The 144,179-nt window shown below is 38.9% G+C and overlaps 1 protein-coding gene across 2 annotated transcripts; it reads left to right on the top strand.

Moving 5' to 3' along the window:
* Positions 1 to 50,200: 50,200 nt before the first annotated feature.
* Positions 50,201 to 117,072, top strand: polrmt (polymerase (RNA) mitochondrial (DNA directed)). 2 transcript variants are annotated; one of them, XM_052037642.1, is made up of 21 exons: positions 50,201 to 50,377; positions 53,989 to 54,087; positions 54,929 to 55,701; positions 57,599 to 57,732; positions 69,542 to 69,728; positions 72,486 to 72,635; positions 73,250 to 73,417; positions 76,158 to 76,328; positions 77,674 to 77,913; positions 84,594 to 85,382; positions 86,035 to 86,157; positions 93,596 to 93,718; positions 94,642 to 94,821; positions 97,737 to 97,823; positions 99,805 to 99,918; positions 105,683 to 105,735; positions 112,005 to 112,103; positions 113,927 to 113,999; positions 115,804 to 115,895; positions 116,050 to 116,123; positions 116,936 to 117,072. In XM_052037642.1, the coding sequence occupies exons 1-21, from the start codon at positions 50,254 to 50,256 to the stop codon at positions 116,983 to 116,985; spliced, it is 3,903 nt and encodes a 1,300-aa protein (XP_051893602.1). In that variant the 5' UTR covers positions 50,201 to 50,253; the 3' UTR covers positions 116,986 to 117,072. The 2 variants fall into 2 exon arrangements, 1 of the variants encoding a protein (XP_051893602.1); XR_007958114.1 differs by lacking the exon at positions 116,936 to 117,072 and having other exon boundaries at positions 50,237 to 50,377; positions 113,932 to 113,999; positions 116,050 to 116,102.
* The last annotated feature ends 27,107 nt before the right edge of the window (positions 117,073 to 144,179 follow it).

Raw genomic sequence — 144,179 nt, 5'->3', positions numbered from 1 at the left:
GCACCTCATCCCAACACCACCACCACACCACCACCACCAGTGTACCATACCACACCACCTACAAAACGCACTGGTGTTGGACGGATGGAGTAAGATTCTCAAGGAATTTGATGAGCATGGTACATATCCATTTATTATAAACTTGCACCATTCTTTCAATTTAGATTGGAAAACCACATTTGCCACTCTGCTACTTAGTAAACACGAGGAGGGTGAACGGAAAGTTTTCAACCTATTAGGTTTACATCTCTGGGAAATATCGGGAATCAATAATTTAGAAAAAGGAGGCTGAACAACTTTGAAAAAGTTCAGATGATCGGGAAGAACCAGCATTGATTTGTAGATTGTAGGTCAAGCCTCATGAACATGATAGAATTCATTTGCAAAAGTGACTAAGTCAGTAAAAGGGGGCTGAAAGGTTATTGTCAAAAAAAATAATAACTATGTTTTTATACAGGTTGCCTGACCTGGTGAGTATTTCAGGATTATCTGTGTTTATTTCAGATTTAAGCCGAAAATAAAGTAATATTTTAATGTCCAAATAAATCCCATTAATTCTATTGACCTATTTGAATGAGACTATATTAGAAGAATCAGAATCAGATTTATTATCACTGACTTATATGAAGTGAAATTTGTTGTTTTACGACAGCAGTACTGTGCAAAGACATAAAATTATTATAAATTAATTAAAATAAATACATAGTGCAAAAAAGAAGAATAACAAGGTAGTGTTCATGGGTTCATGGGCCGTTCAGAAATCTGATGGCGGAAGGGTAGACAGCCTGTTTCTGAATTTTGAGGTGGGTTTTTAGGCTCCCGTATCTCCTGCCTAATGGTAGTAACGAGAAGACAGCATATCCCAGATGGTGAGGATCCTTAATGATGGATGCCGCTTCCTCGAGGCACCGCCTCTTGAAGATATCCTCGATGGTGGGGAGGATTGTGCCCTTGATGGAGCTGGCTGAATCTACAACTCTCTGTGGCCTTTTGCGATCCTTTGCATTGGAGCCTCCCTACCAGGCTGTGATGCAACCAGTCAGAATGCTCTCCACTGTACATCTGTAGTAATTTATTAGAGTCTTTGGTGACATCCCGAATCTCCTCAAACTCCTAACAAAGTAGAGCTGGCATGCCTTCTTCGGACTTTTTGGCATTAATTGCCTCACACTTTCATGTTGGTTCTTCAGTGTCCTCAATCCAATGGAACAGTAACTCCTAGGTGCCCTATTCACATTTATTCTGAGCTTCCTTGCTCAGTTCTTGCTCGCAATGGGGCTCAAATAGACCCAGCTAAATTCAGCTCATCCAAATGTCTCTCTTAATGAGCCACGTTTGAGGTTATTGCCTTGATAGTTTGTTCTGCACCCTCTTATTGAGTGCTTGTTTGTATACATATGTGTAATTTTACAATAGATGTTACCTTTCCCAAAATTCTGACTACTTAGTCCATTTTTCAGAGCGACATTGAGGTAAATTTTAAGACATTTCTTGTATATGAATTGTACGCAATTTAGTCTACCTTCAGAGGAAATTAAAGACTTTGGAGTCCTAAGTTCAAACCTTTTTCTTATTTATGCAGTTATACAGATAGGGACACTTCCCCTAGTGATGAGGCTTCAAAGTCCATTGGCCACTTTGTACTTTTGTGAAGGAATTCTTATCTTATTGTGTAGTCCCCTCAAACACTTGCAGCAAGCAAGTTCATTTTAAATGCAAAGTAAGAATCTTTGTAAAAATAATTTCAACATTCATTTATGAATAAATTTGTATTCCATAAATCCATTTACGTTTGTCATAAAGCCTGCACATTTATTTTATTCCCTCTTCAGTGCAAGTAAAGAAGGAACGACAAAGAGATTTCTCCAGATTAAACATTAGCTAAACAAAATTTTGCACTTCATTGCAGAAAGTGTCAATGAGATTGTCAATGACTTTATGACAAGGCTGTTATGGGGTAATGAGGATGTAGTGTAGACTTTCCTTTTGATATTTTTGAAATACAGTCCTTGTACGTCAGCATACTGCAGCTTTAATCACTAAACACAAACTATGGGTTTCACCCACTTTCTTTGAAAAAGCACGAAACCACTGTCTGGACATTCTGACAAGTAGCAAAGGTTGACCATTAACAAGCCTGGTGCTAATTGACTGGAGCCTGCAAACTGCTCTGGCTCATAAATGAGGTTGCTAATTAAACTTTTGAACTCTGGCCAACAAATGTAAGTTTATTACTTTTATTTCTTCAAGAAGGGGAAGTGGAAACCTCTCTGCAGTTACACTTTCTCAGAACATAGGGAGCTAACTTAATTGCTTCAATTACGGTGAGAGGATCAAACAGAAATTGGGACTGGCTGGAGTGAAGTCATTAAACGGATGACTACGCTTTATGGTGCTGAGCAGTCAGCACAAAGGGGGCTTCAATAGCCACAGGCATCACACTGCCAGTGACACTGCAACACTCCAGAGGATGTCACCTCCGGGAAAGGTGTGAAATGTTATTAGCAGATCACGTTTTCCATTTTTAGATAGTGAAGACTTCCACGTGGAGTTCACCTTGAAAACTGCATCTTCATACCTCAGATGCTTCTTTGCATCAGAAATATTGATGCCATCTGTGGACTTTCGCCAATGAACTCACCCCAGATACTAACTAATGCTCTACAGCACTTGCATCAGAGTGTATCCCAGCTCGTGCAAGTCCAGACATGCAAGCACTGACATCAAGACAAATTACAGACATATTTTTATTTCATTAATCCAATACATTCCTAGCCATATCAATACCAGGCCCAGATCACCCATTTTCCATCTCACAATACAAACAATATGTGTAGACCTGAGACCGGGTTTCGAACTGAAATGTCGACAATTCCTTCCCCACCCCCACAGATGCTGCTCGACTGTTGAGTTCCTCCAGCAGGGTGTTTGCTACTGTTATCCTTTTTGAAATCTTTGTAAAATACTCCTTAAGTACACTAACTCATAGAAAAATAATATTTGGGAGTATGCAAATAAATTTGCGCTAAAGCCTAAGTAAAAATGCACTCAGAAAACCATGTTAATTCTGAGCATTATTTGCACTCAGATTGTTGACAGCAGAAATTATTGGCGATCATGCATAAGTGTAACTTTACATTTACTGAAGCAAAGAACATATGTAACCCTATTAATGTTCACAAGAAGAACAAAACATCTTCTTTGAAGTGAGTAACTGTTGAAAAAATCCAATTAACAGAAATGTTAAAATAAATGGAAAAAATTGCTCTTTACAACTCAAGTGAGAAAAAATATCCGTAAACACTATCTGCAAATTTAAGGATCAATCTTGCGTGGAACTTCTTACTGTAAAAACTCAAGAATTTAATTAAGAACAACAGATGGAAAGATCTTATTATTTGTGTTCCTTAGCTACAAGAGCATTTTGCAATCTGTTTCTTGTTGATTAAGCTAGATTCTTCTATGGTTATGGTATAAACCTTAGAGGCTTGAGAATCTCAGAATCAGATTAGATAAGTACAGGTCTAATGATTGATCGTGAATCTGGTCAAAGCTTCCTTTCAAATCTCCAGATGTAAATTTGCAATTCAGTTATAGAAAAAGATGCATCGTAAAGATTTAAGATAGGTATTACGAAGACTGATAAAATCTTGTTACCTGTTATTCGCCCATTGGCAAGCAGGACAATTATTTTCCAACGACTGTCTCTTGCATCACAAAAGGAAATTAACCAAAATTTAACCAAAAGAAACTAATGCTTAGAAAAGGTGAACTGGTTAGTGGCCAGGGAAGATCGGCAAGAGGCAACAAAGAAATAACTTCAACATGGAAGTAGAAAAGAGTGAATGGATATATTGTAGGAACAGAGATATATTCACTTGATTACTTGCAAGATACTAAATTGCTTTGTTTTTGAATTATAATAGTAAGTCTGCAAAGAGATGATAACTGGGCATGTGGGTGATGTATCTATTAAAGATTTATGTGGTCATATCATGGGATGGACAGCAGAAACATATGGTTTCACAACTCCAGGGTAACCTTTACTTTTCTGAAGTCCCCTGTAAGAGTGTTCAAAACTGGTTCTGAATTTAGGAATAAAAAAGTGATCTCTCAGATAGTGGAGTCTTAAAGTCAGAGAGTTGTACAGCATAGAAACAGGCCCTTCGGACCACCGTGCCAACCATCGTGCCTATCTATATTAATCCCACTTGCCTGCATTAATTCCAAATCCCTCTATGCCCTGCTCATTCAGGTACCTGTCCAGATGCCTCTTCAATGTTGTTACTGTTCCTGCCTCCACCGTCTTCTCTAGCAGTTCATTCCAAATACCGACTCTCCTTTGTATGAAAAATTTACTCCTCAGATCCCCTTTAAATCTCCTCCCTCTCACCTTAAACCTATGCACTCTAGTTTAAGATGTGCCTAGGAAACAGACACTGGCTATCTACCCTATCTCTGCCTCTCATAGTCTTATACACCTCTATCATGTCACCTCTCAGTAGAAAGCAATGTAAACAGACACAGCCTGTCCATTTTCTCCTTATAACTCAAGCCCTCCAATCCAGGCAATATTATTATGAATCTTTTCTACATCCTCTCTAGCTTATTCACATCTTTCCTTTAGCACGGTGACCAGAACTGCACACAGAATTCCAAATGCAGCCTGACCAATGTTTATGCAACTGTAACTGATGTACCACCATGTACTCTATGACCTCTATATCTGCTTCAACTTTTTCATCTGTTACACTATTACTTTGAGTCCCACCTCCTGCCAGGCTACATAGAACATAGAACAGTGCAGCACAGAACAGGCCCTTCGGTCCACAATGTTGTGCTGACATAGCTAATCCCTCCTACCTACAGAATGCCCATATCCCTCTATTTTTCTGTCATTCATGTGCCCATCCAAGCCCCTCTTAAAAGTCCCCAGTGAATTTGCCTCCACCACCCTATCAGGCAATGCATTCCAGGCATCCACTACTCTCTGAGTGAAAAACATATCCTTCACGTCTGTTCTGAACCTACCCCCTCTCACCTTAAATGCATGCCCTCTGGTATTGGATCCCTCAATAATGGGAAAAAGATATTGCTTGTCCACCCTATCTATGCCAATCCTATCCTATCTAGTTTAAACCCTCCCAAGTAGCACCAGGAAATCTCCCTGCAGAGATGTTTGTCACCCTCCAGTTCACATGCAATCCAGCCCTCTTGTACAGGTCACCTTTGCTGTGGAAGAGATCCTAAAGTTTCAAGTATCTGAAGCCTTCCTGCCTGGGAGAGTGGTGAGACAGGGGCTGGTAGGTGATAGATGGACCGAAGAGGGGAGAAGGATGATGGGCAGAAGGAGCCGGGTGGGGGAGGAGACGGGTTGGAGTTGGGTGACAGAAGCAGGTGAGTGATTGGTGGAAGCAGAGAAGCAAAAGAAAGGCAGTTGGAGCTAGGTGGGGGTGGGGGGGGTTTGGGATCTCATTCACAGACACAGAAGCACCTATCTGTGCCTCTGACTGTAGTGTTCCCTATCACTACCACTCGCCTAGGCTTTGACCTTCTCTGCTGTGCAACAGAGCCTGTTGTGGTGCCACTGATTGGCTGCTGCTGTTGCTTTCTGCTGAGAGGCCATCCCCCTAGCAGTATCCAAAACGGTATTCTTTTAGAGAGGAGAACAGCCACAGGAGACTCCTGTACTAACGGCCTTCCCCATTTAGAAAATTTACATTGTTGGTGTACAGAATCTATTGGAAAATACCCTATGAATGTTGCTGTTCTACATAATAACTCATAAATCTTCCAGTAGCTAAACCAATAGTAAAGCTGCCCATGTCGTTTGGACATGTGCATCAGAGCAAGCAATTGCAGCAAACAAAATCGTCCAGGGCAGGTAAATTACTTGTTCAGTTAGACAATTAACACCACCTTCATTCTGACACTAAATCAATCCAGACAATGCTTTAAATGTGCAAAATGTCAACTACATCACATAATTAAATATTAAAATCTGTATTGCTCTTTTTCTATAAAGTTGTTCCACATGCAAAATAATTTTCAAATAGATGTAGGTCTGGTTTTAATAGTCTTCATTGGCACAAGAATTATTTCCAAGTAATTTCTGAACATTCAGAATGATATAGGCATCTTGATTGAATCTGTGTAAACAAAAATAAAGCAGTAAACAATGCCGAAAATGGTGTGCTTTTTAGCGATACTTGCCTTCAATGTGAATCTTGACTCCTCCATGGCAGAATATCAAAACCTTAAGGCAATAGGAAATAGCTTTTCTTAATACTGTCAGATCTCATTCACCACTGCAGTTCATCAACTTAGTTTGTTGAATGACCAACATCCACATGGACATAAGTACAGAAAGTTTGATATTTGGTTATTACAATAATCCTGACTCAAACACACTGAATCAGAGAAACTTTTGTGACAAAGAAGGAGGTGTTTGGTCCTTTTGAGTATTTGAGAGTTGAAAAAATACACCAGTCTAATCCTACATTCCAGCTTTGGTCCAAAACCAGGTAAGTAATAATTATTTCAAATCTGTGCATCTGCTAATGGAAATAAGTCCTTTCTTTTCACTCCAAGTGTGCTCCTCGTAAGTTCACACACCTTAATTAAGTCTCCCCTCAGCCTCCGCTGTTCCAAAGAAAACAACTTGTGCCCATACCATCTTACCTCAGAACTAAATGTTCCAGTCCATCCCACCACAAGCGGTACAAAATGTTGTACTAGTACATGCACCACAGGAGATCTGGTTGCACTGCACTTTCTCTGTAGCTGTGACATTTTACTCTGTACTGTTATTGTTTTTACCTGTACTACATCAATGCACTCTGTACTAACCCAATGTAACTGCGCTGCGTAATGAATTGATATGTATGATCAGTATGCAAGACAAGTTTTTCACTGTACCTCGGTACAAGTGACAATAATAAACCAAAACCAATACCAATACCAATACATACTTCTGCTTCTATTGTTTACTGAAACATTTTCCTGGTTTTCCTTGGTTCGTTGAGGGTTGGTAAATTAGTAAGTTGGTTTATTATTGTCACAAGTACTGATGTACAGTGAAAAACTTGTCTTGCATACCGTTCATACAGATCAATTCATTATGATAGTGCATTGAGGTAGTACAGGGTAAAACAATAACAGAGTGCAGAATAAAGTGTTACAGTTATAGAGAAAGTGCAGTGCAGGCAGACAATAAGGTGCAAGTTCATAACAAGGTAAATTGTGAGGTCAAAAGAGTCCATCTTAATGTACTAGTTCAATCATCTTATAACAGCAGAATAAAAGCTGTCCTTGACCCTGGTGGTATGTGCTTTCAGGCTTTTGTATCTTCTGCCCAAGGGGAGAAGAAAGAATGTCCTGGGTGGGTGGTGTCTTCGATTATGTTGGCTGCTTTACCGAGGCAGCGAGAAGTATAAACAGAGTCCATGGAGGGGAGGCTGGTTTCCATGATGTGCTAAGCTGTGTCCACAACATTGCAGTTTCTTGCAGTCACAGGCAGAGCAGTTGCCATACCAAATCATAATGCATCCAGATAGGATGTTTTCTATGGTGCATCGATAAAAATTGGTGAAGGTCAAAGGAGACATGCCAAATTTCTTTAGCCTCCTCCTGAGTAAATACTTTCTTGGAAATCAAATGCTGGGTGACCATAATAATGCTTTAGTTCACTTACGAGAACTTGGTCCAGCGAAGGCCAGTACAACTTTATTATATATGATGTCTAATGAAAAAAAATGAATAGCATGCAGAGAACTAGCATTTACCACTTATGTCTCCACATGACATAATAAATAAACTGCACATACCAGTATTTTATTTCTCTTCATTATTTAGAATTGATGATTTTTATGTGTATTTCAACATGTTAAAGATGAACCATCTGTCAACATTTGATTAAATACCTCAATAGTTTTATCAGTAAGTGCAACCTAAATTCTGATTCTGCAGGAAATGCAGATTCCATAATATTTGGCCTCAATTGCAATTTCTTGCAGTGGGCCATCAATGCCAGGTACCTCCTCTCTCCTCCTCACTCAGTGACTTTCCCTCACACACCGACTTTCTCTAATTGGACATCCTGTACAGAAAAAAGAGAGCAGGCAGAAAGGCAACAGTGGTGGTGAAAAGACAAGCACACAGAGGAACTGGCACATGCAAAGGATGACCAAGAAACCAATAAAGGAAAGTAGAATATGAAAATAAACTATGGGGAAACATAAAAGCAGACATCATTAGCTTCTGTGGGGATGTAAAAAGGAAAAGACCAGTAAGAGAAAAAGCAACATGGTTCAGCACTTGCTACAACCTGTTCCCATCCAATGAAATTAGATGAATTTTTTTTTGTCAATTATTAAGTAACACCCATTTCAATTTCCAGAACAATTAAGACCATTCAGGGTATGATCTCTCAGGAGAAGCGGAAGATCAATACAATGTTTTATGGTGAGGTTCATTTGGAAAATTTGATGTTATGCTTTAGCCTGTAACAACAAGTACAGAAACTACCTTAGTGAAGAAGAAGATATGACCCAAGACACCAATGGCAGAAGGAAAGCTCCCATGTGGGGTTGGGAACTTCTAATACATTCTATATCCAGCCCATATAGTCAAAGGCAGTATCATTGGCTGGCTGGCATATCTGTTTTACACAAGTCAGTGTGCAAGAATAAAGAGCATTACTTTGACCTGTACTCTCTTCACAGAGGCTTTGCACGGGAAATGATAACTCTTGTGAACTTACCCTGTGATGTTTTTCCACATTAGTCTCTCTTCAAAGTATCAAATGTATTTAATAAAAGGTAAAGGGCAATAATTTCATGCTGAGTTCAAATACTCATTTTGAAAGTTGAGGATAACTTTCAGATCATGTCTGGCCTAAGGTGTGGTAGCAGCCCACTTTCTGCTTGCTTCATGGTCTTGCATGTTGTCTCCATAGTAATTTATGAAGGCAGCCCCATTATACTGTTCAGAGCTCACTTCAGGGAGATGGGTGGGAAGAGTTGTGGAGTGGATAGAATATCCTCTACAGAAGAACATAGAAGCCTGCTGTACACTGAAGAGTATAACATCATTGAGTTAATTATGCTGCAGGAACCATTGTTCAGAGAAAAAAGTTCTGGCAGATTTATAATGGGGCTAAAAATTACGGAGAATTCATTTGCCTACTGGCTGCTTCTGGTTGCAAAGGACCTATCCATTGAGTTGAATCCTTATCTCTTGACATATCTGCCCACTACATCTCTGAGTAAGGATCCCACTACCCTTCCTACCATCAACGATGTTACTTAGTTTTACACAAAGAAACTACATTAGCTAGCCCTCCAGTACTAAACCCTTTCCTAATGATTTTTCATATCTATATATGTAAACCACAGTAGTAATCCATCTAGAACAATGTTTTATCCTCTCTAAGTTTGTTTGGTTGAACAGTTTTCTCCCCATTTATCTCAAACCTTGCTGGGATTCCAAATTCTTTATGTCTCCTTACAACTGTAGTCATGAGCTCCATTTGAGACAGTAGTGGGTGACTAAAGTTTGCACATGATCTCCAGTATCTGAACCTTCAACTGCATTTGCAAACTCTGAAATGGTGAATCTGACAATAATGATACTTTATAAAAATTGTCCTTCTTCTACCAATACTGTTTATATTGCTTAACTCCTTGCAACTCGGAATTTACAGCTGCTTGAGTGGATTATGGCTTATGCCTTCCAATGTCTGGAAATAGGAGTGAAAGATAAAGACTAAGGATGACATGAAACTAAATAAAAATGTCAGTGGTGATGAGGATGCAAAGTGGCTTCAAGGGGATATAGCCAAGCTGAGTGAGTGTGGAACAACACAACAGGTGGAGTACAATGTGGAAAAATGTGAAGTTCTCCACTTTTGTAGAAAACACAGAAATACTAAGTATATTTTAAATGGTGAGGAGATTGGGAAATGTTAATGTTCATAGGGACCTAGGCATCCTTGCACACAAGTTACTAAAACTTAATATACAGGCCAAAAAGGGAGGCATACGGTATGTTGGCCTTTATTTCCAGAAAATTTGGGTACAGGAATAAAGATGTCTTACTGCAACTAAAGAGGGAATTGGTGAGATCATGACTGGAGTATTGTATATATTTTGGTCCTCTTAACTAATAAATGATATACCTGCTTTAAAGGGAGTGCAGCGAAGATTCACCAGCCTGGTTGGTCCGTTCTATGAGCTGAGGTTGAGTAGGCCAGGCCTGGATTCTCTAGTGTTTAGAAGAATGAGTGGTTATATTATTAAAACATACAAAGTTTTGGGGGCTCAACAGAGGAGATATGAAGAGGGTTTTTCTCTTGGCTGTGGAAACTAGAATGAGGGTCAAAATAATGTGTAGGCCATTTAGATCAGAAATGAGGAGAAATCACTCAGTGGATGATGACTCTTCTCTACCTAAGAGAACAGAAAAGGCTTAGAGACACAAGCAACTGCTGATGTTGGAATCTAGTCATAGGCCCCCCCTTGGTCCACCAATCACCTCTACCCCCTGTCTCACCACTCCCCCTCTCCTCTTTATATTGGCTATCTCCCCTCTCCCCTCTCCACTCTTAGTCCTGATACAGGGTCTTGACCCAAAACGTTGACAGTTCCTTTCCCCCACAGATGCTGCTCCATCCACTGAGTTCCTCCATCAGATTACTTTTTGTAAAGGCTTAGACATTGCATTCGAAACAGAAGTCATTAGATTTCTGCATATGAGATGAATCAAACAATATAGGGATAGAGCAAGAAAACAGTGTTTAGGAAGAGGATCAGCCATAATCTTGTTGAATGGTGAAGCAAGCTCAAGGGGCTAAAAAGTCTACTCTTGCTTCTATTGTCTTAGCTTCTGATGGATTAGTAACTTGTCATAGAGCATGTATACACCATTACAGCAAGACAGCTTAATAAAAGCTTGAAATGTTGAGTAGAATTTTCATTTGCACCAGAGTTCTTGGTGGTTCAGCTGGAGTGACCAGTGTGTGTGTAAAGTGACATTATAACTGTACACTTACTACATTGTAGGATTGCATTAAGTGGCATTAGATCTGGTCATTTACTCAAATAGGTTGGTTTTGGATATGGTTCTCTCTATAATTTGACTGAATATTTGGTAGAACACTGCTGTCTCTCAATGGTGGGAAGGGACGAGTCAGCTTAGTGGGGACTAAAAAGTTGTTTAATGGTGAGCTTTTCCTGTGATTAAAGTATAAAATGCTTTTAAAATTCTGTTAGCACTTTACTAGTTTGTTGTTTCTCCCATCAGAAAACTAATAGAACTGCCAGGCATCCTCAAATTATTGCCTGTTAAGTTTAGAATTGGGATATTGACCTTCAATCTCTGAAGCCTGCCACAACAATTTTATAAACCATGCAGTAAAATGTTATTGAAAACCCCATCAGGTATTTTGTGAGCCAGATTTCTGATGCATCATTTTCATGCATTTGATGGTTAATGCACAGAGGCCACTGAGGATGTGCAGTGACATTAAGTGGAGTTCTGCATTTGATTGATATCACTCAGGTGAAATTCAGCCACGTGCAGGGACAATAAAGATGGCCTTAACTGGAGGGTTGAGGCCTACTCCTTTATGAGTTAAAGATCCCAGCCCTAGCTGAGGTCTGCCAGGAGTTTGAGGCATCCATCATTTGTGATCACCCCCTAAACCACCACCAACTAATTTGGCCTCAGGAAATATCATCTCCCAGACACTCCACTCCGAGACCAGGTCCTCAACCACCCTAGCCCTCTGCACCTTAGATCATTTGCCCAAGTGCAGACAGCCCTTATTCCACTTCCAGAAATCTCCATCATCTTCCCACCCCTCTAATTTTCTCAGCCAACATCCCTTGATCTCTTCCCCACCTGCAATCCTCCCTCTTTCCCACACATCCCCACAATCCTTTCATCACTACTACTGCTCCTCTCCCCCAGAAATTTTCCTACCATTACCTCCTACCTGCAACCCTTTTTCCAGTTCACCTTCTTCATGATCTCTGCTCCCTACAAAGGTAGGTGATCACAAAGGAAAGACCTCAGTCTGCATTTGCGCACGTAAGGCCTGTTCAACCCTGGCACTTTGGGTATAACATCATGATTCAGGGGAGCCTGGATAGCATCAATTTGACTCTTGTTTTTATGTCCAATAGAACTTCTAGTTTGGTGTGCCATGCAGTACACAGAGAGCACTGAGCTAACATTATGCTATTGATCGATTAAACTAACTAATGAGGTTAGTTCTACCACAGGCTATTTAACAAATCCTCACCATTGCGCATTTATGCGGTTTATTGCAGTAGCAACGATTTAGTTATAACACACAAACGTCAGCCCGGATATACCGCAGCTTGTCACCAAAGTCGACCTTCAACTATCTAAAATAACTTTGAGGAACAAATAACTGTTGTACTTCAGGATAAAAGTTCCAATTTCAATACATTGCAAAACATAGTTGGTTGAAAAATCCTAAACAGGGTGCTTGGAAACTTGGCAATGTAATGGAAAACTCCATCTAGAAGTAGACATGAGTTCATGATATATAGATGGAGGAGTGCCGAAAGCTAATTTTCTTGCTTCATCTGTTTCTCCTGAGCAGTTTTGTTTTGACATTTATGTGAAGTTTCTTAGGTCCTTGTTTAGGATTGTTTGACAATAGTGGCTGGTTGACATAAGCAAATGTGTTGATATGTAGAGATACCTCCTATCCTAACCCAGCTTAATGTTTGTGTAAAATATACTAAATACTGATACTACATTATGCAATAAAAGCATGTGTAATGATGAGCATTCATTTGTCACATTCAAATGGGATTGATTACTCAGGAGTTTGATTATATATTCTGTCCTAGCTTGCTTGCATGCCTGTTATACAGTCAAACCATCTGTCAACAATGAAAAGAAGATGATATGGTTATATAGTATGGGGATGGTCAAGAAGTAAATAGTTGAAACATTGTTTTTACACCAGCAAACCACAATTTCTGCACATTTTTAATGTGTTTACTTTGCCAGATACTTTAATAAGTTACCAGGATATTTTCCATTCCCAGGCAATGGGGTCATGGTGATTTATCAGCAGTGATGGTCATGGTGTATTCTTTCTTCAAAGTGTCCTGGCTGATGTAACTGCTCCATAATGTTAGCAGTTAGTCTATCACACATCTGCTTAGTGTATAAGCTGGCCCATGACTGTCATGTGAACAGAAGAACATATAAACAACAACATGAGGAGAATGAATAGGCTATCGCTTTTCTATGAGAAAATAAAACAGCAGTAAAGTGTGGGTGGGAGAGAGGGTAATGGTGGGGGATGGGGGCGGTCCGTGTCCATGAAAGTTCCACCACTTTCTTGATTAAAGGTCAGCTCCGTCAATTAGCTATCTTCAACGGGTCAGACAACTGAACATTATTTGCAAGTTGGTTTAAGAGAACAATATAAAGAGGTATAACAATTCTTTCCTTTTCAAGGATCAGATCTACAACCAAAAACTTGTCTATTTTTTCCATATTGTGCTCTGTAAACACTCCACTTAAGGTTGCTATATAAATGTGGGCTACTGGTATTTCTGACAAAAACTGTTGATCACTTGATTTGATTTCAATTGTTCCTGAGGGGCACTCTATCTGGCCTCCATGTTCTCGAGCACGGGAGCAGTGTGCATGGAACTGAAGGCAGGAACAAAAGCACAATGTTTAGTAAATGTGCACCTGAAAAATGACCGATTCAGTGAAGTAGAAGAGACTTGACAATAGCCATGATACTGTAATCTAGGTTCAGAGGTAGCATACTTGCATTCTGTGCAGAGATTTGCATGTTCAAGCCTCACTCCAGGGAGCAGAGCACAAAGTCTAGTGAATACCACAGTGTAGTACTGTGGGAGTGCTGCACTGTCTTAAATATTAGTTTTCAGATGACACAAGAGACATCTTTTTCAGGCAGATGTAAACATTCCAATGAAGATGTTTTGAATAGGAACACAAAATTCTCCCCAGTTCTCTGGTCGATATTATTCCCCCATTGTACAGCACTAGTACAAATTATCTGCTCATTAGTGTTCCCTGAGTAAAAAGATGACTATGCTTTGCATTTACTTAATTGGCTGTAAAGTGCCTTGGGATGTTATGAGACTATATAAGATAAGCTAAGATATAAATGCACATATCATTATTCTTTTGTGGTAAAGCACAACCCAGCATCTTCAAAGATGTAAATGAACAGAACGTTTCAGAAGGAAATAGTAATAATTCATTTATACATGTCCTTGCTACCTACCATCCCATTCTTAACAACTTATCCACAATTTTAAACAGAAGATGTCACTAGCTCTACCTGCCTTTGATGGGAGTTTATTTGAACATGAATCATTCTATTGTGGAAAAAAAGTGACCTTTTTCTCAACTGAGCTCATTAAATGAAAGCTAGAACTGTCACACATAGTCACGCAAACAGCAAACTGTTACCATCAACACAATTTACAAATAAAGAACCAGCAGCCCCTTTATGTTTTGCACAACTGATGAGATGCACTGAGGAGAGAGGATATCAATGCAAAGCAGCAATCAGCTGCCCTCTGATTGTAGACAGGTCTTGTCATGATGTAGCATCTTTTTTTAATTAAAGTATTTACTGGCATTCCACTGGGTTCACATTCAGCTTACACATTGTGTAGTGGTTGTACAACAATGAATCTGAGTAAATAATGTATCTCCTTTTTCCTGCAGGTGAAAATTTAGCCAGACTGCATTGCATGTTTGGTGTGTGCTTTGCGTGTTACAATGATCAACAGCTGCTGTGATTAAAGGCATACAAGACCTGTACTTAACACAGTTCACATGCAAGGCAACCAGAGAAATCTGCTTTTCATTTTCTTGCTGTGTCTTATTTGAATTGTACCTCTGTATTAGCTGAGGGTCAAAACTGGAACTTAATACATGAAGGAATGAAATCCATCTTGGTGTGGAAGGTTCAGCACTTGGTGTGTCCACTGATACTGGAGCAAGAACAAACAAGGCAAATCAAAAGCTAAGTGGGGGGCAGCAACCAAGATAATAGGACAGCACAGTGGTGCACTTAGAAGAACTGCTGCCTCATAATGCCAGTGACCCAGGTTCAATGCTAACCTCCAGAGCTTCTGTGTGCAGTTTGCGTGTTCTCCCTGTGACCGCGTGGATTTTCTCTCGGTGCTCCCGTTTCCTCCCACGTCCTAAAGACATGTGGGTGGTAGGTTAGTTGTCCACTATAAATTGTCCCTACTGTATAGGTGATTGATAGAATTTGTTGGGGAGTGATGGGAATGTAAGGAAAATAAAATAGGATTAACTTGGAATTAGTGTAATTGGGTGTTTGATGGTCGGCATGGGTTTGGTGGTCTAAAGGGCCTGTTTCTGTTTCAGACACCAGAGACTGCAGATGCTGGAATCTGGAGCAACACACAAAAAGCTGGAGGAACTCAGCAGGAGCTGACAGTCCAGATGAAGAGCCTAGACTCGAAACATCGACTGTCCGTTTTCCCCCGTGAATGTTGCCTGATCCGCTGAGTTCCTCCAGCTTTACGTGTGTGTGTTGTTCCTGTTTCTGTGGTACATGACTCAATAATCGGGAGAGTGTAGATTTATAACGCGGAGCTAGCTAGGAGGGGCTCAGGCACAGTAGTCCAGATGAGTTTCTCCTACATTTTTTATATTGTTCTGTCACCTGCAGTTAAAACAAACTATACAGTTCTCTGGTTATACCAATTGTGTTCAGTGTTGGTTGCTGAGATTCGATTGTCATTTGGATCCTGCAGAGAAGAGTCATGAGACTGGGACCCAATGTCAGAGAACTGTGCCATGAGAAAAGTTAGAAAAGCCTGGCCTTTCAGAAATGGAGGAAGTCACGGAGAGGGAATATCCAAGAGGCAAGTTACGTAGGAGAATTCTGGATCTGTGTTCCCAATTAAATGGTGACAATGTGAAAAGAAGGCTTAAGTTCAAACTTTTGTTCACAATAAATTTGGAATTACCAGAAACCTTTTCACACACAGATTGGACAACAGTGAGGCTTTCAAATAGTGGAAGAAAACACCTTGGAGTCACTCAAGAAAGAGTTGAAAGCTGTGATGGAAAAGTCACAGGTTCCTCAGAGTTGGGGGAATAGTTTTCCTTGTGGAACCCAAACATTTGAATTGACGGGCATTGGCAGATCAAAGAGGGATGAACAGGACAACTCAGTTCCTTAGCACTGCATGTATCCTGCTCCAGTACTTTGGTCTACAGTGTTGGCCACCTGCCTTGTCCATTATCTTCATCAATTAGTTCTGAAAGGCCTTGCTAGTTCATTTATTTGTTCATCCAGTCCTGTTACAGTGCCAAATATTCTGCCCAGGGGTTGAAAGCTGGCAATAAATATCCTCTCTTATAGCAGGGCTACAGTTTGCAAAGCCAGTGTCCCTGACAGTGCCACAGGGGACACAATTCACTGCCCTAAGATTGGGGCTGGGAAGTTAGCTAAGAACAAAGAGTTAGAGGGTGGCAGATAAAGTTGAGAAAAGTAGAACTAAAATGGATTTAAGATAATTCTTCAAAACCGAAACAACAGAACAAATAAAGCTTGGATTCTCTGAGGGATACAATGCTAGTTTAACATATTAAATTGAAAAATGCAAGTCCAAAGACCCAGACAGATTATGTGTTCCTTGTGGGGTTTTATTGCCTTGATGAATGGCCCCACATTCAAAAAATGTTTGGGTTTAAATTGTGCATGAGGTGAAAGGGTGATTATTGTTATGGGCGGGTTTCTGCTTTTGTCTGGCTCTGTATTGCTGCAGTTCCCAAATATTGGCCTCTACTTCCCCTGCCGCTCTTGTACAAATGCTATATTAAACCAGGACAAAGAAAATCCCACCACCAAGCATGCTATTTTTCCACCTTGTTTCAGCACTGGCAATAGGAAGCCATTGTTTCCACAAAAGGGAGTCCGAACAGCTTTTGGACAGAGCAACAGATTTAGCTCCTTAGATTCTGACAGTAACTCGAATGACAAATAGAATGCAGGTCACTGTCCCATGTACAAATAAAGGAACAATTTGCAGCTTATTTTTCTTTGACAAAGCAGTTGTTTTTTTTAATGTTAATTCTCGCAACACAGCCATTGGAAACTTCATCAGGAAGGTCAGATGTCTCTTTCTCTACATTTCAACTGGGATACATAGAACATTGAACACTACAGCACAGTACAGGCCTTCCAGCCCACAATATTGTGCCAACATTTTATCCTGCTCTAAGATCTAGCTAACCCTTCCCTCCCATTTCTCTATCATTCATGTGGCTATCTAAGAGTCTCTTAAATGTCCCAAATGTATCTGCCCCCACAACCTCTGCCAGCAGTGCGTTCTACACACCCACCACTGTCGGTGTAAAAAACTTACCTCTGACATCCCCCTTATACCTTCCTCCAATACCTGGGCATCTCCTAGCTATTTTATTCACAGAACTGTTATAGCAGTGAAGGAAATCATTCAGTGCAAAGAGTTCATTCTGTCTCCATGTAAGAGCAGTCTAGCTAGTTCCACTCCTCACCATTTCCCCATGATCCCATAAGCTTCTTAAACCACTATTTCATCCTGCCCTGCTACTTCCAATGAAACATGCGCACACATCCCCAGATCTCTCTGTTTTTGTACACCTATTAGAATTCTGCCCTTTATTTTAACTCTTCTCATTCTTCCTGCCAAAATGTAATACTTCACATTTCTTAGCATTAACAGCTACATCACCAATAAGTTTCTACATCACCAATAGCTTCTCCTGGTCCAACCATGTAGACGCCATGATCAAGAAAGCTCACCAGCGCCTCTACTTCCTCAGGAGGCTAAAGAAATTTGGCATGTCCCCTTTGACACTCACTAATTTTTATTGATGCACCATAGAAAGCATCCTATCTGGATGCATCATGGCTTGGTATGGCAACTGCTTTGTGCTGGACTGCAAGAAACTGCAGAGAGCTGTGGACACAGCCCAGCGCATCATGGAAACCAACCTCCTCTCCATGGACTCTGTCTGTACCTCTCGCTGCCTTGGTGAAGCAGCCAGCATTATCAAAGAGCCCACCCACCTCTTCTCCCCTCTCCCATCAGGCAGAAGATACAGGAGCCTGAGAGCACATACCACCAGGCTCAAGCACAGCTTCTATCCCACGGTGATGAGACTATTGAACGGTTCCCTTATACGATGAGATGGACTTGTTTGACCTTGCACCTTATTGTCTACCTGCAATGCACTTCCTTGCAGCTGTGACACTTTATTCTGTATTCTGTTATTGTTTTTACTCTGTACTACCTCGGTGCACTCTGTACTACCTCAATGCACTGTGTAATGAATTGATCTGTACGAACGGTATGCAAGGCATGTTTTTCACTGTACCTCAATACAAGTGACAATATAAACCAATACCAATAAGTTTCATCTGCTACCTCCCTGTCTATTTCACCAAACTCTTTATTTCCTTGAAATCTAATATCCTCCTCCTTTTTGTGCCCTATACGTCCTGACTTGTTATCATACCCCTTATTGTGCCCTGGAACCCTGGCTGACAAGGGACATTGAAGCTCTGGTCATTTAAAAGGAGAAATATGTCAGGTATAGGCAGCTGGCATCAAGCAAATCCCTTGAGGAGTATAAGGAGTATAAGGGATGTAGGAGTACACTTAAGAAGGAAATCTGGATGGAAAAAAGGGGACATGAGATATCCTTTTCAGGTAAGGTAAAGGGGAATCCTAAGAGATTCTATAAATGTATTGAGAGCAAAAGGATAACTAGGGAGAAAATAGATCAATGTGGTCATCTATGTGTGAAGCCATAGGAGATGGGCAACATGTTAAATGATTCCTCCTCGTCTGTACTTACCATGGAGAAGGTCATGGAAGCTAAAAAATTCAGTCAAGAGAACAGTGATGTCCTGAAAGATATCATTATTACAAAAAAGGATGTGTTGGCAGTTTTGAGGCACATAAAGGTGGATAAATCCCTAGAATCTAACCAAGTATATCCTAGGACATTGTGGAAAGCAAGGGAGAAAATTACTGGGGCCCTGGCAGAGAGTTTTATATCTACCCAAGCCATTGGTGAGATTCCGGAAAACTGGAGGGTGGCTAATGCTGAGCCTTTATTTAAGAGGGCTGCAAGAACAAACCAAGGAACTACAGGCCTAACATCAGTGGTGGGAAAGTTACTGGAGGAGATTCTGAGAGACAGGATTTATCTGCAATTGGAAAGGCAAGGTTTGATTGGGAATAGTCAGCATGGATTTGTGCATAAGAAATCTTATCTCATGAATGTAATTGTTTTTTGAAGAGGTAACCAAGAGGATTGATGAGGGCATTGAGGACATTGATGAGGGCAGCAGGCATTGTCTACATGGACTTTAGGCTTTTGACAAGGTCCTGCATGGTAGACTGATCTGGAAGGTGAGATCACATGGGATGCAGGGCGACCTAGCCAATTGGATACAAAATTGGTTTGGTGAAAGGAGTCAGAGGGTGGTAGTGGAGGGTTGTTTTTCAGATTGCACATCTGTTCCAGTGGTGCGCAGTAGGGATTGGTGCTGGTTCCCCTCTTGTTTATCATATATTTTAGTGATTTGGATGAGAGTGTAGGTGGCATGTTTAGTAAGCTTGCAAATTACACCAGCAGTAGTGAAAAGGGAAGAAAGTTGTCTGAGGTTACAACAGGATCTCGGTCAACTGGGTAAAGGAATGGCGATAGAATTTAATGCGGACAAGTATGAAGTGATGCATTTTGGGTACTTAAACCAGGGCAGGACTTACACAGTAAATGACAGGGCCCTGGGGGTATTATAGAACAGAGAGACCTTGGAGTACAAGTACATAGTCCCCTAAAACTGGCGACACAGATAGACAAGGTGGTGATGAAGGTGTATGGTCTGCTTTCTTCATCAGATGGGGCATTGAGTACAAGAGTTGGGACGTCATGTTATAGTTGTACAAGACATTGGTGAGACAACATACTATAGGAAGGATGATATTAAGCTAGAGAGGGTGCAGAAAACATTCACACAGGTGCTGTCGGGACCAGAAGGCTTAAGTTATAAGGAGGGACTGGATAGACTTGATTTTCCCTAGACTAAATGACCTTATAGAGGTTTATAAAATCGCGAGGGGCATAGATAAGGTGTATGGTCACAGTCTTTTACCCAGGGTCGGGGAGTCTAAGACTAGAGGCCATAGGTTTAAGGTGAGAGGGGAACGATTTAAAGGGGACCTGAGAGGCAACTTTTTCACACAGAGGATAGTGGGTGTATGGACAAGTTGCCAGAGGAAGTGGTCAAGCCAAATACAAATAGAATGCTTAAATGACATTTGGACAGCTTCAAGGATAAAAAGAGTTAAGAGGGATATGGGCCAACTGCAGGCAAATTGGACTAGCTCAAGAAGGCACCTTGGTCAGTATGGATGAGTTTAGCCAAAGGGCCTGTTTCCATGCTGTATAACTCTATGACTCAGATTATTGCCCATTACAACCCTACAATATCAAGCAATCACTTAATTAACAATAAGAGTGTTTGCCTCCACTGCCCTAATTGGTGAATCATTCAGATATTAATCATTCTTTGCACAAATAGGTGTATTCCTTTTATCATCTAGTATCTTGGCCTGCTGTGGTAGTTTCGCTTGAACCTTTTCCAAACCGCGCATTGTCTCACATACTTCTACAACCTTAGCTTTTACAGCCTTTCCACGTCCATAACAGAATTTGTCCTCATTTTTGCCGGTGAGCTTACCCTTGGTAGTGAGGGAAGTCCTAGAAATAATCAGCCACAGAATTAGCAGTCACTTGGATAAACATGCATTGATTAGAGAAACCCAGCACGCATTTGTTAACAACAAATTGTGTGTAACTAACTTCACAGAGATTTTTGATGAAATAATAGAACGGATTGACAAGGGAAATGAGGCTGATGGAGGACTTCCAAAAAGAATTTGATAAGGTGCTACATTATAGGCTTGTCATCAGAATCCAAAGGCATAGAATAAAAAGGACTGAAGCAGCATGGATAGAACATCAGCTAAGTAACTGAAGCAGAGAGTAGTGAGAGCTTGTTTTTTGGGACCGAAGGGAAATGTACAGCGGAGTTTCCCAGGATAGGTAGCCCAACCCACTGCTTTCCTTGATATATATTGACTTGGATTTGGTGTACACTAGGATTGTCAATGGTGGCAACAATTCTTTGATTCTTTGCTCATTTACATACGAGTCCTATAGAACATAGAACACTACAGCACAGTACAGGCCCTTCAGCCCACAATGTTGTGCCGACATTTTATCCTGCTCTAAGATCTATCTAACCGTTCCCTCCTACATAGCCCCCTATTTTTCTATCATGCATGTGTCTATCTAAAAGTCTCTTAATTGTCCCTAATGTATCTGCCCCCACAACCTCTGCAGGCAGTGCATTCCACGCACCCACCACTCTCTGTGTAAAAAACTTACCCTTGACATCCCCCTTATACCTTCCTCCAATCACCTTAAAATTATGTCCCCTCATGTTAGCCATTGTCACCCTGGGAAAACGTCTCTGACTGTCCACTCGATCTATGCCTCTTATCATCTTGTACACCTCTATCAAGTCACCTCTCATCCTCCTTCTCTCCAAAGAGAAAAGCTCTAGCTCGCTCAACCTATCCTCATATGTTATCTCATGAGCCCAATCCTGAGATCACAAGCCCACCAGCAGAAGGTACAGGCATTTCCTCGCAGGTCAGCTGTCTTCTACCAGGGTTTTATTCCACCTTTCCTTCTTTCTCTCTTTTTTCAGCTTTAGGGGTAGAGGTTTTCTTCTCAAAATGGGCCACTGCCTGATGAAGGATGTGGTGTCATTAAAGTTGAATGACATTCTGCTCTTCCCAGCTAGTGACACTTAGACATTTTTCTTAAGATACACTTTCAACATGTCATTTTGCATTTCATCTGACTATCCTGTGATCTCCTACTGTGAGTAAGCTGGGCATAAAGGTCTTGTTTAGGGAGATGAAAATCCGGCATTGCCAACAATTTCTAGTGCTGAAGGTTCAGTGCATGAGGATCCTTGTTTCAATGATGGTGACTTTGACTTTATTAAGAATGTTGGCATTAGGGTGGTGATGCATTGGATGTATTGCAATGCACTTGATTCATTGGATCTTTCAGAGACATTGTTGATGGTATCCCTCCAGACTGTTCAGGTGTTGTTGGTACCTATGGAAAAATAATTTGGATAGTTTGATAGGCCTTCCTCATCTGCTTTCACTCTTTGAGTAATATAGTATGAGGATCCATTTTAATGTCTCTACTCAGTACAAGCAGCAACATGATCCCCAATAACAACAGAACCAAAGACATTGTTTCTATGTATTGGCTGTAGCTATACTAGCCCAATTCCATCAGTTTTGGCTCTGGAGGCAGTTTTCATTCTGGGTAAGCAGCACTCTCTCCATGCCTTTGATCACCTGGATCTGATTTGCTTCTTACTACCTTTTATTCATAAACTCATGGAGTCATATAGCAGAGAACCAGGCCCTTCGGCCCTTCGAACCATGCCAACCATCAAACACCCTTTACGTTAATCCTAAACTTATCCTTTTTTTATTCTCGTCACATTCCCATCAACTCCCCCAGACTCAACAACTCACACTAGGGGGAATTCACAGTGGCCAATTAACCTACTAACACACATGCCTTTGGGATGTGGGAGGAAACCAGAAGATCTGGGTGAAACCTGTACAGTCACAAGGAGAATGTGCACATTTCCTCACAGATAGTACTGAAGGTCAGGATTGAACATAGATCACAGGAGCTGTGAGGTACTAGCTCTAATTGCTGCATCACTGTGCCACCTCAGGTCTGTAAAGCAATATGTTTATAATATGTGACTACTGCCGCTGATAACCCTAAGGGAAAGGCTTTGAGAAATTGCTCAGAGCCAGGAGATTATAAACCTTTCTCAAAATGGGCCACTGCCTGCTATTCATTTACGACAGGCATTGCAAATGAAGAGGATCCTATCCTTGGGCAAGACAATGCTTAGACATATCCCAACAAGAGGTATGAAATAGCAATCAGGTGCAGGAGGCTATGTTTCTATTCCCCTTCAGAGTTGTGAATATCACCAGTCTTGCTGATCCCGGAAAATAACATTGAGATTGAACCTGGAACCTTTCTGAGCTGTGAAATTCAGTCTCACAATGGCTGATATTTCTATCCATTGTTCTGTGGTGTTTTTACCTATCCATCCAGTTATTACCATTTCAACTGAAAAGCTACCCTGTATACTTGCGTCCTAGTCTCCAAAGTCTGTGTGGTCCATTATGGGTGGAGTTTAGATTGCCAGCTTTGTCCACAAGCTGAAAACAAAATCTGAATATAACAGCGGGAGGTTTATTAATCTGAGTCTGAAAATTCATTAAAATCCACCATTTTTAGACCAAATAGTGGGAAACAGCAGGATTAGATTCAATAATTCAAACACATTCTTTGGATGTATAAAATAATTACCGTGAGAAATATGGGGAAATGGTGTGCACACATGGTAAAAGTCTAGGCATGTTCTGTTACCACACAGGTCTGAGTGACAAGTGGAAGGAGATTAGATGGGTGCATTGCCTCCGCAATTGATGGTGTAGCAGGTGAAATTCTATCAAACCTCTTTCTGAGGCCCACCCTTAGCACCAACATGCGGTTTAGCTAATAGACCAAGTCTTTGAAGATAACGATCTGAAGATAATGTATTGCTATACAATGGGATTTAGTCTTTGAATTAGGAAACTCAAAGCAGCTAGGGGAAGAGAGAAAAAGATAATAATTTCAGGCATTGAAAACCAGATCACAGACCTATTTATGAGGCAGCGTGAGAGTTACCTGTTTTATTGTAAAGTCTACTCCTGTCCTACACTTGTTAGGAAGACATTTGCAATTTGTTACACGGTAACTACTTTTACATAAACATTGTACTTTGCAGGGGATAAGAAATTAACACAGGTGAAATGTTTAACCATCTTAGTTCATAAAACATTTCTATTCAATAAAACTGTCATTTTGAAAAACGTAGACACAAGAGACTGCAGATATTGGAATCTGGATCAACACACAAAGTGCTGGAGGAACTCAGCGGGTCAGGCAGCATCAATGGAGGAATACAGACAGTTGACGTTTCGGGTCAAGACCCTTCACCTAGAGTGGGTCCAGACAGTCCAGATGAAGGGTCTCGACCCAAAACATCAACTGTCCATTTCCCTCCATACATGTGGCCTGACCTGCTGAGTTCCTCCAGTGTTTTTGACTTTGAAAAGCGTGTTGGGTATTTGAAGGAAGAAAAATTGTCAGGGGAAAGATGTAATTTCACTTAAGGGAGCCTGCATGAACAAGATGGGCTGAATGGCTTCCTTTCATGTTATTACATTTTTTAAAAATTTTATTTACAGAGTGGTAACAGGCCCTTCCGGCCCAACGAGTCCGCGCCACCCATTTTTTAAACCCAAATTGACCTACCCGTACGCCTTTTAGAATGTGGGAGGAAACTGGAGCACCCAGAGGAAACCCATGCAGACACGGCAGAATGCACAAAATCCTTACAGACAGCGATGGGAATCGAACCCCGATTGCTGGCGCTGTAATAGCGTCGCACTAACCGCTACACTACCGTGCCGCCCACATATAATCACACACTAAAACGAAGCCTGTGTGGTTCCCAGTATGAAAGTTTGCAGATGCCATTTAATTGCAGTGCTGACTGTGAGGAAGTTAGTTAATTAAAGCTTAACAAACTCTTCCCACCGTAGCCACAATATAACGGCAGGAAAGACTGCCATGGAGGGAAGGGAAGATATTGGGGGAAGCGATTCACAAGTGTGAGGAGGTCACCAGGCCAGTGTATCTGGATTGTGCACCCTGATTAACCCTGATACCACAACTGGACCCACCTCAAGGGCTAACTGATCACAGTGGGCAGCTCAAAACTAATTGCTTAAAGTGGCTGATATCATTGAAGAGACATCACTGATTCTACTTCCTTCATGTTGACCATTGAACACTGAGGCTGGCAGATGCTGTATGCAACCCTTTCATTGCCATTTCATTCCCAATGTCTGTACACAGTGCCCCTACTTTTTTTTTCTGTGAATGATCAACCAAGGTCACCGAAAACTCCAATTTCTGTGCAGTTGCTGTGGATGAAAAATATGCAACGTGACTCATGATGTCTGTCGACGTACTACTGACCGGCCAAATGCCAGCCATGTCAGTGTGACTCATGCATGCAAGTGCCTGGGTCAATTTCTTGATGGGATACATGATTTACCCAGGGTAAAATCACTTTATGTGCAACTTGCACATGAGAATCATAAACAAATAGGTCCAATTTCCAGAATTCTGTGTATGATAGCCATAGAAGTTGATAATTTCTGGTCAGTGGACATCTCAGAAATGTAATGGAAAATTCCACTGCTTAACACATACTGTATGTGCAAAAACTGCATCTGATGAAGTCAACACAACAATAACACATACAATCGTTAGAGAGGTTCTGCAGGGATATTCATTTTTGCCTGAAGCTGATAAATATTTTGATATTTTTCACTTACTAAAAACTATTTCTGCATTTCCTTCCAGTACAGTACCTAGCATTATACATTAGACATTATATTAATCAGACACCCCTGTCTGCTCTCTGAAGTGGACTAAGTTCTTCTTTGACTGTAAGACCTTTGGAATATTGAGCAGGTACTCACAAACATTACGGTGCATAAAATAATAGGGATGAGGAAAATCATGCCCCCCATTGGTGACAGGTCATTTCTATTTCAGGGTTTAAAAGCAAGACCATTCCTGATGCTCTGTCCATAATCTCCCAGATATGTTTCATTCAAACATTGTTCCTGCAGAGCAGAAGACTGTGCTTGCCATTCTGCTATTTAAACAAGTGAGAGAGAGAAGCCAAGGAATTAGAGAGCAGTTTGCCTAACTAACATCTGTTGGGAAATTACTGGAGTCTGTAATTAAGGATCGATTGACTAAAAATCTTGAACATTTTTAGTTGATTAGAGAGCCAGCGTAGATTCTTTGAAGGGTAATTCATGCAAGCTGAATCTGATGGAACTGTTTAAAGAGGTGACCAAAGTGGTGGATGATGTCATTTATCTGGATCTCAAGAAGACACTTGGTAAAGTCCTGAAAAGAAACTGCAAGGTAACGTTCAAGCTTGGATAATTGTAGCCAATTTATTGATCTGTCTAAGAACTTGGCTATGTACAGCAGGAGAAAGTGAAATGAAAACCCTGTCCTGCATCTTACCTGGGTCAGCCCCCTTTCCTCCTTTTTTGTCTGTACAGCTCCAACATTCCTATTGGCCTGGCTGCTGTAGCTGTTCCAATGTATTCTGTGTTCGCATACTGCAGGGTGCAGGTGCAGAAGTCTGGGATGTCCACACTTCAGGAAGCCAATGGTTCTCTATAGAACCATCAGCTAGTCCTCAGCACAATCTGGCCGGGGAAGTAGAAATAATGAACAAGTATTCAGACTGGCAGGAATGTGACTTGTTTGTATTTCCAATGACCTGTGTTGGGACAAGAAATATTCATTGTATTCATAAATGAAATAATGAAAAGTTCAAAAACTACCTATCTATTTTTTTCATTTCACCAATGACTAAAAGCATTGTAAGCATTGCATGAACTTCAGAAATATATTAAATGAGCAGAAGGGACAACACTATGGCAAATAGATTCCAACAAAGGTACATATGAGGACATTCACTTTGCACCTAAAAAAGGATCAAACAGGGTACTATATAAATAGCAAATAGCTAGAAGCTGATGCAGTCCAAAGAACTTGTAGGTCAATGAATACAGATCATTAACATGTCATGGATAGGTATGGAAAATAATCAAAAAACTTGATGGAATGTTGTTCTTTACATTTAGAGAAATGGAGTACAGCTGGATAGAAGGTACATTACAGTTAACCAACCCTGATTAGACCAAAGCTAGAGCACCTTGTGCAGTTTTCTGCAGCGCAACTTAGGAAGGTACATCGGTTCTAGAGGGAATGCAATGTAAATATTCCAGCATGATACCTGCCTCCCAGAGTTAAGTTGTGATGAGAGATTACATAATAGTTTAACAACCTCTGGATATCCCAAAGTGCATAACGGGTCATTAAGTAGTTTAGAAGTGCAGATATTGTTGTAATATAGGAAATGTGACAGCCAATTTTCACACATCAAACTCCCTTAATTCTCTCAGAGCCTGAGTTGTTCAATGGTACACAGCAATCTTTGGGCTTTAAATGTCAAATGGCAACAATGTGCCATTCAAGTTGAGTCAGTCTTACAGGAATCCTGGTAAATCCAAGGATTAAATAAAACATAAATTCAAACATCATTATATCATTAGCAGGGCAATACTTTACAGCAGTGAAAATGCAAATTAAACAACTTCTATATACCATTTCAAAATTAGTTTGTAACAATACAGAAAATGTTAGGAAATAAAAAAATTCAGATATTGATGCCACTGCCAAGCTTAGCATTTATTGCCCACACTGAATAGCCCTTATAAATGTTGTGGATAGCTGCCTTCTTGAAATGTCACATTTTATGTGCTGTATTGTTCATTCACAATGAACATTGCAGGAAATGCCAGCAATTGCTGTCCCTTTCTAAATTAGGAGGCAATTAACAGTCAACCAGATTGGTTGGTCTGGAGTCACACATGGGTCAGATCAGAATAGAATGGCAGACATTTTTTGCTTTGAAGGGCATCAGTGAACCAGATGTGTTTTCACAACACTCCAGTATTTTATGGTTACCTTTATTAAGACTACCTCGAAATCTAGATTTATTTAATCATTTGAATTTAAACTTGCCTGCTGCTAATGGTGGGATTCAAACACGTGTATCTGGATCAATGGTCCAGAACACTGGTTGCTAGTTAGTAATCTAACTTTGACACTAAAGTGCATCCACAGTGGTGGGAGTTCTAAGATCCTGGCCCTGCTATGAAGGAACAACAATATAGTTCCATCAATTATACTTTACTTGGATGGAGTCTTGCAGATGGTGTCTTTCCATTGGCTTGCTGCCCTTCTAGATGGTAGAGGTTACAGGTTTGGAAGAAGTCTAGGTGAGTTACTACAGAGCATTCTGTAGATGATTCATCTTGCTGTTACTGTCCTATTGGAGGCAGAGGGAGTGAATGCTTAGGCTGGTGGGTTAGGTACCGGTTAAGTTGATGCTGCTGAGCTTCTTGAGTGTTATTGAAGCTGTAATTATCTGGGCAAGTGGAAGATGTTCCATCACACTCTTGACTTGTGCCTTGTTTTTCACAGTACTGCCAAATTCCATGTAAATTGTTTCCATCCTGGTAAATATTTATTTCTGAAAGGCTATCAAAACAATGGTTTTCTTCCTGCCTTGGCCCAGTTACTAACCCCTTTACCTTTGAGTCAGAAAACTGTGGCCTCGAGCCCAAGTCCAGTCATTGCACATAATGTAGGCTGACAGCTTCAGTCCTGCACTGAGGCACTGTTCCTTTATAGACATGCCACTTCCAGATGATATATTAAACCAAGACCATGTCAATCTGTTAGCTGAAACTAGAAAATTCTATTCACTTTTTCGGCAAAGGTCAAATGCACTCTATGTCCTACAAATAACAAATAAAAAGGAATTAAGTTTAGTTGATATTTGTAAGTTATCTGTGTGCAGATTGGCTACTGTGTTTACCTACAAGGCAACAATAATAGGCCCAATTACACTGAACCCAGTCCACAAATCATGTTTGACTCTTTTGGGATGTAATACTTAACCATCATACAGCCCCATCACAAAAGTTAAGAGGCAGATCAGTTTGTATGCAAGAACTAGACCTCCAGAACTGCCTTCTAACCGCCTGTATGGTCAGATCTCTCTTATTGTTTCAAAATGTCTGTTAATCACAAGCATACAAAAAAACCTTTTTTTTTGAATTCGTAAAATTATATAAGATAATAAATTCATTTAAAACTACTTTGAGTAAATGTAAACTAATAAGAAAGATTGATATTAACCAAAGTAAAGTCAAAAATAACATATCACTTAAGCCCTCCCCACTTATCTTTTTAGTGAAGGTCATCAACTCCATTCAAGTGAATGGGTCCATACAAGATGTAGCCAGTATGACTGGCACAAAACTGAGGGCCAGCTATGAAATGTATGCACAGAGATGCAAGTAGGGAACACGGTTTTTTTGGACCCAGTCAGCTGACTGGCAGCATGATCCAGCTCAATTAAATCTCAAACTATGTGTTGGTTCCAGAGGATGTAAAAAATGTTGTCTTGGATTTTGTGGTCAGCAGTAAATGGCATGCTTGACATTAAAATCAAAGGAACTGCCCACAGTGTTCTCTGTGGTCTAGGGTTCATTACTTCCAATGTTGGCGGCCATCAGGCATCAGTTCTGGAGTTCCAAGCATCCAGCAATAGAATTGTGACCAAGCTGGCTGAAGACCCTGTGATTAGAATTTCTCACAATGTAATTTGAACTAATATTTTTTAAAAAGTTGTCTACCTGCACTGCACTTTATCTGTAATTGTAACATTATATGCATTCTGTGTTTCCTTCTGACTCAATGTACTTATGTCTGGAATGGTCTGTCTGAATGGCATGCAAACAAAAGCTTTTCACTGTATCTCGGTACATGTGACAACACTAAACCAATTCCAATTCCAATTCCAATTTTCCAGAATCTGAAATGAAGATTACAACAGCTAAATATTAAGAGATGAAATATCAGAAACAAACTTTCTAGCATAAAATTAGTAGAGTTTTAAATTTTAAAGGAATCAAGGAATAGGAGAATAGCACAGGAAAATGTTGAGGTAGAATATCAGCCATGATCTTGTTGAATGGTGGAGCAGGTTCATGGAACCCAATGGCTTTCTCCTGTTCCTATTTCTTATGCTCTTATATGAAATGCAAAAATTCATTGTACTTTGAAATATTTATCGAGGGGGGATTACAATCTATATAATTAAATTAGATTTTTAAAAGCAGAGAGCTTTCTAAGAACTAATTATATCTTAATAATGAATGCTGAAAATACTCAATTATTCAGGCAGCATCCATAGAGAAAGAAACAGAATTAACATTTCCAGTAAATGACCTTTCATCAGCAGCTCGATAGCCTTTTATCTGAATGGATGAAAGATGATCAACCTGAAACGTTAACTCTCTTCTTCCTCTGCAGATGCTGCCTGATATATTTGCAATTATTTGCTTTTGGATTATATATTTGCAATTATTTGCTTCCTGCATCTCATATTTAATGTTTTCAGGGTATTTTACAGTAAGAATAGTTTGTAGATTCCTTAACCTCACCTGGTCACTGATTTCTGAAGGTTATAATGGGGAAGGCTACAAAACAGTACTTCATGTGGAGGAGCAGGAATTCACTGGTAGTAACTTGTAGATTTCCAAGCTTAATTGTGCATGTAGATACTACAGAGGTTGCTGTCAATTTCACAGTGCAATGCCATGGAATACTTACATTCTATCATCAATCCAACTGCTGAATCCATTCCATCATACACATACAAGTATTCCTTTCTCTTTAACTTCTCTCCTTCTCTACAGTTGCTGATCTAATTACTAAATGTGCTCCTCTTATCATTGTCCATACTTTATGGATGTTGTGGAGTAGGCAGGCTTCATAACTGAGTCCAATGCTTGTTCTGGACAATCACAGGATAGTATAAGCTGTAACAATTTGGCCCTTATATCTATGATTGACTGACAATGAGGTAAACAAGGACTACTTTCTTTATTAGCATATGCAAGATACTGGGCATGATCAGAACTATAGACAGTCTTGCAATGCAATGTTCTTATAAAGAAAGCATACTAATGTAGCACAACAATAGCATGACATAACAATACTACAGATGCAACCAACCTTGTTAGAGTTCCTTATCCATTCTCCCACCGCCAACCTTCCTTACCAACACATGTGTGTATATAGCAAACTATTTGAGTGACAAACCTAATCTGGTCCAATTTTTGAGATCATCTTCTATGTTAAATGGTTCAGCATAAAATCAAACTGCTGACTTTGTGAGCTTGCTAATGTCTTGTTTTTTTTTATTAAAACTTTCCAATAGTGATGACTGGTCAGTGTACAGTATTACGATGATAAACATTAATTCTTGAACTGGTTCATTAACTCTTCTTGCCAAGTTAACCTCAAAGTAAAATATGTTGGGTATGTTTTAGAAGTTGAACCTGTTTAAAGTGATGTTTGCTTAAATTATTGCATTGCTGAGTTTGGACAGCTTTCAGTGAGATTTATTTTAACAATTGTTTACCCATCTAAATGAGTTCTCCATATCACCAGAACAATTTCATCCCCTTGGCAATTACCAGAAATATCATGCAATGTCCTGTTTAAGTGACAACCAAAATCTGCTGGAGTTTTGATCTTATTCATGATTTCAACTTAAATCCTTTAAGTTGTTTACAGATATGCTGGTTCATCTAATATCCAGGGAGCTGCTGGTGTTATTGATACATAATCATCTTATATGAATGGAACTTATGTTAATTAGCCATAGTCAGAAACTGTTCTTCGCTGTGGTGAGATAACAAGCAAATGGAAGGATGAACATTAGTCACAGGGTGGCCATCTTGGTTATAGAATGTCTGCTTAGTCTCTGCATATGATCTGCCTCTTATTGTCTGTTACTAAGAATCTGTAAAGTAATACGTTTCTCATTCAGACTATAATCACTGATAACCTCAAGGGAGAGAGATTGAGAGGTTGCTCAAAGCCAGGAGATTGTGACCCTTCCTCTACATTCATTGCTGGCCTCTGCCTTAAAGACTCATTGCCTGGCTCCAGAATAAATCCACAAGGGGAAACTGATAACTTTAGCTTAACTGAGAGAATGTAACACATACTTGCCCCTTTACGCTTCCATATATCATCCGTATGTTCTACTGTAGAGGATACTGAGCTCTCAAAGCCATGGGAATGTAGTTATAAAATCGTTAGTTGGTAATTGACGATATTATATATTCTGAATGTGCCAATCAACTCGGGATTAATGAAGACTTCTAATGCTGTTTGTCATTTTGATTGCAAGTCCTTTGATGTTATTTCTTTGATCTTCTTCTTCTTTTTCTTCCTGTGCTTGTTAATATTGTTGTTGTTCCCAGCTCTCTCAATTTTGCTTCTATTTTTCCTTAGTAGTGTGGGTTCTATGGACCATGCCTCAGTTGGCTTTGTTTCTTGAATTCGCATCATGATGAATTGATAGAGGTTTATACAACTGATTGTCCTCCTGACACCAGTCGTTATCATCACCTGAGCATGGGACTGGCATTGGAGGGATAAAACTCACTCGCCCCCAGCCAAGATCTTGTCTTACTTCTTCTAAGCTGAAAATAGAGCAAAAAAACACAGGAAATAGAAACAGGAGTAACTCATTAATGGCTGATCTCATTGGAATTTTACACCAAAAGGCCAAAGTTTTAATGAAATATGAGCCAAAACTTTCTCCACCATCAGTAAAAAGATTGCTATTCAAGACGATGTACAGGACACTGGTGAGGCCGCACTTGTTCAGTTTTGGTCGCCCTGCTATAGGAAAGATGTTATTAAACTGGAAAGAGTGCAGAAAAGATTTACAAGGATGTTGCCAGGACTTGAGGGACTGAGTTATGGGGAGAGGTTGGACAGGCTGGGACTTTATTCCTTGGAGCGTAGGAGACTGATGAGTGATCTTCCCGAGGTGTATAAAATCAAGAGGGGCATAGATAGGGTGAATGCACTTAGTCTTTTTCCAAGAGTTTGAGTATCAAGAACTAGAGGGCACAGGTTTAAGGTGAGAGGAGAATGATTTAATAGGAACTTGAGGGACAACTTTTTTTTAACACAAAGAGTGGTACTTATGTGGAATGAGCTGCCAGAGGAAGTGGTTGAGACAGGTACATTAGCAAGTTTTAAAAGACAGCTGAACAGGCACATGGATAGGAAAGGTTTAGAAGGTTATGGGCCAAATGCTGGCAAATGGGACTAGCTTGGGATGAGGCATCTTGGTCAGCATGGACCATTTGGGCCGAAGGGCCTGTTTCCGTGCTGTATGACTTTATGAATCTATGAATCTATTTCAAAAAGGGATAAAATCAGTTACAATTTAGAAATAGTTCAAAATATTTTCATTAAAATAAAGAATGACATCGAAGAGCTGTGTTTCATATCTTGTTGTACATTTATATCATGATAAGTTATTAGACCCCATGTCACAGACTAGTGATTTTTATCTTTTACAAATGTTAAGTAGTATCAGTACGGCATAGGGTAAATTTTTGCAGGGTGGTAGGTGTAGACAAATCACAAATGTCCTCATTATGAATGGGTTTACCATTCAATAGAGGTAGAATGCAGAAGAAAACCCCCTGATACCATTCAATTGCTAAATTCCTGGGAATCGTTTGAGTAAAAGGATAAGGGCAAGTATTTGGCAGAACTTTGATTCAGTTTTGGTATCTGTTTATCTATTGAAAGGATGTGGTTTTACTTATCTTTGTCTTTCTCTTTTAACCTGCTATGCTGCTATCACAATAGAAATTCCAGAAATTGTCATCCATAAATAAGCCACACCTTCTTTTTCACCGACAGTTTTATTTGGCCGTTCATCACCAACTGACAGGATGTAATGATCCAGATTTTCCTGACTGGGCCTGCTACCCTCATTCACCATTATTTCTCTCAAATTTTTCTTGTCCTGATCCAGAGACCCAATCACACAGGCCCAGGTGGTTTCAGAGCCAAACAGAGAGGCCCTGAGCAGCACTAAGCCCTCAAACTGGGTAATGGGATGACATGAAGGATAGCCAGAAGACCTTCCTCAGAAACCTTTGACAGATGACTAAGTCCCACCTCTCTAAGTCAGATACATTTGAAAACGTTAAAATGAAATAGGCTGCTTTAAAATCTTCAAAGTAATTGGTAAATTTTTAAAAATTTTCCACGAAATAAAATTAACAGAAAACATAAACATAACACCTTGTTCTTTTCTGTTTTTCCACACAACCCTAAACCTATGCACTCTAGCTTTAGATGCCTCTGAAATAGTCCCCATAGCAGAGCTATCTAAAACCAAAGGGCATAGGTTTAAGGTTAGGAGTAAGAGATTTAAAGGAGATCCATTAAAAACTTTTCACCCAGACAGTGGTTGGAATCTGAATAGTGCTGCCTGAGTGGATGGTGGAGTCAAATACTCTTATAACATTGAAGAGGAACCTAGATCAGCACTAGAATAACCAAGGAGTATAAGGCGATGGACAAGATGATGGTAAGTGGGATCAGTATAGATGAGAGTGCATGGACATGATGGGTCTGCTTCTGTGCTGTATGAGCTTATGATTCTTTGACAACTCTATAATCACTATCCAAATGAATCACTTTGTGGATTCTGTGAGAGATCCAACCTGATGGAGGGTTTAAAAGCATATTTCCAAGCATAAAACAAATTGCTGGCACAGCCTACCCTGTAAATTCAGAATTCCTGTGTAGAACCATTAGTAAAACTCAGTAAAATGCAACCTAGTTTATTCAACTAACCTGCAAATAATGCAAGTAATTACTTAATAGGTTATAATGTACAGTATATTGTTTCAATACCCATGAAAAGTATCATTAACTTATGTTATTTCTGATTTCTATCTCAGAAGACTGCACACCAGGAAAATGAATCACATTACCGTTGGTGACACTTAGTGGGAATTTTAACCTGGTGGACCTTATGGGATTGGATGTTGGTGGTTCAAGCTGGCAAAAGGGTGGCATATTGAAAGGCAACTCCAATCCACTAACACTCTGGTTTAATTAGAACCTGCTAGGCTGGCTATTTGCAAACTCCTGGGGAAGGGGATATGCATGCTCCAATCAGTCAATTGGATTTATACTTCAACACAGTTTGTTTAACATATTCCTTGGTTTCCCAAGCATCCAGAAACTTGCCATTGAAAGCAAGGTGAAGGGAGGATAGCATCTGAGCATGATTAAAAGATAAGTACTCAGAGTAATACTGAATAATAGAGACTATACCGACTCAGAATAGAATCCCAGACCAGCCGTCAGGTATGGCAGGGCTTACATGCCATAACAGGCTATAAGATAAAGCTACATAGTTAACAACAGCACATCCCTTCCTGATGAGCTTAACACATTCTATGCACGTTTTGAACAGAAGGGAAGTGGATTGTCACCACCCAGCCTGACAGCCTCCAATGCAACTGAACCTGTGGTCACCGGTGAGGACGTAAGATCAGTCTTCCGGAGAGTGAACACGAGGAAAGCACCTGGCCCAGATGGTGTCCCAGGCCATATGCTCAGATCTTGTGCTGATCAGCTGGCAGAAGGATTTGCAGACATATTTAACCCCTTCCTGCTTCAGTCTCAGTTTCCCACCTGTTTTAAGAAGACCATTATCATCCCGGTACCGAAGAAAAACAAGGTAACATGCCTCAATGACTACCGACCAGTGGCTCTGACATCCACCATCATGAAGTGCTTTGAGAGGCTGGTCATGGCACGCATCAACTCCAGCATCCCAGACAATCTTGACCCACTGCAATTCGCCTGTCACAGAAACAGGTCTATAGTGGACGCCATCTCCCTGACCCTACACTCAGCTCTGGAGCATCTGGACAGTAAAGACACCTACGGTAGACTATTGTTTATTGACTACAGCTCTGCCTTCAATACAATAATCCCAAGAAAACTTGTCACCAAACTCCGAGACCTAGGACTCAACACCTCCCTCTGAAACTGGATTCTTGACTTTCTAACCAACAGACTGCAATCAGTGAGGATAGGCAGCAATACCTCTGGCATGATTATTCTTAACACTGGTGCCCCACAAGGCTATGTCCTCAGCCCTCTACTCCGCTCCCTATACACTCATGACTGTGTGGCCAGATTCTGCTCTAACTCCATCAGATGGTACCATTGTTGTAGGCCGTATCTCAAACAGCGATGAGTCAGATTACAGGAAGGAAGTAGAGAGCTTAGTGGAATGGTGTCATGACAACAACCTTTCCCTCAATGTCAACAAAACAAAAGAGCCAGTCATTGACTTCAGGAAAGGGGGCGGTGTACATGCACCTGTCTACATCAACGGTGCTGAGGTCGAGAGGGTTGACAGCTTCAAGTTCCTGGGAGTGAACATCACCAACAGCCTGTCCTGGTCAAATCATGTAGATGCCATGACCAAGGAAGCTCACCAGTGCCCCTACTTCCTCAGGAGGCTAAAGAAATTTGGTTTGTCCCCTTTGACACTCATCAACTTTTATCAATGCACCATAGAAAGCATCTTATCTGGAAGCATCATGGCTTGATATGGCAATTGCTCTGACCAGGACCGCAAGAAACAGCAGAGAGTTGTGGACACAGCCCAACTCATCACAGACACCAGCCTCCCCTCCTTGGACTCTGTCTTTACCTCTCGCCGTCTTGGTGAACCAGCCAGCATAATCAAAAACCCTACCCACCTGGGTCATTCTCTCTTCTCTCCTCTTCCATCAGGTAGAAGATACAGGAGCCTGAGGGCACGTACCACCAGACTTAAGGACAGCTTCTACCTCACTGTGATAAGACTATTGAATGGTTCCCTTATACGATGAGATGGACTATGACCTCATGATCTACCTTGTTGTGATGTTGCACATTATTGCACTGCACTTTCTCTGTAGCTGTGACACTTTGTACTGTTATTGCTTTTACCTGTACTACATCAATGCACTCTGTACTAACCCAATGTAACTGCACTGTGTAATGAATTGACCTGTACGATCAGTATGCAAGACAAGTTTTTCACTGTACCTCGGTACAAGTGACAATAATAAGCCAATACCAATACTAATAAATATTGAGACCTCCCAATTTACTTAATTGGTAAATTTGTAAATTGATTTATTATTGTCACTGCACTTTCTCTGTAGCTGTGACACTTTACTCTGTACTGTTATTCTTTTTACCTGTACTACATCAATGCACTCTGTACTAACCCAATGTAACTGCATTGTGTAATGAATTGACCTGTACGATCGGTATGCAAGACAAGTTTTTCACTGTACCTCGGTATAAGTGACAATAATAAACCAATACCAATACCAATACCAATACATGTACTGAGCTACAGTGAAAAACTTTGTTTTGCATGCCATCCACATAGATCATTTCATCACATCAGTGCATTGAGGTAGTACAAGGGAAAACAACAGAATGCAGAATAAAGTGTTACAGTTACAGAGAAAGTGCAGCTCAGGCAGATAATAAGGTGCAAGGCCATAACAAGGTAGACTGTGGGGTCAAGAGTCCATTTTATTGTACAAGGGGACCATTTGATAGTCTTATAACAGCAGGATAAAAGCTGTTCTTGAGCCTGATGGTATATGCTTTTAGGCATTTGAATCTTCTGCCCAATAGAAGGGGTGGGGGGGGGCGCAAAGAGGAAATGACGGGGGTGGGTGGGGTCTTTGATTATGCTGGCTGCTTTACCAAGGCAGTGAGAAGTGTAGACAGAGTTCGTGGAAGGGAGGCTTGTTTCTGTGATGTGCTGAGCTATGTCCACAACTCTCTGCAGTTTCTTGTGGTCTCGGGCAGAGCAGTTGTCATACCAAGCCGTGGTGCATCTGGATAAGATGCTTTCTATGGTGCATAATGACAAATTTCTTTAGCTTCCTGAGGATGTAGAGGCACTGGCGCGCTTTCTTGGCCATGGCATACTTTCTTGGCCGTGACGTCTACATTGTTGGACCAAGACAGGTTATTGGTGATGTTCACTCCTTGGAACTTGAAGCTCTCAACCATGTCAACCTCAGCACTGTTGACGTAAACAGGAACGTGTGCACCACCCCTCTTTCTGTAGTCAATAACCAGCTCTTTTGTTCTGCTGACACTGAGGAAAAGGTTATTGTCATGACACCATGCCACTAGGCTCTCTGTCTCCTTCCTCTACTCCGACTTACTGTTATTTAAGATTCGGTCCACTACAGTGGTGTCAACTGCAAACCTGTAGACAGAATTAGAGTAGAATCAGGCCATGCAGTCACGAGTGTATAGGGAGTAAAGTAGGGGGCTGAGGATGCAGCCTTATGGGGCACCAGTGTTGAAGATAATTATGGCGGAGGTGTTGCTGCCTATCCTTACTGATTGCGGTCCGTTGGTCGGGAAGTCAAGGATCCAGTTGCAAAGGGAGGTATTGAGTCCCCCATTAGAGGCCAAGACAGAGATACCTCAGCCCCACCACCTGAGATAGACCCTAAACCTCATCACTATCATTTCTCGAATTTAAAAGCTTTTCCTAAGGCTTCACCTTTGATCAATTGATTGAAATCTTATGCTGCTGCTCAATGCACACCCATGAGAAGCAATTATTATTTTTTCATTCACTTGTGTGGCAAGGCCAGCACTTTCTGATGCCTATCTCTAATCAGACATGGTAATCTGTCTTCAACTGAGTGGCTTGCCTGGCTACTTCAGAGAGCAAACCACATTGCTGTGGGTTTGGAGTTAGATACAGATCAGATCTCAACTGCAACTCTGTACTTGACATAAGCGCCCTTGACCTCACCCACAGCAACCTGTTCAGGCCTGACTGACAAGGAGACAGACAGGTCATATCACAACTCAGTAACAATAAGGACCTAGGAACAGATGGTTCTAAAACTCAGACATTTTGATGTTATATTTTCTTACATGATAGAAGATGGCCAATCAGCCCATCGAGTCCATCCTAGCTCTCAGACCATTCCCATTTATTCCATTCCCCCACTCTTTTTAAATCTATTCTCTCTCACGTGCCCATCAACTCCTTCCAATTCTTCTTACACGCACTTATACTAGGGGCAATTTAAAGTGGCCAATTAACCTACCAAACTGTAGGTCTTTGGGATGTAGGGGAAATTGTATCACCTGAGGAACACCTATGTGGTCACAAGGAGAATGTGCAAACTTCACACAGTCAGTACCCAAGATCAGGTTGCTGGAATTGTGAGGCAGCAGTGCTAACTGCTCATCGTCCACATCTAGGAAGAAGGTGAATATAGGGGCCTCAGTGAAGCCTTCAAGAAAGGAGACTGTGGTGACTACAGAGGGGTGTCCCTACTGTCTCCCACAGAGAAAGTCATCACCAGGGTTTTCCTCAATTGCCTTCCCCATGGGCTGCTCCCCAATTTGCAGTGTAGTTTCTATCTAGACGCACCATGCACATGGTATTAGATAACACATTGCCTTAGACTTGTATAAATTGATTTAAGTTTCTCACTCATGGAATCACAGAATGGTTATAGCAGAGGAAAAGGCCATACAGTCTTTCAAGTCCATGCCAGCTCATTGAAAGAGTAATACAGCCAGTCTCATTCACCTGCCCTTCCCCAGAAGCCCTGCATTTTTCTTTTTTTCTGGTACTAATTCAATTCCATCTCAACTGAATCTGCCTTCACCTCCATGTCAGGAAATGCTTTCCCAGTACCAACCAATCACTGCGAAAAAAGAGGCATTCCTCGTGTCGCCTTGGTTCTTTTTCCCAACCACCGTAAAATGGGTTCATGACCCTTCCACCAATAGGGCCAGAGTCTCCTTTTCTAAATGTTCATCATAACCCCTCGTAAATGCAATTTTAAAAAAATATTTCCTTGGAGCTGCAACCTCTGAGAAGGCATTTGCTGTAACTAGAAAAGTTTGGATTCAGGAAATATGCATATGGTATGTGATCCAGCACATCGTGGTAGCTGAAATTCTGGGCATGTCACAGTCCTTCTCTGTTCTGGTTCGTTATGGCAGATTATAGAAACCCTACTTCTGGGTGAATGCTGGGGGACATCTGTGCTAATTCCTTTTCTCTGTTTATTTTCTGGGTCTGTCGTTATGGTTTAAACTTTTCCAATCATCTCCTGTCCCGCACTGTGGGACACCAGTTTAAAATAAGGATCATTCAGACTATAATAACGTGGTTACATTTGTGCTCCCCTGTTAGATATGTCAGTGGTCGAGTTTTCAAATCAGGAATGATTATTTCAGATGCTGATATTAAACAATTCAGGTGCTGTATGGTATGATACCTCTCACAAAAATAACATCAATTTATTTGCATGCTGTCACTGTCGTGCAGAGAAATCACAGCATGAGCTTCTGCACAGGAGAGTAAAGTGCTGGATTCTGCATCTGATCTGATGATTCCTTTCCCTGCCAATCCAATAAGGTCAGCTTTGAGAAAGATAATAATGTCAGGTGTTAGGATCACACTTCAATGAGTGGAGCAGCTGTCATCTTTCAGATGAGGCTCTATCCACACTTTCAGGTGGAACTTTTGGGAGTTCTTCTAGTATCCTGGCCAACATTTGCTGCTCTTTAGACACCACAAGTGAAGAAAAGTATCTGCCTGCATGGCTTTGTCGTGCAACATCTGCCTACATAACAACAGTAACTGGACTTCAAACCCAAGTGAATGTGATGCATTTTGGAATAAGGTAAAGCAACACCTAATTTCAAGTCAGTCAAGTTTATTGTCATATGCACAAGTACAGTGAGGTACAATGAAGAACTTGCTTTCAATATCATCATAGGCAAGTAGATTCTGACAATACAGAACATAAATTATACGAGACAGTGAAGAAAAAGACTGTGCAAAGCAAGATATTAATGCCAAAAAATATAATCAGAGGCAAGTCATAGTGCATGAGTTGGTCAGTGGCGTACCTCCTGATTCATTGTCTGTGAAGCACTCTGGCGTGTGAAAGACACAACATAAGTCTTTTTGTCTTCTGTTTCATGTTTACTAATTCAAATTAACGCAAGATGTTTATTGAGCTAATTTAAAAGGAAATCTATTTACAGCTCAAATTTTGTGGTGTTTTCTTTGTAATAAATGTAGAACAGGATAAGCAAGCCAATATCACTAAACAAATAAATGAGCTTTAATCAAATGTGTACTTCATTTCTTAGAAAAACAAGGATATTCTATTATGAGAATGTTTTATTTGCACTTTTTATCTACCAGATTGTGCACACTTTCTAGAGTTTTAATATATTACTTAAGAAAGAAGTGTGTTTTAGTCACACTTTGTCTTAGTGCCAGCATCGCCCAGTTTATTTGAAGGTATCAGCAATCTTCATTAAAATGGTTACGTTAGCTAATTTTTGTTTATTTTCTTTATTATGCTGTACATTTGATCATAACTAATTAACAGCAGTTTAATGTGATTATTATTTTAATTTTTTTGAATAGTTTTAAGTACAATCTCAACCATTTTCAGAGACGTTTAAACACAGTGAAAACAACATTTGATGGCATGAGTGGCTAAAAGGCTATCAGGGCAGTGCTGGGGTCCAGAACTCAAGGATGTAATATCTACAGTCCTGGTCACCAACCAGTTGTGTCCCACTCCTCTTGCAGGAAACCCTGGAGCCAAGGCCTGAAGGTCGTTGGGAGCCAAGAGCAGCTGAAGGTTAGTGCAATCACTGGCCCAGCCCTGAAGTGGGTCAAATCGGACACAATCCAGCCCATTATGATGTGCAGCCTGGAAGAATGGCAAAAGGAAATTGAACTGTAACTTTAGAAAGGGAATTGGATAAAAACTTGAAGGGGAAAATGTTGCAGAGTTTAATGGAAAGAGCAAGGGAGTGGGACTAATTAAAAATGTCCTTCAACAGCTGGTGCAACTATGATAGACCAAATGATTTCCTTCTGTGCTGAATGATCCTATAACTCTCATGACCTCCCATCTGACAAGCAGCTGGTCTTGGATAGAGCAGGAGATTCTGATATCTGTTGATTTCTTCAGTTGCTGAATCAGGGTATTGCTGAGTTAGACTATCTTATCTTGGTCTCCATTTCCAGGTCAAACAATCAAAGCCTTCCCCGGATGGAGCCTTCTTTAACAAAGGGGCTATGACCTGAAATGCTAACTCTACATCTCTTCCCACAGATGTGGCCTGACCTGCTGAGTATTTTCACTCACCTCCCCCCCATCTCCCCAATCCTGTGTTTTGCTGAAATACCTTGAACCCATCTTGGGGTCTAGAAAAAAGAAATGTCATAATTAAGCAGAAGAATGTGAAAAAGTTTCTAATCTTCCTAAATGAATGGGAATTTTGGGCATCTGCCTTATATGTTATTGTTTAAAGTTTGAATGATTCATTCACAGAAAAGAATGCACTTAATTTTGTATTAGTATATTTGAAGTTCAGTCTATTAATGGAATATCTGGTATTGTTTTAAATGTCCGCATCATGGGTGTCAAATATCACCATAAATATATAATGGAATGTGACTTGGTACACTTTGCAGCCTAATTATACCCATTCATTAGTGGAACTATGTTGCTATAATTCTTCAGTCTGTTTGGCATCTAGACAAGTACTTAAATCACCAAAGCATAGAAGGTTACTGAACTAATGCAGGTAAATGGGATTAGTTTAGAAAGTTACAATGGGTGCATGGACAATGTGGACCAAGGGGCCTGTTTCTGTGCTGTATGGCTCTATAACACGATGACAAACTGCAACGGTCCAATCAGCACTACTTTATTCCTTTCCAAGCTGGCATCAGTTTTGTTATTGGTGGCTTGGCCAATAGTTATTCCTAACTCAACATTACTGAAACAGACTTTCTAATCATATTGCTGTTTAGGGGAACTTCCATGTGGAAATTGGCTGCTACATTTCCCACTTCATTGACCTTGACCTGCTTTGGATCATTGTGAGATGATGAAAGATGCAATATAAATATAAGCCTTTTTTAAAAATCTTTTACATGTTGTCCAAAATGATAATTGCATGCTTTCACAAAATTTTGCCAATTTTTAGCAGGAACCCTGCATGGGGTGAGAAGGCAAATTGATGCTCCTATGAGCGAGGCACAATCAGAAAGTACCTGGATTTCACGATCAGAAATGAATCATTTTATCTCACATACGAAGCCAAAATGGTCTCCTACTCTGCAGCAGCAGCACCCCCTACAGACAGAATCATGAATTTATTTCATCCTGGTCAACACAAAAAGAGATTGCGAGCGGGGAACAGTGCTGTTCAATTTGCTTCTGCTGTGCTTCAGTTACCAGGACTCTCACCTCTGAGTTGGAAGTTACGGGTTCAGTTCCTACTCCTACTTGAGAACAAAAATGTAAGCTGAAACTCCAATATGAAACATTTGAAGGTGCCACCTTTTGTTTAAGGTGTTAACCTGAGTCCCAGGCTACTCTCTCAGTTGGTCAAAGAGAATCTTGGGACATTTGCAAAGAAGAAAAAGTGAGTTTCTCTCCATCAGGCAGGAGGTACAGAAGCCTGAGTGTCCTGACCTAACTGACCTAATATTATCGTACTCCTCAAATTAGTCAGGATGTCTACTCAGTATCATGTTGGTATTGCTGAGAATTTATACACAGATTGATTGCGACCTTTTTGAACATTATAATCATGACTTCACTTCAAAGGTTTATAATGTATTGAAAACCCTGAAAAGGATGCAAGAGACACCAAATAAATGCAAATCTTTCTCAATAATATTGAAAGGCTCGAGTGAAGCAGTAAGTAGAAAGTCAAAGTCAGGTTTGCATAGTTGCAATGAAAAACTTACTTGCAGCAGCATCACAGGCACATTAGCATCATATAAGCAGCATTCACAAAAAAACATAAATTATACACAATTTTTACATGAAAGAACACAATTAGAACAAAAAAAGCAAAGTTCATTTTAGTGCAAAGTGATCAAAGTGGTTATAGTGTGCTAAACTGTAGTGATTAGGGTTTTGCCAGTTGGTTCGAGAACCCAATGGTTGAAGAAAAATAGCTGTTCTTGAACCTGGAGGCGTGGGACTTTAGGGTTCTGTACCTCCTGCCCGATGGTAGCTGTGAGAAGTTGGCATGGCCCGGATGGTGGGAATCTTTGATGATGAATGTTGCCTTCTTAAAGCAGCGCATCCTGTAGATTTCCTGAAGAAAATAAGCAAATGTTTGTACTTCAGGATTCAGTCACAACCAATATCTTTGTCTTCAATGACCCTGGCTGTGGATTTCAATGGGCTAAACCTTGCTTGGTTTGGACTGCTCCCCATGTTTGCCACTTGCTCTATTCCCACATCCAAACACACGTTTACGGCACCCATTGTGCCACTATCAGAGGTGAAAGTAAGTTGGCACAGGCTTTTTAACGTTCCTGGAGATGGCCAACCAAAACAGTACAAATGGGTTAATTCAGCAATGTTAGTGATATGACCATACTGGTAATTGTCATGAGGTTCTGTGGGCATAGCTGTCCTGTGACAAGAAGTGGTTGCTGAGCACCAAGTAGGTTTTAGAATCAACTCCTGAGGCCCTGAACTCAAGGGCCCAGATGGGTTTCTGACAGTTCACTGCTGTTAAAGGCTTGGAATGTTCTTAAACAGATTTAACCAACTAAAATATAATTAAAATAAAAATGTAATAAATTAAGTAAACAGCTAAGTGTTATAAATCAATTAAAATGTCAGGATTAGGGAGCATAAAAAGAAACAAACCACTTGTCTGTACTTACCTTTTCATTCATTCTCAGTGACCCCATTAAATAAATGAGTCTGCACTGCTCGTGCCAGACTAAAGCTGAGAGGGCAGATGTGAAGTCCATCTGGTGCGTTAACTTTGCACATCAGTGGTGCACCACTGGACTTATTGGTGAGATCGTGGGTGGAGCAGCTCTGAACTCCAGCTTTTCTTTGACCTCCACCTTGCAAAGCACAGGCCTGTCCCACAAACAGTGGCTCTCTAGGGGGTTCTACGTGACCACTGCAAAAGACAAACCTATTTAAATCAGTATTTCAAACTCTGTTGTTCAGTGATAATGAATTATATTTACATATACCATTTTAACACTTTGCAGAGCCTCATTCACAGCTTTTAATATCATATTTCCATTTCTCTACATCCACACACTAAGCTGGTAGCCTCAGTCGATACATCCCAAAATGCTGAACTGCTCTGTTTGGAGTAAATATGACCCCATCATTTAACTTCCACATCTGCATACAGACACTGCCACCTGGTGTTTCCTTGGTTAAAGGCATTACTAAACATTTTCCATATGGCAGATACATGTAGGAAAGCAAACATAATTTTACAGTTGGTTTGGTCTGGCAACTGCTTCAGGAGGAGCAGAGTGTATAACTTTAAAGCTTCCCACTTGTGGATCGGCACGTGGTCTGTTTAAGGTGACTTTTTCTTTATTCCAAAATAAACTTTATTCATCATAAAAAACAAACTATATACAACAATAAAACAGTGCAAACCTTTATATTCGTGTTCGGATCAATCATTAGTGTTACCTTTTTATACAAAAAACACAGCACCAATGCCACTCGTGTAGCTCCTTGGGGTGCTATCCCAATCCCGTATTTACAATATTTAAGGGGCTTCCTTGCCTGAACCTGCCTCTCCCTCTCCAGTGGCAGAAAAACCCTAAACTCTAGTCCTTCCCCACCGAGCCCTTGCGTTGGCTGCACGCAGCTTCAGTGCGTACCTCAGCACGTACTCCTGCAGCCTGGAATGTGCCAGTTGTGACTATGCTCGCACACTAGGGAGATTTTTTTTATTTTATCCATCATTCAAACATCTCCATCACCCATGGTTTTGTGGATACACTTTTGAGTTGCCACGAGCATCATGCAGGGACTTCTGCTTTGGGTTGATAACAAAGTACTTTTGGGGGTTCTTGTGAATTCCATTTAATTTCCCAAACTTCTTATCCGGATTGAAATGACTTTGTTGAAGGTTAAGCACACGGATCCAGGAGTCCAGAAGTGAGGGGCAATGTTGGGCCTAACGAATGGGGGGACATTTTTCTCCTTTATTCACTGGACTTGCTTTGAGCTGCCGATTTGTGGAAGCAATTAGTATCTTAAAATACAGCCACTTGCTTAGCAATCCACTATTATCTCTTTCTGTTTCCCAGACCTGCATCTGCCCTTCTCTTCGCAGTTGAGTTTTATCAATTTGTGAGTGGTTTAATGTCTCGAGCCTGTGGGATTAGTTGGCTCCTCTGTGATCCAGACTGTCTTAATATGGGGATGGAATTTCCTGTGTCTATAATTTTATTGATAAAAATCACATCAGCCTATTTACAAGAGTGAAGGGAAAAAAAATAGGAAATATTTATTTTATAGTTATTGGCGCGTTAAATGCTTTTGCCATTGGGAGCCATTAAATGATTATATTTACAGGAAAAATAGACACTTGAAGGAGAAAGTGGACGCCCTAAGAGAAAAAAGAGGCCATGTGATTAGTTTCAGGTCGCTCCAGAAATCAGCCAGTAGTTACATCATGGGCCAACTGCCTTTCTTTTTTAAATGACATTATGATTCTATTGCTAGCCTCAGTTTGGTTGTTACTACAAGCTCCAAGGCATCGATAGATTGATGTACTTTGCTTCAAAAAAAAAATTAATGAGGACTTGGTATGGAGGTGCTGAAAGGTTGAGGTAAGACAGATGAAATAGGAGGAGATTCCAGCATAGATTAGTTGTGGCAAATGGAGTCTTCGCGTGCCCTGTGTTCGATATAATTCTGCCTTTGATAGCTGATGTGATATCTGAAACGATGGAGGGACTATGCTGGGCATTACTTAGATACCAAAAAGTGACACCCCCTGAGACACTGGATCAACAAAGAATGACTAAAATAGATCATAAAGAAGGAGAAGATAGAGTATGAGAGTAAACCTGTGAGTAATATAAAAGCAGACAGTAAGAGCCTCTGCAGGTATATAAGGAAGAGAGCAGTTAAAGTAAATGGTATTATCTTAGAGGATGAAACTGGAGAATTAACAATGGGCAATAGAGAATTGGCAGAGAGTTTAAATAATTACTTTGGATCAGCCTTCATTGTAGAAGACACAAAAAAATCACAATAATAATGGATAATCACAGAGCTCTATAGAGGAATGGACATAAAATAATCTCCATCACTGGAAAAAATGTATTGGGCCAATTAATGGGGCTAAAAGCTAGTGAGTCTCCCGGATCTGATGACCTGCATCCTGGGATCTTAAAAGAAGTGGCTGTAGAGATAGAAGACATATTGGTTGTGATCAACCCCTGGGTGCTGGAGAGGTCCCAGAGGAATGGAAAATCACAGGTGTAATGCCATTGCTCAAGAAAGAATGGAGACAGAAAGCAGGCTACTTATCCCAATTTCTGTCAATGAGAGAGTGTTAAATTCCAAATTAAGGAGGTAATAGCAGGACTTTTAGGATTTCATGAGACAATCTTGCAGAGTGAACATGGTTTTATGAAAGGAATACGTTATTTGATAAATTTGGAAGCATTCTTTGAGGATATAATAACCAGGATGGATAAAGGGGGTTCAGCTGATGTAATGTCATAGAGTCAAAGAGTAATACACCATGGAAACAGGCCCTTTGGCCCAACTCATCCATGCCGACCATGGTGCCCACCAAGCTAGTCCCATTTGCCTGCACTTGGCCCATATCCTTTTAAACCCCTCCTATCCATGTACCCACCCAAATGTCTTTTGAACGTTGTTATTGTACCTACCTCAACCACTTCCTCTGGTGGCTCATTCCATGTATGCACCACCCTCTGTGTGAAGAAGTTGCCCCCAGGTCCCTTTTAAAGGTTTCACTTCTCAACTTAAACTTATGCCATCTAGCTTTTATTTCCCCTTCACTAGGAAAAAGACTATGTATGTTCACCCTATCTATGCCCCTCATGATTTTATCCATCTCTATGTGACCCCTCAATCTCCTACAGTCCAAGGAATAAAGTCCTAGCCTGACCAACCTCTCCCTATAACTCAGACCCTCGAATCCTGGTAGCATCCTCATAAATCTTCTCTGCATATTTTCTAGTTTGATGATGTCTTTCCTATAACAGAATGACCAAAACTGTAAGCAATACTCCAAGTGTGGTCTCACAAAATCTTGTAGAACTGTAACATAATGTTGCAACTCCTAAACTCAATGCCCTAACGAAGCTAATGTGCCAAACACCTTCTTCACCACCTTGTCTACCTGTGACACAGCTTTCAGCGTATTTAGATTTCTAGAAGGTATTTGTTAACGTGTCACGTGAAAGGTTAATGCATAACATAAGGGCACATAGGGTTGGGGCTATTGTATTGGCATGGATAGGGATGTGATAAACAGAAAATGGGATAAGTGAGTCATTTACAGATTGGCAATTAGTAATTAGTTAGGTGCCAATAGATTCAGTGCTGGGACCTCAGCTAGTTTCTCAAGTACACTGATGACTTGGATGAAGTAACCGAGAGCATTGTAGACAATTTAGCTGAGATGCGAGTTGTGAGTGGGACACAAAGATCTTGCAAAGCCACATAGATAGGTTAGGTGAGTGAGCAAGAAGTTGACAGATGGAGTATAACATGAGAACATGAGGGAAGAACAATAAAAGCAAATTATTGTTTAAATCGTGTGAGGGGACAAAATGTGTAGTACAATTGGATCTGGGGGACCCGGTACATGAAACACAAAAAAGATAACATTCAGATATAGCAAGAAATTAGGAAGGCTAATGGACAGTTGGCCCTTATTGCAAAAGGTATGGAGTTTTGATGCATCTTTACGGGACACAGGTGGGGCCAAACCTCCATCCCACCTTACCCATTCCTGGACTTCTGAGTACAGTTTTGGTCTCCATATTTAAGGAAGGATATGCATGTATCCAGAGAAGATTCACTAGGTTGATTCCTGGGATGAAGGAGTTGACATATGAAATAAGCTGAGCAGGCTGGGCCTAAACTCATTGGAGTATAGTAGAATTAGAGGTGATCTTACTGAATTATATAAAATCATGAAGGGGATTGACAGGGCAGATGCTGAGAGGAAGTTTCCCTTAATGGAGATGTCTAGAACTGGGGCATCACAATAAGAGAGTCATACTGATTACACATATTCATCTTCTCAAGCTGATGTATAATTATGGATGGCAAGATGACCATACTTGCCCATGCAACCACAGATGTAACACCTGTGCCTTCCCACTATCCAGGGACTCAGACACTCTTCCCAGGTAAAGCAGTGATTCACCTGCATTTCATCCAATCTAGTGTACAGCATCTGATGGACACAATGTGGTCTCCCTTGCACTGGAGAAATCAAACACAGACTGGGTGAACATGTTGCAGAATACAGTCGGCAGCAGCAACACCAAGTTTCCGGTTTAATTCTTGACCCCACTCCCACTCTGACCTATCCATCTGTGGCTCCCTGCACTGTTACAATGATGCCCAATGCAAGCATGAGGAACGATACCACATCTTCTGTCTGGGCATGTTACAGCCTTCCCGACTCAATATCAAATTCTTCAACTTCGGATAATTTGTTGTTTCTTTCTGTCTCTATCTGAACTGGAATTTCTGCTGGTCATCCATCTATGATTTTGGCTCAGTTTTTCTCTGTCTGTTAGTACAGGCTTACTTGCTGGGCCTATCCCACATCCAGCTATGAGGAACACATTACACAGACACAGAAGCATAATCAGCCTCTAACTGCCCGCATTAGCCCACGACCTGTTCTCACCCTATTGCTGATATTCTCCTAGTGCTATCCATTCCTCCCACCACCTTCTCTGCAATTTATGTCTCTCTCGTCCCCAGTCGTGTACAGCATTTCATGTACACAATGCACTCTATTCTAACTCAATGTAACTGCACTGTGTAATGAATTGACCTGTACGATCAGTATGCAAGACAAGTTTATCACTGTACCTTGGTACAAGTGACAATAATAAACAAATACGGTCTCCCTTGCATTGGAGAAATCTCAGACCTGAAATATGAACTGTTTCTCTTTACACAAATGCTGCGTGATCTGCTGAGGGTTGCCAGCAATTTCTGTTTTTATTTCAAAATTTCAAGCATCCTCAGTTTTGTTTGTGATTTTCATGCACAAATTAAGCCCACGCCTTTGTGTCGAGATAGATTCAGCAGTTCAAAAGTAAAAGTATTCTTTGCAGTGCTGATTTACAGCATTCACACAGCGTGGAGTGCATCTGATGCCATGTGTTGCATTGTGCGCGATGTACCCTGGGACTTGTAGTTCTTTGCGGCTTGCCTTCAATTCCCTTCATGCACTGCGAGTGCTTTACGCATGCGCGGCGGCTGTAGCGGAAGATGCTTCCCTGACAACCAACAGAGAGGCGAGATGTTGGTGCTGAAGCTCGGCATGGCCCGGAACGCCGGGGTCCTCCCTCTGGGGAAGCTGCTCCTCCTCTCCTCGGGCTGTCACCGGTGTCTGCAGCTTAGGAGGCGGCCCACCAGGAGCTCAGGTAAACCCCCGGCCCACCAGAAGCTCAGGTAAACCCGCGGCCCCCGACCAGGTGCAACCGGAGCCTGTTCCGGAGGCCGGGCTCCAGCAGCCCAGGGACGGTCACCCAGCACCGCCGTGTCCTCCCACTCAGCCCCGACACGCTGCAAACCCCGGCCCACCTGGTCCAACAATCACTGTCCCTCTTTGTATGCTGCTGCATGCATACACAAGCCCTCCTAAATCAGTGACCTGTCACTCTGCTTCACGTTTATCGTCATGGGCAGACATACCCAGGGTATAAATGCCATGAAAATTAGCTTTTTGCAGCAGCAGCAGCACAGTACAGTACAGATATGACGAACTTAAGTTACATAAACTTAACATAAATTACACGACACACTAAAATATTAGCATGTAAATACAGTGACATTGTTGCAAGTTGAGGGAAATATAGTCCGAGGTAGAATTAGGGTCTTTCAGGTCAGTTCAAGAACCTGATGGCAGTGGGGAAGAAGTTGTCATTGAACTTTGAGGTGTGGGTCTTCAGGCTCCTGCCTGATGGTAGCAATGAGAAGGGGGCATGGCCCGGATGGTGGGGATCCTTAATGATGGATGTTGCCTTTCTGAGATGTCACCTCTTGTACACTTTTTGCCTCATTTGACTCAGTGACTCAAAAAGCACAAGTTAATTATGGCCTGATTTCAACTCTTTCAAACTTAAGTCTTGTATTTACATGCTTTTTTTTTAAATACTTGTGACTTCTGCTTTCACTCAGTGATTAATAAAAAAAATATAACTGCCTCATCCCTTTCCACATTGAGGAAAACCAAGCAGCAGCATTAAATGTCCTCTGCATGAATTTCAGTGGATAACCAGTATTTTGCCATCAGTCTTCCCAGTTATACAATTTATTTTATTAGTTCATGGTATGTAGACATTGCTTGCAATGCTGATATTTATTGCCTATGAACCTAGGAGGCATCTGAGAGTTAACGTCATTGCTGTATATCTGGAGTCACATGTAGGGCAGACCAAGTAATTATGGAAGATTTAGTAAACCAAGTGAGTTGTTGATATTGGCCTTTTACCCCAGTTTTATTTTTATTTTCAACCTACCATGGTGGGATTTGGCCGCTTGTCAATCAATTGATAAATTGATCATTTAACTAATTTATCAACCTGGTGAGATCATTTAGTAGAATTCAGGGTTCTCCTCTTGTACTGTTTTAAACACTCTGGGGGGGGGGGGGGTGGAACTCTGTTTAAATTTAAATTCTTTATTTATATGGGTATATTTTGATTCACTGTCCAGACTATAACCACTGCTCTGGTCCTAGCAGGGCAACCATTATATGAATAAAGTTGACATAGCTTTCTTCTTGTTCATAATCCTAACTTTATGCAAAAATATCTTTCCAGCTTTTTTGCTCTATTTTGGAGGTTATTTGATTGTAGATTGTTCCATTCTGTATAAAACACTTTCTTTGTGAATGCTGCATTGGAATTGTTGGCAAAGTATTATAATTGTTTTGGCCAAATGAAAAGCATGGGGGGGGATCTCAAATCATAGCTCAGAAGTTGTCACATGATGTTAAGGGATGATATTCAGCCCCCCAGTTATCTGACTTAAGTGCATCTTATTTAAAAAAAAGGGAGCAAATTGCATGATGACTGGGAAGACATTAAAGCTTGTTGGTTGAACATCTGGGAGCGTTCTGCCAGCATACTCTCAGGTGCAATCTTTGGAAGGATGACCAAGCTTTCCGACTGTAAGTAGCTGGTTCCACATGCTGTCAGTCCTGTCCCAGTTCACTTGCAACATAAATATGGTTTGAATGGAAATTGCTTGAAATCTATCCTTTTGACCAATTCTAATGTGCCCCAGACTGGAAGTTGGGTTGGTGATGGTTTATGGGACAGCCAGACCAATGACCAAATTCATTTTCACCTTGAAATCGCATTTATTTAAAAAAAAACTTGTTATTTTTGACAATGCGATCACAAAATCACCAAGTAATGTGCCCTCTTCTCATGACTACCATCAGGAACCTGAAGACTCTCACTTAACAAGTCAGGAACAGCTTCTTTCCTTCTGCCATCAGATTTCTGAACAGTCCATGAACACTACCCTGTTATTCCTTTCTTTGCACTATTTATTTAGTTTTGTAATTTATAGTAATTTTATGTCTTTGTATTGTACTGCTGTCACAAAACAACAAATTTCACGTCATATAAGTCAGTGGTAATAAATCTAATCCTGACTTGTGCCTTCCTCTTGCTGAAGGTGATAATTACTTGGTTTCAGATAACAGCACCAAACCATCAAGGGTGGAAATCAGAGTGCTTGGAGATAGGTCTGCTCTGTATCTATGGATGCCATACCAATAAATCCTACACTCAAATCCCAGTCCTGCTTTGTGTGTGTAGTTGTAAACAACAGTCAGACTTGCCATTCTCAACACAAGTCTGAAATGTCCAGGTGGTTATTTTCTGTTAGAAACTTTGGTGGAATCAAGTGAACAGACACACTGCCTGTTATTTCTCTGTTTGACCTTGCACATCAGGATAAACGGCCATCTGAATTGGTTTGTATGGATCTATTGTGGAGGGCTCACTCCTTCGCTATAAAACTGGTGATAATGTGATGTTTCTCAGATTGGCCCCAAACACACTAGGAATGAGCAAAATCTCGGCATATGCAACCATCCTGTTCTCCAGGTTGGCACTGCCTGTGTTAAAGGATGTAAGGAGCTTGGATTGCGATGAGGGCTCAAGTTGGTACAGGAGCTCTGAGCATTATGGAGTGTGAGCTTCCAACTAGATAAGCCAGTAAGTACTGGCAGTTATAACTATGACATGGTTGTAACTGCTGCCATGGCTTTGGAGGATTTGTCACAAAACGTTGTGCTGCCCTGCCAATGAATATTTCCATTACATTGCTGGCACCATATTACCAAAGGAATGAACTTGGTTGAATTTATTCAGTGCCTTTCACATTCTTGGATCATTGTAAAATGCTTTAGAGCCATCTACTGTGAAGATGAATTATATGGGCAAAAAAAACTATTGTTTTCTTATTGTGTATTAATAGTTGAGATTCATTTGCTCAATTGATCATAATTTATACATACTGTATTTCCATTGTTAAGTTCTTATTGGCAACAAGGATTTTATTTTCAAAAACTTTCAATGCTTTGTGAATATCTCCTATAATTAGATTTTAAGTTGGACTCACCCTTGTGCCTGGCACAGAATGCCATAACTACATTATTCGTATGGACATTATTGGTATCAATGTCCATGTTCTGATTGCCATCTTAGCGAACATATAGAAAGCGAGTGAAATACAGCATTAAATCACAAAGTGAGGATAATAAGATTTATCAGACAGATATTACTATTACTAGTGAAAATAACACGTATAAATAGTCACCTTACTGGTGAATATTGCGGACACATCCCTTCATAATTTAATAATTCAAATAACTTAATAGATCACTATTGCAAATGAGATCTTCATCGTTATTGTATATGTTCTATAATGTTCTGAACTGAAGAAAATATGGCAGATAGTTACGGTTGAATATATCATGCTCAGTGTAACTGAATGTTTCCACTTGATCTTTCAGAGCATCCTGGGGATTTCTTCAGAAGAAATTACTCTTCTGTTATCCTTAAGAAGGATGATGGAAAGAATCAAACCTGTGAGAGGGCTCATCTGTTAGAGGGTAAGATGATGGGAGAAAATTGAATCGGGGTGTGGGGAAATTAAGTAATACTTAATAATATATTTTTAGTTCTGGATTGCTAGGAACAACTTTTTTATGGTACCCTGCCTGTATCCATACCAAAGTATTAACTCTTCTGTCATTTTTGTAAGTAAATTATTTTAACATAAGGTCTAGGTATACTTTAAAAACACTCTGTATGCTGCCAATGATCTGAATCATATATATTGCAATCACTCAACTTGCAACGCTTTCTCGTAACTAAAGTTTATTTACTGTAAATTTGGAGGATTTTAAAATTGAGTTTTGGTGCATTATTGTGCTGTGTTGAACTTTATCGCGTTTCAAAGAATATTCATCTCCTTGGCCAGTTTTATTCAGCCATGCTACTTCAAATCTCCAATGTATTTGATTCTTTCTTGTTCTTGGCCTCTTCTACCATGTCTCTTGCTTTACCCTCTTTGGGAAGCTGATCTCCTGTTCCTCCTCTCATTCTACCAGTTTTCTGATCCTTGTGCACAGCGATGATAGAATTAAAATGTGTGTTAAATTTTCATTTCTTGCTCTGTAGAGCTGTAGTATCAAATGCAACAATGTGTGCAATTCATGGTATTTTTAGATTAGCAAGCCCAGGAATTGTGATATGAAGCTTTGTAACATTGCCAAAATAATATCCATATCAGATAACCTCATCAGTTGGTATCTCATATCAGTAGGAATCCTTTTCAAATATGTCAACCGTTGTAAAAACCTGTTTTTTTTTATGTGCAGATCTGAATTATTTGATGACAGTTCCTAATCATTTTTTTTTACATTTCCTTATTTCTACTCCAAATGCCAGTACTTGAAGCGAGAATGCAACAACTTCAGGCCGACAATGTGACTGAAATGAAATGTACAGATGTACAATTTGTGAACAGAATAAATATAACTCAACTGGAAAATCACACTGGGTCAAAGAATCTCACTTTTCTGCCGGCCAGAGAGTTTGACAAATCCCTTAACCCAGATACAACAGCACTCAGAAAGGAAAGAACAGCTGAAAAGCAGCCGGGTAAAAAAGGTTGTGTCGAAAAAATATCTCCAAAATCTGCCTTTGCTCCCAAAAAATGGATAGAAAAATTAGATAAAGAAAAACATAACAAAACCAAAAGGCAGCTTAGTATTGCGAAAAAAGCAAAAGAATCTTCTCCATATTCCAAGAATAAAGATGTACACAACGCTAAGTCTATGGAACCTGGCAGAAAAAGTACTTCAAAAGGCAGTTCTACAAAGATTTCACAGAGAGCTAAATCTTCTGCGTTAGGTACTTCACAAGCAGTTAATGCAGACACAGAGGCTTGTACTTCCCTGGAAGCTATTCTTGCTGAAGTGGAAGATCTTGAACAACATCTCAATAACTGGGACCCTACAGCCAAGCTACTTGAAGATGATGAGGGAAATAAATATGGTGACACCCAACGGAATATATTATCTTATATTGAGGCCTGTGCATTTAACGATGACTTGGACAGAGCTCATCAATGTGTCATGTTCAATCACCGTCTTCTTACTCGCCGGAAGCAGTTAAATATTAAGACTTACAGTACTTTAATGCACATGTGGGCTAAAAAGGTTAGTAGATTTATAATTACTGTGTGCACGCCACAACATGTACTCTGAAACACTGTTCCTAGGTTCCTTTTTCTCTTTATTAACTTCAAATTATTGAAGCGGTGCTTTGAGAATTAGTTTCTCGTGAAACCAGAATAATTTTACAAGTAAATGGCAGACCTCAACAAAATTTGTAGACTTTGTATGTGAATTATAATTTGTTAACCACGACCCAAGTCTTAGTGGTCACAGTCAAAGTATCCTAAGATTGCATTTGTTAGTTTTGCTACCAGAGGCCACATAATGGCTTCTGTAGCATTTTTCCATTTTCATTGTTTCCTTGGAAGAACTCTGTTCCTTTAGTTAAGAATAACTAATTGGGAAGGTTCTTTTGTATTTAAGCATATAGGAAGGTGTGTATTCTGAGGTTTGAACCTGTTCCCCCTTTCAACGAGTTTGTGCCTTAATCTTATATGCTGCATCCCATTTGGAATAAAAGCAACATTGCATTTGCCTTTCTAATTTCCCTACATGCTAACTTTGTGGTTTCTGTACAGGATAGTCATATTCCTCTGTGCAGTAGCATTCTGTAGACCCTTTCCATTTAAACAATGTGCTGTTTTTCAATTTTTCGTACCAAATTGAATAACTTACCATTTCTCCGCATTGTAAGAATATAAGAAATAGGAGCAGAAGTAGCTTATTTGGCTCTTTGAGCCTACTATACCTTTGATCAGGATCATGGCTGACCTCAACAAAATTTTCCTACACTATCTCCATATCCTTTTAATGTCCATAAATCTATCCATCTCCATTTTGAATGAACTCCAAAACTGATCCTCCAGAGCCCTCTGGAGTAGAGAATTTAAAAGATTCGCATCCTCTGCATAAAGAAATCTCTCCTCAGCTCAGACCTAGGTGGTCCACCTATTATTAGTGTTCCCTTGTTTGGCCTCCACAGCCAAGGGGAAACATCCTGCGTGCATTCAGCTTCTTGAGCCCTGTAAGAATTTTGTAAGTTTCATTCTTTTAAACTCTAGAGAATACAGGGCTAGTAGACAAACTCTTTTTATGTGGTAAACCTGCCATCCCTGGAACCAGCTCTGGTAAATCTTTTACTGTTCCCTCAATGACATGTATATCTTTTTTTTTAGGTAAGGAGACCATCACTATATAATACGGGTGTGGTCTCACCAAGGCTTTGTATAATTCCATAAATTTTCCTATTATTGACATTTATTATTTTCTTAAATACTAACCATTGCTTATCCATCTTCCACATTCTTGTACATTCACTTAATCCACTTATATCTTTTGGCAAACTCTTTGTGCCCTCCTTCCTATCTTTAAAATATGACCCATGGTTATTGTCTGTGCAGACTGTGGAAATAATTTATTAGAATCTCACCTATCACCTCCACATTATCTTAAAAACTTCAGTCAAATCAATCTTGCCCTTCTAGCTTAAGAGGAAATATTCTGTTTTTTTTTTAATGCCAACTTCCCTTGACTTGAGCACAAAATTTTAGAAAACTGCAGAGGGTATTATAACTACAACATTTTTATTGAGCTGATCTAATTAATGTTTCTAGCATTTAGTAAACATGGTTTGAGACTGCAGATTTATTGTTTGTCTCAATGACAGCTTGGCAACCCACTTCCCAAAACATATTTCAGCATTTGGGAGATCCTTAGCAGTGCTGGTAAATTTATTGCTTTCATTTTTTTAAAACAAATATATTTGAGTTTCTTTCCAATTTTCCACTGTTATTCGTTTAGCATTTTGTAATTGTCTTAATTCCACTAGTCATTCTTTTATTTTGCTAATGTTCCAAACCTTTTTGCTTGTTTATGTAAGAGGATTGGGTAGTTAGAAAAGATTAATATTGGGAAATAACCTCAAATGATATCTTTGTAGGGTTCATTAGGTCAGATTCGCAATCTTTTCAGGCTGGTGGAGGAAGCAGGATTGAAGCCCAATTTGGATTCTTATGTGGCAGCACTGGAGTGTATGGGACGCATGGAAAATTGCACAGCACATGTGATTGAAAGGTAAGCAATTTTGCACTAAGGTCTTTTTACACAGTATTTTATTTTCTCTCTCCACTGAATTGTATAATTTATGTATAATTTATATTCTGTGTGTTGTCTCTACCTATGTGCCTCTGATGCTGCTGCAAGCAAGTTTTTCATTGTACCTGTACCTCACCGTACTTGTCCACATGTCAATAAACTCGACTCAACTTGAATTAACTTGATAGAGCATTGGCAAAATGTGAGCAAAAATGCTTTGTGAATACAATGAATTGTTCCAACTCTTGCATGTTTCCAATAAGCTAAGGGAGAAAGAGCACAGCAATAGACTCTTTGACTAGAATGAAATTGACCATGCAACTAGGCCTCTCTTAGGGAAAATATTTTATTGAGGATCTGAGATAAATAAGAAATGGCTCCTGTAGATCTTTGTTCACTTTTGATCCTTTTCAACTATTGATACAAAATTGCAAGCATTGTTTGAGAAGTAGCATGTATGGATAGAAAATCTGCTTCAATATCTTAAGTTTATGAAGAATATTGTGTCCTTAAGAGCTCAGCCGGAGTGAAATACAGACACACTGTGATAAATTGAAGATGATCTTTACCCACCTGAAAATTTTCTTGAGCTGGAAGCTGTGTAATGAATATCACAGATTGAGATTGATACAGATACTTAATGCCTTCAAATCAGATTCTTTGCTTGTTTGAGGTTTTAGCTGCCCCAAAATGGTAGAAAGCGCAGAAATTTGATAAACCAACTAAGCACTTGTATGTTAACATTAACTATTTTCAAAGATCTGCATTTTCTTGTGCCCTTCTGATCAGTTTAGAGGAAGAATGAAAAAAAACACATTGAGCTTGAATCTGATTGACACCTGACACTAGCCTTAAATTCTCTTATTTTTTAAAGTAATACATATATTTGAAAAGTAGGAAGAATTTAACGTATTTTTTATGGCAGCCATTTTTCCCCCTCTTTTTCCATTAGTTGCAGTGATAAGCTAGGATTTTCTGCATTGACTTCTATTTTTTTTACTCCTTTATGCAGAGTCATAACTGGTGTACTCTGGGCTTCAACCTTAATCTCATCATGTTCAGAATCCAGATGCTCCCTCTTAACATCACCTGAAAGATTGGTTACAAATTCTACTTGTGTGTTGATGACACTCAGTTCCATGTCTCTACATTCTCTAACAACACAAAGGCTACTCCACTCTGATATTTCCTAATTGACACTGAGATCCAGAGGGGTTAAATTTATGGTTGTAGAAGAAAAGCAATCTTTTTAGTTTGTGCAAGCATCTTTTGACTTTAATTTTATAATATTCTCCTGATTTTTAAACAATAATCATGGAAAACATGGATGGCTTCAAACAACTGATTTACTTCAAACAACTAGTTTAGATTTTGATTTTTTTGCATTATTTTGCCACAATGTTCACAGGAACATAGGATTAAGAGAAGGCCATTTGGCACTTCAAGCTCATTCTACCATTCAGCAGGATCATTGCTAATGTGTGGCCTGACGTCCCCTGTATTGGCCTGAGCTTTCAACCTACGTATGGTGGCCAAATCCTGGAATAGAACTGGAACTTTCTAACTTAAGAGATGAGCAGGCTACCACTGGCAAATTAGATATTGTATGAACAGAGATTCATGAATGTGACAAATTTGCAAATTTGCCTTCAGCTGGTGTCAGTTTAAGAAGGGAAAAAGAACTTGAATTCACGTAGAACCTTTCAGATTCCACCTAAGCATTTAATGGTCATTGAAGTAATGTTAATGTTGTCAGCACCATTAACTGCAATAGATGACCAACAGTGTTGTTGGAAACAGAAATGTTCCAAATCGATAATTCATGCTTATTGGTTGCATTAGTTGAGTGAGATGTGTTGACCAAGAAATAGGGGACCTTCCTGCATCTCTTTGTGCATTGGACTTGTACACCTCAGTATTAACATTTTAAAACTTAAAAGCTATCAGGGTCACTGCTGAGTTGGTTGGACAAGTTCCACTATTTTTGGCAGAACTTTTCTTAATGGGCTAAGTTGGAAAAAAATGCATTCCTAAATCTGAAACAATCTGTAGTTGTATTTACACAAGGATTGTATTGTCAAAGCCAAGTGGTCACTTTGGTATGCATACCAATGCTGAAGTTCTAAAGCTGAATTAGAAATCTGGAATCATGAGATGTTCTAACTCCAGAGTGAGACAAAATTATATTCCCTAGAAAGTTGTAATGTCTTTGTTTTTATTTAATTGTTTTACTTTATATCAGGGGTACCCCAGTCAGGTCAATAAAACCACCAATATTACAATTGTAATGTAGCAGGAGATGCGTATTACATGGTAATAATTACCTGGTTTATCCAGTAGATGGCTCTGCTGACCTTTTTGCAATAACTAGTACAGAATTAGTGGAGTACATCAGTTTTTATGGTAATCAAGATTCTATTTTAACAGATAGTTACTTATAGCACTAGAAGTGTTCCTTTGACTTTAAATTTAAGCAGATTTAAGCAAATTTAATTTGACTTTTAAACTTATCATCTATTTACATGTTCTCCCAACACACCAATTCCTGTAATTTCAAGTAGCTGGACTTGGTATTATGAAGGACCACAAACAAAATGGTGAGGAGGTTATAGTAAATGACAGTACTGTTCTTAGTGCAAAAAGTTTCACTTTAATTATAATCCCCATTGATGTAAAATACAAGATGTGTTCAATTCCACCATTTTCAATGTGCCAGATGTAAACCACTTTGTTATGTGACTAAGCATAAATTATATTTAGTTGATAGATTTGCAGCTGTACAAAATGATTGGCCAAACACTAAGAGCACACCATAATACCTACCATGTGATGTTATCATTCTGTGAAGTGCTGCAACAAGCAGCAGTGTGCCACATATAGTGGGTTTAAGTTGGCCCCCAGCACAAAACTCATCATTGAAGGATTGAAATCTATTCAGCAGTAACTGTATATAGGTTCTATTGTATTTTCAAATCTTTATCAGAAATTTGATAAAGCAGTTTGAATACATGTATGCATGGTTTACAGTTCTCATGGGAATAACTGGCTAATGAAATATTTTTCCTTTTAAGATCATTCTTTTAAGATCATTTTTGAAAATTCAAGATGATGGTAACTTATTTCTACAGAGTTGTTTTATGAGTTTATATATTGGCAGGCTACCCAGATCCTGGTGAGCAAATAATATAGTGCAGATGGTAACATGTTCTTAAATGTACTCCAAAAATTATAACCTCTGTAGATATATCTGATGTTTTATTTTCATTTATCACTTTAAGGGATGTAGATGCTGCTGACAAAGCCAGTATTTATTGTTCGTCATTAATTTTCTTTGGGAAGATAATGGTGAGCTGTCTATTTGAACCATTCCAGTCCTTCTAGTAAGGCACTTCCAGTGTTGTGGGTAGAATGTTTCGACCCAATGATGATAAAGGAAAGGTGATATGGTTCCAAGTCAGGATAGTGTATAACTTGTTGGGGAACCCGCAGGTGGTAGGGTTCCCATTATGCTCTCTGTATCAAAAATCTATCATTGGCTGTTGGGGAATACTGTTTTCTAAGAACAACTTCAAGAAATATTTTCAAAATAAAACCTATGAATCATAGAAATGTATGGCACAGAAAGAGACAATTCAGCTCATTGTTATCAAGGATGATTAGAAATGGACTTTAGCTTAATTACACTTCTCTGTTCTTGGTTCATAGCTGCTAGATTATGGTGCTTCAAGTGCTCAAATACTTTTTTAAATGTGGTGAAGGATTTTGTTTCCTCCACCATCCTTTCAGATGTTGAGTTTCAGATCTCCACCATTCATGTGAAGTATTTTTTTTAACAACTTTCTTTTAATCCATCCATCAGTTAAGTTAAATCTACGCCACCTTGTTATTAATCTCTCTGCCTCTCATAATTTAATACATCTCAATGAAGTCTCCATCAGTTTAGTTTTCCCTAAAATAAACGCCCTATCCTCATTATAATTCTCCAATCCTGGCAATGTCCTTGTAAATCTTCATTAATGCTATCTTATCTTTGTAATGTGGTGATCAGAGCTTTAAACAGGGTTGTAGCTGTGGCCCAACTAATATTTTATGCAGCTCTAGATCTTGTATTCCATGCTTTGTCCAATGAAGGCAAGAAATATGCATGCCTACTTACTTGCCCACTTCAGTGATTTGAGGCCATCACTCCAAATCCTCTGTACTTCATAATGTATGCCCTAGTTTTGTTTACCTTCCCAAGATGCAGAAATCATGACTCCCACTGAAAGACCAGCTTTCATGTATATTTTAGTGCAAGAGGGTTTTTTTGGGACAGAAAGGTGTATGACCATGATATGGTTCAAGTATTTTAGAAGTGTAAATTAGGAAGTTAATATAACATTTTCTGTTTCACTTGAATTTATTGAAATGCTGGAGGTACTTAACAAGTTAAACAATTAATACATCTTGCAACACATTATCTAAAAATTTCTCCTCACCTCAGACTTAAGTGGGCACTCCAATAAAGGAGTATAATAAAGATTTGGCAAAATAACCATTTGATGGTTGCTGTTTTTGTCAGCTGTTTTGCTGGTCCAGACGTCTGGTTATATTGTGTCAGGCAGTTGATGTCTAACTCTTTCTTTTTCAGTTTCAAAGCAACCAGAGTTTGTCCTTTGGAAAAAATCTGGAAGGTTGAACAGAGCTTGATAATTTTACATAAAATTCATCAGCTATCTTGTCTTGAATGTGATGGCATAATTTCTCGGATGAGCATTGAAATGGTGGGAATCGGACTAGGAGGAGTTTATGGTGTATGCACAGCTAGCTTCCAGTCTAAATTGGATTATGTGATGGGACCTTGCTGTCAATTGGCAAATTGCTTCATAATGTCTGTAGGAAGTCTTATAGGTACCTTAAACCAGAAGTTTTAAGTATGGGAAAATGGGGATAACCTGTTTAGTACTGCAGGGAACTTTCTTACCCTGAGAGCTATGGATTATTTATAAGAAGCGCAAGGTTAAGCTTTAGAGCACTTAAGACTTATGGTGGCAGCAAGCAGCCTGGAAGACTTTAGCTGTGTCACTGTGCACTTTTGCAATATTTAATTTAATAACTTCTATGTGTTGGTAAACAGTGGAATAATGTTAAATATGATAATAACAAGTCTGAGTGTTGCTCTTCAATAGCTCAACTACCATGGATGCCAATGGTTTATTTTACTGCATCGTGCATAACTAATCAGATAAAGCACTTCTAACACAGTTAAATGTACCACGTTTTCACAGGGACATCTAACAAAATTTGGAATAAAAGCATTCAGGTGGCCACAAACCAGATGAAAACAGTACATTTTTAGCTGGTTAAAGGGGGAGAAGAGAATAGTGTTGGAAAGATTTGGGGAGGCATCTAAAGAGCAGAGAACTTAGATAGCTGCCATTTGAGGAATGATTTTAAAAAAATCATCAAAATGTTCAAGACATTGGAATTAGAGGAGCACAGTGATTGCATGGCAAGGAGAGCACTGGGGGTAGGTGTAGAGTTAGTGGTGATTGTAGTATTGTACGTAGTTTTTTAAAAAAGAGGGCAGAGAGAACACCCATGAAAAATTGAAAGCAAGAATGAGAATGTAAAATCATGGTGATTCCCCTGATTTTATCCACTCCCATGATACAATTTAGGTCCTCGAGCAAAGAGTGATCTGGGCTTGGTGTGTGTTAGCTGGGCTTGGTGACAGCAGTCTTCAATTTGATGTTGTTATTGTATTAACCTCATCTGATATTTACTGTATATGAAGGGCTCATTAATATGAACCTGCTGTTATTCTTTTATTTGATGTCTTAATGTCCTCATAAGTAGGTTTGCTTGTCATCTTCTAACATTGCAGTTATATCTTTTAAGATGGTCAATTTATCCTGCATCTAGCAAAGTGAGATCATGAAGCATACACTGATCTAAAATACTACTTTAAATTGCATAAATTATTCAGTAATAAACCTTCATGAGTGCATGTGCCTAGCTAGGTTTCTATAGATATTCTGATACATTGTAAGTCAGGGTTGAAAGGTTGAGTCTTGATATCCTGGAAGTTAGTGTTGCTGTCTGCCTTCTTTGGGCATAGAGCATAATTTTAAAATAAAACTGTCATTCCTATTTGCTGGGGAATTGGATATAGTCCTGAGCTCTTGATCATCTGTACATTGATGGAGTAGAAAACATTCTCTATTCCTGAAACTCATGAAATTACAGGAGCCTACAGTGTCACATGGCTGCAGCCCATGACTGGTGCACATAAAGTTCTTTGGGATTCTTCTGCTCCACCTTTCTTCCTTTTACAAATAACAAGGATATCATTGAAATTCTATATCCAGAGCTTTAAATGCAATAGTGAAACGATGATTATCAAAAATGTCATGGAATTATACAGCATGGAAACAAGCTCTTCAGCCTAAGTCATCCAAGGCAACCAAGATGTTTGTCCGAGCTAGTCCCGTATGCCTTCATTTGGCCCATATCTCCCTAAAGCTTTTCTATCCAAGTCTTTTAATGTCCAAATGTGTTGCAACAAACTCCAAACTTTAAAAAAGGTTGACAAATTCAGCTCTCACATTTTCAAAGCTTAACTCCAATGTTACGTGGCATACAGACAAAAAATAGAAGAAACGTTCAGCAAGTCTGGCAGCATCTTTAGAAACAAACATACTTAGTGTTCCAGATAATCAGAACTAGGAAAGTGATTGATGTTGGTTCCATTTCCCTTGGCTATAAAAATGAATCAGCCTGAGATTTCAGTCTTTATTTGAGCTTGCATCTGCTTTTTGTGGTAGAATATTCCATGCTACTGGCACCCCTTTTGGGTGAAGAAATATTTTCTGCATAGTCTAGCTCTGAATCATCCTTTTATCAGAGACCTTCCCTTGCTCTATTTATGTAATGATGTCTTTGCTGTTCAGCATTGAAGGGGTTGATGCAGGTATTTACATTTGCTTCATGATTGATCCAATGCATATTAATTTTAACCTCAGACATCAAGAAGGAAGCATCAATACAACCACCAATTATTGCAGAATTTATCAGTTTTTTTTTTAAATCAGGGATGGCAATCTGGGTGAAAATTAATTTCTAAACTTCTTAAGGACTATTTCATTCTACATTGATCTAAATGTCTTGTATTGGTAAATACATCATAGTCTTTTTAAAAATTTGTTGTGCAAGGTCATAGAATATATAATGTGCCTTATTGATCATTAATGCATTTGGAGAACAGCCATCTCATTAAGCATTTACAGTTCTATTTTAAGATTTACTTCAGGCCTAGACGGACACTAAAGATCATTGAATAGCCAGTTTTCTTCATTAAATGAAAAGCAATTACTTGTAGGAATGTCCGTGCTTAAAGCTTTGCCTTTCTAAGGGAATTATTTTAAGCACTGAAGGTATTTAAAATGACTTGGAACTGCATGGTATATATTTCTTTATGCATTAATTATTGAATTGTACTTGCAGGATGTTTCAATGACATTACATTTTATGCTTTCAATATACCAGTTGGTTTCCTGTGGTTTTGCACACAGCCAAAATTAAGTATAGGCAGAGTAAAATGGCAAGCAATAATTGAAGGAGGACTGAGAGATGCCTGACATTGGAAGCCTGTAGAGGGAAGGGCTGAAGGAAAACAGTGGGGGTAGGAATAGGTAGGTGGAAGTTATTAAAGCAGAGTTAGAGGCTTTTGGAGGAGTGTGGAGCTGGCAAAGGGGGTAGGATATAAAAATGTTGCAAGGATGAAGAGAGAAATTAAAGATCAACAAGTAGTTGGGAGAGAGGCAGGCATAATTTACTTCATTGATGAAGTGAATTTGAACATTTTGATTTTAAAAAGAAATATTTTTGCAAATACTAAGGAGTGATGACCAAATGAAAGCAATATGAGTGACTTGCACATTCTAATGGTATTGTTCAAGTCATGTTGCAAGTCTGATCTATGGAATTGAAGCTGGTTTTAAGTATTGAAATTATCCATATAGTGACAGGGTTAAGAATTAGTGAAGAGCTGCTGATCCTTTGGTGCACAGTCCCAACTCTGTCGTCACGTTCAAGGGAAATGTATGGTTTTTTTGGTTTCAGTGATTAACCTTGCAGAATTCATCTCCAGAATGAATAACAGGGAATTTGAAGGAAGCAGATAGTAAAATATTTTGACTACAATACGATTTTCTTCACCCCTGTATGTACTTTTTAAGAGAAATTTTCCTGGTGTAGAACATATAACATTCAGAATATTGTGAGCAATTTTGGGTCCTGCATCTAAAGAAGGATGTGTTGGTCCTGGAGAGGGTCCAGAGGAAGTTCACAAGAATGATCCCTGGAATGAAAGGCTTAACGTATGAGGAGTGTTTGATGGCTCTGGGCCTGTACTTGGAGTTCAGAAGTATGAGGGAGGGTCTCATTGAAAGCTACCAAATATTGAAGGGTCTGGATAGAGTGGACGTGGAGAGGATGTTCCCATTAGTGGGAAAGTCTGGGATCTGAGGGTACAGCCTCAGACTAAAGGGACATCCCTTTAAAACTGAGATGAGGAGGAATTTCTTCAGCTTTGTGAACACACTTGACGCTTATCTCTCTCCTGATTGTGATTGGATGCTATTCTCCAGGGGTTTTATTTTTGTTTCCAAGGTGGTAAATCTGTGGAATTCATTGCCACTAAGGACATTGGAGGTCAAGTCATTGGGTGTATTTAAGGCAGAAATTGATAGGTTCTTGATTGGTAAGGGGGGTTAAGGGTGACAGGGAGAAGGAGGAGAATGGGGTTTTAAAAAAAGTCAGCCATGATTGAATGGCAGAGCAGACTCAATGGGCTGAATGGCCAAATTCTGCTCGTCTATCTTATGGTCTTACGGTGCCTCTGCTAGTACTATTACTATTGTGGGAGGTACCTAAAACTTTTAAGTAGTAAGCCGTTTGATGGAAGGTTTTTTTGCAAAATGTTCTCCTTTTTCTCTCTACAATTGATCAATTGAACACAGTTATTCTGGAGAACCTACTTAATTAAACATGCATCTGTAGGCTAGCTAGGTAGTAAGTGTTCATAGGCAATTTGACATCAAGTTTCACTTCATCCTCTTCCCCTGTGATCCACCTATGGCTCGCAAACTTAGTGGAGAATGGGAATTGAAGCGGTGGCCTTTTTGTTTGAAAGCTTAGTGCCAAACATGTTGTCTTTATCTTCTGGTCTAATCCATGCAAACCTTTCCAAGTGCTTGACAGGTAGATGCAAGTTCTTGGCATCCTTTTCATTGGAGTTTGGATCCTAAACAAATTTTTAAACAGGATCCTAAACAAGAACTGACCCATCCTGCAGTGCAACAATGTTCTAAAAATATTGATTACCTACTAGATTTTACTTGAGGCTTCAAAGAAGATTTTACTTAAGGCAATAAAGCTTGATATTGTAGAAAATTTTCTTTACTAAACTAGGACCCACAATCGTTTTTCAGCATGCTGTAGTCAAAAAGCAAAATAAATAATTGGAGAAGCTGTAAATTTGAAATTAGCAGGTTAGGTAGCAACTGGGGAGAAACAGAGTTAATGTTTCAGGTCAAGGATCTTTCATTAAAATGTTATCCAGATATTTGGTCTCTCTTGCTCACTCCCGGGGCTTGAAGCCTGTTCACCCAATCGTAAAGATCTCTTGAAAGGTTATCAACATGAAACATTAACTCTGTTCCTCTTTCCACAAATGCTGCTGAGTATCTCTAGCATTTTCTAGTTTTGAAGCCAAAATGATCTCTACCTTTTGATCTATAACAAAAGCTTCACTCAGAAGAATCTTGATATTCTAGGATCCACAATTTGTTCAACCTCATTTTAGGTAGAACACTACTTATGTAATATATCCGTGCTAATGTTGGAAGCATCCATCTCCCACACTATCTGATGTGTATTTGTGAAATGTTAAGCCAAGTTAGCGATTCACATTGCACAGAAAACAGTGTTCAGGCTCAGCAGCAACTAGATGTTTGTGATTAACATGCTGGGCAGTGACTCAGCAAATTAAATCTGATTATCTGCATTTCCTTGTGATTTTTAGAAATTTGGAAGAGTGAAGTAGCAAAATAAATCTAATATTAATAAATGCTCACGAAAGCAAAAATTAATTTGACTGCATGTCCAATTAAAAGGTTCCAGATTTTGAGAAAGGTTATGGCTGGTAATGAAATCATAATCATTAACTTGTGCCACAGAATGTAATTACACAGAGCTACCCAATGGTGTTTGTTAAAACTCAGACTGGGAAAGCGGAACATTTGTTCTTAGTTGGCTGATCCTGTCAAATCCATGGCAGGGGCTGGTACAGTTATCATCAGTGAGCTTTGATTAAGTTGAGGTAATCCTACTGTTAGTTAGCCTCTACATCCACCCTGGATGTTAAACAACACTGAAAGAAGAATAAAAATGTACTCCCAAGTGAGATGAAGACACTTCAGTGTTAATTGTCAAGGGTGTTCATTGATATCAGCCCTGACTACTGTCCAAGGTCTGACAGCCATGCATGTCAGACTGGGCTTGTAGCAGGTGATGCAAGAATCAAGGTACCACAGGACTGTCACAGAACCACACCTCAGCGAGTCCTGATATATTGTGTTTGACATTAGCATTCATCCATGATCTTGTTCACATTTTAATATTGACATAGGAAGGTATAGTGGATAGCTGCAATAAATTTTGAGGTCTGGGTGGATAAATATGGCATATTGAAGGTTTTAAATTAATTGAACTAAAGTTCAATACTTCTCCCAACAGGACTGCATGCTGCAAAGCCATAAAAATTATATTTCATTTTAATGAGTTGACTTAGTGCTTTAGTCAGGGAACAGGTCATAATCACAGTACAATGATATGCTGTTATATGTAGTTTTTGAGTCCTGTAATGAGATGAAAATGAGCCAAGAGCAATGGCTGCAAAAAAAAAATTAACTATTTCTTTACAAATGTGGATAGTGCCTTATTGCATTTAAGTGTCTCAAAATGCTTAATGGTTCTTAAAGTACATTAACTCTTGTGGAGTTAAAATATTCCTGTGTATAGCAACTTCCCATAAACAGCTATAAAAAGAATGATTTTTTTCTTTGATGTTAGTTGAAGGTGAAATCTTGCCAGAACAATGGGAAATCTTTCTGTTTTTCATATTGTGTCAATCCTTTAGCCCTATATTTCTTTCAAAGGCTGGCACTTCCACAGGCAGTACACTCTCAGTACTGCAATGAAGTATCAGCTTGGATTCTGAATCAGACCCTGCTTAGTAGGCTAATACCCACAATCTATCAACCTTTGGGTGATAATATTACCAAATGAAGCAAACTCACAGGGACTTCTATCAGGTCCATTTCCAATGTAAGCCACTTTGCCAAGGTTGTGTGACTTATAACTGTATGGTGTTAACTCCAGTGCTGCCTTTAGGAGTTTTCTGTGGATACCTTGTGTTTGTTAACGACAGATCCTGGCGACATTTCTCAGTTGGAGTCTGTGATTTTGGCTCCTAAAGAAAATGCCAGAGGGAATATTTTCCATCATAATCTTAAATGTAGACTAACAGAAGAATTTGAGTAAAAAAAACTCTCCAGACATTTGTTTTCAATGCGACAAAATTTATGCTTGTATGTTATGAAGACTGATTAAAAATGTCCATGAATTTATGGATTGAACAGTACGTTACATGAAGAGGACAGCCTGACTCTTGAAAAGATATTGTAGAAAAATGTAATTGTCACTTATAAAGTTACTCATTATCTGCATGAAATTATATTCCTAGGTGTATTCAACAGCTGGAGGAAAATGGCTTCAGAATTCAAGATATGTTTAAAACTTCTGTATTCCATAAAGATGAAAGAGAAATGGTAATGAAAGCCATTCATGTTGTAAACCCCAATTTCCAGCTCTTTTCTGAACCCGAAGCACAAGTCTGCCAGTCTCCATTGGTGTCACATTTTTATTCAGAGGTATGGAAGAGAGAATGCTGCTAGAGGGAAAAGAATTTCTACCAGATTAATTTACCAGACAGAATTGTAATTAGTAATCATATTTAACCTGTACTTTGAATGTCTTGATTATTAATAATGATGAACATAAAGTCAGTAATTGATGGCTCTCCTATAATGTAGCTAAGAACTAAAACCTGTTTACTGAAATCTGTCTTGCAACTTCTTAATGAAGTTGCTCTCAATTATATATTTATATTGCCAGTTTGTGGCAAATATCATTGCTCAAATAGCCCTGCATTATCAGAAGAGTTAGTTTGTGTTTGGTCAGAAGAGCATCTATGGCTCTTCATCATCTGCTGGACAGGAAATGTTAAATTGTTTTGTGTGTCTATGATGGACCAGCAAACAGGTTCTTAATTGATAACCTACAGGCCATTGGCAATGACACCACCACTAACTAAAGATCTGTGGAGCATTTTAAAATCAGAGTGCTGTCGAAAATGACAAACCATTGCTGGAAAAAAATCACTCTGAAATTTCAATAGAATTAATTTATTTAATAGTAAAGGCTGTGCTCTCCTTTTAGAGTAGCTTTGTAAAGTGAATTGTATAATCATAATGTTTAATGTATGAACATGTTGTTCTGTTGTCAGAAAGCATTTTCAAAGTAACATTATTTTAATACCAATTACAGATTATTTATTTTGAAAAACATGCTTTCTGTTGAATGTGCACACATTGTTACTGTATCTGGTGTTTATTGTGTTCCTGAAAACTTTTATTTATACCAGTTACAGAAAGAAATAGATTAACTGTTTTGGTTATCTCCAAGATATTATAATTCACCTGGTGAATTGTTTGAATGAAAAATTGTAAAGCACGTTTAAAGAATTTTGTTCCAAAAGGGAATACTGAATGTCAGCAGCCCAGATTGTATTGCTCTTTAGCCAGCAGTTCAGGAGCGATTCATCGCCAAATAGGTGCGTTAGGGTCACCATACTCAAACTATTTTACTAGTTTATTGCTCTTAAATTAAGTGCTTGTTAATGTCTAGTACAAACAATTATTTATCACTAAGGTACTTTAAATGCAGCTTTATAAAGTATAGATTGGTAAGTGCCCCCTAAGTAACTTCTTATTCTCAGAGTGAAATAGTTTCTGAAACAACTCCACAGCTCATGTAAGACAATTTGAATTTGGCTGCTAACTACAGTTAAGAAGCAGGTTGAAGTTGGGCTGTGTCATGAAATTTTTACTTACTTTAACCTCTTTGATGTTTTAGAATACAGCCCTCCATCGACATGAGGCTGCTAAACAAGATAGGAACCCATGGTATTACAGGAAAGGTTCTAGCATGGAGAGAAGATTGGCTGACTGGCAGAAGGCAAAGGGTGGGAATAAAAGGGGCCTTTTCTGGTTGGCTGCTGGTGACTAGTGGTGTTCTGGAGGGGTCGGTATTGGTCCACTACTTTTCATGTTCTATATTAATGATCTGGATGACAGAATTGATGGCTTTGTGGCCAAGTTTGTGGATGAAACAAAGATAGGTCGAGGAGAAGGTAGTGTTGAGGAAGCAGGGAGTCTGCAGAAGGACTTGAATAGTTTGGGAGAATGGGCAAATAAGTGGCAGATGGAATACAGCACAGGGAAGTGTATGGTTACGCACTTTGATAGAAGGAATAACGGCATAGACTATTTTCTAAATGGGGACAGAATTCAGAAACTGGAGGTGCAAAGGGACTTGGGAGTCCCAGTGCAGGATTCCCTAAAGGTTAACTTACAGGTTGTAAGGAAGGCAAATGCAATGTTAGCATTCATTTAGAGAGGACTAAAATATAAAAACAAGGATGTAATGCTGAGGCTTTATAAGGCATTGGTCAGACCACATTTAGAGTATTCTGAGCAGTTTTGAGCTCCATATCTAAGGATGGATGTGCTGGCATTGGAGAGGGTCCAGAGAAGGTTTACAAGAATGATCCCAGGAATGAAAGGGTTAACATGAGGGGCATTTGATGGCTCTGGGCCTGTACTCACTGGAGTTTAGAAGGATGAGGGGGATCTCACTGAAAGGCCTGGATAGAGTGGACGTGAAGAGGATGTTTCCAGTAGTGGGAGAGTCTCGGACTAGAGGGCACAGCCTCAGAATAGAAGGACGTCTCTTTAGAACTGAGATGAAGGAATTTCTTTAGCCAGAAGGTGATAAATCTATGGAATTCATTGCCACAGACAGCTGTGGAGGCCAAGTCATTGGATATATTTAAAGCAGAGGTTGATAGGTTCTTGATTGGTAAGGGCGTCAAAGGTTTTGGGGAGAAGGCAGGAGAATGGGATTGAGAGGGAAAAATAAATCAGCCATGATCGAATGGCCTAATTCTGCTCCTATGTCTTATGGTCCATTCCTACAGTTTGCATGGCAAAATGAAGTGCTGGCCTCCAAAAGCATAATCCAGTATTTATGTAGCATTAATTGGTATTATTGTTTTAACCTTTATGCAAACAGTTTATCACAAGGCTTGGATAATATATACAGTTATAATTCTAGAGATAAAAGAAATGACAAGGGTGATAACATTTACAATCGTGGAGTAACTACTATAATTTAGTATTATAAGTGAATAGTACTCTCCAGTTGCTTGTCCACAAAATAACCAGAATTTTTGAATTGACTGTATAACCTTTGGGTTACCAGTACCATAATTATTAGGCTAAAACATCCTGATGAATAAGTAATATCATTAAGAGATTGTACTGATTAAGCACTGTGCTTTATTTTAGGTTGGACCTATCAAATACCCCAAATTGGATCTCTGTTTTACAGAACTGAAGGAGAGATTTGACAGACAACTAAAGAAGGAGCAAGCAAATACTATTGCTATTGACTCTGTTGAAGTAACAAAGCCCATTACAGAGAAGATGAAAAGAATGGTACTTGTGCTTTTAAGCATTCAGACATAATAAAGCAGGGAAAATTGGAAGAATTTTTTACATTTGGATCTTGGTCTAGTTGTCTGAAATTAAAGAAAAAGAAATTAAACATTTTGTGTGGCCTATGTGCTGTTGCTCTTTCCTAATGATAATCTTAGAGATCATGGTGTTTGTGGAGCTGCTTTCATCTGTCACTGTTGAAAATGGCTCATCAGCTTTTTAAGCTCTTAATTCATTCATTTTTAGGATGGCATTTGGGCACAAAATATTAAAGGTGATTACATTAGATTTAATTTTATAATCCCTTTTCTAAATCTATGAGTGCAATTGAATATTCAGTAATTAAATCCATAATTTGTAATTGATCTCCAGGTAATTATTACTTTTTTAATCTGAGATTTGAAAAACATAATTATCTTGTCTTATTACTCTGCCACTTTTAAGGTTCAGGAAGAGTAGTACATTTCTATTGCGGGCTTTAAATCTGTGTGATAACTGATGCAAATGCATCAACTTGAATATTAGCTAATTGCCTTGAGAAACAAAATGTGTCTTGTACCTGTTATTTATTTGTCTCGATGAGCACTAACTGAAATTATATTGGTTAAAATTAGCGGAAACGTCTGGCAGATTTACGTGCCAAGTGGCAAAAATCTCTTCTGCGGGCATTTCGTGAATGCAAGTTTCATTTGGCTGGCGATGGAAATTGTCCCTGGAAAATGAACCTCTATCCTTATCTCTGCCTGCTGGATGATAAAGAGTATGTGGACATTATGTTACAGGTATGAAAGATAAAGTTTATATGGTAAGAATCAGATAAAACTTATCTGATTCTTAACATTAATACCCTGAAGAATTTAAGCATTTGAAGGAGTTAAGGGCTGCATAGCAGTATAATGGCCTCAAGTTTGAATTCAGCCCAGGAATTGGAAGTTAATGTATCCTGGTTTTTATCCATTTTGAATGTAGAGACTAGTTTGAGAAATGTTAGCTGAAATCGAATATAAACCTTCGTGTAGATTCATAGTAAGTGAATCAAGCAAAAAACAAATCAGGGTATACTTCAAACGTTTCACTCTCCAGACAACAGAACAATAGTCCTAAAGTAGAAAGACTGGGGATGGAGGGGGTAAGTGGATGAGGACTACAGTGATGGTTTTGATGTTAATGCAAAATAACTAATTGTAGATTTCCCATTATTGGAGCTGGTGTTATTTTCCTATTTGGGGGGGGGGGACAGAATTTCAACCTAATTATTTCTCTGTCAATATCTGAAAAAGATTGTTCAAGAACAAGAAGGCCAAAGATAGACCATTTATTTACTCAGTGAAATTCATGTTGTTTTACATAAAATTACATATTGCTCCTGTTCCTTACAATTTTAATAGTATTCTACATCCTTGTATGCGAGTGTAGACTAATATCTTGTGTATTGAAATGTTGCATGGTACTTCACAAAGGAAGGCAATGTTTACTGAGTAGGCAGTGGTAAAGCAGATTAAAGGAAGCACTTTTAAGTGGGCAGGTTTAGAGATAAGAAGGTGGGAAGGTGAGGAATTTGTATCGTTCATGACAGCACCTTTCTCTGGAGCAGCGGAGGCTGAGGGGTGATCTGTTGGAAGTGTATAAAATTATGAGGGGCATAGATAGGGTGGACAAGCAATATCTTTTTCCCATTACTGAGCGATCTAGTACCAGAGGGCATACCTTTACAGTGAGGGGGGGTAGGTTCAGAGCCGACGTCAGGTACGTTTTTCACAGAGAGTGGTGACTAGTGGTGGAGGCAAATTCATTGGGGGCTTTTAAGAGGGGTTTGGATGAGCACATGAATGAGAGGAAAATGGAGGGATATGGGCATTCTGTAGGTAGGAGGGAATAGCTATGTTGGCACAACATTGTGGGCGAAGGGCCTGTTCTGTGCTGTACTGTTCTATCTTACTTTTACATGGACTCTTTGACATAGAAGAAAATGTCCTGAGGCTTTTCCTGATGGAACAAAAGAGAGCAAATGGCATCACAGAAATCCAGACACAAATTGGGATCTAGAAATTCATTTCTTCTGGGGCTCAAGTAGAGTGGCTGAAAAATTGAAACAAAATCATAACTTGAAAATACAAAAGTATGACTATCAGAAGTAGAGGTATGCAATATCCTGTAGCTGTTTTTAGTGGACTACATGTGAGTCTTTAAGTTTATCCTAGGATCAAGCTGAATACCAAAGTTATATACTGTTGAGTTCTGTTTGAACATGTATCTTTTGAATAGGGTCAACGCCAGAGCTTCTGACGAAAACTAAAAAGGATAATTTAGGCCTGGCGATATTAAATGAGAGGATGCCTGACAGTTAATCCTTCAGAGCAATAGGGCAGGGTGTGGGCAGGAAGGTAATACTGAGGCTCATCATAGTACATATGAAATCTGAAACTACACTTGTGGATAATGCCATCGAGAGATAATGGGTAAACGTGGCATTGAAGGAGACTTGAGATGCAATTAAGAGCATTGCTGAAGGTGACCAAATTGAGCAAAGACTATTGTGGAATTTGGCTGTTTAAGAATAGATAAGGAATGAAGTAAGGATGGTATTGTGGAATATAGGTCATCCATAAAGGACCGGAGAGGTGTACAAGGAGAGATAATGAGTTTGGTGCAGGATATTTTGGTGACTTGAATGCATGTGGTTCTATCACTGTGAGTAGCGGAAGTCAAAATTAAGACATGCAGAGAGGAACAAGATTTTTAAAAATTTTGGCTTTGTTACAAATAAAAAGCTCATTAGTTGAAAATGTCTCAGAATTTAATCTATATTCCTATTCTTCAATTTTCTTAGCATTGTCTCTGTATTTATCTCCAGTAATGATAATTCTTAGCCATATATTTTCAAATATACTAAGATCATTTTAAAATTAGCTTTTGAATATGTCCATATAACTCACAACTCATTTATTTTTGAAATGCTGCTTTTAGACTATTGAAGTGATGGTTTATAATATGGAAGCTTCTGTGTGTCTAGCAACAAAAATAGTCCTTTTAAATGTGGCATTAAATTATCTGACTATAAAGCCTACACTATAAGAGCTGCCCTCTAGGATATGATTTAGCACTGTTTAGTACATTGAAATTTAGAGCACAGACTAAGCTTCTCATCAGTTAACATTCAAAATTGCTTTTTGTCAAAGCAGAAGTTGGAGCATAGCAATGGTTTGTTATGTTGTTAGCCTAAATTATCACTAATGTACATTATCTTGGGGCAAGAAAAGACCAGATGGTCTATTAAGCCATTCTCACTCACTAAAACATAGTGGAATTGTATATGAGGAAGTGATTAGGAAATTACCTTAATATTGCAAGATTGTTCCCATTATTTATAATCATTTTGAAGGAAATATGCACTTCTGTGGAATGCAAGAAAGGGTGATGCTATAATTTTCAACCTGACCTTATTGAACTATTTAGCCTGCAAGAAAAGATGATTCTTTGAGGAAATGGTGATGTTTGAAACATAATTTACATGCATTTCAGTGTATTCCCAGTATCCCTCCAAATGGAGAGGCATTAGTGATAATTGGAAAGGAACTGGGCAACAGAGTCTACAACAAGTATTCAGTACGAAAGAAGATTAAAAATGAGATGGTGGACAAAATAAGAGACATTTATCATGCCTATGCTGAACTGTTGGCAAAGGATACCGAGGTAATATCGACTAACTAATTTGTTTCTAATAAGATTGCTTTTTTTTCAATAAAGTGATGGTAGAAAATAGTAATTAAGAAATTGTCTGACATACATTTATCTGGACTTTACAAGAAAGTAGTCAAATTGGCAATCTGTTGGATTGAAGGCTACTATCCATTAGCAGCATGTATCAAGATAATTGCTTTTCTGCTCCAATATATGTTAAAATCCTGTCTGAATATTTTCTAGAATTAAACAAAAATTAAAGCACATATTATTTGTGTAAGCTACACTGAATTTGTAACAAATGAAATTGATGTTTTCCCCTTCATTTTATCAAAAGTTTCTCAATGAACTGCACCAAGAATAAATTTTATAATTGTGTTATTGTGCCCCAACTTAATAATTTTTACAAATATTTCAATATTATATATCATTTTTTTTTAGCAGTAAAGCATTTTCCAGTTCTATAAGTCTACACATCATGAGCATTGCTTGTAGAGAAGATGACAAACATAATACTTTAAAGCACTTTGAAATAACAAGAGGGAAAAGAAACAGTAAAGTTACAGTGATATATGGGAAAGTATATGTATACGAGATCTTGACATAGTGCGCAGAATAATCCTATTAAATTGGAAGTATTCAGGAACGTATCGAGAGAGGAAAGAAAGCAACATAAACAGAAATTGACTAGCATGAAAAAGGGAAAGGGTTAATAAATGTTCTTTGGAGTAGAGAAGAGCTGAACTATAATGATATGGTGTTCCTTGATGTTTTAATGATGCTTTTTCTAACAGCATGAAAGATGCAATTTGGCAAACCGAGGGATCCTGTAAAAGATTTAAGAGAATATAGACAAATTGTGCGTTGGACAGACAAGCAACAGATCCAATTTGCTGCAGAACAGTGTGGACTAATGTTTTGGGAGGAAAAATAAGCGATAAGGGATGCAAGCTCAAAACAATTCTGAAAAGAAACAGAAAACGTTGGAAGCACTCAGCAGGTCAGGCAGTTTTGTTCTGACCTGAAGTGTTATCCCTGTTTCTCTTTTCACACATGCTGCTTGTCCTGCTGAGTATTTCCAGCATTTTCTGTTTCGTTTGTAGATTGCCAGCATCTGCAATGTTTTTGATTTTCGATGTGCTGAGTTAAGGGACACAATATGTGTAAGGGAGTTAAGAGGGGCTTGCAAAAATATAATTGGATGTAAGGTTAGATAAAGCAGAAGTAGGAGATTGGATGTTATAAGCAGTAATATTAAGAAGCTATCAGAGGGTAAATTCAACTTGCTTCAGTACTTTTTATTTCTTTGATTATTACTTATGATGAACATATTGTTTAAATTATCTTTCATTTCTAGCTAAACAACTTGCTGCCTCGTGAATACATGATGCATCTGGAAAGAAAGATGAATTCAGGTCCTTCACTATTTAGTGAAGACTCTTCTTGGCCACATGTTCTGGTTGTACAATTGGGAACTCATCTCGTGAATCTGATGGTTCGTGAAATTAAAATCCCTATAAACACCCCAAACCAAACTCATGAGAAAAGTCTTATTCCTGCCTTGTACCATATGTATAGCTTTCGCAGTAACAGACAGGTAAGGCACAGTATTTTCTTTTGGATTTTACATGGATTGGTATTGTTATTTTGAAGAATCTGCATTAATCTATCAGCTTGCATCTTTAATTGTGAGAACAGGTTTTCTTTCACATATTAAGATTAATGAGGTTTCTGAGCAAGAAATAAGACGCGCATTTATATTTGCTTCTTATGACCTTTGGGCATCCTGAAACACTTCATAGTACCTTTTGAAGTTTAGTCGTTATTGTAAAGCAGGAAATGTAGTAGATAATTTGTGTGTATGAAGCTCTATCTTAGACGTGTGACTAAAATCCCGATTTCTCTTTGTGTGTTGACTGAGGGGATAAATATTGACCAAGACACCTGAGGCACTTTTTCAAAATAATGTCTCAGGATATTTTCCATTCAGCTTAGATAAAGATTTGCAATATCTCATCTGAAAAATGACACATATGACAGTGCAGCACTCCATCCCTATAGCCCTGGAATATCAATATAAATTTTTGTACTTAAAGTTTCAGTTGGACTTATATCTATAACATTCTAATTCAGGCAAGACAACTGAAAAATTTGGTATTCAATAATTAACAATCACCTAGGTAGGACCAACAACCCAGAATCCGAGAAACTCGTTTTATAAATAATGCTGTATTTGTAAAGTTAGACAAGATAATTTCTTTCTACTGGTTTTTGTTGAAATTTATTTATTATTGGAATGTCAGTGGCACCAGTTGGGGAGGGCAAAAATAAAGGGACTGTGTGAATGGACTTATCTTTTTCCAATCTGTATTTTTTAAATTTTGTTTGATTTGGGCTTGACTGATGAAACACATCATTGGAACAAAGGACTACATGAAATGCAGGCAGAGAACTGTTCTTTGTCAGGAATATTAATCTCAGTGAGAAGTGTGAGAGAAATTACAATGAATGAGGTGAAAGTAAATAAATTTATTATTAGGTACAGTTGTGTACCCTTATCGGTATAATCATATTGCAAATGTGTTATTGCCACTTTCTTTCCATTTGCCGTAACTGCCCATACTAGGTTATTTCTGCCTCTGGAGTTGACAAAACACACTATTCTAGATATTAAAGGACATCATAATAGCATCATACAAGAAGGTCATGAATCCATTATTGTAATATATGTAGTGGTGATGGCCTCAGGACTTCAACATGATCCAGAAGGCATTGCATATTTTCAGAGTCAAATGCATTGCTTGCTATGACTTTTGGGGAATGCTGATGTTCCCAGGACCATTTAGGGTTTAAGAGCAGAACATCAAGGTTAGCTGTGAGACAGGGTGGGGTGGGGGTGGGTGATGAATGGGGCTCATCAGTGGTCAGTGGGGTGGTTTTTATTATGATTGTCAGCCACATGTGTGAGGGGAGGAGTGGTATGTTGTTGAGTCACGTTGAATTATCTGGGCCTTGGATCTGGAAATGGTGTGCTTGATGGAGAGGTGACGATGGTGCAATGGGATGTAGGATCAGTGTCCCAGGAAACAGCGTGGGGGTTAGACAGAGCAGGGGATGTGATTGGGAATTGGGCGATGAGGGGTTATATGTGTTGGTTTTTGTGAGGTTGGAGCGAGACGCAAAGGTAAGTAGATAGATCTGGCTTATATGGTACTCCCTTCCAGACTGACATATAAAATTATACTACTACCAGATTATTGTAACCCACATTATTGACTTCTTAAGAAAAGGAAGCTGCAGTCCTTAGCCTGTCCCTAGCCTGACCTATATGTAACTCTCAGAGTCATCAGTGTGGTTGTGCTGCCTCCTGTTGAGGCCACTTTGAGATAGACAACAAATGCCATCATTTTCAGCAACATCTAATCGTGTGAATGAATAAACAAAACTAACATTGTTCTGGGAACAATCACTGACCAACGGTTATCACTCCCCGGACAGAGATTCAATTTTCTATACTCCATAAAGAAATCATCTTCAGAGAATATGTCAATCAAATGATCATCCCATGGGTGAAACACAGCTGGAAATATCAGTTAAAATTTCTACTGTAACGTTAAATGCAACAAAAACTGGTACAATTGCCATTTTGTAACTTACCAACCATAAAGGATCCCACTGCATTCAAAACCAAATGTTTTGTTGGGATCCAATATCTAGGCTGCGATGTTTCAGGAGAATAGGGATCTGGCTGTCATTTTATTTATTTAAAAAACCTTGGAATGGTAGGATGTTGTAGTTTTGACTTTGGGTGGAGATTGTCACAGTTTGCTAATTTGTTGGGGCAGATCCATAAAAGGACCACCCACTAGCAGTTTTATACAAATACATTCCAGGTTTCTGTGCCTAAACTCTGCAGTGTGGGAGTAGGTAACACACGAGGTCAGATGCAGGAATATCTTTCTCTCGCTCCATTTCTGGAATTCCTGCTGAATCCAAGAGTATTCCATATCCTCCTTAGTGGATAGGGTGGATACACTTCATATCTGGCCCCTCCACTTAAATCAGCAACTGGTGGCATAACCAGCACAGCCTCATTCATTTGAATCATGTTGCCAACCTTCATGATGAAGGCTGTTTTTTTTTATTTTTTAATTTTAATTTTATTTACAGCGTGGTAACAGGCCCTTCCAGCCCAACGAGTCCATGCCGCCCATTTTAAACCCAAATTAACCTACCCGTACGTCTTTGGAATGTGAGAGGAAACCGGAGCACCCGGAGGAAACCCACGCAGACACGGGAGAACATACAAACTCCTTACAGCCAGCGACCGGAATCGAACCCTGATCGCTGGCGCTGTAATAGCGTCGCGCTAACCGCTACGCTACCGTGCCGCCCTAAGATTTTTCTTTAAGGCAAAAACTTTAATTAATATTAATGTTTTTGCTTTGCATCAGTTAAATGTTTTTGTGAATTTATTTTAAGTTTTATTAATTTTTCACCTAATTGTCTCTGGTCATAAACATTTGGAAAGAGTAAATTGGCCTCCTAATAGCATGAGCCGTCAGGGCAGCCTGTGGGCAAGCACTTGGTTGCTATCACCGGGGGCTTAGTTTCTACTCATGGAATGGCCTCAGCAGGAACACAGACAGTATGTTGGGAACCATGCAGCCATAAAAACTAAATACGACAGCAGGGCTAACTTGGAGTTGGCAGGTGACGGCAACAGCAATGCATGAGCCAAATCCAGTGCCAGCTGACCCCCTATCTCTTATTGCGAATCATGATTCTGTTATGTTAAGTGTGGCAGAAAGTGTTTTTTTTGTATGTTGTCAGAGAGGAATAATTTTACAACCTGATTATTAAAAGCTTAAGGTAGTATATTTGGATTTCTTCAAAAATTTTAATGCCTATTTAAATGGATGTTAATAACTAACTTTCAGAATCCAATCAAGTAAAATGAGTATGCGCCACTGCAATTATAAAGGTCATTTAAGAATTTTTGAAACAAAGAATGAAACAATGTGATGATTAACAAGGTTCTATCTCAGCCTCATTTTGATTAATTTACTGACTTTCACTGAACCAGCAACATCAGGCTGCTGAGATTGCAAGTGATATTTAAGCTGGTTCCATGTTACATTGAATAATGGAAACTTGTAGTTATACTGCAGAGAAGAATGGAAAAGAATGCTAGAAATATGAATTATTAGAAATACATATCTGCCCATTAAGGCAACTGAAAGCAAATGTGACCATTCACAGATTTCTGATGCTGGGTTGACTGTGCCTTCAGTATCGTGGAAACCCATTTGTTCTTAGTCTATTCTTGAACTTGTTCCTAGAGTCATAGTGTTGTTTCTTTCCATCATACAAAGAAATAACAGACCAATCACATACATATTTTGTTTCTCTCTTCAGAAATGAGAATGCAAGTAACCTTCCCAGGAAAATTGGGGAACATGGGATCTGAGAAGGAGAAAGTGAATTAAATCTGTATTAGTAAAGAAATGGTGTTAGAGAAATTGACAAGCTGGAAGGCCTTTAAATCTGCAGGGCCTGATAATCTACATTCCAGAGTACTTAGGAAGTGGCCCTTAGTATGATAGATGCCTTGCTGGTTATTTCCCAATGTTCAATAAACTCTTGGATGATTGATCTCTCAAACTACCTCATCATGGCCCTTGCACTTTATTTATCTACCTACACTGCACTTTTCTCTGTAACTGTAACTCTATATTCTGCATTCTGGTTTTCTTTGTACTACCTCGATGTACTTGTGTATGGAATGATCTATCTGGATGGCATGCAAACAAAAGCTTTTCACTATTATCTCAGTACATGTGACAATAATAAACATTACCAATGGATTGGAGGGTAGCTAATAAAAGCCCACTGAGAGAAAACAGAAAATTGTAGACTGGTTAGCCTGACATCAGTAGAGGGGAAAATGATAAAAGATGTAATAGCAGAGTTTGTAGCATTATAAAAGATTGAATGGCAGAGTACTTTGAGAATAGTGATATTATTGGACAGTGTCAGCATAGAATTACAAAGGGAAATTGGATGACAAATCTACTGATATTTTTTGAGGAAATAGCTGGCAAAAAAAGAACCAGTGAGTGTGGTGTATTTGGATTGTTAAAAGGCTTCAATATAAGAGATTAGCTTGCAGAATTAAAACACGTGGGATTGTGGGTAAGGTACTAGTGTGGTTAAGAAGGCAAGTGGTACATTGGCCTTCATTGAAAGAGGATGTAACAGGAGCCGGGATGTCTTGCTGCAGTTGTACATGGCCTTGGTGAAACCACATCTTGAGTATTGTGTGGAGTTTTGCTCTCCTTCATTGAAGGAAGGATGTCCTGACCATGGAGGGATGCAGCAAAGGCTCATTCCTGGGATGATGTATGAAGAGAGTTGAGTCAATTATGCTTATATTTGTTAGAGTTTAGAAGAGTAAGAGGGTATGTTATAGAAACCTACAGATATTAACAGGACTGGACAGGACTAGACGCAGGAAGAATGTTCCAATGTCAGGGGCTCCAGAATCGGGGATCACAATCTAAAGGCAAGTAGGCCATGTAGGACTGAGATGAGAAACTTCTTCACCCAGAGAGTGATAAACCTGTGCAATTCTCTACCACAGAAATCAGTCGAAGCCACATCATTCAGCACATCCAAGAAGGAGTTGGACATAATTCTTAAGGCTAAAGAGATCAAGGGATATGGGAAGAAAACAGAAACACATTGAATGGTGAAGCTGGTTCAAAGGGCCAATTGGGCTTCTCCTGCTCTCATTTCTATGTTTCTTTACAACTACCTAAGCAAGAATTTTTTAATCTATCCATTCATGCAGGGGAGTGTCGTGTTATTTTAGTTAATTAGTCAATGTTGCAATTAGGTAGGGAGTTCCAGGGTGCTGACCCAGCAATGATAAAAGAAAGATGATTATATAGCTACCTTGGCTATGATTGGACCAAATGTTAACTTTCTTGATCTTTATCCGTTGGACATGGCAGCTGGGTTCTGTATTCATTTTCTTCCTTTATCACCATTACCTTGGTGGACTAGACAAACCTCATTCTGATCACCCCATTACTTTCTCTGAGAATTGTGTTTGTCAGCGCTTGTGGCAGTGTAAGTAATCTTGTTTCCTGTAGATGGCATCTATTTTCACCATTGTAGATTTAGCCTTTATTCAGAAAAGCAATGCTTTAGGCTACCATCATGGTCATTGATCAATTCCTTCTAGAACAATCTTTTACTCAGTTGCCAATTGAGTCTGTATCCACTGGCAGGGCATCTTTATTAACTCATCATATAATGGCAAGTGGTGAGAACTTTTGAAATGATGTGAGGTTCAACAAATATGTTATACCTTATGTGTATTTTTGTTATAATCTAAAATGCATGAACATGCGATTCAGGAGTAGGAATAGATCACTTGACCCTTAAGCCTGCTCTACCATTCAATACAATCATGGCTGATCTGATAGTAACTTCATATGCAGCTTATTAAGAATTTATTTAACTCTATCGTCCTTTGAGGAAGAGTTCCAAAGACCCATGACTCATTGGGAGAAAAGAAAATTGCCTCACCTCTGTAATAGTTTTTAAACAATGACCCTTAATTCTGGATTCTCTCACATCCACCTTCTCAAGACCCATCAGGATATCTCTAATTTATTTTAGTTGAATCTAAAGGGCATTTATGTGGGGCCAAGAAATGAAAAATTCATTCTCAGCCACGAATGGAGAATAATATACGAGTAATAGTGGAAACATATTTTTGGTGGTGAATATTGTGTAAGGGGACCTCTTATCTTTCCACTCTGCTTCCCTCACCTTTGTTTCCCAGTGAATAAATGCCTTCAATTTTCAACTGGGTCCTCAGGCAAAATACATATTAGTAGGATAATTGAATCATGCGGGTAGCGATCTGGGAAAGAAAAATTGACTCTGTTCATATTACTTTACAAAAGGCACTTGTCTGTTATGTAGTAATGGGGCATAACAAGTAATATAGGAGCAGTGTGAAGAGGAGGAGTAATGTTTGAAAATGATTAACTGAGGAGTAGAAATTTGTACATAAAAAGAAATGTTAAATTATTAATGTTAAGATAGTAAATAATATAGCAGATATAGAGATTATTTTGTCATTTTTAAAATATATATGTTGCAAATCTGCACACTTTTAAAAAAACTGGAAAATCTAAAGAATAAAAAATTAGGTTAATTATTGTTGGAAAGTTTGTGTTAGAATTTATTTTTCTTTTACAGATTGGTTTCATCAAGCCACATCCTATACTAACTCAAATCCTTTCAGAAGCTGCAGAGACAACTTTGATCTTTGACTCCTCTGTCATGCCAATGGTGTGTCCTCCTATCCCATGGACTTCACCTAGGTTTGGTGCCTATGTTCTGACTCCCACCAAACTGATGCGATGCATAGAAGGAGCTGTACAGCACCAATTGCTTTTGGAGAAGTGCAACAGCAGTGACTTGCACGCAGTATTAGATTCCCTCAGTCAACTTGGAAACTGTGCTTGGAAAGTGAACAAACCAATACTTGATTTAATTATCTCCATTTTTAATGACAAAGGAAGCGAGAAGCTGGAGATTCCACCTCCGCTCTCTGAAGCTCCAGATATGCCCAAACATGAACGAAAATGCGACATGAGTCCAGCAGCAAAATCTTTATTGAAAAGAAAAATTGCTTGGGTTAGGAAAAGATCAGCTGAAATGCACAGCCTTCGAATGGATGCCCTTTATAAACTTTCCATTGCCAATCATATCAGAGATGAAATATTCTGGTTTCCTCACAACATGGACTTTCGAGGAAGGACATACCCTTGCCCACCATACTTTAATCACCTAGGCAGTGATGTTACTCGTGCTGTATTGTTATTTGCAGAAGGAAAGCCATTGGGAGAACATGGGTTAAATTGGTTGAAAATTCATCTTGTTAATTTAACTGGGTTCAAAAAATCGTGTTCCCTCAAAGAGAGACTTTCTTATGCTGATGAAGTAATTGATGATATCTTGGATTCGGCAGATAACCCTTTAACAGTGAGTAAATAAAAAATAGCTCAAATGTGTCTGTCTGTTTAGGTGGCTAAATAGTAGAATATGCATGTTATAATTTTCATGTTACTGTTTGAAATGTGTATCTAAAAGTGAGAGTTGAATGTATTCTTCTCTGGATATGAAGTAATGGACTATCAAGTGATTGCTACCTCTGCATGTGAAGCTATCCCTATGAGGGAAAAAACCTCTGCAATATTTGCTCTTATCAATTATTTACAACATTGGAGTCAGCTAAAAGGATGTATACTTGTAAGCTGAGATAGGCAGGGGCCATATTCACCTTTGGTATCATTTGATAATTCAACTATAGTCTCAAGAAACCTTGCCTATCCAAGACTCAGTAGTTTTGGATGATTTCAAAGTTACAGAAAGTAGAATGAAGGTAGTTGGCAAGGAGTTCGTGTATTAATTAAGTCTTGAGTTAACAAAGCATTGCATAAAAATGCTGCTTTAAATGAAGAATATTTTTTTCCATTTTAACAGTTTAACAAATATTATTTTTGATTTAAATGGTCAAGTCCTCATTAAAAAGAGGCAGAGAGAAATAGAAATATGGGTATCATTTGCCTTTGATTAATGCTGTTTACATAAGATGATGTGTCAGTGTATCTAAACTGCTGTTTGCTTTCCTCAGGGGAGGAAGTGGTGGATGAATGCAGATGAACCTTGGCAAGTTCTAGCCTGTTGCACAGAGATAGCACATGCTGTGAGGTCACCTGATCCAACCAAGTACATCTCTTATTTCCCAGTCCACCAGGTAAGTTACTAAATATTTAGGAAAATATGTAGTTAAGATCTTGTTCCTATATATGTACCTTGCACCTGCAGAAGAAGTTGTTCTGACAAGACAATTACTTGCTTTGGAAGATTGAAGAACTGGAAACAAAATAAAATCCAAATTAGTTTAGAACATGGAACAGTACAGCACAGAAATAGGCCCTTCCACCCACCATGTCTGCACTGATCTTTATGCCAGTCTAAGCTAATCCCATCTGCCTGTGCAAGGTCCACATCCATTTCTACAGTACATTCAACATTAAGTAGTTCTATTTAATTTGTCAGTGTTCCAATATTAGTTGTTACTATTTTTGCTGATTTCCTGACCACTTCTTAAAATGTTTTCACAGAGTAGCAAAAAATTTTTATGTTAATACTCAAAATCGTTCTGTAGTTACCTTGACATTACCTAAATGTGAGCATGCACAGAGAAACTGCAATCTGTATAGATAAATTATAGTCTTGGGTGTATTGAAGTCTTTTAAATACTGCATTAACTTGCTGTAATATTTTCACCATGATGTTAGTCGGTATCACCACTATCATATTATCTCTAGCTCACTGCAATCTTCAAAGACATATATATATTTTATAAGATGTCCAAATTATGCATTCTGGAAAATTATATTCTATGGATGTTCAGGCAGTAATAGCTGCTTTCAGCTTTCAAAATCATGGTTCTTGTCAAAAAGTCATAGCTTAAGCTTTTGAGAAAACATGGAATGATGTCTTAATTGCTGTCAACTGGTCTACTAGCATTGAAAATTTAGTGAGGGGTCATTTCCTTCAGATTTTAATTACTATTGGAGATGTAAAAGAAATTCTGTTTTATCTCCCTTAATAACATCATTCAGTCACTTTTCATTTCTCTTTATGTGCATAACATATGTTATAGTAGAGGGTGCATGCAATTATGACTGCAGTTAAAGTGAGAGCAGGTGTGTAGAACAACAACTACGGTACCCACCCACTGACATACGACTGTCGTCATCAGCCGCCCCACACCCTGCATGACCTGTTGCTAAGGAAAGGCTGCTCAGCAACAGCATCTGGTTGTGATTGGTTTCTTAATGCTGGAGATCGAGGGAGGTAATGGCAGGGTAAAGTGAGAGAAGAGAAGGGTGTGAAGGATGGAGAATAGAGGACCAGAGGAAAGAAACTTACCATGCAGGGAAGGACAAAGAGGGCAGCGTGCAATAGAACGGAAGGGGATTGTGATGTCTGAGGTAGTTTGAGAAGTGCATGAGGGCAAGGGGGTCAGTAGAAAAGTGATTTTGGGGACAAGGAGAATCATAGATGAAAGGGATTAAGGGAAGGGTGGTGAGTGAGGGAGAATGGGCAAAGGCATCCGTGCCTGAGCCCAAAAGTGTGTATATCTGACTGTGAATGTGCTGACTAGTGACTGCACACATGACTACACGCACCTAAAGTGTTCATGTTGGGGTATCCACGTAATACTGTTTGGTCTTCAGTACTGTCGGATCCCCTTACCTCTGGATGAAGGACTATCAGGTCCACGTGGTAGTTGTATTTAGTGTTAAAATAAATCGCACACAGGCAACGTCTACTTCTCAACGTGACATTCAGGACCTGAAACATCAGTATGCTTGTGGACAACCCCAACAGTGACAGACCTAACCTTTGCTCTGCTATCACGTCCTGGGAGCTCAAACACACTTTGTCATTGCCGGCTTGAGTGAGACATGACAGGCAGGAGATGCCAGCTGGAAAGGCAAACTGGAACAGAAATGCCACCTTCATGGGATGTGCTTTGCCATCAAGACTGAGCAAGTCTGGTGTCTCAGAGACTACCCCGTGGGATGTGATAATCTCATAGCCCACTGGCTCACTCTATCATAGAACTAGCTCAATGCAGTTATCAACACATATCACCTAAACCTAAAAGTTATGGATGTGGCCCAGGAAAAAAGTCCTGGCTAGCATTTCAGATAGAGAGGAACAGAAACTCCTGGGTGATATCAATGCCAGATTCAAAAAAGATGTATCCTTCTGGCAAGATGCGATTGGAAAGAAGGGAAAGCTTAACAGACTCGTCCTCCTTGCAAAACTCTTGGAGCACAATTTTGTCATAGCCACCTGACGCCATGTTTTGTCAGAGAGATGAACACAAGACACAAGAACATCCTGATCCAGACACTGGCACTTGTTAGATTATATCATCATCTGAGCGGGAGACTGTGAGCACACCACGGCAGGTACCAATGACTGATCCTAATCCATTCTGTTATCTCTATCTGCCGGCCGCAAAACAATTGGAGCAATAGAGGCACTGCAGCAGGAAAATCAATTTAGAAGGCCTCAAGGACCTGCAAGGATAGATATTCCCAGATAGATAACCTGAAGACCCCCAACCAACAGGAGACACAAGGTGTCCACAGCACCTGGACTGCCCTGCAGTACATCGTAATTAGTACCTGTGAAGAGACTCTTGGCTTCTAGACCAGAAGACACCAAAATTGGCTTGATGAGAGGCATGGAGAGATCTGGGAGCAAATTAACTCCAAATATAAAGCCTTAAAGGCAAAGAAACACCTCTACTGGCAACAGAAAACCTCATGACCAAAATAACAAATGGTGGTGAAAAGAATACACGAGGTCCAGCATCCCTCTGATAACCATGTGCACATTATTCAGTACTGTCAAAGACATATACAGCCAAAAACCAAAAGCCCTCCCTCCTCCCCACCACCCCACCCCCAACCTTCTTCCCCAGCATCCTAAGAGCCAACAATGGAAATGAACCTGTCAAGGACAGAGAGGCAGTCACCCTTCAGTGGAAGGAGCATTTCTCCACAACAAACTGTCCAGTAGAACCTCTCTGCCACCCCTGACTGACAAGAAGCTGGAAAAGCCATGTATCCTCTGGGGGAGAAAAAAAGACCTTGGGAGCAGGCAGTATCCCTGCTCAAGTTCTAAAACTTGCCTTAGGGTAACTTCAGACCCAAATTCATAATAATGGTAGAAACACTGACAGAAAATTGTCCTCATCCTGATTTGATTCTTTTATCAATTAAATTGCAGTTAATCTTTTGAAAGCTTTTAACTATTACTACTTCAGCCATTCGGCAATTTTCTGTGCTTTAAGACAGATATACAGAAAGATGCAGTGATATATAACCAGAAATTAATCATAAAACACCAAATTCTCTGTTTATAAAACTAGCATTGCAAGACATGGGGGAGTCCCTCAATAGGTCAAGTTAATCCTATTTACTACTCTCCTTTCACCAGAAATCTGCTTCTCCTTTCACTGCAGTAAATGAAAATTTTAAAAAAACGCGGATGCTGGAAATCATTTCATGATGTTCCAGCCATGCTCTTCTGCTTTCCCCATTAAACGATGATTTGTTCTCTGATCATTGGCATTGTCAGAGCAATTAAATGAATTTCAATTTCCTAACTGTGGTGGTGGGATTTGAACTCGTATCTCTGAGTTATTAGCCTTGGCCTTTGAATTTATAGTCAACTATAATAACTACTGTGCTGCCATAGTGCAATCACTCCCAAAATGTAATTATAAAAAACAATACTTTTTAATTAAGAAAACACAAAGTTCTGCCAGAAATACTGAAGAGCCTATATTCTGGCAAGAATAAGGTACTAAAGGAAGTTGCTCTCAAAAAAAAAGTACTGGGGAAGTTGTTGAGACTGAAGAGTTGGCTATAGAGTTAGGCTATGAGTAAAATGTCTATAGATTCCAGAATGTTTCCTGCAGAAAATGGGGAGCCATCTGTTAGCCCAACATTAGTAATAGGGAAAATACAGAAAATGTAGGCTGTAATAACAGAATATCTAGAAACAAATAATAGGATTGAGCAGAAACAGCACGCATTTATGAAAGGAAAATTATCTTTGACTGATTTTTATTGACATTCATTGAGGATGTGACTTGTAAAACAGATAAAGGGGAACTAGTGGACGGCATATCTTTAGATTTTCAGAAGGCTTTTGAAAAGGTCCCTTACAGGAGGTCACTCGGCAAAGCTAGAATACATTGAGGATAATGTGGTGGCGGAGATTATGTATTGGTTATCAGTCCTAAAGAAAAGAGAGGGAGTAATGGGTCATACTCATGTCGGCAGGCTGTGACCAGTTGCGTATTGCAAGGATTGATGCTTGGGTCCCAGCTGTTTGCAGACTGGTCAATGCTGTGGTCGATGATAATATTTCCAATTTGCTCATGATGCAAAGCTAGGTGGGATTGTGAGTATGAAAGAGGATGTAATAGGGCTTCAATGAGACCTGGAAAAACTAAGTGAATGGGCAAGGATGTACCAAATGGAATATAATGCAGGACAATGCGAGGTCATCCAATCCAATGCACTAAACAGAAAAAATAGAATCATTTTTATTTAAGTGGAGATAGTTTGGGAAATGATGTTCAAAGGGGACCAGTTTATCCTTGAAAGCAACTCACTGAAAGCCAACATGCAACTGCATCAAGAATTAAGAAGGCAAATGGTATTATGAGAGGACTTGAGTACAGAGGTAGATTTGTCATACTTTAAATATAAAGAACCATGATGAGACCTCACTTCTAATATTTGTGTGCAGGTTCTGATCTCCTTGTCTGAAAAGGAGATCCTTGCCATAGGAGTGTGTTTTAACAAAAAAATCAGTAGTCTGGCTTTTGGATGATGGGTTTGTCCTTATGAGAAGGGATTGTATTCTTTTATATTTTTTTAAATTTTCATCAGAAAACTGCAAATACTGGGAAACAAATAAAAAAACAGAAAATGCTCGAACACTCAACAGCTTTATGGATGGCACAGCAGTGGTGTAGCTAGTAGAAACCACTGCAATCACTGTACCAGCAACTCCAGTTCAATCTTGACCTGTCCCTGTGGAGTTTACACATTCTTCCTGTAACCCTGTGTGTTTCCTCTAGTGTTCTGGTTTCCCTCCCACATCCCAAAGACATGTGGGATGGTTGGTTAATTGGCCATTGTAAATTGCCTCTAGTATGTGGGTGAGTGGTAGAATCTGCAGGAAATTAATGGGTTGTGAGCAGATTAAAATGGAATTAATATAGGATTAGTGTAAACGGGTATTTGTTGGTCAGCATGGACTTGTTGGGCCAAAGGGCCTGACTTCCTGCTGTTTAACTTTAGGTCAGGCAGCATCTGTGAAAAGAGGAATAGAGTAAGCCTTTCAGATCTTCGAATCCAACATTTTTCAGAACCTTCTGTTCTGATTTTTATGGAGGTTAGAAAATTGAGAGGTAATCTCATTGAAATTTGCACAATTCTTACAGGGCTCAACAGGCTGGATCCAGGGAAGGTGTTTCCCCTGAGCTAAGAAGCCTAGAACTAGGGGTCATGGTCTTAGAATGAAGGGTTGGTCATTTAGGACTAAGATGAATAGAAATTTCTTCATTAGAGATTCATGAATCGTTAGCATTCCCTATCCCAGAGGACTGTGGAGGCTCAATTCAACTATGAAATTCATAGCTCCCTGACAAGTTCATAGCTCCCTGAAAGTGGCTATACAGGTTGATAGGGTGGTAAAGAAGGCATATGGCTTCTTCATTAGTTGAGGCGTTGAGTTCAAGAGTCAGGAAGTTGTACTGCCGCTTTATAAAACTTCAGTTAGGCCACATCTGAGAATATTGCATTCAGTTCTGGTCACCCCATTATAGGAAGGATGTCGAGGCTTTGAGAGGGTGCAGAAGAGGTTTACCAAGATGCTGCCTGGATTAGAGGGCATGTGCTATGAGGATAGGTTGGACAAACTTGGGTTCTTTTCTCTCGAGTGGTTGGAGGCTGAGGGAGATCTGATAGAGGTTTATAAGATTATGAGAGGGATAGATAGAGTGGACAGCCAGTATCTTTTCCCCAGGGTTGAAATGTCTAACACCAGGGGGCATGCATTTAAGCTGAAAGGAGGAAAGTTCAAAGGAGATGTTCAGGGCAAGTTTTTTTTTACACACAATGGTGGGTGCCTGGAATGCGCTGCCTGGGTGATGGTGGAGGCAAATACGATAAGGGCATTCAAGAAGCTATTGGGTAGGCACCTGAATGTGAGGGAATTGGTAGGATATGGACATTGTGTAGGCAGAAGGGATTAGTTTAGTTGGGCATTTTATTACTAATGTAATTGGTTTAGCACAACATCGTGGGCCGAAGGGCCCTGTTCCTGTGCTGTACTGTTCTATGTTCTATTCAAAATAGGGATTGATAGATTTCTGCATGTGAGGGGAATCCAGAGAATAGTGCAGGAAAAGAGAGCTGAGGTGGAAGATTGGCCATGATCTTGTTGAATGGCTGGAAAAACCAGATGACCTACTGCTGATCATAATTCTTATATTTTTGCATGATTCAGGAAAATATAATGTTTACCTATTTTTTTTCTGCAAAAGTATGTCAGGGACTTAATGTTGTTCTAATACTAGTGTGTAATACGTGGAGGTGTTGGCCCAGATATTTCCTGATAAACGCCAGCAGCCTAGAACAGAAGCACTGGCATTTATCTGTCCAAATGGAAGCAATATCTCAGACTTGCACACAAGTGTTGCCGAATACAGAAGTCCCATAATCAATGACCGATTAGGAATGACGAGAATCCATGGCCCCATTGATTTCAGTTAGGAATTTTGGGTCGCAGATGGTAGAGATGTTTTGGTTTAGTTTACGATTTTTAGTTGTTAGTCTTTTGGAGTGTTTAGTGAAATGTTTTCAATAAATTAATTATAATCATGAATAATTATGAACTTCTGAATTATTTAATTGTTATATTTTGAATCTCTTTAAAAATCCCTTACAGCTTTTGCAGTTGACAAAGCTGAGAATGGGGTTTCACTGACTTTTAAAACTTTTGGGCTGGGGCTTCTTTGGTGTGCTTCTTGAGGTCCTACTGCCTCTCACATCTTGTCATTGGAGTCCGTGATGTACATGTCCTCCCCAGATTATGAATGTCCGACTTATGTACAGGCCGTATATATTTGGGAGTGTTTGGGAGTCCGGTGGGATGGATTTTGCACTGCTGGGGTCTACAGGCATCTTCTGCTGTGTGGGGACTTGGTTCACGGCCACATTTCCATCCAGTGAACTGTTCGGGTTATGACAATTCTCAGGAACTGACCCTGCTGTAACCTGGGGAGGACCTGTATCCAGTACTGGTAAACACAGGTGGAACACAAGTGGCGGGTTCTAAGCTAAAAAGATAATAGAGACTTCCAAACAATTGGTCAATAATTTCATGTTGGTTAAATAAGCCAACTCTGTCGGTACTGTGGATTTTTTTCTTCTAAATACATGTAAACAGGATCTAAGCAACGATATGAAGATGTTTTATTTGACATTCCTAGCATACTCATAAACTGATTTTCCAAAGTCTTGTGTAATGAAGATTCGACCTCAATCAACTCATTGGAAATACTTTATTTTATCTTTTAATAGGATGGGTCTTGTAATGGTTTGCAGCACTATGCTGCTCTAGGACGTGATGTAATTGGTGCAGCCTCTGTGAACCTAATGCCCTGTGAGGTACCACAGGATGTCTACAATGGAGTGGCACAGCAGGTAAGTGGGTGAACGTTCCCTATGGGTGATCTGTTTGTCATTCACAGTTCAGTCCTCCTGGTGGATGAGCCAGCAGCGTGCTGCCAAACCGGTCTGACAACTAAAAGTAGAGGATATTAATATTACAATTTTGGTAATATTATATGCATCTGCATCTGTTGGAAAGAAATAACTCAGTTTTTAAAAATATGTAATTTCTGATTTTCTTGTTTCCCATTGTAAAACTTTATTAATATTGTAAGTCATAGAAAAAATGTTGTGTTAATACCTGAGAATTACAGTTATGTTCTATCAAAGTATAGTTCAATTATTCAAAATATTACGTAGTTTTTGTAAGATTTACTTCTAATAATATCCCTGATCTATTTAATACAGGTTTAGGAGCTCTGGGGGGAGGAAAGTGCATTGCAATAAATGATATTTAGTGTAGGTTTCTTCATCAGTGAGGAAGAATAAACAATGTATGCATAAGGAGAAATTGTACTGAACTCATGAAAATTGCATGTTTTCTTTCAAGAAAAAAAATTAAGCATACTTTATTCTTCTAAAGGAACGTTACCACAAATCTTAAATTATATTAGTACCCTAGTATCAAATCGCAAATCTGAGCAGCAAATCAAACTGGGTAGCTGAAAAAAGCAAATTCAGTTGTCTTGCATGACGCTGGAAGTTGGCAAGCAATACTTATCAGTTGTCTTTGGCACTATCTCGCTCTCTCTTTGATGACGCTTCATAAAGCCTGTCTTTAGCCAAGTTTTTAGTCAGATGTGCAAATATCTCCATGTGCAGCTGGGAATCAGTTTTTGTTTTGATTATGTTCTTTTAAAGTGCCTTGGGATATTTTGCACTGTTACAGTACTGCAGATTGTTGAGTACGTTTTCCTTCAGTACATTATTTAATTGGTTTGAGTTTTTCTCCTCAGGTTGAAGAATTTAGAAAACAAGATGCTGAAAGAGATGTAAAAATTGCTCAAATCTTGGAAGGTTTCATTAGTCGTAAAGTTGTGAAACAGACTGTGATGACTGTGGTGTATGGTGTGACACGGTTTGGTGGGCGTCTCCAGATTGAAAAAAAGTTGAAGGAAATAGAAGATTTTCCAAAGGTACTTAAGAATGTAGTGGTTTTATGTGCATGAGCAAAGTCTTGGCATTTATTTTGTTTTTCCTCCAGGGTAAGATGGAGCATTCTGGTCCAACCGAAACAGATTTTCTCAACAAATAATATCCCAATGGGTGAATCTAGTTGACAGACGTTCCAGTTTTTGTCTTCCTGCATATTATAAACTGGCGTATGCAGAAACCTGGAAGTATTTCAATCTACAGATGAGAGCAGTGCATAAACAGCAAAATACTCTTGCCTTAAATCACAGTAAGAAGTTAAGATTTGTTAAGAAAAGTTGTAAATTTTAATACAAAGCCAAAAAACATGGAAATGCTCAGCAAATTAATCAACATCTGAAAGCGAAATAAAATTCTAGCCATGCTTGTTACGTCAAACAGAAATTACTTGAATCTGACAATTTGAAATATACCAAACATCTTGTCACAACATATGATAATGATCCTAAAGATATTAAATAGGAGGGTAATCTTTCCATTACTACAAATACTTTAATCTGAATTAACTTTGAACATGTTGAAGAATAAAAGCTTTCTAAATTATATTGCTCAGGGATGTAATCATTCACAGTTGTAATACCTGGAGGAATAATCTAATCCTATACAACAGAAGTATATTGACTTTCAACAGAATGCATGTCCGATCAGACTAAAAGATATCTTCTAGTTTCACATAATCTTTTGTTTCATGTTGAAGTTCTTTGCTTTATTGTTGAAATCTTATTTTTGAACAAAATATATTTCTCAATAGAAAAGAAAGAAAGACTTAATGGGCATGATCATGCTCAATATGGCCATTGCCTCTTGTTTGCCCACACATTCTCTCGGCTCCCCCCACCCCCACAACTCTCCTTTGCGGTACCTGCAGCCACTGTAATCTTTTATAACCCTGTGCTTCAAATTGAGCTCCAGATTTCACTAACACAACCAGTCTCCAAGGTGGAGCAGTCCACAGTAGAGAAAAGCCTCTGGTAGCAGAAGCTGTGGACTCGCCCAGAGGTCACCTTGAAGACTTTTACATGCTAAAGTGTTATTGTTCCTAAGTGACCCATGGCTTTTGTAGTCAAGCTCAACTCATTATTTACCTGAAGTGAGAATTTTCAGCTGGTTGTTACTGGATAATCCAATTTTGTTCTCAACATGGTATCAATGAAGCCAGCTGTAGACACCATTGAAATCAGGTACAACTGAACCATACATCCGTTTGAGCAGATCATAGTTAAGCAAACGATAAGAGTTCAAGAGCTGCATATAAAGGATGAAAAACCAAACTAGAAAGTGAAGAGAATTCATAACCACTAACGTGCTCGTACGCTCCTCCTTTACATTTTCACCTAATTTGATGCCCTACAAAACATCATTTGTTTGTTCTCTATATATATTTTTTACCTTTCCTGACTACTGAAATAGATGTCATTTGGGGCAATAAGATGCAAGACAGACCAGATTTCAAAATCCCTTGGGCCTTTTGCATTATTCCATTTTTCTTTTCAAGGTTCCCTGGTGGAAATGGATGAAGTATATCACTTGTATTTTTTAAATTTTTGTTTCAGCAATCTTTTGCAAACCTATATTAAAATAATAAATTACTCCAAAAATAAAACACTTGGAAATTGTACAACAATACCTAACCTAATTGGTTACATGAAAGAGCCAACTTTATATTGAAAGTTGGAAAGCTATTTTAGTCAAAACTAATACTTCGAAACAAAGGTGTTTTGATTCTACAAATAGCAGAAAGCAACATCAACCACTATGCATTTTCTTGTCTCAATCTCACTAAAAATCCTTTGACGTTAATTGCAAAGGACTATGGAGCACCCTCCTCAAATTTGGTTGCCTGCAAGCTGGGATCCTACCCAACTCTTCTCAATGCTCAATGCAGGCCAGCGTCAAGCAAAGCTGCATCATTGCCTGAGAGTTATTTTCACCTCACTTGCTACCCTCCACAAGTATATCTGATTCTAGAACTACCTACAGCAAGCACCAGAGAGAGACTGCAACGCCGTCTCCACAAAATCCTGCAAATCCACTGCCAAGTAGAAACCAGAACCCTCGGCCACCACCAAGCCCCCCCCCCCCCCCACCCCCCACCCCACCACCAACCCCCCCACCCCACCACCAACCCCCCCACCCACCCCAGGCAACTGTCTCCATCACTGAGGCCCAGTTACATTCAGTTGACTGCATTTGGCAATTAGGCAGACAATGTCATTTGCATTTCCATACCTGACTTCAGAAACAGAAGCTATGTTTATGTGGTAATTTGTTCCATTGAGAAAGGTGCAAGGTTTTCTTGAAAAATTGCAACAGCCTTAGTGACTCTCAGGAATCCCTGGCCCACTCAAAGGGAAAAGAAATTTAGGATTGCATAGAGGGCCTTGCACCCATGTGTCAGGAGCACATAGAAGTCCAGTGTAAAAAGGAAGAGGAACCCACTACCTCACAAACTATGTACCTATAAGTCTTCTTGGGTATCACCTTCCTTATCTCCGGTGGAGTACGTGGGCTCCGTCTTGGCCTAATAAGTTGCCTCAGAACCCACAGACCTGGAGTAGAAACAAGTCGTTTTCAATCGCCAGGCATTGCATAAAAGAAAAAGCCTGATTAAAAAAATGTAGCACATTATGCTTGGCTACAACACCTACATTGAATAACAAAAATGCCATTACATTTTTATTGAATGTTTTATCCGCAAAATGTATTTTAAGTGATTCATTACGGAGATTCTATTTGTCAAAAAGTATCAAATTAATAATTGTTAGGTCATGCAACTTTACATTCCTTCTAAAGTGATATGTCTCCAGTGTGTACTTCACAAGTCTTTTGTTGTGTGTACTGATCTTAGTATTGAAAGTGGAAAATTAAATAAATTACAATAATTATATTTAACTTTCAGGAACATGTGTGGGAAGCTTCACACTACTTGGTGCAGCAAGTGTTTAACAGCTTAAAGGAGATGTTTACTGGCACCAGGGAAATTCAGGTAATTTCACTAACTGCAGTTATATTCATAGCTGTCTGGCAGGGTGGTCAAAGCTTAACCGTTATGATCAGTTTTAAACAATAAGCAATTTATATATTATCTGATCCATTTGGAACGTAAACGTTTTAATGTTTCAGCATGACACGAAAATTGACTTTGTTGGGCATGTTATTGTTGCTTGACGTAACGTGGCATTTAACTAAAACTGAACATTCCTTTTTAAATCTGCTTTCTTGATGGTCAAAATTATTTCTATTAAATTAAACAATGCATATGTGAAAGCTGGAAACAAAACACCTTTCAAATGGTTAAAAACAAATTTTAATAAATGAACTTTTTACAAATTAGGTAACCTATACATAATTTTGGTGCCTAGAATTCTAAATCTATTTGGAAGTAACATAATCACATATGTTTGATTCCTTTGGGCTACAATATTGTATCCTAAAATCCTCTATCAGTTTTTGCTTGGAGCAAATTTCGAAGTTGTACAAAACATTGCTTAGACTGCTCTTAGATTATTGCATGCAGTTCTGGTCGCCACACTACAGGAAGGATGTAGTAGCAATAGAGAGAGTGTGGAAGAGATTTGCCAGGATATTTCCTGGAATGAAGGACTAATTATACTGTGGATTTATTCTCTTTGGAACGTAGACTGAGGGGTGACATTATAAAGGTTTATAAAGTTATGAAGGGCATGGAAAAGATAGATAGTCAGAATCATTTCTCCCCAGGGCAGGAGAGCTTGTGGTGAGAGGGGAGAAATTTAAAGGAGATCTGAGGGGAAAGTTTACCGCACCGCAGTTGGTGAATATCTGGAATGAGGTGCCAGTTGAGGCAGATACGATTACAATGTTTGAAAGGCATTTGGACAGGTACTTGGATAGGAAAAGCGTAAAGGGATAAAGGCCTAATGCAGGCAAATGGGGTTAGCGTAGATAGGCATCACCATTGGCCTGGATGAGATAGGCCAAAAAGGCCCATTTCTGTGCTGTACATTAATATTTAAGTGGTCTGCATTCTGCAATGAAAATCACTAATAATGTTAAAATAAGCTATATGCAGAATCTGTTAAAAATAAATAAATAAATAAATGGATGGATGAATAGAGATACTTGTTCTTTCTAAATTAAATTGCCTCATCACCTTCCAGTCCTTGCCAATGCTTCCAAATTCCTTTAGGAATCCAAACATTTAGTCTGTCACTGTATGTAAACATACTGTGATTCATAGATTGCTATAGAAGTGGATTTTTCCACTTAAGGTGCAGGGGGTAACCATTCCATGCCTGTCTATACATAATATCTTGGGCAATATGAAAAAAATTGCATTTTGAAATCCCCAAGGATGAACTACTAATGCAGTAGTTTACTAAAATAAAAACACAAAGCAGGTCAGGCGGCATCTGGACATGCAAGCAAAGTTAATTTTTCATATCAATGCCCCGTCTGCAAAACTTCCTCCAAAGCATTGCAATTGAATTCTCAGAGGATATCAACACGATAAATATAGGAAGAAGGATTATTCTGGCTAAGGAGTCTAGAACAAAGGGTTATGGCCTCAAAGAAAGACATGGGCCATTTATGACTGAACGTTCTTTAGTCAGAGAGTGGTGAATCTTTGGAATGCTGCAAGGAATGAGGAGGCTCAGTCACTGATTGTGTTCAAAATAGAGATTGATACATTTCTGGATATTAAAAGGCATATGGGGATAGATCATGGAAATAGGATTTGGAGCAGAAATTTAGCCATGATCTTACTGAACTTCACAACATATAAGTTGGTGATAAGAAATCTGATTCTGAATATACCAGGCTCAAGGAGCTGATTGGCCTATGTCTGCTTTTATTTCTTATGTTCTTTCCAATGTAACCTCTCCATAAATGATGATTAGTGTAAAACAAAAACCCACCTGATATAAGTAACTGTGTGCTTAAGTGTATCTTGGTTCATTTCATCTAAATTTTGTTTTTCCCTTTAGGACTGGCTAACAGAAAGTGCCCGAGTAATTGCACGATCAGGAAGCTCGGTAGAGTGGGTGACCCCACTGGGTTTGCCAATTGTACAACCATACCACAGGACCAGAACTACATTAGTAAGTACTATACTCAACTTTATTATCTATCTGCCCTCCTAAATTTGTTTTAGTCATCTTAAGCTTATCCTATCTATCCTAACCTTAAAATTTAACTGTTTTCACTCTTTGGTTAGCAATGCTCATCTAAATTCAGTTTCATTGAACAGTACATCCATAACATCTGTAAATTGGGTTACGAGATTCATCGGTTTTACCACAAATATGGTAGTGGTATATTTTAAACAGTGTGTTCTTGCATACTCCGGAGAAATCTGTTATTGCTATTTCAGTATTTTAGTAGTTTTTGTCCTTCAAGTCTCTTTTTCTATCTAATGAGATTACTGCTGGTCTGTGACATAACTCCATTAACCTATCTCTGCCTCTTATTACCTGTGGTTAACAGAAGTCTATCAGTCTACAATTTTAAATTGACCAGGAATCAATTGCAATTTTCATTGGTTCTAAACTTTCACTTGTAGAAGTGTATACTAATGTAATTCCTGAAAGGCCTAGTTCTAATTTTGAGACTTTGCTCCCAAGTTCTGGACTGCTCAGCCAATGGAATTATAATCTCCTATGAAATGCAACCTCTTTATCTGGAACAACTTTCTCCATTTCTTCATCAAAGAAGTCAATGAGGTCACTTGGCTACAATTTACCTTTAGCATATCTATGTTACTTGATTAGGTAATGCTTTCCAAATGAACATTTATTGTGTTTCTGATCATGATTTCCAATAACTTCCCCACCACTAAAGTTAGGGTAACACACAAGATGCTGGAGAAACTCAGCGGGTTAGGCAGCACCTATGGAGAGAAGTGGATAGTTGACATTTCAGGTCGAGTCCTTCATCCACTCCAGATAAAAGGTCTTGACCCAAAATGTTGACTGTCCATTTCTCTCTATAGATGCTGCCTGACGCACTGAGTTCCTCCAGCATTTTGTGTGTTGCTCCAGATTTCAGCATCTCCAGTTTGTTGTGTCACCAAAGTTAGGGTGTCCGGGCTATGGTTTCCTCATTCATACTTCTGTCCTTTCTTGAATAATGATTTAACGTGAGCAGTCTTTCAGTCTAATAGTGGTATTCCAACATCCAACGAGGTGGAAAGATTCTGACCATGCCACTGCATGATAACAAAGGTATCCAAATAAAAAAAAAGATGAGACTGCAGATACTGGAATCTGGAGCAAAACATAAACTGCTGGAGGAACTCAGCAGGTGGAGCTGCATATGTGGCGGCAAAGGGAAGGTCAACATTTCAGGTCAAGACCCTTTATCTGGAGTGGTCCAGACATCCAGTCCAGATGAAGGTCTTGACCCAAAACATCAATTATCCATTTCTCTCCATAGATGCTGCTTGACCTGCGGAGTTCTCCAGCAGTTTGTTTTCGATATCCAAAAACAAATACAATGACGTTCCAGAGAACGACACTACATTTTAGGGATCAATAGGTATCAATATATACAGTATCAGTAATTTAGTACTTAGTAGAAAAAGTGATGGGAGCCAGTATAAACCAGAAATGAGGTTTTGGAATGAAGACAGGTACAGTTGCATATACACAAATATTTTAAGGTAGCAAGCCAAATTGAGACAGCTATGAAGAGATACACGAGATATTGTTGGATACCAGCTTTATTAATAGAGGCATCAAGTTTAAAGCATCAAAATTTATGCTAAATCTTTCTAAAACATAAGGCTTCAACTACAATAGTGTTTCCAGTGCTGAACATCTGACTTTAGGATGTCATGGCCTTCAAGATTAAGGGTTTTCAGTTAATAGATTGAAGAAGCAAGAGTTGTTCTACATGGAACAGAGAAGATTGAGTTGATTTGATTGACATATTCAGAATTTCAAGCAGCTTGATAGATTAACCAAAGAAAAATTACATGTGGTGGGAATAGGATCTATAACCAGAGGACATAGATTTAAGATGATTGGCAAAAGCACCAGGGGCCACATGAGGAAACACTTTTTAATATTGAGTTCTGGATTGTGCTGCCTGAACAACAGTCGAAGCAGATTTAATGGTAACTTTCAAAAAAGGAATTGAATAAATATCTGGGGAAAATTGCAGGGCAATGGGGAAAGATCAGGGGAGTGAACTAATTAGATTGCTCCAGGCTCGATAGGTATCAATTAAGATTTTATAACCTGACTATTTTACTTCCAAAAGTCTTACTTTCAAAAAGTTAAAATTAATTATGCAAATTATTTGGGCAACTTTTTTTATATGTAGTAACTGGCTAGAAATTTTAAAAGCAGCACATTTCTGAGATATCAATACAGTTGATTGGTTTTGTTGAAATTCTTTTATCTAGCTTTAAAGATAATCACCCAAACCACTTATACTGGGTTATGCCAGATATATGTTCTACAAAGATTACTTTTGTTATTCTTTTGACTTGTACATTGTATCATTTTGTATTTTTGCTTTATACTGTATTTATTAATCCACTTCAAGAGCCTCGTTTTGAAGACTGTGATTCAGATTTTGGATTAATATTTAATTTAACTTTTTTTTTACGTTGGTTCAGCTCATAGTGAAAGCACATAATGAACTGTATAACTGGACAACCCCAGCTTCATTTCTGTGTAGAATTAACTTTAACTTGGTCAGGACAAGATCAAGGGCATATAATTAGCCTCATGGTTTGCTTTAAGAAGATAAAAATCAGCTTGTATATCTATCCTTAATTGCAATAGAAAGCATGTGCACATCAGATGAGGGCAGGTTCAGGTCTGACTCTGATTTCTCACTTGGCCTGATTACTGCATACTCAGATTCAGAAGGAAAACAATACCTCCGGTACTCATCATCATTGGAATCAAAAGATGAATGCAAATAAAACAGGATTTTCAACCTATCTTGCCACTCAAAGGGAAGACCTAATACTTCTCCCTTCCCCAATCATCCAGTCATGCTCTTGAAGTGCTTAAGGGTTTGAAATCCCACCTTGGAGTTTGATGCACACTAATTAATGAGCAATTTTAATGGTTGATTGGAATTGCTAATATTTCAAAAGACCAAATTTTGTTGCAGCATTATTATCTGAAAGTATTTTGAAACTGAGATGTTTATATTTCATAAAAGTTGACCAAGTATTATCTGACTTAACCCTTGCATATGTTTGTAAGTTTTTAGTTCTATCTAAACTGCATCCTCTTGGCAAGATAAGTTAGTAAATGCTGACTGGATTTCAAGGAGATATAAATGGGAAGGCTGTAGATGTAGCAGGTCCTCAAGGGCAGGTGCTCAGAACAATTAGTGTGGTAAAGCAGTCACCAGTCTGGCTTTCATAACACTGGAGATGAGATGATCAATCAATATGTGTGCATTATCATATCCATTGTATTGGAATCATGAGATATAGTCATTCCATTGTTAGTATATATAAAAAAAAGTCTTAACCAAGAAAAATACACAGTGTGGCCAAATATACAAAGTAAAAGTTTTACATGCATTTATATTTATAAATTTAAGGCTTTGTAGGTTTTTTTCCTATGAGGAGATTAAGTGAACACTCCAAACATGTGAATTGGGAGCAGGAGCAGACTGATCTGATTGTAACCTCACCTCTGCATTCCTGTCCACCTGTGGTAACTTTTCACCTCCGTGCTTATTAAAGTACTAATCAAACTCTGCATTAAAAATATTCAAAGTTTCTGCTTCCGCCACCCTTTAAGGAAGAGTGTTCCAAAGACTCATGACCTTCTCAGAGAAAAAAAATTGACTCATTTCTCTTTGTTTAAAACAGTAACCTCCAATTCAGGATTTTCCCACAAGAAGACACAACCTCTTTAGAGAGGCTTTTAGCAGCAGTTATCCCTTAACATCTAAAAATTCATTCACTCCAGCAAGCTCCAGCCCTCACTTACTCTTGGTATTATCATGGCATATCCTTTGATGGAACAGCTTATTAATAGTCCGGAAATTGATGTCATATTTTCTCTCTGATATCAGTGATCAATTTTTTTCCTCATCCTTAGTTGTATTGCAAAATCTAGGCCAATTCCTTCCCAGTCATGAGCCTGTTGGTGTTGTGCTATAATGTGTAACTCCAGCATACCATGTCAAATAGTAGTGGCTTGTGCAAATTAGAAAAACTTATTACATGACCTTTGTGTTTAATCTGTTATGGTGCAGTTTGTAAATCTGATCTATGATTTTTTTTGGGGTGGAATGATTAAGTTATTGACTTTTAACATTTCAGTTATAACCTTATTGTTCATGGGCCACTTGGGTGATATTTATTATTGTTAAAAAAAAATGAGAAAGGTATAAACAGATTGATTTGTTTTATGCATTTCATCCTCATGGATGAAAATCTCACTATTGTTATAGATATAGAACACTTTGACACTTTGGGTGGGGGGGGGAGGTGGGTGACGGGGTGGAAGGTAATACATTACAGTGTGTAACTTCTATTCAATAAGAATTTGTCCCAAAGTGTCGTCCAATATATTGGGTTGAACATGATGGACTGTTACCTGGAGTGTTGCCCTTAGTTACTGAACAGAACAACAAAATTTTAGCTTTGCATTGTTTAAATTAATGTAATCAATGTATGATATTTTGACATTGCTGTCAGAATGTGATACAACATCAACTAATGAGCTATTTTAAAACAAAATCTTTTATTTATGTTTGAAATTTAAGAACATCTCTTTCAAGAATGGGAATGATTATAAATATACTCTCTTGAAGGTGACTCTTGTTAAATGGAATAGGTTGCAATAAATGAATAAACATCCAAATAACCAAAATAATTTATTGCTGTATTTCGGAAATAAATGTGATCTGAATAAAACAAATTGACAATCAAAAGCAAATATATTGTTGCAACTAAAGGATGATTAAATGTTTCTATACAAGTTATTCTGCCCTCTTCTCCCTTACTACTTGCCTTTTTCCTCCCTTTCTTTTGAAGTCACTGAATAGTTTGGATGGCGTTTCTCACCAATTGCCCATTCTTCAGCTATGAAGCTAGCTTGGGTTGATGGGCTATTTGTAAATAAAAGGACATTGCAGGCATATGCACTCCTAGCTTCAGTTGACATCCGCAGACATGTTTTTTGCCCCCCTGGCAAGGATTCTTGGATGAGCGTCTAAATTGAGAGTTCAATGTATTAGCATACCTTCAATTCTATATGGCTTTGATTTGCACCTGGTCAAAACTGAATGAAATAACATGCAACAGTACAGCACAGAACAGGCCCTTCGGCCCACAATGTTGTGCCAACATAGCTAATTCCTCCTACCTACAGAATGCCCATATCCCTCCATTTTCCACTCATTCATGTGCCCATCCAAGCCCCTCTTAAAAGCCCCCAACGAATTTGCCTCCACCACCCTATCGGGCAACACATTCCAGGCATCCACCACTCTCTGAGTAAAAAAAAAATGTACCTCTCATGTCTGTTCTGAACCTACCCCCTCTCATCTTAAATGCAAGCCCTCTGGTATTAGATCGCTCAATAATGGGGAAAAAGATAATGGGAATGCAGACTAATATTTCAAACTTCGAGGTTTTCACTTAAAAATATGAACTTACAGCTTGGCTTCTATTGGGTTTACCAGTTTATTGCTAAATTTTATCGTTTTATTATTTAAATTTTATTAAACAGTATTTTAAATACTAGATAATGAAATACATAAACTGTTGAAATTACAATATAATTGCAAAGTAATAAAATGCAGTTGTTACAAACTTAGAAAATGTTATTCTTCATTGAAAATATTACAAGTGAAACAGTATTTTAATTATTTGTCTTACAGCTCAGAAGCAGTCTTCAGAATTTTAAACTGCAGATAAATCATGATGCAACTCAGTAAGTATTTCACATTTTTTGAATGAAGTCCATGAGCTGTGGTTATAGAAATTAGAGGTTTAAGTGTAGCTGCATTTAATCCTAAATTTGAAGCTGATTTCACAGTGTGCCTACACTCTCAGGTGGATTCATCAAAGGTTATGGCACAGAAAGTAATCACTGAATCCAAGCAAAACAAAAGCATTTTGCGCAGTTTGCACCAGATATTCGGGCATGGGTTCTGGCACTTAAAGTGCTCATCCAGGAACTTTTCAAACATGTTGAGTGTTTCTGCCTCCATCACTTCCTTTCAAGCACACAGTTTGAGACCCATATCACTCTTGGGTGAAATAAAAATTCTCATCTTTCCTCCAATCTAGAAACTGCCTTAATTTTATTTCATCAAGCTACTGAGCTCTGTTTGTAGAAATAGGTATTTCCTGTTCACCCTATTTAGGCCTCAAGAGTTTTATGCACCTTTCCTCTCAGTTTCTTCTGTTCCAAAGGAAACAACCTGATCAAACTAATTTTTCCTCATGAACTGAAGTTCTCCGGCCCCAGCATTCTCAGAGTCACATAGAGATGTAGCACAGAAAAGGTCCTTCAGCCCACCAAGTCTGCACCATCATCAACCACCCATTTACATTAATCCTTTTTTTTATTCTCCCTACATTCCCGTCAGCTCCTCCCAGATTCTGCCAACAGCCTATACACCAGGGGCAATATACAATGGCCAATCAATCTACCACCCTGCACGTCTTTGGGATGAGGGAAGAAACCAAAGCACCAAGAGGAAACCCCCGCGGTCACTGTGAGAACATGCAAACTCCACACAGACAGCACCCAAGGACAGGACTGACCCGGGCCTCTAGTACTGTGAGATCCCATGCAGCTATCACAATATGCCCGTATGTGCTAGTCGTATCCATCGCTCCGGTTGTGGCCTGATTCCTTGTATGTGCTCAAGAATAGCTTCCCTATTCTTTGTCTCACCTAATAAAGGCATTTGTCCCAAATGCCTTTGTAATCACCTTATTGGCCTGTCGAACTAATTTCATTGATCTGTGGACATTCACTTCAAGATCCTGTTGTTACACTATCCTTCCAGTATCCTACCAGTTAGCGTGTATTCCCTTGCCTTGTTTGCCAAATGCATTACCTCATATTTCTCTCGACTGAAGTCCATTTGCCACTCTTTGGCTCTACCTGGCCAGTCCAATCTTAAAGCTGCATGCTTAATTTAGCAGAAGTTGCAACCTTCAATGCTTAAATATACATGAGGCAAAATTAAAATATTAATATATTTATCTCTGTTCTAGAAATGAGTGATTAAAGATTGCTAGCTAAATAAACACCCATCAGTTTTCCTGAGCATTTCAATGTTTTGCAACAATACATATGAAAAGTGAGAAGTTTGTTGTACATTCAAATTAATTCCCCACATTAACGAATGGCTAATAACATTGTAATAATAGATTAAAAAAATGAGAAATACTAAGGACAAAAATATACTCAAGTTTTCTACAGTATTCATATATAAATATCTCGAGGAAGGCCAATAGTTACGTGACACTTTGGCTTTCAGTACAAGCACTTAATTTCTAACAAATACCAAAGACCTAAATAGTTCTATTAGATTTTTATTGTGCATTGTTCAATTTATAATTTAAGTACAACACTCATTTTCACCAGTTCAATTTGTTAGTCGCCACATCTTATTTTAAAATAATTCGATAAACCCTCATTGTGTGAATCATTGAAGTCCTCCATGATTTATAAAGTGAGTAAATTTGTTACGTTTGATAATATTTGATTTGCTGATGCGATGAGTAAAATATTGATTCATCTTCTCCAATTTGTCTTTCATTCTTCTCGTGTAAAGTTCAATAAAATCTTTCAGCGGAAGCCTCTTCGGTAAATGTAGGTTCATAAAGCTTGTAACATGCTTGGAACCAATACCAGCCTGAATATATGAATTACATTGCAGTAAAAACACTCTAATCATGAAGGTTTGAAGCTTCAAATCTTGGGCTGAAAAAGAATTAGACCAGAATAGTGGTCTAATAGTTTACATCTATGAAATTCTGAGTACAGCTCCTGTTAATGATCAAGCCATCCTAGATCATTAAAAGCAGAATTATATCATTCTAGCATCGTAGCATCTCTGTTTAATTGCTATTTTCATTTTCAATTTGAATCTTCAACAGCATCTACTATTTTGTAAAAAAAAAGGCACTGGAGAAATTTATTCAAGTTTATTGTAATGCCAATTTATTACTGGTGTTACCACTCTGGTTGGTATCAGCAAGCATGCTGAATTGTCAAAAGAAGTGGATTAGGATTAAGAAATTCAAAGCAGCTACTGCACTCGCCTATAATTTCAATAATTGTCTCTTCGTTTTACGTGCCACCACCCGCAACCTCCCACAACCCCTCCTTTCCCACTCCCACTGAAGCAAGAGAAATGCAAACTTTAGTCAGCACTTTTCCCTCTTAAAATTAACTTCTGTCATTTTTATTGATGGGAAAACATTTCTGTAAGCTAGGCTGTAAAGACATTAAGTGAAAGCATTTAGATGTGCCCCTATAGCACAAAACAGCCCTTAATTGAATATAAATTGGAAATGTCAATGCAAGCCTGTGGGACTGTTGTAAGCAGCTGAAAAATTCACAACATTGCGTTTAGATTTGTTCTAATCAAGCATACCAGCGACATTCATAGTTTCTATCTCTTGTAAGTTACTGGTATGGGTATTTGATGCATGGTTTGACATTCACCTCAAATTTGCACTACAATTTATCATTGGTGCAAACTCATTTGTGAAGAGGTTTGACCCGACCCCGAGGTAAAGTGGTGCAAGATTGCCTCCTGCGTGGTAGTGCAGTTTTTGTTTCACTCCATCTTAAATGTGCAGCCTATTCTGAATCAGTTGCATTTGCACCATGTCTGTTGCATTGTTACAGAGCAAAACCACTTTATATTAATGCTACCAAGTTCATCCTAAGACAGTCTTAGCAAGCTCTACATTGGCATGGAACCTTCTGGGTGCAGTGAAAATCAGAAAGTAAGCCAGTAAGAGCACATGCCTGAAATAATTCCTTCTATGTAACTTGAGTAAGATGGTTTCCTTCAGAGATCTGTTCTTCACCTCACCCAGCTTTTAGATATTTGCTGTGCATAAACGTCTTAACTTTGAATATTAGAGACTGACGTATGTAAAAAATTTTTTTGTGAAGTGGTTTCTGCTTGGCTGTAACAGATATGATAAAAAGAAATGTTTGATTTGATTTGCAGTCAGCATTCAAAGAAAACAGTGGAAGACCTCCTGTAGAACACTGGCTATCATGAGATGAACCATTGGTAATACCACTAAACCTGGTGTAGAAGAGATCCAAGGGAACTGTTGAGCTTCTTGTTTAAATGAGAGAAAGTAGTTGAATATATTATGATTTATTGATGGTGGGGACCACAGTACATCTTGATTAGACATACAATTTATCTTGGCCTTGTATTTGTAGCCAGGGAGCATAAATAAAATGTCATCTGCAAATAGACATTCTAATGCCTGATTTGAGTTATGACTGCAAGTCATATTGCAATTGTAGTGCAATTATGACTACAGTATGACTGCAACCTCAATGAAATTGCATTTATCAGTGAAAGGGAAGTTCAGGAGCACAAACTACCATCAATTTAGAATGTTGTGAAATTAGATATTCCATGAAGTTTGGGGGGAGGGGGGGGGAAACAAGGTTTAAGAATAGAACTGAGATGTAAATTTCCTACAGTAAGTTCTTATTAAACATATTTATATTGAACAGCAATGGCATGGTTCAGAATGTTCTATTGATAAGAACTGCTATGGGATCAAGCTAACTTTGTTTTTGAATAATCCCTCAAGAATTTCATAGGATTTATTGTTCAGAAATATCATCAATAAAAAATAAAATTTCCCCCACATGAAATGTCCATAATTTAAGAGGGAGTAACAGTTTGCAAGTGATGTTGGCTGTATTTTTAAATCAAGGATTGTATAGGACTTTATTCAACAAAAAATCAGGAGGAAAGATACCAAATGTGATCAATAATTATGGAGAGATTCCATAAGATTTTTTGTTAATGCTTTGAGATAATACAAATTGTTTGTGGATGAAAGGTTGATGGATCTTTCCTCCCAATGGATTTTTTTATATATACAGTATTTTGCCCTAATTTATAAGCAATGTTCATGAGCTACATCACCAAAAATAGAACTCAGATGAATTTAAACCTTATATCCAGTAATCTGATACTGTAGCAATCACTCATGGAAATTTTAGAAGCATCTGACAGCTTAATCTCATTCTATCCAGTTTTTATAGCACAAGTTTCTCTTGGCACTTATTTGATTTCACATAGTTATCGAGCAAAAAATATTTGGATTGCCAAGAAAAATCCAAAAACAAAAACTGCAGATACTGGAAATCTGAAATAAAAACAGAAAATGCCAGAAACACTCAGCATTTCGTGCAGCGTCTGTGGAAAGGAGAAACTGAGTTAATGTTTCAGGTAATTTGAAAACCACTATTGCTGCTGAGTATTGATTTATCTGTCACTTTCTGGTTTATTTTGATGACCCTAGTGGTCAAAGACCTTGTAGTAATTTATTAATTTGACTGTTCACCATACCAAACAAATACCTTTGAATTTCTAGGACATAAGGATGATTCAAATTATTAAAATGATGACACGTGGAAAAATATATTAAATTCAGTGTGAATTATTTGAATAAATAAATCAGAAACGATTGACTTTTTTGGTACTTTCCCAGTTTGGTGTGATAGGACTTTGATGTTTTCTTTTAGATACAATGGTCTGGCTTAATATCTAGGCAGAAAAGAGGAATATTAATGTGTTATTCAGTGTCTTAGTTAATGATTAGCATTGAAACAAATAATGTCATTTTAATTACTATTACTTTTTGCTAATAGTTAAAATTGTCATCCTGTCAATTGAAATAATACAATTGTAAACTCCAAATGGTTAATTGTTTAATATATAGGCTGATTTTCTTCAACTATTAAAAATTTGCATTGGCTTGCACTAAAGGGTTTATATTCATAGTGTACTCATTTATTTCAATTTCAAATAGTGTGCCTTGTGCTATGCATTAGCTGTAGTTTCTCCCGTGTTCCTTCATACTGCTATGACTTCATTCCAGTCCTTTGATCTTCTATGTCCCTGGCCTGTGCTTCTGTTCTTGATTACCATGAATCAATGCACTGTTATGTTACTGCACTGTGTCTCCTGTGGATTGTAACAGTTCCTGTATTGCATCCTTTTTCATTTAGATAAAAGTAACTAAAAATACCTGTTTCATTTCATGTGAATAAACATTGGCCAGGTTTATTTGTGGTGGGGATTTTGTTTTTTTTTAAGATCTGTGGTTAGCGTTCATTTCTGCAAACCCAAACCTGACCAGACAGTTGCAGCAGTGACATCTTCATCTCTAAATTAAATTGCCTTAAGTTGAAGGTGGTGTTGCAATCCAATCGGTTGACAGTTTTTCGACAAAATCCAAGCAAATTCCCTCTGGTGTTGGTCCAAGTGAGTTGGGGAATGGACAGTCTTGAGATTCATAATACTTTATAATGACTATTGATTTACATTGGCTAAGCCAAATTATATTTTTTATTGCAAAGTACAGTGGACTTGAAGGTTAGCAAGCTTTGAAGATTTTATTCCATTATGCTATGAAAATCTTCACATATGCCTTTTATCTTTATCCCTCAACATTTATAAAGGAGATGATGCACAGCAAGGTGGTATCCAAAAGTCTGTGTCATCAGTGGAAAGAGGAGAGATTTGTCTTAAGCTTTAGCACATAGTTGTTGCACCTAGGCAGCATTTTGCTGGGATAGCAGCTCCCATTTGGCCTCCTCCCATTTTGAACCTTTTGTCACTAATGGCATGGAATACGATTGTGACAGTGACATGGCTTGAGCACTGTCAGCTATTGAAGTACATTATTGCCATTAAAAATATTGATGCACTTGCACTATCATTGTTTTCATAGATGTCTCAAAAAGATGACCAAGGAAATTAGCTCAATGCAGATGGGAGAGCCATGAACATGTCTTTTCATATACAGTGGATAGATTTAAGATCCTCATTGAATTATGTTGATTGTATTGTCTGGTAATGCGTGTAATTTGAAACCATTATCGCTGCTGAGTATCGATTGTTCTGAAATCCAATGGGTCATGATCTAAAATAAAGTCTGACCATGTAGTTTCTATGTTTACTGCAGGCGACCTGACACAGTCAAACAGAAGAATGCTTTTCCACCAAATTTCATTCATTCTCTTGATTCAACTCATATGATGCTAACCACACTCTATTGTTACAGGTAAGCTATCGACTAACAACCTTACTACTACTGAAATGTTTGAACTCATTTCTGAAAGCACATTTTAAAATGCCCAGATGCTTATGAATCCTTTGGTTATTAAATCCACTTCAGTCTCTACATTTTTCATCTTTCTAATAACTATCTTTTGCTGCAGTAAGATGTGTAAACTGTACAGAAATCAAAGACTTATTGAGCCCTTCAAGTTATACATACATACATAGTGGTGTGGGAGTCTTTCTGTAAAAAATTAAAATTGATGATTTCACACTCCAAGGAACTTTATACAGGTTAGCAGCAAACTGACAAAAATCTGGTGATTTGATAGCAGCCATAGTGTACAGAAGGTGGCTTCTCGCCCTCTTCATTCCTGCTGGCAAAAGAAATATGTCTGTTTATTCAAATCTATACTGATGAGTTCCATTTCCGCTAGATCTGTTCAGTTAACTTGCATCAGTTGGTTATATGCTGTCCTGTTTAATAATTATGAAGTACTTTGCTCTTTTATCTTGTACTATCATTTTGAACCAGATGCCTTAAGTACGGTTGAACAATAACTGCACTTCAGATGGCACAGAGGGTTGTTGAAATATTGGAAAGACTTGCCCTGATCAAAACAGTAAAATGGCTTTGCATGCTCTACAATTTTGGGGAAAAAAAGAGCTAAATTATATTTGTTTTTCATTTATAATATTAATCACTGGTATTGTGCAAGCTAAGTGCTTTTACCACATTACTACATTCAAATGAAAATTGGCTCATTCATCAGTGGTCTGAAGCAAAGCTGCAATCATCAAGCTACCCCTACTAGTGGTTTACTGGAAAGAAAACACAAAAATAGAGATTAAAAGCCTGTGATTGATTCAGAGGGGGAAAAGAAGTCCGATTCCATAAGGCAATCAAGCAAGCTTCAAAAGACCTATGTTGTACATGACCTTTAGCAGTTACAACTGAATAGAAATTTACCCATCTAATTGGAAATCCCACCTTCAGAATCTTGTTACATTACTTTATAAAGGATTATTCACTTTAGCTTGTTTCAGAAAATCATGATCTGCAAGAATAAATACTGGCACTGATCCTAATTTTTTGCACAGATTTTATGGTATTGGTCTTTGATCCTGCCAACATGGTCTGTTTAAAATATAATCTTTAATCGTTTTTAAAAATTTGCAATCCTCCCTTAAGACTGCATTTCTACAAACTAAGTGACCCTATTGTATCAAGCTCATCCCAAGAATTGTCTGATAGGTCCTCTGCATCATTTCAAAATTCTTCACATCCAGAGGCCAAAACTGAGAATATAAGCAAAGCAGTGGAATAACATAACCTTTTACAGGTTTGAGTAATCACACAAGGTCAAGTCCATTCCTTCATGTCGTCATTTTGTACTACTGTTTATATATGCAAACTAGTGTTAGAATTCAAAGTATAATTGACGAGAGAAAACACAGATTAACAGCAAGGATTAGGAAATCAGTTTAATGGGGCACAAGACACAATAGAGATTTCCACAGATGGGGCCTTGTGAGGGAGGAGACTTGACTGAGGTTTTGAAGTAGACAATGTTTCTGATGGGCAGAAGGCAGCAGGCTGATGAAGGTTATTTACAAAATACTGATTTAGATTTGAGCAGGGTGGGGACATAAGTAGGCAGTGTCCTTGTGATTAAACCATGCTTTCTTGATGATAAACTAAATATAAAGTACCTTGGGAGTGTTGACTTTAAATGTGTCCCAGGTCTTTGTGCCAGTAGGAAAATTTTATTGCCATAACTTGCCATATTTTTCCCCTCCCCTCCCCCCCCCCCCCCCCCCCCCCAGAGCAGGCATAACATTTGTCTCTGTCCACGACTGCTTCTGGACACACGCTCTGACAGTAGATATCATGAACAAGGTAATTATTCTCATTAAATTATTTCTGCTTTTTCAGTAACACCCAGTACGGTCGTGTAAGAAAATACATAATTTTTTTATTTAAAATGAATGTGCCATTCCGTATACTATGCAAGAATGGATTTTTGAGTAGTGTTCTACACAGTTCACTCTTTTTCATGCAAATTTGTGATCTTTCATTTCTGCTATAATCATAATAAAACACCCAATTGCTGATTAGAGTATTAAAGTAAAATGAAAGAAAGAAAAAGTAATTCTCCTTTCCTTTCAATTTCCTAATGAATGTATTAAATAGCAGCAACTTTATAGGATTGGTGGGGGTGGGGGAGAAACAATACATCCCATAGTGTATGGTGGTGGAACAGATTAGAAAATTTCATACCCAAATGCAAAGTTAAAAATGGACCTATATAAAAAGGGGAAGGAATTGTGCTTTTATTTCTTAAGGTGGCACATCTCTTGAATGCTGTCTTGTGGCTAACATAATCAAATTTCTCTAACTTTACCACCAATTAAATAAAATAATTCTGTGCAATTCATTGAATGTAAATACTTATGGTAAGTAGTGAGAACTATACAAGAATCACTGAACTGTAGCTTTCCTTAGCTTGCATACGATTTAATATATTTGGCAGATTAATCTGGTACCAGAGCTCTAACAATTAGCACAGAGCCCATCGTTTAAAATTGTATTTTTGATTGTTATCTCATAACTTTATTTTAGGGTCATATGGCTCTATAAATATCAGACTCCGATCAAAATCTGTAACATGAAATGCTCAGTCAACAAAAAATAACACGTGTCATCAATGCTTTGCCAGTTGTGAGAGAAACATCAATTGCTTGAACTGTACTCAAACACTCTCCTAAAACCTCTTCCCCTCTACACATTTATCCCAATCGTTAAAATCCACCTAAAAAAAATCTTTCCATCTAGTTTTTGCCTCCTGTCCTTATTCTCACATAGCAGTTCTTTCTCTTTTTTTCTTCTCTCCCTTTCTGTAAAATGCCTTGGGATCTTTTCAGTTAAAAGGTGCTGTGTAAACACACATTGATGTTGCGAGTTGGGTCTGTCACCTGATGGCCTTATTACTCAAGTGATGAGTTGATGATACAAAACCATTGGCTCCATATGCCTTTTACTTATAAATTAAGAATGCCCAATGTTGAAAATAATAAACTTTTCTAGATAACTAAAGTTTTAGAAAATAGCTGTCAAATGAATTATTAAAGCAGTTATCATAACTACTCAGCAGATGAGGTAGCATCTGTGGAGAATGAAACAATGTTTTGGATTGGTGACCATTCATCAGACCCGAACTGTTCTGGCAAAGGCTCATTAACCTGAAACATTCACTCTTTGCCCAAGATGCTGAGTATTTCAGATTGCCAGCATATACAGTATTTTGCTTTTGTATAATAAATGTCTTCTATCAAGTGAAGTAAATACTGAATAGTGTAGCATTGAACTGCAATTGAATTGCAAAGCTCACTGTACAAGTTATAAATAAGATAATATTTCTACTTTTAATCCTAAACTGTCATTCCAGTCTTATGGAAGTTTGCAAATAGTCAACATCCATTATCCCTATAATGCAGTCAAAATTATCACAACATAAATGATTTTTTCCTTTACTGTACTGTAATCTATTTTGTAATGTGATACTGAAATACAATTTTATTAAGTGGTCCTATGTGTTATTTTCCTTTAGTTTTTTCAACTTAAGTGGTCAACACAGATCTAGACACTTAGCCTATGCAACAATAATCTGAATATTTATTTAAATGATGTGCACATGTTGCAGATTTGCCGTGAGCAGTTTGTAGCCCTACACAACCAGCCGATTCTTCAAGATCTTTCCAGGTTCCTGGTTAACAAATATCGCTATAACATCCCGTAAGTTTTGAACCTTTTATTCTATACAGCATACGTGTTCAAAGATATGATTAGAAGCAGTCATTAGAGCAAATTAAAAGTGCTCAATGTCTTAATTTTTGTTAAAATAACACACTGAACTAAACTGGGCATGGTTGAATATTTGTCTTTGCAGTTTCGACAGAAAACCTAAACGGCTTCAGGAGTACAAAAGAATGCTGGAGGTGCTGTCCAAAGTTCTGAAGAGAGGTACAAAGAAAATTACTCTAAGAAAATAAGCCTGGCATTAGGTTAACTTTTACATCTGTTCAACGAGTCAAGGGGAATAATTAATACGTGCATTCCTAAATGTAAAAGGTTTTAGAATATTTATATGGTAGGAGATAAGTATACAGAAGGTCACAATTATGAATGGAGTAAGAGGTACAATTAAGATCAAATTAAATTTTTTCAAGAAGAAAAAAGGAATAACTGCACAATGATCACATCTCTGTGATGAACATTGGCTGAGGCAAAAAAAATCGAGCACAACTAGAGGAAGCTGTTCCTAGATAATTTTTTCTGAACGATTTTTGCTGTCAGTTCTTCATTTCCTCCTCACTTTTGTGTAGATACTGATCTCATTCTTTGTTACACAACCTAAATAATGGTTATTCTTATGTGAATTTTGACAGTAACTGCATGTCATTTCCCATTAGAAAACTGGAAATCTAGACTAACACAACACATGTATCATGTTTCCAGTGGGAACACTAGCTACACACCTGTCTACAAATAAGATGTGATGCCCCACCATCATTCTAAATGTGATCTATTGATTCAACAATATAGATTGATTATGGGCCACACTGGACCCCATGCATAGCTTTTCACTGGATAAACTCGTTGAACTACCTTTGTCTGGTAACTCAATTTCTTGCCACTGGTGACCACATTCCATGAATTAGCAAAGAAACACAAATTGTCCCCTGATACACCTAAAGAGTCATTTGTATCCACTCTTCCTTCCTGGTTCAGTCTTGTACCCAGACTCATGGCTTCATGTTCATTTTTCCTTGCAGGTGAATTTGATCTAGAGAAGGTAAAAGAGTCCACTTATTTCTTCAGCTGAAGATATAGAATGCTGGGCTGGCCATCTGAGATTATCCACCTTAAATTGCCCTGTGGAATTCCCCCATTGGACCCTCACTGGGGAGAGCAATTTAAATTTCAGTGAAATGGTATTTTTATAAATATATACAGTGAACTTGTGTAAATCTTTGTATATTTATGGTATGGTCAGTGAAAACTACCACATACAGTTGAGCTCCATTTGTACCCAAGGAATAAATTATCATTGATGTAAAGGAAGACCTTGTTTACATTGTTGCCTAATTATGTGTTCTTTGCTGCAAATATACTGGAGCAAACATTCACTTTTTTTTAAACCATTCCTATTTTGTTACTGGTCATTCTTGCCCCAGTGGAAGCAAATATTTGTCCTTTGTAAGACAAAACACAGCAGACTGCTTGGGTATTGGTGAAAAAGTTCAGAGCATTGTGAATAGAGAACATTGAAAAGGCCACAGATTCGTGCCAAATGGTGTTTCAAAATGATTTATCCCTCAAAAATAAGTTAAACTGATTTTCCTATTATTGCTTAAATGAAAGCAAATGCTTTCCCTAAGTAAACTCTTGCAAATCTATTTCCACAAATTCTTAATTTTGGAGACAGGACTACAACATTTACCCTGACATTAGTAACATTGTGGTTCAGTAATCTGGTGAATGTAAAATAATCTGGTGAATGTAAAATAATCTGGTGAATGTAAAATAACAACATCCTCAGGACCAAATCTCAGGCTAATAAGGGCTTTGGGTAGCACATGGCCCCCTCTGAGCTTCCTGGATTGTTTTCATTTGAGTCCTGTCCTCCTTGGCTTTGAAACTTCATTCTTCTGATATACTGTGCATTGAAGAAAATGTAAATTTTATTTCAGTTTTTAAAAAAATGCCATTGTATCCTTCATGACTTTACAACTTTAGTTGAAAGCTATTGTGACCTCATTCCCTAACCTCAGACAACTGAGAAATTGTGGCATTTCTTGTTATTTTTGAACTGTAATGAATTTTGTTTTGCAGAAAGTTTGACAGTTAAGTTTCTATTTTTTGTAATAAAAATGTGCAATCCAAAAAAATGGCTAATAACCATTCTATAACATGTAGTTCAAGTTTCTGCAGAACTTAATGCTAATGAAAGGATGGAGAACTACAAATGCTGGTTGTTGAAGTTACTGCAAGACTTTGACAAAAAAATTTAAAATCTGAGCTTTCAATGCACTTTCTCTGCCACTTGACAGAATAAGCAGGCTGCTGTTTCTATAATGGAAGTAATCAATTTGATTCCAGAGAGAAGAGATCAATCTGGTGCAAAAAGTAAACTCGTCCCTCCTTTATCTGGTTCCACCCATCACTGACCAGCTTCTTGTCTTGCCTCTCCCTCTCAACTTTATACACTGGTTATCATCCCTCTGTACTTTCAGTCCTGATGCAGGGTCTCGACCTGAAATATCAACCACCCCTCTGCCTCCACAGATGCTGCTGTGTCTGTTTTCCATTAATTTGATTTTGTATTTGAATTTATATAGATAATTGTGATGAACTAATTTGGAGAGACTATCAGGTACTCATCACCTTTGATAGAAATATTACTTTTAAGAGGCTAAATATACTTACGGATTTCTTTATAAATGCTGCAGAGAAGTGCACAGAGGCTAGAAGATTAAGAAAACAATGGAGTAATTGAACAAATACTTTATGGCTGTTCACAGAATGTAAAAAAAACCCTCCTGGACATACTGGAACCAGTGCAAACGAGGAAGTAAAAGAAATTAGCTATAGAGATAGTCAATGCTCTGGTTGTATTCTTCCAAAATCTAATCCATTCTGGAATAGTTCCTGCATGTTGTAAAGTAGCAACGTATACCTAGCAGCCCGAGGTTGTGACCCCTGCCATCAGGGATATCCTCCCTTTATTTGGTTTATCCAAGTCATGTTAAAATTTAATAGATTTAAGGTTCACTCTCATGCATCAGTCTTGCCACCCTAGGGTCAATCTAGTAAATTTTTGTTGCTCTATGACAAGAATGACCTTCCTCAGATTAGGAGACAAATCACACACAAAAACCCAGATGGAATATAACCAAGGCCCTGTACAACTGCACTAAGATATCCATGTTACTGTACTCAAATCATTTTGAAATGAAGTCCAATTGTCTTTTATCTTCCCAACCCTTGCTTTCTGCAACTGATCTACAAGGACACCCAATACATCATCATTCAGATAATAACCTTGTCTTCCTGTTTTTAAGAACTGGAGTGGATAACTTACTTCACACAAAACTACATCTACAATGCATTTGCCCACTCACCCAACTGGTCTAAATTACATTGGAGCCTCTTTATATCCTACTCCTACCTCACATTCCCTCCTCTACACTTTTGTGTCATCTGCAAGCTTTGAGACATTACCTATAGATCCCTCATCCAAATCATTGATTATATACTATGAATAGCTAGGCCCCATTGCAACACCCCACTAGCCTGTGCTTGCCACCCAGGAAAGGATCTGCTTATTCTCATTTCTGAACAGTCAACCAATCCACACCAGTATGTTACCTTACACCTGGGAACATATGAGAACCTTGTGCAAGTCCAAATACACCACATGGCTTGGTTCTCCCTTATCTATTCTACTAGTTACATCCTCAAAATCCAGTAGATTTGTTCTGCATGATATCCCCTTCGATAATACATTGCTGATTTTGTCCAATCCCATTAATGCTTTCCAAGAGTTCTGTTACTACATCTTGTATAACAAACGTTAGCATTTTGCTGCTACTTCTGTTAGGCTTACTTGTCTGCAATTCCCTGCTTTTTCCATTAAAAAAAAAGTGGGCTTATATTTTGCCATCCAAACTACAGGAATTGTTCCAGAGTCCAAGAATAAAGGTCCTTTGCTACAATTACAAGGCCTTTAAGAGGTCACACGACGAGTATTGTGTACAATTTTGGCCTTACCTGTAAAGGAATGTTTGCTTTTGAGGGAGCACTGTAAAGATTCACCAACTGGTTCCTTGGATAGTAGGTCTGTCACATGAAGAGAGATTGAGTAGGTTAGTCATAAGAATGAAAAGTAACTTCATTGGAAAAATATAAAATTTGTAGTGGGCTCAACACAAGAGATGCAAGGAGGATGATTCCTGGGTAAGTCATCTGGAATTAAGGGTTGTAGTCTTAAAATAAGGATTGGACCATTTACTTCTGAAGTGAGGAGCAATTACTTCTCTCAAGAGGTGGTGAATTTTAGAAATTCTCTACCCTGGAAGGCTCTGGAGGTTCATTATTGATTGTATTCAGGAGGGAGGTCAGTAAGTTTCTGGATTTTTAAAAGAATTGAGGGATATGGGGATAGAGCAGGAAAATGGCATTGAAATGGAAGAGCAAATTTGGTCTTGTTGAATGGCCTACTCCTGCTCTAAAGTTTTTTTAAGTAGATGGAATTCTAAATAGCTCAACACTTTGAATCAGTGCAAAGGGATTTAAATCCTTTTCAGAAAAGTCATTTTGCAATTTCTTACAATGGGATAATCCCTGAATGGATCAGAGAAGCCTTCCCTTTATTTCTTGAGAGAGGATCTGCAGGTTTGAAATATACACCTTTTAACAGGTGCTATGCAGAGAACAAGAGCAATAGAACCTGCTGCCCCAGAAGTGAAATGATTAATGATATATGCAAATCGACAATTCAGTGCTCGATTACAGTTAATGTTTGGCCCAGAGTTATTTGGAAAATAATGATGCTAAATAGGTCCATACTGTTATTCATGTGTAACTAACACATCTGTCTGTGGCAAGGTGGGGCTATCCAATGGGAAGAACATTGCTAGAAATTATTGAATCATTTGCACCAGGTCATCATTAGGCTCATGAGAACAAACTTGCCATTAATTTCCTCATGAATTTCAAGAAGTTTAAAACATATCAGTTTCTTTTTAAAATGCAAAAAAATAAACTCACTGCAGAAACATAGGGCTAGTAATTAATGATGTACATGGCCTTAAATGACTAGATTTATTGTAATGGTCTCCAGCCAAGAGGCAAAAACTGGAATCTCATTTTTGCTACGGGAAAATTGTTCTTGGATGTCAATAAAATTTAATTTTTTAAATAAAGCTTTCTCTCCCCCCCTTTTGCAATTCAAAGTTTCCCACCCTGGGTAATTTAAACTTGGATTCACTATTTCCTTCTCACTCTAATTCTTTCTCCATCTTTAAATCACATTTAAGTTGGTCTCATTCGTGGAAAGAGAAACATTTCAGCTTGAAGACCTTTCATCAGACTGGGAAAGTGAGAAAACAACTCAGTTTTGAGTTGCAGAGAGGGTGGGGGAGGGATGATAGAGTAAAAGTAACATCTCTGATAGGATGAAGCCAAGGTTGCCATGGTGATGTACTGTTGATGAAGCTACCTGATTAATTGGTTAAAAGGAGAGGGAGACAGACAGACAGACAATATATTAGCTACCTCTGGGTCAGAGAATGAAAACTCTTGCCCTGGATAGTCCTTCAAAATAGAATTAAATTGGTACAGGACTTTTACCAAACACTGGCCTAGTTCCAAGGAGGTAGGGATCAGTCAGTATGCAAGTCACACTAAAGGACATTAAAGGGAAGTCCACCAATTAATGGCTGGAAATCCCGGGGGGGGGGCAACTCTGCAGCAACCAGAGAGACAATAAACATCCCGTAGATCAGATCGTGCCAGTGAAGCCTTTGACAAAAATTAGTTCTTCAGCAAGCAAGTCAGGCAGACTTGCTAGTGCAAGGCTTTAACTGCTATTTCCCAAGACCAATGGCCAACATCCACCTAGTGTCCCAAGATAATGGAGGAGTTGAGACAGAGGGAGAGAATCCTACAGGGACTCGTGTCGTCAGCAGGGAAGCAGCAGCAAAATTACAGAGAGACGAATCTCTGTACGTGATGAAGATCATTGCTGTTTCATAGCCCGAATCTTCCCCCACTCCATTTTGGGCAGGGTATTTGGGGACAATCTCCCCTGTCTCAGTTGAAAATAACCAAAGCCAATTGTTAATTCAGTATGCCTAAAGTCACAAAAGTTGCACCACTTATTTCTGTGTGATGAATTGTTAAACTTTGTTTTTAATGTTAATGATGAGTTGACTCCTAGAACAAAGATTAGGATTGAAATGTGCCTGCTCTTATGAAATACTTCAGCATGAATTATGAAAAAAATAAAGTCTTACTAGCCAAATTACACTGAATTCCTTAAGGAGGTAATGTAGTAAGGTATCCAAAAGGCCTTCAATAATAGAGTAAATACATTGAATCTGGGAACAAGTAGCCACACCCAATTTGTCATATATCCATCCAAAGGTCAGATGTTCAGAATGGAAGAATGTGGAAAGTGGAGTCACATACTGTAACTTGTACTAACTATTTAGATTGGAAATCAAAAGCATAATTCTTGAAATTGCAGATAAACAATACTGAGGAAGACTGCAGTTACCTTAATATACATTTGGAAAATTGGCCATATAGCTGTAAAATTATTTCCAACAGGTAAATGCATAGAATTATAAGAAAAAGGTCACATATTATTTACAGAATAAATCTACGTAAATGACATGGAGATTTTAGATTCTGAATACATTTCACTAAAATCATTGATGCTCATTAATAAGGCCATTAAAATGCAAACCAAGCACTAGACATTTCTTCCTAGAGGGATGGATTTGAAAAAAAATATAGAGTTTATGCTAATCTTGTTTCAAATGTGGAATATTGGGTTTAGTTATGGTCACCATATTGTTAAAAGATCTGAAGATACTGAAATGGGTCAAAAAAATTACAAGAAATGTACCAGCAATACAAAGTTATATTCATCAGGATAGGATGAACAGGTTGGTCTCTTTGAAAAGAAAAACCGTCCAGGTGGCTAATAGAGATCTTCAATACCAGGGAACGTTTTGATAAAGTAGGTACAGTGTTCCTACATGGGCAGAGTAAACCCAGAGACCATCAGTACAAGACAGGCAAAAAGAAAAAAAAATCAAAATAGGAAATTCAGATGTTTATTTACCCAGAGACAGACTAGAATGAGGGTTTCGTTACCAAAGGGAATGGTTCAGATGAAAAATAAAGATGCATTTAAGAGGAAATCAGCAAGCAAGGCAAGGGAACAGAACTAAAGTATGAGGGTAGTTAGACAAGGAAAGATGGTGGGATTGATTATAAACTGCAACATGGATCGGTTAGATTAAATGGCCTGTTTCTGTGCTGTATATTTGATGTTATTCTATGTAACTGATTCATTGGGAACCTTCTAAACTTTGTGTGTGCTCACTGAAGAAATGAGTCAGATGCTGTAACATCAATGAGGTGTCAGATGGTCTCATACTATCATCCTAAATTTAACTTGGCCAAACTGCTATCTATAGTTTGTATTAATGCAATGCTGAGACCAGTTTGCATTGACAAAATGTGGGATAACAGGCCTAAAGAGTTTTCCTTGTCCTGATTCAGGAAAGAGCATAGACTAAGACAACTGCCATATCCTCGGTTCCTCAATCTACCAGAAATATTGTAAGGCAGTGGAGCTTTATTGCTAAAAAAGCCATTGGAAGTTGTTGCAGACAACTGTCAGGAAGCAGCTCCAAGCCAATCTGTTTGACGTTCCGTATTATTCCAGGATTCCTTTCCCAAAGCAGTATTCCAATATTATCCAGCTGCCAATAGTGTATTCTTGATGGGTTTCTTTTTCCAATAGTGCTCCCATGCAATTCTTGATCTTTTCCCACTCCATCTGGAAGTGACAATGACCAAATTGCTTTTTAAGATGCACCAGTGGAATATTTCAACAAACTATTGCTTCAGCAATGTTACCAGTAAGTTGATACGAAGTTTTACAAGATGCCCTTTGGCATCTTCTTGCCTACCAGCTTGACTGGTCCACGTTCTTCCAATGATTCAGGGAATCCTCCTTATTGCTTACTTTCTCACTCATTATTATAATCAGTAAACCTGGGTACTTCACAATCATTCTTTTCACTAAATTGTGGATAGTTGAGGGGCCAGAACTGATCCCTGTGCTATCCAACTGGTAACACTTAGTCAAATTTGCAAGTATTTTTAGAGAGAGTAATTCATAAACAGGTGTAGTTCTCTCTAGTTCACATGTTCTGCTATTTATACAGAAGGTGGTTGCAAAGTGTGGAGGATTGGTCCTGGGGTCATTGAAATGGCAAGGTAGCTGCACAACTGTGCTGCCCAGATTTCTGTGTAACCAAATGAAATTGGGAAGGGGAGTTTCAATGGAATTTGAAAGTAGCAGGAAATCATGTGTATGGAACAAATTTGGCAAGGTAATCAGACTGGACAAGAAGTGAAAAAAAAATTGGGGTGAGAGTAATGTCTATTGTTGGAGTTGGTGGTTGTCACGGGTGGTAGAGGATAAGCTCACGTAAACGTAATATTAAAGATGCAGACACTACACGACAACATCAGCTGAAGACCTTTTATGAACTTCGGGATTTAAAACAAAATAGTTAAAAATCTTAAATATTATTAACTTACTATAAGTTTTGCAAGAAATGAATTAAGTAATACCTTTCAATAATTGATGCAATTATGTGTAATTGACTTAAAATTACCAGGGACCCCTAATGAAGTCAATCTTAAAGCATCCTATCCAGCTGAAATTCTGACAGGTGCACATGGTCATTTTGAAAGAACAGATTGTTTATTACATTTGCACAGCACGTATTTTCAACATTTAAGTTCAACATTTAAGAACATTTTGTTTTAAAAAGGCAGAGTGAGATGAAGCCACTGACCTAGAAATTCATCCCTAGTCAGTCACACTAAACACACAATGTGGTCACATCAGTGAATCGTTCTCTCTATTTGAAGTTCATGCTATTGAAGACAAAATACTCCAAAGTCTGTATACCAGTACTCCCTTGTGGACATGTCTCTTTTGTTACCTGCTGAACTTCAAGCTCAAGAGATTACCCATTTTCTCCACTGCCCTCCCGAAGTATCAAACTGTCTTATTCAAGAACGACTTGCATTTACAAGTACATTTCACAATCGCAGGACGTCTCAAAATGTTCTACAGTCAATACTGTCAAAGTATAACCACTGTTAAAGAATAGAAAACACAGCAGATAAAGTGCACACAGCACGATTCCTAAAGATCACAACAGCAATACACTTGCTCCTGCACGCCTCCCCAGGTTCTGAGCATTTCTGGCAAAGCCAGAGTTTATTGCCCCTAAACTCATGGCTTGCTGAGTCGGTTAAAGGGTCATTTAGAAGTCAACTTAGAAGTCAATAACTTGGTAAATTGCTTTATTATTGTCATGTGTACCAAGTTATAGTGAAAAGTTTTGTTTTGCATGCCATCCATACAGACCATTTCATTACAACATGGGATGGGTTTGGAATCACATAGGCCAGGCCAGACCAGGCAAGGCTGGCAGATTTTCTCCATTGAAGGATGTCCGTGAACCAGATATTATTTCACGACAATATGATAGATTTTCATTCATCGTCACTAAGCCTGGTCGATATTTACTTCCAAATTCCATATTATTAAATGAATTTAAATCCAATTTCCATGGTGAGATGTGAACTCTGGTCAAACACCCTGGTTAGTTCAGGCCCCTGGATTAACTCATTTGGAATTTAACCACTGCACAAACACTCTACCCATTTAGCACTGTTTGCTGTGCAGTAAAAATCACCAAGGAGAACTTTCCTCCAAAATAGTACTACCAATTTTACCCCCCAATTGAGAAGGCAGAGACACTGAAAGATGCCTTCCCTCATATTTATCACTCCCTCAGTACTCGGCTGGTATGTCAGTCTAGATTTTGTGCTGGAGTGTCTGGTTTGGGGCTTGAAAGCACAATCACCCAAATCAGAGATTAAAAGGGCCATCAGTCAACTGAGTGGCACTGCTGTAGATCTCCAAGACCCTCAAAACCCACTTTTATTAATCGAGGTCAACCATCCCCTGAGAAAGAATACTAGAGGGCATAGTTTTAAGGTGAGAGGGGGAAAAGTTTAAAGGAGATTCGAGGGAAAATTGTGTTTTTGTTTAAAAGTATATAAAAAGCACAGAGCGTCGTAGATGCCTGGAATGTGCTGCTGGGGGAAGTGGTGGAAGCAGATACAATAGGAATGTTTAAGAGGCATTTAGACAGGCAGGAGGGCAGGCAGGGAATGGAGTGACATGGAGCACATGCAGGAAGATGGGATTGGTTTGGATTGACATCATGGCTAAAGAGCCTGTTCCTTGTGCAGTTTTACGTTCTATGTTTGAACCCATTTGTTTGATCCCTTAACTTACTTAAAGCATGTACATCTTATACTTGTATTGTCCTTTGTAGTCCCAAATTAAATAGGTTATTAACTTCTATCTTTTGTCATTTCAAAGTTTCTAATCTTTTACAAGCAAAGGCGAGCTTAATCATGTGCCATAATTAATTTCCTGCAGTCTAAAATCATCCAATTTACTCTTCTCAGGAATAAACCACAAAGAAAAGTTGGCAAAACTCAGGTCAGTGACCTGAAATGTCAACTGTTTCTCCTTCCACAGGTGCTGCCTGACCTGCTGAGTATTTCCAGTATTTTCCGTTTTATTTCAGATTTCCAACATCTGAAGTATCTTGCACTTGGATTATTCCTGATCCTCTCTCATGCATCTTTATAAATAAAACCAAATGCTGCACCCTGGGATTGTTAGTATAGGTTTGTTCTGATCAACAATTCAACAGCCTTCCGATGCCCTCTGAGTTTCTGATTCACCCCATTGATAGCTTGCATGGGAAGGTTTTGCACTTTATTATTTTAAAAAAGACAGAAGTTTACTACAAACTGTAAAATTCATTATGCATTAATTCTGTTACCGCTCAGTCCCAGAAGTTTAAGAGACATGACACCAGTGGGTTATTTTGCTTTAGCATATTGCATATCCCTCTGTATCCAAAGGCAATTTAATGATTGACTTTTGATAGGACATTTAAAAGGGCTAATGTTTTCATTTTTATTCTGATAAAATTCAATACTTTTCTATTGTTTTAAATTAAATGACCAAATCAATAATTCCTTTATCCTGAGTTTATTCTGAAATGGATCTTCAATGCTGCTCAGTAATTTGGCTGCAATGTTTATGAAATATCATCTCAAGGCAAGTTTAACACAAGGATTCCTGAGATGAAATGGTATCTTGTATTGTTCAATGTGCTCTCATTAGGATTTTATAACAATTGTAATAATAGGACAGATTTTCCTGCTCATGCAACTGAGCATATTGTATCATCTGGGTGCTTCCACTGAAGATCATAAAGAAGGGAAAATCAATCCCAAGCTCATGATGAAAGGTCTCATGAGGATAGGTTGAGTGAGCTAGGGCTTGTCTCTTTGGAGAGAAGGAGGATGAGAGGTGACTTGATAGAGGTGTACAAGAGGCATACATCGAGTGGATAGTCAAAGACTTTTTCCCCAGGGCGACAATGGCTAACACGAGGGGGCATCATTTTAAGGTGATTGGGGGAAGATACAAGGGGGATGTCAGAGGTAAGTTTTTTTTATATAAACACAGAGTGGTGGGTGCATGGAATGCACTGCCAGCAGAGGTTGTGGGGGCAGATACATTAGGGACATTTAAGGCACTCTTAGATGGCCACATGAATGATAGAGAAATGGAGAGCTATGTGGGAGGGAAGGGTTAGATAGATCTTAGAGCAGGATAAAATGTTGGCACAACATTGTGGGCCGAAGGGCCTGTACTGTAATGTTCTATGACCTACTACTTCCAAAATCACATTCACTACTTCCTCTAAATGTTTTAAGAGGTGACAATATTTTTGGGAACAACTTCAGACCAATTACTATCTTTGTGACACAAAGTATTAAAAGGTACAATGATTTTAAACTTGTTAGCACTTCAAAAAAAAATTGAGAAACAGCACAGATACGTTTTATTTTTAGTCAATTATATTCCAAAATTATCTCTATTAGGCTTTGCAATCAAAGAAAAAGATTAGCAAGGAGCATTCTGTGTGAAGTTGTTGATGGATTAATGGGTTCATGAATCTATTTGGCACCCAAGGCGAAGAATTATTGCCTCTTCCTATTGCTGGCACAGTAGCCTGCTGTGAAAATTTGCGGTTGTGCAGACCGATATTGCAAGTTACAAATAAGTCCCTTCCCGTCTTCACCACCTGTAATTTGCTAATTCCTATACAAGCTGCTTGATCAGACTGTGAGAGAAGACTCCAAGTTTATTTTCCACCAGGGCTATACTTATCATAAACTTAAGTGCTTTCAGTGTTTTAAATGTATGGTGCCTTAAGAGTCAATTGCTTCTCAAATGGCCTCCAGATACCAATTTAAAGAGAGGTAAAAGAGTATTTGTAATCTACACATCTCAGTCTAATTATAAAGCTACTTAGTATCCCGTGCAGTTTATGTATAGCATGATGCTTCAGCTTTTTCTTACAACTTTGCAAGACGTTGTCTGGAATCTGAACCTCAAAGGCTTGTTCTGTGAAAAATAATGATACGGTAGCATAAACTGAGAACTGCAGAGAATTTTCTTTTTCTAGATGAGATTAATTTGGAGTTTCCTCTGAATATTGTGTTGAAATAGAAACAGGTAATTCTGGAAATACTCATTAAATCAAGCAGTAGATGTGGAGAGAAGAAACTCCAGTGGGACATAGTACATGCTTCCCTTCAATGCTCCTGGTTCTCTCATTAAGGGCTTTCAGCATTGGTTTAGTCTTTTACTTTGAAGAAATAAATTTGCATTTTCAATTTTTTTGATTTGTCATTATTCCCCCACACTGACTCATTTGTGAAGGTTGGCATTTAACCTTGGCCTAGCGACTCTGCAAATTTATCCATTGACCTGCCTATTAAAAGGTCATAAACTTGAACTGTTAACTGTGTTTCTTCATCACAGATGCTGCATGGACTGTGGAGCATTTCCAAAATTTGTTTTTCGTTTATTCAGCAGCTAAACTGTACAGATCAGGAAATATCAAAGGTTCAATCTCATACAATGTCAGTGGGAGCAAGTAGATGAATCTTCTGCAATTCATCTATTGTATCTTCATATTTTGTTACAACGTAGAAGGCAGCCATTTGACCTGGAGTCCCTGCCAATTCTGAGCATTCACATCAGTCCCATTTCCCACCAGTTTTCCCTGTAATCAATTCTCTTTCATATGCCCATTAATTCCACCACATCTCTCCCCACCAATTCTCCCACTACCCACCGACTAGGGGACAATTTACAGTTGCCAGTTAATCTACCAGTGCATCTTTGGGATGTTGGAGGAAACCAGAGCACCAGGGGAAACCCCACCCTTGAATGCTACTTGGAGACCATCTGACTATCTGTGTAGATTAATAATATTTTAAAAAATTAAAACAAATAAAGATGCATTTAAATCAACACAATTAAAATCAAAGAAAATTACCATGTATTTACTAATCTACCCCCACCAGTTGCCCCCATTAAAATCAATGCACCAAATAGAATTGTGTTAGCTTCACACTGCATGGGTTCAGTGGGCAGATTTTCTAGGAAAGACCTGGGTAAACTGCTTAAATCCATGTTTTCTTGTTGATCTCCATGAAGAGACTAACTGGGGAGCTCATTCGTTCTAAAATTAGAATCAGCCGAGTCTTGGTTCAGAACCCCTGCCTTCACTTTGGCATTCTGTCCAACAAATTGTTTCTGTGCACAAACAGAACTGGTTTTTAAAGTTACTTGATGGGTGATTCATGGCAATATGCAGGCAAAATATCACAACATGAAGATGGAAGGCAAGAACAATTGGCAAAGAAGATGGAGTTTGATTAAGTTTGAAGCCGTGAGAAAGATATGCTTCTTTCCCAGTCTTCTGCCATTTCACACTAAAGAAACAATTCCAACCCAAAAGTGACATTCAGGAACTTACTTGAATTGCAGGATCCCAATTTCCATTTAAGGGAATACCAATGCCTGAAACAAGATATAATGGAACAATCTTGGCATTTGTCTGCTTCAAAAGGGAGCCAGAACGTTGCTCTGCCAACAAGGCAAAGACTCCTGACCCTGAATGAGGCCCTTCCCATCCTATTATTACCGTGTGACTAATCAATCCCATTTCTTTCGAATCGCTAATGTAATCAAACATTGTATACAAGTAAAACATTTGATGAAAACGTTGAATGGAACAGAACTTAAATGGTTAATCTTTAATGCTTTAAATAAAAAGATATAGTGGGTATATTGTGGAGTGAATAATAAATGTTACAAGATTTAATACAGGGAGATATTGTTCTGCAAAACTGTTGAACTCAGACTATGGTAACGTAGAATCCTTCACATCCTTCCCTGGACTTGCCATCGAAGCCAACAATTTCCAATAATTACTCCACTGCCAGTCATACATTTTATTAGCCTAGTACCCATGTCATCCTCTCTCATCCAGTTCCATCACCACCTCTCCTTGCACTCTCTAATGACTGCCCCTTTTGTCCTCTCTGCTCCTCCCCTTTCCTTGCAATTTAAAAAGGAAAGAGTAATTTCCACCCATTCCCAGACCAGTCAATGCTTGTTTTTCTCTTCTCAGACGCTGCCTGACCTGTTCAGCATTTCCTGTTTTATTTCAGGATTTCCAGCATTTGTATTATTATGATTTTACAAGACTTGGTGCCTCATCTGAGAGAGGTCCTTTCCCGATAGTGTGGCACTTCACAGTCCTATTGTGACAAGGTTATCAATGACCAAGTTATCTGTATGACAAGCTTTAGAGGAAAATATCGAGGGTGATAGAAACAACTCATTATTTGCTGAAATCATAAATTTTAATCACCTTCGCTACTGACTTCCACCCCACTCTCAAATTCATGGATCATTTCCGACACTTCTCTCCCTTTTCTAGGTCTCTCAGTCTCCATCTCAGGAGAAACTATCCACTAACATTTCCTACAAGTGCACCAACTGCTGCACCTACCTTGACTACACCTTTTCCCACCCTGCCTCTTGTAAGAGTTCAGCCTTGACTCATTATTGACGTTCAATGGGGTGAATATTGCCATAACAAGTGTCATTTAACATTCGAGCCTCCACAACCTCCCTAGAGAGAATTCCCTAGATGCACTACTCTCCAGGATAGGAGATTTCCTCTCGTCTCAGTTCTGGATAGCCAAACCCTTATTTTGTGACCATGACCCCTAGTTCTTGACACTCCAGCCATTAGAAACAGCAACCCCACCTCCACGTTATCTGCAAGAATGTTGTATCATCATCTCGTTCTTCTAAACTCAGAAGGACCATGGGTCCCACCTGCTTAACCCCTCATACATTATACCCATCATCCCAGGGATCAATCCAATGAACCCTTACTGCATTCCCTCAATCACAAGTACATTCTTCCTTAGGTAGGCAGACCAAATTGATACACAATACATCAGGGACCTATACAAGGACAAGAAAAACTAGTTCTAGGGGAAGGAGTTTAGAAGAGATCAGAGGAAGAACTTCTTCATCCACAGGATGGTTGGAATCTGAACATCCTGCTGGAGTGGCTGCTGGAAGTGGCAACTCCCATGGGATGAATGTAGATGGGCAATTGATGGTTGGCATGACCATAGTGGGACAAAGGGCCCATTTCTGGGCTCTGTGACTATCTACTTAATCTGCTTTAAATAAAAGACCCACGTTACAATTTGCAGGTCAGGCAGCATCTGTGGAAAGAGAAACAGTTAACATTTTCAGAGCAATACCCTGCCTCAGGATGGGGGTGGGTGGGAAAAGAGAAAAGCAAGTTTTAAACTGCAGAGAGGGTGGGGAGAGATGGTTTGGACAAAAGGGAGCATCTTAGATAAGGCGAGAGAAGGACAGTCATGTTAAGCTCGAAATGAAGTCACCAGTTTGATAGGTTAATAAGGGTAGTTAGAGAGAACAGGAACAAAGGATGCGAGATACAGAGCTATAGCAGTAAGTCAGGCTGTGTGGGTGGAGAGAGAAAACCTGAGCTGTTATTGCTGATAGATGAACTGCAGCAGAACTGGTCAATCCTAATGCTAACAGAGAAAGTTACGCAAAGTTTTAGAATTTGATAAGGAGTTTAGAAGACTGCAAAGTGCCCAGAAGGAAGATGATGTACTGTTCCTCAAGCTTGTATTGGACTTCTTTATAATGGCGTAGGAAGCCACAGACTGATAGGTCAGGAAAAAAGAGTGGGTTGGGGAATTAAAGGCAATGGGAAGCTCAGAGAAAGCCCTTGAACAATGCAGGTTCTCCACAAAGTGGTCACCAAGTCAGTGTCTGTTCTCTCCCCATAGCGTAGAAGAGATCACATTGAATAATGTACACCAGATTAGAAGAGGGACACACAAATTGTTGCTTCACCTTGTAACTGCCATTACAAGGGAAGTGGCTGGTGGAGACAGAAGAATGGACCAAGGGGTTGTGAAGAGAACAGACTCTACACAATGCCGAAAGGGATATGTCTGAATGATCCATTGAATGAGAGGCTGCTTGGGTGGAAAATGAGAATCAGGAGAACTTTATCCTTACTCAGTCCAGGAAGAATTTAGGGATGGGGTGATGGAGAGAGGTTCTGGAAATAAATGAAATGTGTTCAAGTGCACTGTCAACTATGCTGGAGGAGAGGTCACAGTTCAGGAAGGAAAATGTATCACAGGCATCTATGTGGAAAATCTTGTCAGAGCAGATGTCAAGACAGAAGACCTGGGAGAATGGATTGGAGTCCTTACAGGACACTGAATGAGGAGAAGTATGGATGAGATAAATGTGGAAGTCAATGGGCTTGTGATGGATGTTTGTCACTCACCTATCCCCAGAGATGGAGATGGGGATGGAAGCGAAGGAGTCTGAAATGGTGCAGGTAAGAGTCAGGTGGAAGGTGGCAGGAAAAATCCTGACATTTGAGTTCTGTATTAGTGACCACCCCTCACCCCCACACAAGTAGAACTGAAGCAAAGACCATTCTACTTATCCCATAAAAAAATGTCAGCCATAACTTGGGCCATGAGTTCCCACAGCTACACCTTTGATTTGGAGTTGAAGGAGAAGTTGTACAATGGAGAACCTGTTCAGCCAGGAAAATAGGTGTGTTGGTGGAGGAGGTCTGCTTGGGCTTCTGTTCAAGGAGGTGAAGGGCCCTCACACTATGGTATGGGAATGAAAGTATAAAGTAGTTGTACATCCATGATAAATGTGAACCAGTTGGGACCAAGGAATTGGAAACTGTCAAAGCCAAGGAAGGCATCTGAGGCGTCAATAGATACAAGTGGGAAGGAATGGGACCTGGGAGAAAGGATTGGAGTAAAGGTAGGCAGATAATAACCGTTTGCCTTCCTGATTACTTGCCATGCCTGCTTGCTTAACATTCAACGATTCATGTGCAAGGACACCCCAGTCCCTGTGAACACCAACACCTTTCAATTTCACACCCTTTAGAAATACATGTTTCTATTTTTTCTTTACCAGAATTCACAACCTCATTATCTGCTGTGTCCTCATGTATCCAGTTAACCTGCCTCCCCATGTCTTCCTCAATCTGAATTTGTATCAAACTTGGATATATTATACTTGATCCCCAAGTCATTAATGTAGATGATGAACAGCTATGGCCCCAGCAGTAATGCCCATGGCAACCCACCAGCCACAGCCTCCCAACTCAAAAAGTGACCCTTTCATTTTTGTTTGTTTTCTATCCCGACCCATCCTTAATCCATGCCGGTTTATTGGAGTGTGCAGTCCCATTTTGTTTAATTGTGTGCAGTGCCTTAAAGGCCCCTTGAAAATCCACATCAACTAGTTTGCCTTATTTATTCTGCAGTTACAATGTCAAAAAACTCCACTGGTCAAACATTTCTCTTTCATAAATCCACATTGGCTCCATCCAATTTTGTAATTTTCTAAGTTGTTACCACTTCTTTAATAATTGATTCCAGCCTTTCCCCTACTAATAACATCAGGCTAATTGGTTTATGATGCCAGGTTTTCTTCTCACACCCTTTATTTGTTGGAACCATTCCAGAATCTACTTGATTGCATTTTAGGCAGAAATCAACACCTCCCTTTGCAACTGGATCCTTGACTTCCCGACCAACAGACCGCAATCAGTAAGGATCAGCAGCAACACCTCCACCATGATTGTTCTCAACACTTGGGCCCCACTAGGTTGCATCTTCAAACCCCTACTCTACTCCTTATAATCTCACAACCTGTATGGCCAGATTCTACTCTAACTCCATCTACAAGTTTGCAGATGATACCACCATAGTGGGTTGTATCTCAAATAATGATGAGATAGAGTACAGGAAGGAGATAGCCCAGAAAGAGCCTAGTGACATGGTGTCATGACAACAACCTTTCCTTCAACATCAGCAAAACAAAAGAGCTGGTCATTGATTTCAGAAGGGGGGTGGGGGTGGGGGTGGGGGTGGAAAGACAGTGCACATGCACTTGACTACATCAACAGTGATGAGGTCGATGGTTGAGAGCTTCAAGTTCCAAGGAGTGAACATCACCAATAGCCTATCCTGGTCCAACCATGTAGACCTCACAGCCAAGAAAGCTCACAAGTGCCTCTACTTTCTCAGGAGGTTAAAGAAATTTGGCATGTCCCCTTTGACCCTCAACATTTTTTATTGATGCACCATAGAAAACATTCTATCTGAATGCATCACGGCTTCAGATGGCAACTGCTCTGCCCATGACTGGGAAAAAAAAACTGCGAGGAGTTGTGGGCACAGTTGAGCACATCACAGAAACCAACCTCTCCTCCATGGACTCTGAGTATGCAGGCTGCTTTACTGAGGCAGCAAGACATGTAGACAAAGACCCCACCCACTCTGGACATTCTCTCTTCTCCCCTCTCCCATCAGGCAGAAGATACAAAAGCCTGAAAGCACCTACCACCAGGCTCAAGGACAACTTCTATCCCACCATTAGAAGACTATTGGATGGTTCCCTAGTACAATAAGATGGACTCTTGACCTCAGTCTACTTCATTATGACATTGCACTTTATTGTCTGCCTGCACTTTCTCTGGAACTGTGACACTATTCTGCACTCTTATTGGTTTACCTTGTACTACCTCAATGCACTGTAATGAATTGATCTGTACGAATGGCATGCAAGACGTTTTTCAATGTACCTCAGTACATATGACAATAAACCAATTTACCAAATCAATAATTTATTTAGTTTATATTACTATTTTGAAGATATTAAAACTTATAGTAGAAATTAAAGAATAACTATTATTAAAAGTGAAGTGCAACTTTGAAATTGAACTAACAAAGTATTCTCTGGCTAACAAGATGTACGGAATTGAAATTTAGACTTCGAATACAAATAAGATAACAGCTGGAGGCACTCGAGTTATCTTGGGTAGTTGTAAACCAAAAATGAGTTAGGGGGATGATTAATGAGCAAGTCCTTGGGTAATACAGGAAGAGAGAGGTGAAGCAAGGTTAATGATGATGATCACAGATGGGGATTATTTGGGAATTGCAAAAATTCTATAGTGCAAAGGTCAGGAAAAATGAATAGTAATGAACCAAGAATCAGGTGAACAAGTGAAGTAAGGGGCAGGTTTATCCATTTCTGAAAACTACAGTAGGGATGGAGTGTACTGGTTACCAATCTCCAAAGTGAACAAAGAAAGGCGTGATCATATAATGTATCTAGATTGGCAGTGGAAATTGTGAACAGCACAAGTGTGTTACGCAATGCCCATGATGAAAGTTCCTGAACACAAGTAGCAACTTGAAAAAAGATAAACCAAGAATTTGTTTAAGCCATATAGATTTAAAATAGTCATTCTCAATGATAGGTCAATTCCTGCTCATTAATAGATACTAAAGATGAACAGTTGACCCATCTTTATTGGGACAATAATTAAATTGTTTTCCTGGCTTTAATTCTATAATATTATTGGTAAAATGTTCAACTAAAAAAAGGTCATAAAACTACAATGCATGAAACAAAAAGAGACTGCTGGAGGAACTCTGCAGCGTCTGTGGAGAGAAGGAATAGTTGGCATACCTCCGGCAGTTTGTCCTTTGCTCCAGACGCCAGCATTTACACTCTCATGCATCTCTAAATTACATGAATATTGATAGATGGATTCCTCTGTATGCTCTTTAACCAAGGTGGCTTTTGTATACATTAAGATCACTCTGTTGAAGCAGTAGATCTCACAAAGGCAGTTTCTCTTCCTGTGTAGTTAGACAGCCCCAATGATGACAGACCTCAATATCACTACACTATCATAGCCCAGGATTTCAGATGCTCTGACACACATCACTGCCCTGCTCTGCCCCATGGGATTGGCTAGCATCTCACGACTCTTCAGTCCACCCTAATATGGGACCAACACATTGCAGCTATCAGTACAAACACCCCAACCCTGGAAGCTCCTGTAGAGGCCCTGGAGGAATTCCATCCATGTCACAAATGGAGACAAACTGATCTTTCTGGGTAAACTTTAATGCCAGTCTGAAAGGACAATCATCTGGAAAGGCATAATTGGCAAGGAGGGAAAGAATAGGGAAAGCAGAGGAAAGCTACAACAGAGCTCCTCTGTTGAGTAATTACTTGGAACATGGTCATATCTTAATCAAAGACCTCAAGGCAACCCCCCCCCCCCCCCAAACACAGGCACCAGTTAGATTATATCATCATACGAGTTACCACAAGGATGTCCAAATCACTTTGTCCTCCCAAAAGCCCAGGACTCCATCAGTTGAATGGGACTGTGGACCATCCATCTCAAACGTGGTTGCCCTCAGAAGTTCATCTCTATCATACATCTGCTATGTGAATGGCTTGTCTGCCAGGAACATAATCAATGGGTTCAGAACAGACTCCATCTCAATGTAGAATGGTGCAGAGCAAGGCTGCGTCATTGCTTCAAAACTTATGGCCATACTGTACATCATGTCCCTCCTACTGGAAAGGAGCTAATTGCCAGCATGTGGGAAACTGTTCCACCTACATTGCATCCATTACAAATCTAAAGTCCCAACCTCCTTCAACGTTTATGCACATTTGTCAGCCAAACTCCGCATTATTTTCAACTCCTTCACAGAGACATGCAGGAGAATGCGCTTTACACTAAACAGATACAAAACAAAAGTTCTTTAGCAACTTCCCCCCCATCCCTACTGAAAAACACCAACCCCCAACAATCAGGGTCCACCAAGAGACCCAGGGACGTGTGGACTACTGCTCTTACCTTGGGAGCCACCTCTCAACCAGACCAGGCAATGATGATGGAATTCACCATCACCTTCAGCACACAAACTCAATACCATCCAGCACAAAGAAGCCTGCTTGATTGGCACCTATTCAGTTACCCTAAATATGCATTCCCTCCACTACCAGCACAAGGAGGCTGCAGTACATACCATTTACAAAATGCACTGCATTTACTCACAACAAACAAAATGCTGGAGGAACTCAGCAGGTTAGGCCTGACCCTTGGGTTCCTCCAGCAGTTATTCTTTTGCTCCACATTACAGCGTTTCCAATCTCTCGTGTCTCCACTGCAATTACTTGCCCCAGCTATTCTGACATCAGCTTCCAAACCCATGACCTCTACTGTCACAAGAGTGGCAGAAGCATGGGAGCACCATCACTTGCAGGTTCCCCTGCAAGTCACATACTACCCCAACTTGGAATTATAATAGCTGGGTCTAAATCACCAGACTCCCCACCCAACTGCACTGTGGGGGGTGCCTCCACCAGAAGGACTACAGCGTTCAAGATGGCGGCTCATCACCACCTTCTCAAGGGCAGAATTAGAGTGAAAGTAAGTCGTCCTTGACCCCAAGGGACCAACTGAAAAGAACGCACTGTTTCCAAATCACAAAGCACTAAATTACATTAGGGGGGATGTGAATAATTTGAAGCTGATGTATCTTCTTGTTCGCCTCACTTGCACTAAATTCCTGTCCTTCAGTTGACCTTGCAGTGCAGAATAACATTCACTGCCTGTGACAGGCATCTCATCACACATGCAGCTGGAGTAGTGTCTGCAGAGGAACTGTTGAAGCTGGAAATGACTGCATGATAAAAACCTGCATATCACAAATGTCGTATTAAATCGTTATTAGCAAGTGGTAATGAGAAGTGAAAATCATTCCACAGGAAGGTGATTCCAACTGAAATGAAGAATTACTCTCTCTTTAGAATAGTTTTACCTTCAGAGTACTAAATCGCACGTTAAGCATTGCAGAATATATGTAAATGGGAAGAAATGACAAGGGAATAACCCAACCAAAAGCTTCAGATGATGTAATAAGGCACAAGACTGAATGTCAAACAGCATGCAATCTTCTCTTGAAACTGGAGTTAATTATTGTTGTGCTTTGCTTAGCTCAGCATGGTTAAAAGGGTTGAATTCTACCAGGTTAAACACAAATACCATGACGCAATGATAACCAAGTACTTCATTTGATAAAGTCCATCTCCAGAGGAATATCATGTAATTTGCCCATGATGCAGAAGGTGGCAAGGTTAATATTATTGTTCAATAGAGAGGGGTACAGTTAGATGACAGCTACAGTAGTATTACAAGGTTATATTTTAAGGCAGCTAATCAATTTAACATGAAAAATAAGGAAGTGTTTAAAAAGTAGGTATGCAATTAGATTTCATCAGGAGTTTATTGTAACCTTAACCCTGAAACTATGGCATTGCCTTTGGCAGTTTCCTAATTTTGGCAGAGGTAAAATGTTTGCTATGCCAAAGTTTGAGGATTCTTAAGCAAAGGATTAAAAACTGCCGCAAATTACTTCTAGTCCCTCAATCTTTAGTCCTGAAAATTGGGCATACTTTCACTATCCTTTTGGAGACAATTCCCAGAAAAAAAAATTGGAGGATTATAATTGATCGAGTGTGGGGAAATAAAAGTACGGAGAAGGGTCCTATAGTCCATGAAACAACCGTAGCAATGCATAAAGTACTTGGGAGGGGTTTTGATTTGCTTAGGCAACATATGATTATATGTTTTATTCCTGGTCTCAGAACCTTCTCCACTTGTACAGGGATCAGTGAGTTCATATTATGAACATCTGCGTCATTGGCAAGTTACACAATATTACTCTGGTGATGGATTTTTCAAATAAGGTACTTAGTTATTCATTGCCATTTGATATTTAAGATTCAAATGGATAGATTTCAAGTTTCATTGTTCAATTTACCAAGAAAGAAATAATGCATTTTACAGGCATAAATAACTCATCTCCTGTTCTGTACAATTTAATTCTACTCAACCAGGAATCAGATGTGTAGGCCTGGAGTCTTCCATTGCCCTCCACATTTACATTGAGCTGGTAATGTGATTACTGCCAGCTGTACAGAAATACTGACTAGGGATTTATTTACTAAATCACTATAAACCAGAATACCTTATTCTAAAGTTAAATGCCTTTGAGGTTGAGAGATTTGTAGGGAAGAACAGGGGCGCAACTAGTAAATCTGCTGTGTCATATTTGCAGTGAACCAGGTTCAAGCATGACCTCCAGTGCTGCTTGTGTGGCATTTGCATGTTCTCCCCATGTTAGTTTAGGTTCCCCCCCACCATCCCCATCCAAAGATATGCAGGTTAATAGGTTACTTGGTTACTGTAAATCAGCCTAGTGTGTAGGTGAGTAGAAGAATTGGTGGAGGTTGTTGGGAATGAGAGAATAAAATGAGATTAGTATAGGATCAGCACAATTGGGTGCTTGATGGGCAGTGCAGACACGTTTACAAGAAGCAATGTTAATGTAACAGCCAACACTAGAATCCCTTTTCTTCTCTACTCCTTGCTGAGTTAAACCTCATCTTTTACTCACAACTATCCCAGTTGTCAATTCACCACAATCCCCAAGAAACAAGTTCCTGGGAAGGACCAGTCACTCTGACTCCTTTGGGGAGTGGCTGGTTCCTCTCTCCTGATTGCAGTAACTTTGTGCCACTCCCAAACAACAGGAGTGGTAGTTTTTCTCTCATCCAAACACTTTTTGCTCTCCCTCTCAGCCTTAGTAACCCCATCCCCATCTTGTCTTTTATTAGAGACTTTTAATATTACAGCATCATATTTGATCACTCAGCATATGAATTCTGATTTCAGTAGTTAAAGTGGGACTCTTCAATATTTTGGATGGGAAAAATTCCCTAGAGTTATACATTTACAGTGCAGTGTAGACAATTTTGCAATCTCAATCATCTTTGTTGAAACATACCAGTTCTTGCTAATATTCTACAAGCTCCTGAGGACAATGTCCAGACATGCAAGGAACCTTCTTTTACCGCAAGGTTAGTGAGGGTAGTCATATACTCAAGTTGCAAGACTCCTACTGCTGTAAGAAACAGGACAGCCTGCAACCAAAGCTTTCTAAAGCTCACATCTCTCAAAGCATGTGAGAAGGGGAACTTAAACTTTTTAACAAATCCCCCGGATTTGTCACAAATTGCACAGTGCCTACCAGGATACTCTTCCATCTCTGTTAATATGGTGATATTAGTTCCTCTACCCATAGGTATTGCAGCAGAGGAGGTGTGGTTACATTACATTTTTCCTGCATTCAGAGAGTCATTTGTTCTCAATGCTCCAAAGTCCACATCATTTCTCTCCAATTTATCCAGATTAATGAGATACAATACAAATAACCATATACCTTACATGCACATTTGGTAATGTTAACAATTCAGATTGTCAATTAATCACAGTTAACATGAATGATCAACCAATCACAGCAGTACTGCAGCATGACATTGTTAGAACAGTAGCATTCAGGTATTATGACTAATTATCCAGAGGCAACTCCACCATGGCAACTGAGGAATTCAAACTCAAATAAAGTTTGGAATTAAAGTTGACATCACTAACATTGATCATGAAACCATTGGATTATCATAAATTTTACCTGGTTCAGCTTTCTCAGGACTTTTCTGCCCCCCTTACACAGTCTGGTCCATTTACAATATCAAAGCGGATGACTCTTAACCACATTGCAATTAGAAATGGGAAATAGCTGTTGACATCACCAGCAATAGCCAGATCCTGTGAATGAATAAATACAAAACAACTAAAACACTTTTTCCACGGGTTAAATACATGCTTTAACAAAAGAATTTACTTTCTATAACTTCTCATCTGGAAACCAAATTCTCCCTGAGCTTCACTATTTTAGACACTGAAGGCCTGCTGTAAGCACCTAAAACCCTAGTAACCTGAGAGCATGCCATTTCTTCATTGGACCATTCAAAAAAGCAAAGCATTTTCATTGGGTAATTCAATTTACAAAGACAAGCTATTTCTTATTGGTTCATTGAAAAGGGCAAAACATTTCCCATCAGTATATTTAAAGTGTTTTCCACTTCTTAATCTTCCAGTGAAATAACTATTATTTCACAGTCAATTTCTAAATTGTTTGGCAATCCTAATAAAGAAGCACATTTTATGGCAGCACTTCCTTAAAAAATATTTCTTTGGTTACCAACAGTTAAAAGACAGTTGTTCTTTAAAAGATTCATTTAGAGATATTTCTGATGTACAACCAGGAACACAACTGTTTTCAAGTTACAGAACTTCCATTGGAATTAGCCGTTTATGTTTATTTCAAATTGGCTGAAATCAAAATAGAATATTACTCCATCTCATCCACAATTCTTAAGTTTACTAAGAACTTAAGGAATCACCAACAAAATTCCTAACATTGGGCACCACTGGAAGCATTTCATTTAAAGTGTCTAAAGTAAAGGCAGTGGGCTGATTTTCAAGATTGCAAGTGCTGAAACATGACAGAGAAGAGATACAGCTGAGATTTTGGGACAAATTTATTCACATGGGTGACTTGAAGCAACGATTATAAGGTCATTGTAAGATTTGTTAACAAGTCTTATACTCTTTAGGAAAGGTCATGTATAGCTATAATGACACAAGTAGATTCATAAGGAGGGCAGATGTTTGCTCATTCAGGTACATACTCTGCTTGTAGTGAAGTCCAATCCAGTTAGCTTCTTTTTTCATCTGTTGCTGATGAATCTGTATCCCAGTGGGTATATCTTGGCCAGTTCCTGCATAAAATATGTTAATCCTCATGTCATCTCTGGTACTTTTGCCAATCATCTTAAATCTGCCCTTTGGAGCCTGTTTCTCTTTATACACTCCATGAAACCTGGCACAGTTTTAAATACCTCTATCAATTCTCCCCTTAACCTCCTCTGCAGCAGAGAGAACAATTCAGGCCTTTCCAACTTGTCCCCATCAGTATAACCACCTTCATTTCTGGAACCATTCTGGTGAATCTCTTCTGCACCCTCTCCAAAGCCTTCATATCCACCCAAAATTATGTTGCCCAGAACTGGACACCTACAGATTAGGCCAAACTCACATACTCGACAGGTTTAGCATAGCTCTGCAGATTTTGTTTTACTTTAAGGATTTTTTATAAAACATTTTGCTAATCTGTCTTGTCTGCTTTCAAAGGTTTGTACACAAGTACAAAATACAAAAAAAAGTGCAGATGAGGGGAATTTGGAATAAAACAGAAAATGTTGGAAATTCTTGGCAGGTCAGGCAGCATCTGTGGAGAGTAATTCTGAGTTAACATTTCAGCTTGATGATGGCTCTAATGAAAGATCATCAACTTAAGAGAAGATAAGATTTCTTTATTAGTCACATGTACATCGAAACACACAGTGAAATGCATCTTTTGCGTAGAGCGTTCTAGGGGCAGCCCGCAAGTGTCGTCATGCTTCCGGCGCCAACATAGCATGCCCACAACTTCCTAACCCGTACATCTTTGGAATGTGGGAGGAAACCAAAGCACTAGTTCTGTTCTTTCTCCACAGGTGGTGCCTGTATTTCCAGCATTTTGTTTCTATTTGTGCACAAATGTATCCAGATCTTTCTGATATTGCACCCATTTTAAAACTGCACCATTTAGCTTGAGATGCTAAGATGAGATGCAAATAGAGGATCCAATTGCTGTCTTAGGTAGACATGAAAGCTCCCATGACATCATTATTAAGAAGAGCAATGGAGTTATCCCCGTGTCCTGGCCACCATTTATCCTTTAACCAATGTCACTAAAGCAGATTATTCGGTCGTTATCACATAAAAACTTGCTATATAGATTGCCATGTTTCAAACATTGTCATAGTCCCATCAATTTAGAATGTACTTCATTGAGTATATTGTGATTCAGGACATCCTGAGGTCATAAATGTTGTTAAAGTAACACAAGCTATTTTTTCTGTAGCTGCTAACCTGACCTGAACTTTAGAGCAGTGCAAAATGGTCCTGGAAAAAATGCAAATTTATGCAGATAGAAATCTTCCAAGCTCCTCAGTCTGCAAGTTATTGTATGTAGGAACCTGATTCCAGATTGGCATACCTGAAACATGAACCGAACTAACCCTGGTTTTCTAATTGCTCTGCTGCTTATTTTTTTATTAATAAAGTCAGTTCTATCTCAATTGACATACACTGTTTCTCAAATGTTTCTTTTTCCTTTTAACTCCCTATATTGATTCTGTATGAATAGCCATTCCACATACTGGCCCTTTAGAACAAACTTAGAACATAGAATAATACAGGAACAGACCCTTCAGCCCATGATGTCTGTGCCAAACTAATTAAGCTAATGATACCTAATCCCTTCTGCCTGTATATAACCCATATCCCCCCCCACCCCCATCCCTGCATATTCATGTGTCTATCTAAAAGCCTCTTAAATGCCACTGTCGTATCTTCTTCCACCACCACCCCTGGCAGCTCATTCCAGGCATCCACCACTCCCTGTGTAAAAAACCTGCCCCACACATCTCTTTTAAACCTTCCCCCTCTCACCTTAAAGATATGCCCTCTATAATTTGACATTTCTACCCTGGGAAAAAGATTCTGACTGTCTACCTTATCTATGACTCTCCTAATTTTATACACTTCTATCAGCTTTCCCCTCGGCCTCCAATGGTCCAGAGAAAACAATCCAAGTTTGTCCAACCTCTGCTTATATAGTGGTTAGCGTAATGCTATTACATTGCCAGCGACCTGGGTTCAATTCCCGCTGCTGCCTGTAATGAGTTTGTAAGTTCTCCCCATGTCTGCGTGGGTTTTCTCTGGGTGCTCCCGTTTCCTCCCACATTCCAAAGACGTACAGGTTAGGAGCTGTGGGCATTCTATGTTAGCACCAGAAGAGTGGCGA

Source organism: Pristis pectinata, chromosome 24 (genome assembly GCF_009764475.1).
Source record: "Pristis pectinata isolate sPriPec2 chromosome 24, sPriPec2.1.pri, whole genome shotgun sequence".
In the NCBI taxonomy this organism is placed as follows: domain Eukaryota; kingdom Metazoa; phylum Chordata; class Chondrichthyes; order Rhinopristiformes; family Pristidae; genus Pristis; species Pristis pectinata.
The sequence above is the reverse complement of the archived record's forward strand: the minus strand, read 5'-3'. Positions and strand labels throughout refer to the sequence as shown.

Excerpts from the sequence above, each read along its gene's own strand:
- polrmt (XM_052037642.1), top strand. The coding sequence starts at position 50,254 with ATGTTGGTGCTGAAGCTCGGCATGGCCCGGAACGCCGGGGTCCTCCCT. Across the intron at positions 54,088-54,928 it reads GAGGGCTCATCTGTTAGAGG|TACTTGAAGCGAGAATGCAA; the intron begins GTAAGATGATGG and ends TCCAAATGCCAG. Across the intron at positions 114,000-115,803 it reads CAGTAGATATCATGAACAAG|ATTTGCCGTGAGCAGTTTGT; the intron begins GTAATTATTCTC and ends CACATGTTGCAG.